Source organism: Callospermophilus lateralis, chromosome 1 (assembly GCF_048772815.1).
Source record: "Callospermophilus lateralis isolate mCalLat2 chromosome 1, mCalLat2.hap1, whole genome shotgun sequence".
Lineage (NCBI taxonomy): Eukaryota > Metazoa > Chordata > Mammalia > Rodentia > Sciuridae > Callospermophilus > Callospermophilus lateralis.
The window spans coordinates 210,822,473-210,963,503 of NC_135305.1; the positions used below are offsets into that span (position 1 = coordinate 210,822,473).

General features: G+C 51.4%; 2 protein-coding genes across 9 annotated transcripts; one reads left to right on the plus strand and one right to left on the minus strand.

The window, feature by feature from the left end:
- Positions 1-3,201: 3,201 nt before the first annotated feature.
- Positions 3,202-106,214, plus strand: Eps15l1 (epidermal growth factor receptor pathway substrate 15 like 1). 8 transcript variants are annotated; one of them, XM_076846653.1, is made up of 25 exons: positions 3,203-3,288; positions 34,802-34,843; positions 35,128-35,217; positions 35,710-35,757; positions 38,025-38,120; positions 38,856-38,918; positions 41,839-41,964; positions 45,678-45,737; positions 46,807-47,040; positions 53,146-53,303; positions 55,701-55,857; positions 56,162-56,247; positions 58,424-58,496; positions 59,265-59,426; positions 60,595-60,792; positions 62,683-62,847; positions 68,044-68,167; positions 69,200-69,250; positions 70,593-70,729; positions 76,375-76,435; positions 77,507-77,589; positions 85,235-85,367; positions 88,057-88,104; positions 100,345-100,550; positions 105,588-106,214. In XM_076846653.1, exons 1-25 carry the CDS (start codon positions 3,256-3,258, stop codon positions 105,732-105,734), a joined length of 2,781 nt encoding a protein of 926 aa, XP_076702768.1. In that variant the 5' UTR covers positions 3,203-3,255; the 3' UTR covers positions 105,735-106,214. The 8 variants fall into 8 exon arrangements, with proteins under 8 accessions (XP_076702777.1, XP_076702786.1, XP_076702768.1 ...); XM_076846662.1 differs by lacking the exon at positions 88,057-88,104 and having other exon boundaries at positions 3,202-3,288; XM_076846671.1 differs by lacking the exon at positions 38,856-38,918 and having other exon boundaries at positions 3,202-3,288.
- A 19,660-nt stretch (positions 106,215-125,874) lies between these two features.
- On the minus strand, positions 125,875-128,467 carry Klf2 (KLF transcription factor 2). Its single transcript, XM_076870695.2, has 3 exons — positions 128,302-128,467; positions 127,260-128,082; positions 125,875-126,541 (listed from the first exon to the last, which is right to left on the minus strand). Exons 1-3 carry the CDS (start codon positions 128,374-128,376, stop codon positions 126,366-126,368), a joined length of 1,074 nt encoding a protein of 357 aa, XP_076726810.2. The 5' UTR covers positions 128,377-128,467; the 3' UTR covers positions 125,875-126,365.
- Between the last annotated feature and the right edge of the window lie 12,564 nt (positions 128,468-141,031).

A 141,031-nucleotide genomic window follows, 5' to 3' on the forward strand; every position in this document is an offset into this window, starting at 1 on the left:
GGTTAAATGCATTCTTAAGATTTTCAACTTACAATGGATGCTATTCGGGTCCTAAGTTAAGGAATATCTGTAATTTCCATTTAAAATTAAGTAGCCACATGTGGTGAGTGGCCTCCCTGATGTCTATAGAGCAGCTCTGAACTCTGGTGAGACAGGCTCAGGACAGTTGATCGCCGTCATGAAGGCCTCACCGGCCACTCAGACTGTGCAGCTGGCCACGGGGGACTGGCACACATCACTGAGGCTGTCTCCAGTCTAGACGACGTTGGAGAGCTTCTGCTGCTCCTGACTTCTAGACTCCACCACAGGGATAGAAGCCTGCATGGACCTCGTTCCCTCCTGACTCCCAGGTGGAGGTTCCTACCGCGCTCTAGCAGCAGGCGGTTAGATGGCAGAAGGGAAGATGCCATTGGTTTCAGGTGCCAGCACCCTAGGTGGTAGTGACAGTAGCAATGACTTTAGGTAACGATGGCAGAAGCAGCAGTGGTTGGTGTGAGGCTCACCACACTTGGGGGGCACTGTGATTTGGGTTTTGGGGAACACCTTTCCCCCTTTTGATATTGCAGCCCTAGAGGGGCTGTCAGCCTCCCACAGTTACTAATCTTTAGGTGACCTTTACTGATCCAGTTAGATATGAAGGGTTTCCTGAAGACTCACGTGTTGAAGGCAGGTTCCCTGTCCGGCAGTGCTTAGAGGTAGGGATTTGGGAAAGCCATAGGATCACGAGGGCTTTGTACTCATCAATGGATTTCATATTTGATGGTATTATTGGTTTATGGTGGAAACTGTAGGCAGAGGGGCCTCGTTGAAGGTAATAGATCATTAGGGGACATGCCTTAGAAGGATATATCTTGTCCCTGGTCCCTTCCTCCCTCTCATTCTCTCTGCAACCTGGCTACCATGAGGTAAGCAGCTTTGTTCCACCATACCCTTCTGCCATGATGTACTCCCTAACCATGGGCCCAGAAACAATAGCCAGTCCAGTGACCATGGACTGAAACCTCAGAAATTGTGAACCAAAGTACATCTTTCTTTCTTGAAGTTGTTTTCTCATGTATTTTGTCACAGTGATAAAAAGCTGACTCAACCCTTTACTTCTTCTTTAAAAAAAAAAAAAATATATATATATATATATATATACACACACACACACACACACACACACACATATATATTTAGTTGTAGTTGGACACAACACCTTTGTTTTATTTGTTTATTTTTTACGTGGTACTGAGGATTGAACCCAGCACCCCATGCATGTTGGCGAGTGCTCTACTGCTGATCCCCAGCCCCAGCCCTCAACCCTTTACTTCTGCTTACTCCCAGTGCTATTATACTCATTCCCCTGTACTTGATTTCCTCTGTTTGAAATACCTTTAATGGATTCACTTTTCCTTATGAAACATGGACAGTATAATTGCATTCAAGTCAGTTAAACACCTCATCACTCCTATCTGAGCTGCTTTCACATCTTATGATTTATTCTCTTCCATCCAGGACTGTCCCTTATCCAAAGTTCACCATGCTAGAACACAAATCTGATCCTCAAATCCCTGGGGTGGCTTCCAGTTGCCTTTCAAAAGGGGTGTCCCTTAGGCCCATGCATAATCCAAATTTTTCTTAAGCCCCTGTCTTATTCTCTGAGTTCCAGGTTCGTAGTCTCAACAGGCTCCTTGGTGCCTCAGCTCCTTCTCCCTGTGATGCCCCTCAGCCTCATCTCACATATGTACATACACCTTCAAGTCATACCTTTGGTCTACTCTGTAGTATCTGCCACAGTCTATAGTGATCTCTTTCCTTGCTCAATTATTCCATAAACGCTAGTTTCCATCCTGTAGGCCAGTGGTTCTCAAAACGGGGTCCTGGGACTGAAGAATCAGTATCCTTAAGGATTTGTTAGAAATGCCAAAATGTCAGGTCCCACCCATGTCTACAAATTGAATCAGAACCCTGGTCTGTGCTTAACAATCCCCCTGGGTGGTTCTGATATAGCTCCAAGGTAAGAAACTTGTGTTAGACAGTTGACTAAGGAGTGTGTCTACCTGGTTCACCATTGGCCTGCATCGAGGTAGAGTGCTCAACAAGTGTATGACAGGTGAATGGTTGATCAGAATGGCACAAGACACACTGAGTTATTGTTGAAACAGCAACTTGTGAGACACCAGAAAAGAGGAGATGGATCACAGGCCTCAATCTTGCCTGCTGAGACCTGATGCCCAGTTAGACTACTCTGCCACCATTGTGTGAAGCCTGGTAAAGGGAAGTTCATTTTCCCTGGAGAAACCTTATGCTGCTTTGGTCGCCTGCCTGGCCAGGCCTGCCTTCCTCACGGTCTCTCTGGAATTGACCAAGAAGGAGTGCGGCATGTAGCCAAAGAAAGAGGAAAATCTGAATAAACAAATGCGCCTCTGAGGTTGGGTTTTCTCTCCAATAACCATCCCCCGGCAGCATCAGGTGCTTGCTGCTCATTGTGGGAGAGTGTGAGGCATAATAATGAGATAACAATGTCAACAACACATATTACCTTGCTGTTTTTTCAAAATGGGAGACTAGGGGTGCAGAGAGGCTAGTTAAATGACTTGCCAAGGTCACACAGCAAGAAAGTGGCCGTGGAGGAATAATTGTAGGTAACCGGGCTCCTGCAGAGAAGAGGTTAAGCCTGTTCCAGGGTTTAGTGGAAACCCTATGGGAAAGACCCACATTAGAACACACACACACACACACACACACACACACACACACAGTTACTCTAGGTTCTAGAAACAGGTCTCCTTGTGGGGAGGTGAGGGTCAGAGCTCTTTTGGGTGGGCGTCCACCAGTGCATAGTGCGTTGCCTGGCGCCCTGAGAGAGGAAAGGCAACCCTAGCAGACGGGCATCGGCAAGGAGCTAGAAGCATCACAGAACATGGTACACGGGGGCAGGGACTCCTGCAGTCTTGGGGTCTGGCCAATGCCGGACTCAGGGGCGGGTGACAGGGAAGCGCCACAGACACTCAGCTAGGGTTCCAGGGGCAAGCGCCCTTCATAAGCCCCGCCCCAGGTCAGCGCCGCCCCGCCCCCTCCAGGCCTGCGAAGAGCGCGCAGCCCCGCCTTCTGTCCCGCCTTCAAGGCCCAGCTGCTCATGCGCGTTCTTGCCTTCGGCACGGCCCTTGCCCTGGTTCAGCTGCGCGCGCACCGCCCCTGGCACCGGTGCGCACGCGCGGGCGCGGCCCCGCCTCCGTTCCGCCGGCGCTCGGAGCCCGAGTCCGCGGGAAGATGGCGGCGCCGCTCATCCCCCTCTCCCAGCAGGTATGGGCCGGGCGGGCTGGGGGGCGGCGCCGAGGAGAGGTGCAGACGGCTGGCGCCGCGGGAGGGCCGAGGCGCGGGGAGGCCCAGCTGGGCGGTGGTGGCGGAGCCAGTGGCGTCAGCGGCTGGCGCTGAGGGGTCCGCGGCGGGCTGAGGGGCGGGCGGCCCTGAAGGTGACAGGCCGTCGAACCCGCCCGAGCGACCCTCACGGGCGGCGACGAGGTGGGCCCGCGGCGCATGTCTACTTCTCCCGGGGTCCGGGCCTACCCGCCGCCGCAGCGCCCAGGCTGGGCGGTACGTGGTGCGCTGGGCTCCCTCTTGGAGAGGTGGGCGAGGGGAGTGAGCATTTCTGCCGGCGCGGCAGCCCCTGGGCCTTTGTCTCCTGCCGGTACCAGCACCGGAGCGGACACTGTCCCTGCGGGGAGCTGGCGGGGTGGAGGACAGAGCCCCGAAAGAGCGGGGAACCGCCTGCAGGTCGATCTAGACCTGTCTCCTTCACTTGCAGGTGGTTCCGCCACCCCTGCACGGTGAAAAGAAGGGAGGGACTCCTGTCTCCCGACCCCTCTGTGTTCTCGAATTCGCCCGATGCTCTTAGGGGCAGCCTCAGTGGCGTGACAGAGACGTGCAAAAAGCCATGTGCAGGCAGTTTTGCTTTTGGGAAGGACATTAATTCATTTATCTATTCATTCTAAAACTGTGCAGTTGGGTCAGGTCCTGGGCGCACAGCAGTTAACCAGACAAGGTTGCTGCTCTCCTGGAGGTGACACTGATGGACACTGGGAACTACGTGTCTTGCTAATCACCTTTATTTACTAAGTACCTGTTTCGTACCAAACACCATATTATAAGCACTTTACTAGAACGACCTAATATAGTGTCATGATTAAGAGTGAGGATGCGGGAGAGATCATCTTATGTATAAGTCTTGGTTCCAGCTCTTATTCCTTCTGAGTGCCCTTGAATGAAGCTTTTAGCCTTTCAACACATTAATTGCCTTGTTTGGAAAATGGGGATATAAAATGTATTGGGATAATGTGAATATTAAACATGTCAAACACTTAGTGCCTAGCACACCCATAGCGCTCAGTGGTACTACAATTATTTAATCTCTTTCAGATTTGGACATTTGGGAATAGAGAACACAGCAGGTATGCCAGACCCACTGAGATTGACATGCCTTGTCACCTGATCCAAGAGAGATATGACTTCTTGTTAAGTCTTGCAAGAACTAGCCAATTTGCAACACTGTCACTAAATTGACAGTGCTTAAGACCAGTGGTTATTAATTAACAAGTTCTTGTAACAGATATGAAAGTGCTTTGTAAACTGTTAAGTATTCTACAGATATTAGTTATTGTTATATTCTGAGACTAGGTCTTATTATATTGGCCAGGCTGGCCTGAAACTCCTGGGTTCAAGCAATCCTCCTGCCTTAGCCTCCCAAGTAGCTGGGACTATAGGCACTTGCCACCAGGCCCAGCCATTAGGTATTATTATTAATAACCAAGTACTAAGTTTAGGGTGTGTATAAGTGGGTGGGGAGTGAAACTCACCTACACTCATTTAATGAGAAATGTCCCTTTTCACAGTGGGTGGTGGAGGTGTTTTTCAAACTTTCCGATTTTGACACTATCCCTCATTTGGACTTCTGTGATGACAACAGCTAATGTGTATTGAGTGCTTCAGGGTTATATGCATGTTACATGCATCACTTATTTGTAAAATGCCCTGCTCCTCGAGGAGGGGATTCTTATTTTACTACTGAAGCAACTTTAATAGGGTAGTGATTTACTACCGAGAGGTAACAAACGTGACACAACATGAGTCATGTCATGTGACTCACCTGCTTAGAACCTTTTGGACCAGACTCCTGATTCCTTCTTCCTGGGTGCCTGCTGGCTTCTCCCATCTCGTCTGCTGTGCTCTCCCTGGCACTCACACTGCAGCCATACTTGTTGCTTTACTGTTCCTCTTATAGTCCAAGCTCTCTTTGTCCTCAAGGTGTCCCTGCTAGCTGTTCCTTTTTCCTGAAGCACTTTCCCCTGTTTCTCTGTTGGTACTTCCAGTATCCGGCTCCTTTCCCTCTTTTAGGTGGCAACTCAAATGTTATTCTTCCCAGAGGTCTTTGCCAGTCACTCATTATAAGTAGCACCCCACTCAGCCATGTCTCTCCTTTTTACCACCCTTCAGCATCTGTCAGTATGCACAAATGTCTGTGTGTCTCTTTGCCATCTGTCTCCCAGTTAGACTGGGTGTCCAGTGAGAGCAAGTACAAGTCACTTGCTCAGCACCCTGGCCTCGAGCCCAGCACCTAGGAAATATCTGCTAAGCCAGAGGTGTGGACTAGCAATTTGGACCCCCAGTGCAGTTTACAAGTGGCTTTTTTTCCTCTATGTGTGGGATGATGCCTGTGGATGGGGACCAAACCCAACTGAGGAGTTGTAAGAAGAGGCTGACAGCCTGAATCCTTTGGCATCTAAGTTCAGGTCACTGACTTCTAAGCTTCTTCCTGTTCCTTTGCCTATATGCTTGTCAAATGAAGATTTTTCTCCCTTCAGATAATATGTCAACACTTCTCTCTGCTTGCTCTTTTTTTAAGATTAAAAAAAAAATTTAGTTGTAGATGGACACAGTATGTTTGTTTATTTTTATATGGTGTTGAGGCTCGAACCCAGGGCCTCACATGTGCAAGGCAAGTGCTCCACCACTGAGCTACAGCTGCAGCCCTCTGCTCTTGAGTGAAACCATGCATCAGGTCTTACTGTTATTGCACGTGTGAGGAAAGGCTCCACTAGGCTCACTTATAGCGAATTTGCGGAGATCACAAGGGCTTACAGACGGGAAGCATGGACATGATTCTAGGATACTTTCTGGTTAAGGGCAGCTGGGGAGTAACCTAGGCAGGATGCTGTTCTGGTTGGATTTCTGTAGCAGAGGGCACTTGGAAAGCAAATGGCCAGTCAAAAGTGAGTGAAGCCGTCAGTCATGGGGTTAGCAGAGTGGGGGAGGAGCATCCCTCCTCCCCAGCACTTATTGCACTTTTCCTTGCCAACCCTGCCTTTTTGTCCTCTGTCCATTCTGACATCATCTGGGCCATCTCCCTTCATATGTAATCTTTCCGGAATGTGAATGTTAATTTTCAGAACCTATATTCCTTCCTCTCCAGGAGTATTCCTTCCTTGTTAGTGTCTTAACAATTTCTATTTCTCTTTGCTTCCCTGAACAAAAGCTCTGTCTACCTCTCCCAAAAGCATGTTCGACTGCAGCTTATCCTGTGTCACCTCTTTGTGGACCAGCTACTCTCCAAGGTTACTAGGGACCCCACCCTCTTTAGCCTCAGCAGCCTGTCTTTGGAGCTGGTCTTCCTTGAGTTGGAATTGTTCCTTCTCTGGAGCCGTGGGCCTGCACTCTCCCTCTGCTCTGCCTTCACTTTTCTCTCCCACCCACAGATTTCAGACTCCTCCGTCCGCCTGCCTTCCTGCATTTCCTTGCGCTTCCTTCCCTGAGCACCCATGCGAGTACTTCAAACCAACCTCCCCCCAGACCCTTCTGGAGCCCAGCCACCTGTCTCTTCCTCATCTCTGAAGTCCTGCTGGACTCTGGAATTGGCCACTTCTTGACCACACCCCGAAGCTCACATTGGCAGGGCCTGTTTCTAATTCCTGCTTACTCACTTCATCTATGGGATCTTCTAAAACAATTCGCACCCACTCCCCTGCTCCAGAAATCTTCTATGGCTCCCATTCTTCTTCCCTCAAAATACATCCAGTTTGATGAGCCAAAGTACCGCGTTCCCCTACCCCAGCCTGACCTCTCTAGCCCCTGACCTTGCAGGCTTGTTTTCCTGCTACCCTCCTCCGCTACCCTCCTCTGGCTCTACTCCTAAGCTCCTGGCTCATCCGCCTCACCATCCATGGCTCTGTGATCTTCTGCTGTGTACTTCCTACTCCAGAGGCTGCTCTGAGGCTTCCCTGGTGCTGTCCTCCCTTGGCCCCACCCAAACAAGAGTTTTCCTTGTGTGCCTTCAGTGGGTCCTTTTCATGGTCCCCATCCCTAAGAAGTGCATGATTATTGGAGGAAGGCGCTGGGCTCAGTGATGAGGAAAAACTGCCCTATACCCCAAGAAGTTCTAGTTTCCTCTCTCCTCCTTGTCTTATGTCCTGTGTCCAGTGGCTTTGGTGCTTTTCTTTGTAGCAGGTACCACTGTTCTAGGAGGTTTTTAAAACCCGTTTTACAAGTGAAGAAAGAGACCCACATCTCTGGAGACCCACAGAGATGAAGTAACTTGTTGAAGTCCAGTAGCTGGTGGGTTAGCACTGGGGCTGAACCTGCTGACACCTGCTGCAGAGAACGCCCCCCTCCCTCATTCCTGCTGTTCTCCCCAGTTTTCCAGATAGCCTGCTGGCACCCTGCCCACAGCAGCACCCAGCCAATGTATCTGGTATGAATGCGCAGGGGCTCAAAGCGCCTGCTTGACCTCCTAGGCCTTGTTTTCTTTTTCCCCTAAATGACTGCTAATCTCAATGTCTTACTAGAATGCTAATGGCAATGCAGTATAATTTGATGGGCAGAGAGCAAAGTTTTAGAGTAAAATTTGGTCTTGCCCCTGGAAGATCCAGAATTCTCTGGCTGCCCCTTTTATTAATCTGCATTGGCCTGAATTTTGTTGGGTAGGTAGCTCCCTGCCAAGCAAGAACTTGTGTATTTTGCTTCTCTGCCCCAATTCTAAATGGAAAAACTACTTTCCTGTGCCCAGATCTTTGCCCCAGTCATCTGCTCTGGGAAGCTGAGTGACTGTCGTTAGACGTGATAGTACCAGAGAACTGAGTGTCCACTGTTTGGTTCCCATACCTCATGCGGGCCACCTGACTGTGAGGGACAGATACACTATCACTGCACCTTGGTGAGACATACCTCAACAGCACCCTCCCAGGGTGCTCACAGAGCCTCCTCCTTGGCAAAAGCTGTTACTTTCATGCTGTTCCTCAAAGATGACACTCCAAGCACCAGTGTCATGTAAAGTCCCTTCAGGATTCTGCTTTTCAGTGTCCAGGTCCCCAGATATTCATCTATTGCCCTCAGATGTTCTCTGTACCCCATCTGCAGATTGGGAATAGTACTCTATTCTTGCTTTATCTGCCTCATGGAAGGGAGCATGATGACCCCACAGGATGATGTATGTCCTTTCAAAGTGCCTTCCATTTATAGCTCCCACTATGCTGTGTTCAGCATCCTCTCATTACTGGGCATTTCCTGAGCAGTAGATGGAGCAGCAAATCTGAAGACAGCCCTGTCCTGTGGAGCTGACATCCTGAGGAAGTGACATATGGGGTGTGTCTGATGATGATCCATACTTGAGACAAGTAAAGGAGGGGAGCATATCTCATACAGAAGGTGTGGGGAGGCCTCACTCTACAGGCCTGAAGGACTGAGTAGAAATGGCATCTTGAGGCTGGGTGTGGTCACGCAGGCCTGTGGAGGAGGAGACCAAGACAGGAGGAGACCAAGGCAGGAGGTTTGCAAGTTCAAGGCTAGGCTCAGCCACTTATAAGTCCCTATCTCAAAATTAAATAAAAGGGTCTGGGGCTATGGCTCAGTGATAGAGTGCCTCTGGGTTCAATCCTTAGTGCACAAAAAAAGAAAAAAAAAAGCATCTTAGATTGCTTGATTAATCATCTTAGTCATGCTGGTCAGTTTTATCTTTGCTATATAAAAGGGTAAATGTGAGGTCAGAGATATTACATTCTTTGCTCAAGGTGGTACCCAGCGACCTCATGCAGACTTGGTTCTCCTGACCCAGGTCCAGGCCTCTTCATTGCACTGTAGTTTCCTGTCTTGGGAAGATTTTGGCACCTAGCAAGCATTACAACAGTGTGACAGCACAGAATCTCATTGTTCCTACACAATGATCATGTTACCTAATCATTAGAGATGATGTAGTCTGAGTGGAGAGAATGTCACTTTGTATGTCTTTATTTTGTATTTAAACATTTAATCTCATTGGAAAATAGAGTGAGAAGTGGAAAGTACTGCTTATTATCTTTTTTTTCCCCTTTCTCTGTGCTGGGGATGGAACCCAGGGTCTCACCCATGCCAGGCAAGTGCTCTACCTTGTGAGCTACACTCCCAGCCCTTTTTATTTTTTAGACAGGGTCTCACTAAGTTGCCAGGCTGGCCTAGAACTTGCCATCCTTCTGCTTTAACCTCCTGAATAGCAGGGATTACAGCCCTATGTCACCACACCTGCCTGGCTTGCTTATTGTCTTTATGACGGATCACAGGTGCTCGGGGGTCTTGGGCTGACGTGGAAATGAATTGTTCAGGGCTGGGGATGTGGCTCAAGCGGTAGCACGCTCGCCTGGCATGCGTGCGGCCTGGGTTTGATCCTCAGCACCACATACAAACAAAGATGTTGTATCTGCCGATAACTAAAAAATAAATATTAAAATTCTCTCTCTCTCTCATCTCTCACTCTCTAAAAAAAAAACAGAAATGAATTGTTCAGGCCTAGCCTACAAAGAGTGATGGCTCTGCCCAGGTCATAGTGAGGCTCAGGTCATGGGTGGTCAAATTGGAGGAGAAGCAGATGATGACTTGGTTTCATTTAGGTGGAGGAGAGGAGGGGTTGTTTAGACTGACCATGAGGACATGGGGAAGGGAGAGAGGAGTGGCCTTTCACATGGAGGCCAGGCAGACAGGGAAGGAGCCAAGAGGCTGCAATTCTAGATCAGAGGGCCAAAGCATGCAAGGGCCTTGGGCAGGAACTGTGGGAGTCCTTCTTTTAGTGAGGGTCACTCAGGGATGCAAAGAGGAAGGTATTTGGTAAATAGGACACAGTGGTGTGTGCCTGAATTACAAATGGCCCCAAGACAAAGGAGACCAACGGGTGTCTGCTTGCCCAGAGGGTGGCCAATAGCAGAGAGGGGTGGGGAAATGAGACCTGTCCAATGTCTCTGTACTAGCCCAGTGTGTATTTTAACATTTCATCTCATTGGAAGATAGAGTGAGATTATCCTTGGACAGTGGCCCTAAAGGTAGCATGGCCTTAAGGATTACACTCCTGCATGGGAGTAGAAGCCATTAGTTTTAACACCCATTTGGACTTTCCCACCATCCTAGCCCCAGCTCTTCATATACTCCAAGCTCTGGGATAAGTAGGGTTACAACTGCCCACGGTCAAGTTATAGCTTCAGGTTTCTGGTGGGATTACAGAATGCATTCACTAATTCTTTTCTGTCAGGCTAATGTGAGTCAGCTCTCCTCTCGTACACACCAGTTGAAAACAGGGAAAGGTGGCACCAGAAAGCCGGGCTGGAGCAGGCCCTGTCCCCATGTCCTGCACCCTCAACCTTCTAGCTCTGCCTATCCCGCCTGGCCCTTCCTGGCCCATCTGCTCTGGGCGTGCCCTTGTACTTCCTTGCACTTGCTGTGTCCTCTCTGGAATGTTCTTGCCCCCTTCATTCCTGGGTCAGTATCTGCTCTTCTTCAAATCTCAGCTGGGCCATCACTTTCTCAGGGAAACCTTTCCTGACACACTGGCCCAGCTTCTCTGTTATACCAATGGGGATGGACACTCTGTGCTTTCCATATACCTGTTTGGAATTTTCTCTTTGTGATACTCTTATTAGGTTAATGATCTTCTTCTCCCTTCTGCCTAGCCTAGGTCCCCAAGGGCAGGGGCTGTGCCTGTTTTATTCATCCTTGTGTCCCATGGTGAAACTGACACTCAGGGGCTCAGTACTCATCTGTTGAAAGAATGCCCCAAATGTAAGATATGTAAGATGGGTTCACATTATGGGAGGTAGTAAGGAGGTATGACAGGTTCTTTAGGAGGGGAGTGACACATTTAAGTCATCTGAATATCCAGAGCAGGTACTGGCTTGGATTCATGCTGTGATGTGGCCCGAATGACAAAGAGCAACCCATCCGAGATAGTTTCAGAAGGAGCAGAGGTGCCAGTGATGGAAGAAATATGTGGGGTGGCTGTTCAGACAGGGGCTCTCTAACGAGTGGGTAGGAAGCAGGCATGCTGTGTGCAGGACCCCAGGGAGCCAGGATAGCAGCAAGGGACAGACCCAGGTGGGCAAAGCCTGGTGAATGGCTGTATCACGTGAGAACAGACCACTGTATTGCAGCAGACTCCGGGCTGGTGACAGCCTGCACTTAGGTGCAGTGGGGAAGCAGCCCAGCTCTGTCGGGCTCTGTTTGCTGAGTTGTGTTGCCAACTCGAAAGAGTCCCGACGCTCCTGAGCTCCCCCGGCCTAGCTGAATTGGAGCTGGGCACAGGTAATTAGGACAGTGCACGACAGAATCTCTCGAGGGGGTCAGGTGGCAGCTGTGGAGTTGGAGTGAAAGTAGCCAGGTAGGAAGAGGGCGCCTGTACCTTGCTTTTTCTTTTCCCTCCTGTTTCTGCAGATGAGAGGAAGAAGTAGGTGCAGCCTCTCAGACAAGTGCCCTCTTCCTGTTCCGCTCAGAGGCCCAGTCAGAGCCCCCCTGTCCTAACCCTGCAGCCCAGAGCCTCCCATAATGGGGTTGGATAGAGATTTGGGACACAACTCTTATGCAGAAGTAAGGGAGGGTTGTTGAATGCCCATTCCCACCAGTTTGCTATAGTGATGTCATTGTCATTGTCTTAATTTCTGTGCTTGTTTCTGGATGTGGAACAGGAGAGAGGTAAAATGAGCAGTCAGGCCTCATAGGAAGTTGGAGTAACTGGTAGGATTGCACATTCCAAAGTGGCCATTCTCTCCCAGGGGACCTTGCTGTGTGCTCCTAGGAGGGCAAGAGGAGCTCTCCATGTGTTCCCTACTGTGTTGCCAGACACTGACATGTGGCACCTGACACACAGCAGGCAGGTGGTAACCGCCTGTGGGCTGGAGGCTGAGTGCTCAGGAAGTAGCCAGAAGCCCAGGCTGTCCCTCTGGCTGCCTCTGTAGGTGATCCGTGGACAGGACCATTTTGTCTGTCTGGTGAAGAAACAGGAACAGGGCCTAGAGATGCCTGATTAGGGTTGCTGGCTGGTGATGAGACAGGGTACTGCAAGGGCCAGTCCTGAAGCTTCTGTCTCCTCATTAGAGGTGCAAAAAGGGTACTTTGCTTTTTCTCAGGGTTCTCAGTCTGGGGCTGGGGCTCAGGGGTAGAGGGCTTGCCTAGCACGTGCGAGGCCCTGGGTTCAATCCTCAGCACCACATTAAAAAAAAAATAATAAAGTTATTGTTTACAACTAAAAAATAAACATTAAAAAAAGGAAAGAAAGAAAAGAGGGTTCTCTCACAGGAACAGGCATGCTTCCGTGACACTATGCCAGTCCATAAATGATTAGCTTTTCTTCACTTTTTGTTTTTTTTTTTCTTTCTTTCTTTAATTTTTGGTGGGGGGATGTCATCCAGGGCCTCACTCATGCTAGGCAAGTGCTGTACTACTGAGCTCCATGTCCAGTCCAAGATCATTTTCTTTTTCCAGTGGGAAATGTGATCTTGAAAAGCACATCCTCTTTAGACTAAGAAAAGCTAGTTTTGGGTCTGGGGGTGGAGCTCAGTGGTCGAGTGCTTAACTGGTGTGCAGGAGGCCATGTGTTCCATCCTCAGCACCACAAACAAAACCCCAAAACCATAACACAATTCCCAGACTTATTTGACTTGATTGGTTTAATTTTTGCTGTGTTGACTTTTAGCCACTAGAAAACGTCCTTTAATTTACAGCCTCACAAGTGGACCTTTGTAAGTATGCACTTACCTGCTGTGTGTAAAATTATACATTTAAGAAAAATAACAACTGAGTCTGAGAGAACTGGTGACATACTGTTCTGTCTTAGATGTTGGGAGCAGCTTAGCTGATGAGAGAAAATGAGCCCGGTGCAGTGGCCCACATCTATGTCCTAAGCTACTGGGGAGGCTGAGGCAGAAGGACCAGCCTGGGCAACATGGCACAACCCCATCTTAAAAATAACTAAAAGCAAAGAAAAAAGAGAGAAATGAGTGTGACATGTACTGTAGTGTACCCAACATTTGGTGAAATAGTTTATTTGGCAAAATCACTTGGTGGAGCAATGGTAAGGACTGTGATATTGGTGTCTTCCTTCCCATCTGCTCTGAGTCTTTGTAAATAAAGCCTGCTCCTCTGTCTCAGTAATAATAATAACAATGTTATAACCATAATAAGAGACCTAACATAGGTGCTGTTTTTGGCAGAGTGAGGGTTACCCACATATTCTTATTTGATACTTAGAGGAATCCTCAGGGCAGGCCCTGAAGTATCCTCATTTTATAGGTGGGCATACAGAGGCCTCAGGAGCCTTTGTAGCTTGTCTTCACTGTTGCTCAGAGGCAGAGCGGTGTCCTCATGTTCACTGATCACTCTGGCTCCATTTTGCCCTCCCCCCCACATCTAAATCTGACCCTTTCACTTACTAATAGCCTGCTTACAGGCGGGACAGGCTCACACAGGTGAAATAAATATGAACCCCCAGGCTGCAGGTAGAGCTCATCCATAGAATGTGCACTTAGCATGTGCCAGGCCCTGGGTTCCATCCCCAGCACTGGGGCGGGGTGGGAGAGCTTTCCTCCTGTCTCACAAAGCACAAAATTTTGTGTAAGGAGGAGAGTGTGTGGCAACAGCAGCCTTCCATCAAGTGGATTGGAAGTGTCGCTTCCCTAAGTTGGGAGCTGTGGGAGTTTGGGGTAAAGAGACTCCTTTCAGTGGGGAGCACAGGAGATATCTTGGAGCAGGGGTTGGTGCTGGGGCTAGAGGCCCCCCAGGAACAGGGAGACAAGGGGCGGCAAGTGTAGTGTGTTGAGTAGAGCATCTGCCTAATGGGAAGGGACGCAGGGATTGAGTCTGCACCAGTGTGCAAGTGTGTGCAGGGGAGCGTGCCTGTGCCTTGAGCATATACTGGTGTGTCAGTGTACAGGTTTGATTTAGGATTTTTTTTTTTTTTTTTTTTAGTATTAGGGATTGAACCAAGGCCTATGTATACTAGGCAAGTGTGCTACCACTGAGCTAGCACTGATTTAGGATTTTTTGATGTTACGTTGGTACGAAAATAATATGCACTCAGGATAAACTGTTCTTGGAGCTGTGACTTCAGATCTTTCTCCAGGTTAGCAACATGTGATCCTCTCTCTCCTGATGCTAGGCAGTGGCAGCAAGCGCAGCTCCCAGCCAGCCCTGCCATCACATGTCCTCGGCACTCTGGCGAGCTGTGGCTAAGCTCCGTGTTCAGCCGGCTCGGTGGGCTCAGTGCGTTTCCAGTTTATGTGTCTTCAACTTACAATGGATCTGTCAGGACCTCACCCCATTGTATATTGAGAAGCATCTGTATGTGTGTGTATGTATGTATTTTGTGTCGGCTTTGCAAGTATGTGTGTATTAGAGACTGTGAGAATGTACAAGTGGGTGTGGATGAGTGTACATGTGTGAGCACAGATGTGAATGTATGTCAGCGAGTGTGTGTGAGCACATGTGCACACCTGTGAGTATGTGAGGAGTACACTTAGCCAGGCAGGGGCGGAGCTGGCTGGGCAGCACTTCCAGGACTGGGGCTGAGGGTTTGGACTGTCTTCTTGTTTGGACACCACAAGGGCTCTGTGAGCAGGGTGTGACTATGTACCAGATGACCTGGAGGGAAGGCCGGGATCCAGGTAGAGGTGTGTGGGGTGCAGGTGGGGTCAGAGAGCCCAGGGTGGGAGGCACCCTCATTCCTTCCCCATTAGCGCCCAGCTGTGGTCCTCGCCCTCATCTCATCACTGCTGCCAGTGCATCTGCTCTTCTGCATGAGAGTGTATCACCTGACTCTGGCGTCTGTGGCTCTGGAGACTGTCTCTGCTCACCATGAAATCTGGGAGCCTGGTTTGGTGCCTGATATCTAAAGGATCCAGCAATATGGGGTGACTGCACTGTAGAAAAACGGCAGGCAAAGGGAAGTAGATGATGCCACCAGCAGGGATCAAGAGGACGAGGGAGGCTGGGGGGCTGACAAGACAGGATCTGGGAGTCCTCGTCAGGCCAAGAACATCCCAGTGGGAGGCCACATGCTTCCATATTCTAGTCCTGGGTCATATGCCCAGGATGTGGGAGGGAAAGAAGTGAAGTCAGGCCAGGGGTCAGAAGATGGCAGGGACATTGGAACCCAGGGAGAGGGCTCAGGGCACACTTGTGGAAAGTTAGGAGCACTGCGGGAAGTGGGCATCCTCTTGGCAGGTGGGAGGGACCCTGCTGTGTGGTCCCTATGAGTCAGTGCAGGGCCTTGATCAGGAAACACAGAATGTGTGGGAGGAGCAGTGTCCTGGGAGACTGGTCAGCAGCAGTGAGGGGTACCTGGAGCCTGTGCCACTTTTGATCTTAAGCTGCGTGTTCAGGAGGAGTGGCAGGAATCTGCTCCTCTGCTGCCTGGGCCCGGTCCTCCCCATCGCCCTGCCTGTGCATGGCTGTCCTTGCCCCTGGCTCTGGTGCTGCTCCCTTCCTCCTCTCCCACAGCCCTGTCTCCTTCCACTGCTTCCACATGGATGCTCCTTGCCCTTGTTTGACTCCAGCTTCTTGGACGGGTTCAGCTGTGGAGGTGGCGCCTCCCAGTCTCCCTGCCGCCATGGGTGTGTGTCTGTTTGCAGGCTGCAGAGTCACCCTCTGTCCTCTGTCCTTATAGCACTTGGCAGCCCTGTGTTTTGTTGTCTAATGGCATCCTCAAGCCAGGTAGGGGTCTCCTTGTTCACAGCCATACCTGTACTATGGCAGGGCCTGGGCACTCAGATGTTGCTGGAGTGCAAACTGCATTCCCCTCCATGCCCTGCTAAGGACATTCCAGAGAAACAGGGTTTAAAGGTGACCTTGTGTCTGGTTCTCTGTATTTCTTTCCGTACAGTGAGTTGCCAGGCTCTGGGATCCTCGTCCTGCTGGAAGACCATCATCTCTCCTGCTCAGTGTCTCCCATCTCCCACCCCCACCCCATTCACCCTTTGGTCTGCTGCCCGACTCTGAAGCTTCATCTCACCTTGGGACAACATCCGGGCTTTTCCACCTGGAAACTTGCTGAATTTTCCATAGACCTGGCCTGCCTTCTCTGATCCAGAGCCCGCCTGGCTCATCATCCCTGACCCTTGGCCTCAGGCTCTGGAGGAACCTACAATCACCACTGTGTCACATACCCTCTGTGGTGTAATCTTGACTCCCTTTGCCTATCCGTCTTCCCTTCCAGAAGTCCAGAGCTGTGTCCCACACTTGTTTATATCCCAGGGCCTCCTCTTAGCCTGAACTCAGCATCTCTTGGTTGAGTGAGTGAATGAATGAAGTACCAAGTCCAGGAGATCCTGGAGCTGGCAAATCCCAGGGCAGACCACTTTTGGGGGATTTTCTGTGAGGAGCAGAGGGGAGGTGGGTGGCTTGGGTGGAACCAGGATGGAGGGGTTATTTCTGGGAACTAGGGTACATTTTCACTTGGAACTGGTGGAAAGAGAGCAAGGAAGGAAGGAAAAGGAATCATAATAGCCTGTGATTGATGAGTCCCCAGTGGTGGGAATGCTCATTGTCATTTTCCTGATACAGAAACTGAGGCATAGAGGGGGTCTCATCCTTCCTGAGGTTGCAAGCATTCCGGTGGTAGGGTAGGATTGTAGTCTGCATCTGTATGGTGGCACTGTTGACCTCTGTGTGGGACCGCTTTTAGTGAAGCAAGATAGGAGGGGAGAGATGCAGGCAGAACCATGAGGTCTGTCCCAGAGATGCACTGGGCATGGAGGCTGCCCTGAGTGACCATTGTTTCCCCCTCAATTTCCAGTTCCAGTGGAGGAAAGCTGAGAGCTATGGTCTCCTACTGAAAGCCCTGGATTTGAGGCTTTCAGTCCTCATTTATGCTCTGGGGTTAATCTCCTTCACTGTGACACCTGGTTGTGAGTCTAAACTCCCAGGTGGCTCTGTTGCCCCATGGTTCCATCAAGGGGTGGGGACTGCAGTCTTTATCACTGTACCATGTCCCCTCTGCAGGCCCTGAGTTCTGTGCCCTGGCTGCATCCATCTTTAGCTGTCCCTCCCCTTGGCGATTGTTTAGTTCCTGGATAATAGATTTCAAGAATCTTTATATCTTGCTTCTCCTTGCATTTTTCTTTTTCTCTTTAAAAGAAAAAAATATATATATATATATAAAAAAATTATATAATTAGTTGTTGATAGACACAATATCTTTATTTTTATTTGTTTATATTTTTGTGATTCTGGGGACCAAATCCAGGGCCTCACACATGCAAGGCAAGCGCTCTACCACTGAGCTACAACCCCAGCCTTCTTTTTCCCTTTTCTGTTCCATTCACAGAGGCTGCTCCTGCTAGCAGAACCTCAGGGAACATAGGAGGACGCAAAGCAGTTAGGGAGCTGCAGCACCTTGTGCCTAGAAGCCAGCCCACACTGAACGTGCTGGTTCCTGCCCTCCTTTCTCACTCAGCAAAGTGTGACAGTTGTATCCCATTCATATATATTCTTTTTTTTTTTTTTTGCTATGAGCTATTCTGTTCTGTGGAGACGCAGCAATTTATTATTGGTTCACCAGCCCTGGACTGTTTCCAACCCTTTCTGTCTGCGTTTGTGCCCTCGAGGAGGGAGAGCTGAATGAACACCTGCCCTTCTGCCCTCCTGCACTTTTGATCAGTCCTCAGGCCATACTCCAGGAGTTCTTGTTTCACATTTTTATTTTGTTTTGTTTGCTGGGGATGGAACCCAGGGTCTCCTGTGCCAGGCAAGTGCTCTACTGTGAAGCAGAAATGCTGGATTTTTTTGTTTGACAAAGGTTTGACCCTGTCGGTGGCAATTATTTGTGACACTTAACCCCACGCATATACATTTTCCCCCCCAGTACTGGGGGTGGAACCCAGGGGTGTTGTACCACTGAGCTACACCCCATCACTCTTTATTTTTTGAGACAGGGTCTTGCTAAAGTGAGGAGACTGACCTGAAATTTGCAGTTTTCTTGCCTCAGCTTCCTGAGTCTCAGGGATTGCAGGTGTGCACCAACACACCTGATGATTTGTGACACTTAACCTGTAAGCATCTTGACCTTTTGGGTCCTTGCCAAAACAGAAACACATCAAACAGTGGTCTTTAATTAAAATGTAAAAATTTAACACTAAAGTAGAGAGAAGAATTGAATGAATCCCCATGAACCCACCACCTACTTACAATAAATAACAACATTTTAGTAATTTCTTTGCACCTGTCACCATCCCGTGACTCCCACCACACTAAACTCTCACCCTGCTAAGCCTTTTTATTTCCTGGGTTTTTTAAGTGTAGAAATCACTTCAACACACACCTCTGAGAGTTAAGGACATTTTTCTTTATAGAACCACAGTGCCATTATTGCAGTTCACACAACTAATGTCCACATTCACATTTTCCTGTTTGTCTAAAAATGTCCCCTTACATTTAGTTGTTAGGTCTCCAAAGTCTATTAAAAACAAACAATACAAACTTTTTTTAGATTATTGTAGAGTTACATGCAGTTGTAAAAAAAAAAAAAAAAACACAGACTCATTTACCCCAGTGACTCCAGTTGTGAGTTTTGTATAACTGTGGGACAGGGTTGCAACCAGAATATTGTCATTAGTGTAGTCAGATGCAGATCCCTCTCTCCCACACCCACTTCTCCTCCATCCTGTCCTTAATCCCTGGCAACCATAAATCTGTTCATATCTGTAATTTTAGCAGTTTTTAAAATCATAGCATGTAGCCTCTTGGCGTTGGCCTTTTTCAATCATCATCATTCTGTGGAGATTCATCTGGGTTGTTGTGTATCCATAGTCATCCGGGTTGTTGTGTATCCATAGTTCGTTCTTTTTTCTTTGGCCTAGTGCTGGGGATGGAACTCAGGGCAAGATGCATACCAAACACACAGTCTACCACTGAGTTACATCCCCAGCCCTCATTCCTTATCATTGCCAAGTGTTCTGAGATGTTCTTGGACCACAGTTTATTGAAAGAATCATGTAATTGCTTGTTATAGGACTTTGGGGCATTTCCAGATTGGACCATGACAGATAAACTGTTGTGAACATTGTGTGTGGGATGTTATATGAACACAAGTCATTTCTCAGGGGCAGATGCCCAGGACAGGAGTTGGTTGTGTATCGTTGTGTATTTAGGTTTTTAGAAGAAACTGCCCAGCTGTTTGCCAGAGCTTACCTTTTCGTGTTCCCACTGGCAGTGGAAGAGTGGTCTGGTTTCTCTGCATCCTCACCAGCATTTAGTGTCGTCATTTGTATTTTAACCACTTTGATGGGCTTGAAGTAGCATCTCACTGTAGCTTTAAATTAAATTTCTCTGGTGGTTAATGATGAGCATCTTTTCATATGCTCATTTGCCATCTCTGTATCCTCTTTGGTGAAACGTCCCTTCATTCCTTTTTCCCATGTTCTGATTGGTTGATTTGTGGGTTTTTTTTTCTTTTGTTGAGTTTTGAGAGTTCTTTATGTATTTTTGTTGTATTTATTTATTTACTTTAATTTGGAGGGTAGACAAGAGATGCCTTTTGTTGACACTTTCAAATACTATTTTGTCTTATTTTTTTTACAGTCCTAGAAATTGACCCTAGAGACTAGTGCTTGCTAGGCAAGCACTCTACCACTGAGCTGCATCTGCAGACCTTTTTAGAATTTTATTTTGAGACAGAGTCTTGCTAAATTGCCAAGACTAGCCTCAAACTTGCGATCCTCCTAACTCAAACTCCTGAGAGGCTGGGATTACTGGCCTTTGCCACCAAGCTTGGCTGAGTTTCCATATATTTTAGATGCTAGTCCTTCACTGGATATGGGCTTTGCAAATATGTCTTCCTAATCTGTAGCTTGTGTTTTCATGTTTTTATATAGGTCTTTTGCAAAGCAAACATTTAAAAATTTCAGCAAGGTTCCATTTCAATCTTTCCTTTTATGAATTGGGCTTTTGATATCAAGTCTAAGAACTTGTTGCCTAACCCTAGATCCTAAAAATTTTCTTCTATAATTTTTCCCTAAAAGTTTTATATTTTTGTGTTTTTTGTTTAAGTTCATGATCCACTTTGAGTTGATTTGTGTATAGGGTATGAGAAGTAGGTTGAGCCTCGGTTTCGTCTGTGAATGCCAGTTGCTCCAGCACCATGCTTGAAAAGGCTGACCTCAGTCACATGTTGTCTCTCATCTGTGGAAGCTAGAGGACAGAAGGCAAGAAGGCAGTCTGGGAGGGGATCGGTTGTCATGAAGATATAGGAAAGGGCAGTGGTAGAGAAGTAGGAGGGCACGGGAGAGGAAGGAAGGGAAAGGAAAAGAAATATGGAAGGAATTTAATAAAAGCACGTTCTATACATGTTTAAATGCACCAAAAGGAAGTTCACCTTTATGTATATAGAGAAATATCAATCAGAGGAGAATAAACAAGTGGAAGGAGGATCAGTAGAGTAGAAAAGGGAGAAAAGGGGGATTGAAATCAAATTCCTTGCATGTATAATTTTGTCAAAAGGAAGCCAAATACTATGTATAATTATAATGCTCTAATAAAAAAGGAGGAGGAGGAGGAGGAGAAAAGGCTCTCCTTCCTCCTATATGGCTTTTACATCCTAGCCAAAAATCGCTAAAGAGGGCTGGGGATGTGGCTCAAGTGATAGCGCGCTCCCCTGGCATGCGTGCGGCCCGGGTAGGATCCTCAGCACCACATACAAACAAAGATGTTGTGTCCGCCGAAAACTAAAAAATAAATATTAAAATTCTTGCTCTCTCCTCTCTCTCTCTTAAAAAAAAAAAATCGCTGAAGAAGGCTGGGTGTCAGGCTTAGTGTTGGGGCACAGGCTTAGCGTGTTCTCCCTGGGTTCCATCCCAACACATACACACACACACACACACACACACACACACACACAATCAGTTGGGCATGTTTTTGTGGGTTCTCTCTCCTTTTTGTTCTCTTGCTCTGTGTGTCTGCCCCCTGCAGTATTATAGCATCTTGACTGCAGTAGTTGTTTATCTTTAACTCAGGTAGACTAATTCCTCCTGCTTTGTTCTGTGTGTGTGTGTGTGTGTGTGTGTGTGTGTGTGTGTTTCTCCCATAGCTTTATTGAGGTAAAATTGAAGTACACTAAATGAACATATTTGAAGTATGCAATTTGATCAGTTTGACATGTATAACTAATAACAATCAATATGCAAAGCATTTTTTAAAAATTTGAAATCATGCAGACTGTGTTTCCTGCATGATTTATTACCTAAGAAATCAATCACCAGCTTTGTTCTTTTTCAAAAAAATTTTTTTTGATGTAGGAAAGTAATATAATTTAATAAAATGCATCACATGAGTCTGTATAGAATAACAAGCATACATAGTCCAGTCCTTATTATAAATGGACTTTTCTGGATAATAGAAAAGATAATAGACTCAGAAGTTAATTTTCAGTAAGAGGACTCTGATGTTGCCTTAATTTTGTTGAAATTGAAGTGTGAGTATTCTGACTTTAGATCAACAACTTGATCCGTCATCTACTGCTTTGGCAGAAAGCCATTCCAACCAAAAACTCATTATTAGAAAGAATGTGTTAGCTAGATGGCCATTAATAAGTAGTAACATAATCATGTGTAGTTCAAATAAATGCATTTGCATATCATATAATATATTAAATGATGAAGTCAGATCTCCCCCTCCACCACCCCTCCACCCCACCCTGGGATTTTTTCATTTACTCAATTTTTATTTTAAAAAGGCACTTATTTTCTCTGGCTTTCGGAGAATTCCTGAATCTTCTTTAGGTCTTTTAGTACCTAAGTGTGAGACTACAGTGATCTTCATTTATATTTCAGTTATAAGATAAATCTAGAAATAGACAAAATATCATCCATTAAGCCCTTTGCTTTATAAGCAAACCATATTGTAGATATAGTTTTTTTTTTTTTTAAGGGAAACTAAAGACAGCATTGTATTAGGGAATTTTTTTGTTTTGTTTTGTTTTTGTTAAAGAGAAACTAAAGGCAGCATTGTTCTTACAGTTAGAGAAGAATAAAAGAAGTCAATATGATTGCAAAGAATGAGAAGGGCCTTCTACTCAGGAGAGGAGGAAGAGGGGCATCCCTACAGAGCTCCTTTTTTTTTTTTTTAAAGAGAGAGTGAGAGAGGAGAGAGAGAGAGAGAATTTTAATATTTATTTTTTAGTTATCGGCGGACACAACATCTTTGTACGTGGTGCTAAGAATCGAACCCGGGCCGCACGCATGCCAGGCGAGCGCTACCGCTTGAGCCACATCCCCAGCACCCCCCTCCCCCTCCCCGCGCTACAGAGCTCCTTGACCAGCAGGAGGGCTGAATCTTGAAGCTGGTGGTAGAAATGGCCGGTGGAGCAGCAGACACACGTGTTGCTTTTGGTGTAAGGAGCAAGAGGGCTTTGGAGTTTATGAAGTCACGTTGCCTCCATTCTTGTCATGCCAATCTGGCTTCTAACCTATCCAACCTGGCCATCCCCTCAGGGACTACTTTCATAGAGGGGACCAGTGATCTCCATGCTCCTACTTCCAGGGATCAACTCCCTGTTATCTGACCCTCTCCTCAGTGTTTTACACAGGTAGCTACTAGTGAAACCGCTGTTGACCGGTGACGAGTTCTTGCTTCCCCAATGTTGAAGAATAACACCAGAAAGCACACACCGAGGCAAGGTCAGAGTAGAAATTAGAAATTTATTAAAGGACAGCAGAAAAGACTTCTCCCGGAGGAAGAAGGGGACCCAAAAGGTGGGAATCCGTGGAAGGGCTGTTTTTTCCCCTTTTTATAGTTCTTTCAGTGATGGAATGTAGGTTGGAGGCCTACAGGTGGGCTTAATTATCACCTTTTGGGATGGGTTATCTCCAAGTCTGTTGGGGCTGTTTTCCTGGGCTCCATTAACATTTCTTTGAGGTGGATGGACTTTGGCCTAGGGCCTTTAGGACTTCATTAACATTCCATGAGTTGTCCTGCGTTTTCCCTGAGTCATTCCCAGCGTGGCCTCCATTTTAGATTTCACTCGATATTAGACCCGATTTACCTAACTACACTGACTACCTAACTTTAAATCTGGCTTCATTCCCCCCTCTAATTTGGGAACTCCTTACTGCTGTAAGGAAGGGGGGCGAAGAAAATCTCTCTGGCTTCTTCAGGCTGACAAAAGGGGCGATGTTGGGCAAGCAGTTTGGAGTCCCCCTTTAAAATCGGGTCTATCGAGTGGGTCCATGATAGAAGTCTGATTGAGAGGTAATAGACTGGAGGGCCATTTGAGTGATGGGTGGTCTATAAGAGAAACAAGAATTCATTAGTACTGGAACCAGATTGATGCAGCAATAAATCCCATAGCACAGGAATATGCCAATGAGTATGATCCCAAAGACAGAGACTAACAATGTTTTCCACCAGGAAGTACCAAGAACCAGGAGCCAAGATATTGTTTCCATGACAAGGTTGCTGAGGACATGGCTTCTATCTGAGCATGTAAATCTTTAAGGATATTCGTCACATTGTCAGAATTGTCAGGGATGTAAACACAACATTTAACTTTTAGGGTTATAGATGTCCTTTCCTTAAGATACAGTTTAATAACTTAATGTCATCTGAGCTTGCAAAATCCTTTTACTAGTATGACCTCTGTGTCTAATAGAGAAATCTTTAATTCTGCTACTTAGGGCTGGATAACCATACTAGCAAACACCATGCCTACTTGTGTAGGTTAGAAATAAAGGCCTTGAACTAAAAACTACTCTGGCAGTTCCTTTTGATAGTTATCAGGCATTCCTGTCTGAGAATCTCTTTTGAAGCCTCCAGCTTACTTATTTATGGAAGTTACATTTAACTATTATTTCATTTAAAATGTCCAGGAATAGCTGTGTTTTGGCTTTGACTGTCTTTGCTAAGTGTTTAAGATGAAGCAAGTCAAACTGACTTTTGTTTCTATCTATTGTTAACAGTCAGCTGAGTTTCCTTGGGAGTCCTCGGGAACTTTACAGCAGCTTCTCAGATCTGCTAGTGCCATTTGCGCTAGGATGGGTCCAGGCCTTGCTTGATCATGTGGCTTCCCTCGGAAGCATCAGGGATGTCTCCCTTTTCTGATGACCCTCCTCTTCACAGCAAATGCACTGATTGGCTTTCTGTCCTCCACTGGTCTCATTAATCTCCCTGATCGGGAGGTTATGTGGCCTAGAGTTGCAAAGCTCTTTGGAAAAGTCCCCTATCCCCTGACTCAGACTGACACAGAGGGCAAGAGCCAAATTTTTAATTTTAAAACTTAATCTTAAACATTCAGCAAATAAGTTTTAACAGCCTTATATTAAGAGCACTGGGCTTTAATGTCTATCTCTCTATCCTGTAGGTGATAACTCCTTATCTTACATTAACCCAGGTTGTGAGTTCTTAAAGCAGTACCTCTGCAAAACAGGCAATCTTTAGACCATTTTGAAAACTACAAGATAAAATTATCAAGAGTAAAAACATATTTAGTTCATGTAATAGCTACCTTGAATTTTGGTGGAGTTATACATTATATCCCCTGTTTGAGATCCTAGTAATCTTGACAAAAAACAACTTTTGGACACAACTTTAAAAGTACTGAAATACTGAAATCTAGCCTACTTCTTTCATAATCACTTTCACATGCAGTGAGATGAGACATAGAGCCTTATCTCAAGTAAGGTGGGGCTCTTCATAGATCTTAAATACTATAGTTCTGAAACTGATCTTTGCTTTTTTAGACATCATTTTACAAAGCCTACATAAATTGTTGTGAACTTGAGCAAACACAACATAATATCACATCTAAAACAGGAATTAAAGAAAGGTTGAAAACTTTTAACCTTTTGTAGAAAAGTAGTAAAGTACTTTTGTGTTTTACAATAAAACCTTTATATAGATTAAGCCCTCATTAACTTAAAAATACACTTAAGTTGTATCTCAGTGTAAAAAGGTAACATAGAACTGTACATATCTTATTGATAACAAGCCCAGTTATAGACCACAAATGATTTAATTATATCTCCAACATGTCTTTCTTTTAAGCCTAAAATTACCATACAACTTTAGAACACCAGCTTGATATAATGCTCTTTCTAAAGCTTCTACCTAACAGACTTGTATACCTGGAAGATGTGAACACATTAATAGCACCAATTACATTGATGTTTATATTAACCAAGTTTAGCTTTTAAAGAGATAACATAGCACAATTCTCTAAAACAATAGCACTTGTTTAACCAGCTGTTTAATTTCTTTAAGATTACTTGCTCAACACTTGTAAGCAACTTACACAGACCTTCTTTATATCATTTACTTAAACTCTTTTAATTACTTAATCATATAGACTCTTATCCAGAAACACATTTTCCCTCTATGAAATCCATACCTAGAACCTTCTAGTTTCTTTTTTATCTGTTAACCTCCTTCTGTTCACATTTTGAAACAATACTTGTAAATTTTGAATTTAATCAGATTATTTTATACACATCAACATTTTGTTAGGTTTTATTTTTGAACACCTAGAAAAACTTATAAGCTTAATTTTAAAGACATCTTTACTTTCACCTGTTTACCTAATTTAAATTGAGCCATTTGAATCACGTGAATCAAAGATATTTGGATCCATTTTTAAAATTTTCATGAGCGCTCCTCATCTGTCAATTATTATATCACTGCATGATATATGAACATACATACACACATACAGACATACTGACATACAACATGTAACACAATAGTAAAAGCCTTGTTGCTTTCTCAGGTGAAATCTCATTGCAATGTTTAAAAACTCCATAGTTGATCAAAAATAGAACTTATCAGAAAAATGTTAACTTGTCTGTAGGATCAAAATCATGAGCTCAAAAAATAATACAAAAATCTAAGAAAAAGCAAAAGTCCTAGAAAAAAAATTGACCGGCCTGTAATTACTCTTTGGTTTAATCTAGTTTGAGTTCCCATAAAAAGACACTTTTACCCCTTTTTTTTTTTTTGGGCCTCAGACCTGTCTCCTACTGAGTGCTCCAGGCTTCTTCTATTTGCATATCAGCTTAAGTCCTGGCTGAGGCCTGGGAAAACTGGAATTCTGAGCACAAACCTCATGCCTAAGGCATTTTAACCATAAGTCACAATTTTCAGGTTTGGATGTTGAAAATTATGATACAAGATACAATTTATAAAATTTCATACCTTTACATCTTTCTACACTAGAAAAACTTGCTCACACAAAACTGAAAATAGGATCTTGCTTAATAATATAAAGCTACCATCAGAAGAGATCTCTTCAGCATCATTAAGCCACTTTCTTTGTTCTGAAGTTTCTAAAGTAGTACTAAGTTACATTACATCACCTGAAAAAAATCTTAAAAAGAGAACTACACACTACCATGTATATCCAAAATTAAGCTTTAAAAATTTCCAAGACTGTTGCTATTCAATGTTATTTCAATAAGCCAGACCAACGTCCCAATCCAACATTTTCTTTTCCTGAATCTTACACACTAAGGGGAACAGATACCAAATCATAATTTACTATCCTTGCCCAAATTAATGCACTGGTACACCTAGTGAAATCTTTTCAGGCTACCCAGTTCAAAATTGATGAAAAAAATAAAACTGAATGATTGGGAGTTACTTGCCAACTTGGAAGTAGAGTTCTTTTAATTTTCTATCCTAAGTATCTAAGTTCTCTGGCATGAATTATCTGAAATCACAAACTAAACAATTACCTAACCCTAACTTTTAGCTGCAAGATTGTGCAATGCTTCAAACTCATTTAGATACCAGATGTTACAATGAAACATCATCTTTTAGACACACATTTAGCCTAGATTATCCCCAAGAAACAATCAGACAACTAGATAAGAAAATATCTCTCCAGGTTTTGAACTTCCATTTAATTATGACTCCTATCAGTGGCACCATAGATTTCCCCATGAGTGGACCAGATGTTTTCACATAGGGGCAACTGTAGATGTAAAATTAAGGGCCTCAGTGTGACTGACTTTACTGCATTCAGGTGGAGTAATCCTTACAGTGCAGGGAAAGAATGAGGAAATTCCCCAGAGCAAAGATGGCTCTGGCAGCTGCTGAGAAATCCTCAGTTTCCCCTTTACTTATAGGATTAGCACCTTTGGATAGACCCAATCCCAGGCAATCTGGCATATCTCCTAACTTTTCCAGTAGAGTCAGTTTTTATCTGCCTTAGGTCTTGAAGGGGGAAGAGGGTATGTACTTTGATCGGCTCAAATTTCTCTTGATTTTTTTCTCAGTGAGTCCAAGATTTTCTCTCTTCATGGCAGATATCATAGCTAAGTCTACTTTACACTGTTGGCATAATTTAGGATTTTCCCTTAGAGCAATGAAAATCTGAACATACAGCACCTCACACCATTTCCTTTTTGTAAATTTTATCAAACTGTCCCAATTTTTCAATACGCAGGCTAGTGGTGCACCTGGCGTATTGGAGAGAGAGAAGCTCCCATCTGAGTGAGAAGAAAACAGGACTCAGGCGCCCACGCTGCTGCGCCAGAGAAAACTGTTCTCATTAGGGACGTCTCCCTAGGTTTGAGCTTCCTAAACGGTCCAGAAAACCCGTCTCTCACCTTGCTTTGCCAAGGGGTTTCTGGTCCCCTTTAGCAAAGTGCTAGGGTCTCAGTTTGCCCTGTGCCAGAGACCCTGGGAGGATTCAGACTTAAGGGCATTACTGTATCCTCCTGGCCACTAAAAACCCATTGGAAAAGAGAAACATGTTCTCTTTTGTTGCCTTTGCTCTGTAGACTAGCAGATTACCTGAGGAGTTGAGTCTAAAAATGCCTCTCTAGCAGCTTAAAGAGAACACAGCCCATTTTAAACATTGGGCGGTAAAACAGACTATTGAAAGTTACCTATGCACCTTAGGGAACCTGGGCAGATTTTACTAATTATCTCATGCCTTTCTCAGTCTCAACCCGAATTGCTAACATTTCTGACCTGCAAAGGAAGGGGAGCATCCAGGAGGGATTGGATGCGGGGTTTGGAGTGTTGCATAGCCCATACGGAGGCAAATGTGATTGGGGCTTTCCCTCAGTGCCATTCATCTACCGATCACCCTAGATACCCCTGGGGGCTGTCGGGAGGAGGTTCAAGAGAAAGGAACCTTAAGAATCGTCTGAGAGTAGCCCAGACCGGAATTCCGCAGTTGTTCCAAACTCCTTCCCCCACTTCCACGCATCCGAGGCAGATCGGGATTCGGGACACCGTGTACTCACGCCAATTGCTCTCCGGGCCCAGACAGAAAAGTGGGAAGCGGCTTTGGCAGAACCCAACATGCCTGCTCTGTATTGAACAGGTGATTGAGAGCTGCCTAGGCCGGGAAACCTCTCACCCGAGTCTTGAAGAGTGGCGGCTGCACTAACTGCGTTTAAGTAGCCGTCGGGTGCCCACCTTACCCTCCAGAGAGAAAGAGAGAAAGATGCACCTCAAACAGACATGGGGTGCGTGCACTTACCTCGGTGTAGAATCTCGGTATGGGACCTCCAATATGAAACCGCTGTTGACCGGTGACGAGTTCTTGCTTCCCCAATGTTGAAGAATAACACCAGAAAGCACACACCGAGGCAAGGTCAGAGTAGAAATTAGAAATTTATTAAAGGACAGCAGAAAAGACTTCTCCCGGAGGAAGAAGGGGACCCAAAAGGTGGGAATCCGTGGAAGGGCTGTTTTTTCCCCTTTTTATAGTTCTTTCAGTGATGGAATGTAGGTTGGAGGCCTACAGGTGGGCTTAATTATCACCTTTTGGGATGGGTTATCTCCAAGTCTGTTGGGGCTGTTTTCCTGGGCTCCATTAACATTTCTTTGAGGTGGATGGACTTTGGCCTAGGGCCTTTAGGACTTCATTAACATTCCATGAGTTGTCCTGCGTTTTCCCTGAGTCATTCCCAGCGTGGCCTCCATTTTAGATTTCACTCGATATTAGACCCGATTTACCTAACTACACTGACTACCTAACTTTAAATCTGGCTTCACTAGCTTTTGCCACAAAGATTTATCCTTCGGTTTTCATCATTTCATGTGCTTCAAGTTTTCCTCTTTTTTTTTTTAGAAAGAGAGAGAGAGAGAGAATTTTTTTAATATTTAATTTTTAGTTTTTGGCGGACACAACATCTTTGTTTGTATGTGGTGCTGAGGATCAAACCCGGGCCGCATGCATGCCAGGCGAGCGCGCTACCGCTTGAGCCACATCCCCAGCCCCCTCAAGTTTTCCTCTTACCTCTTTCAAAGTTGTTTTAACCATTTGCTTCCTCCACCTCTATATAAATTTTGGAATAATCTCCATATTTACAAATCTTTCTGGAGGCTGGGAGGAATCATGCTGACCTGCTGTAAAGGGTGAACACATTTCAACTCACATTACCCTCCAGAAAGACCAAGCTGGTTGACATTCCTACCTGCAGGTTCAAGCTGGCACAACAACTGTCTTTGCCAGACTGAGCAAAAACTGGCACCATGTTTTTATTTGTAATACAAGTTGAGCTTCTCTCATCAGAAATCCCAAAACCTGAAACACTTCAAATTTTGAAATTTTTTGAGTGCCTACATGATGCCACAAGTAGAAGTTGTACACCCGACTCCTGTGGCTGTCAAAGTGCAATGCACTAAAAAAATATTTTGTACAGTTAGTAAGTCTGTATATAAGGAGTATGTGAAACATTAAGTGAATTTTGTGTTTGAACTTGGGTCCCATACCCAAGATACTTCATTATGTACCTATAGATGTTCTATCCCGAACATTTTGGATAGGGATACCCAGTCTGTACCTAAATTACTAGTGAGGTGGAACATTTTCCACCTAACATGGCACTTCTCTTCTGTCTGAGTTTCCTTTCTCTTTTCTTTTGTTCATTTTAATTTTTATTTCTTTTCGTGCTGGGGATTGAACTCAGGGCCTCATGCATGCTGAGCACACTCTCTGCTACTGTTAGGATCCCAACCCCTTTGTTTATTTTGAATTGGAATGTCCCCCAGGATGATGTCTGTAATTCTAGCGATTATGGCAGTTGAAGCAGGAGGATTACAAGTTCAAGGACAGCCTTAGCAATTTACTGAGACCCTCAGCAACTTACTAAGACCCTGTCTCAAAATAAAAAATAAAAGGTCTGGGGATGTAACTCAGTGGTAAAGTGCCCTTGACTAAATCCTCAGTTAATTTTTTTTTTTTAAATGTCTGTCTTTTCCCCTGTGATCTTTCTACAAAGCTCTTTCTTACTTCCTGGGTCTTCTCTTCCCCTTGGTAATGTTTTTCTTACCTCTAGTTCTGAAACTTCTGATCGTGAAGTTGGAGAGAACTGTTTGGTCTGGGGGCAGGGGGTGGGGTGAAACATTCCCCAGTGTTGGATATTATAGAGTTAAGCCCAGTTCTGCCATGTGCTGGCTGTGTGACTCAGCTGGGTTTCCTTACCCACAGACTGCAGGCCAGCTTGCCCGGAAGGCTGAGCATAGCCGCAGTGAGGGTTGTGAAAGCCCCACAGGGAAGTCAGAGGGGAATGCAAAAAATGCAAAGCTTATTAAGTGAACACTTGTCCAGGCTGTGTTTTTGCATCAGCACTTGCTATTCTAAGAGGCAACTGAGATCAGGATGTCTTGTGGTGGTGTGCCTCACTTCCTGCAGAACTTGGTAGAAGCACTGGAAAACACAGCTATGAAGGGGTCTCAGCTTTCCTGGGGAAATGGCGGGCTACACTGGTTTTCAAGATGACTTGTGTGCACAAGTCAGGTCTTGCACTTTGACCTCTTCCGTTTAATGAACCATCACATCGTCCCACATGTGCATTTTCGCAGGCCAGCATGCCCATGAGACTGTCCTGGGTTCAGCACCCAGCTCCATCAGGCCTGGGCTGTCTTTGCAAAGTGTGGAGGAAGTTAGGGTCCGACTTCAGAGCCACACAGCCTGGGTGCTCTTCCACCTTTGTCATTCCTTGCCTGTTTGACCCAAGGCAGGGGAACTTCCATTTTCCCATTTGTAATTTGGTGCTAGCAGTAATGCCTGCCCCAAATTATTGGGAGAATTAAACAAAGTACTGGATATAAAACGGTGAACATTCAGCAAACGTGAACCACCATCAAGACAAGGGATTACAGTTACTTTTGTAGAAGTTTTAAAATGAAATTACTTCAAAAATGTCATAAGCCAGGTGTGGTGGTGCAGCCCCATAATCCCAGTGATTCCAGAGGCTGAGGCAGGAGGATTGCAAGGTCAAAGCCAGCCTGGGCAATTTAGTGGGATCCTTCCTCCAAATAAAAAATAAAAAGGGTTGGGGATGTAGTTCAGTGGTAAGCACCTCTGGGTTCAATTCCTAGTACCACACACACACACACACACAAAACAACCCCCCAACAGCCCCCCCCCCCCCCCCCCCCGCCATACCAGCTCACACACACCAAAGTTATTTTAGAGAGTTAGGTCTGATAGTAGCACCTATAGTCCTGCGTACTTGGGAAGCTGGGAGAAAAAAATCCATGTTTGAAGTATGGTTTCTATTGAATGCCCATTGCTTTTGCACCATGATAAATTGGAGAATCATAAGTGGAGCCATTATGAGTTGGGAACCATCTCTACTTTCCAGGCAGGGGGGCATTTGGCAGGAGATAACCAGGCATAAAGACTGGGGAGAAGTTCTGCCCTTGGCTAGGTGTGCCAAGCCATGTGGGATTAGGAGTTGCTAGAACACAGTCCTCTGAGGTTTTCCTTCCACCATGGTACTGCTGGGTTCTATCTCAGGCTGGTTTTCTCCCAAGTTAAAGTCACTCATGCAAATTGTGGCATTGTAAAGCCTTCCCAACAGAAGGAACTGAAATTGTTTGATATGTCCTTTCTCTGTCTTCCTGCTTGTGAAATGTTCCTAGATTGCAGGATAAATGAGAGGCTGGAGGAACTTTGTGTTTTCTTTCTTAGTCTTTTAAGACATGAAGGGCATCTGAAAGGCCAAGCTGAGAGCTACATGGCACCTCATCAGTAATTCAGGCACTGCAGAGGCTGAGGGGGCATCTTCCTTGTGCAGTTGGCTGGCGAAGGAGAGCATCACCCCAGGAATGGCTCTGTCATACTTCCTTCATTCCTCAAGCGGTCACCCTGCCACTTGCAGCCTCTTACACCCAAAGTCTTGTTGCCTGGCCCATTCCCTCTCCATCTTTGCCTTGAGCTTGACCCTGGCTGGGCTGGATGTGGGTGGACAGCTAATGGGGCCCTTTCCCACCAGCTGTAAGGCTTGCTTTTGGGAGCCCCAGTCTGCAGTGTGCTGCTGTGACCCAGTTCTCTGCTCAGGGGCTGGGGGTTTGTGAGGTGAGCAGTGTGCTCACACTCTGTGGCAGTGACACATTAGGGCAGCTTGCAAGTGTGAGTCCACTGTCTCAGGAAGAAGGGGTATGGGTGAGAGGAAGTGACCTTTCGCGTCTGGTATTTCCCTTTCTCTTCCCTCTTCTGCTTTTGTATACCTAAAATATGTGAATTAAATGAAAACCTCCAGCTGCTGTTACTGTCTCAGGTCACCCAAACAGATGCCCATCTGGTCGAGCCATCTTTCTTGGTTTTTCATCAGATGTGGATATATGGGATTGACCCCAGCCAATCTGAAGACTGAATGCTAGAGCAGTTTGGATTAGCCTTAGTGTGGATGGACAGCTGTCAGAGGTTGGGATCCTGTGCTCCAGTGGCTTTTCCAGACTTCTCAGGGTTTTTTCTCTTGATCATGAATCTTGTCACACTTAAGCATTTGGGAATGCATTAAGACAGATGTTAAAATCTTGTTTGCTCCAAAGGCTGTAACTCCCCCTGCCCCGGAATCAATTAACTTGGAAACCTCTTTCTTGCTTACCATGGAATCTTTAAAAACAAAAACCAAAAACCCTCAACCCTGGAAATGTATTTTAGATTAATGACTCCCCTCCTGCATGCTAAGAAATGCTACCCCAGCCCTGCTTTTCGCTTTGACTCTTCTCTCTATTTGCAGATCTTCATGCTCTTTTCCTCCTATTTTTAATCTCGGTATTTTTCTCTGCATTTTCTTTCTCCCACTCCTCCTCCCCTCCCCCTCCCCCTCCCCTCCTCCCCCTCCCCCTCCCCCTCCCCTCCTCCCCCTCCTCCCCCTCCTCCCCTTCCTCCCCTTCCTCCCCCCGACTCCTCCCCTGCACGCCCCCGCCCCCTGGATTGAGCCCAGGGGCTCCCTACCACTGAGCTACATCCCCAGCTGTCTATTTTTTATTTTGAGACAGGGTCTCACAAAGTTGATCAAGCTGGTCTCAGACTTGCACTCCTCCTGCCTCAGCCTCTGAGCTGCTGGGATTATAGGCGGGTGCCACTGCTCCCAGCCTGTACTTTCACTTCTTTGTCTGCTCACAGGTGTTGGCGTCCCCCAGAGGAGCTGACTGTAATCTGGGCATTATTTTTAACCCGAAATGACCTTTTTCAGCATCACAATTGCAAGTGACGGGTGCGTATTAGTTCAAAGCCAGCTTCCTCCCCTGGTTTTCTTCGTTATGGAAATTGGATAATAGCCTTCAGGAAGTTTTTTTTTAAATATTTATTTTTCAGTTGTAGATAGACACAATATCTTAATTTTTTTTTTTTTAAATGTGGTGCTGAGGACCAAACCCAGTGCCTCACACATGCTAGGCGAGCGCTTTGCCACTGAGCCCAACCCAGCCCTTGTTTAGGAAGTTTTGAGAAACACTGTGATCCCACTTCGCAGACAATGCTCCTTCTACCTGTTACACTGAGGAAGAGGTTTCTACCACATGAACTCTGGGGACACGCTCAACCCACAGTGCTCAGTAACTCACACCAATACTTGGGAGCCTTTCGCAGCCAACATTTTAGTGACTCCTAATTCCCTAGCAGGCACTCTTCCTCAGATGTCTCCTTCTCCCCACTGAGGGATGGCCTGTTGAGGTCAGCTGAGAGGTGGGACTTGGGAGCTGTGTGGACTTGGCCACTGGCCAGGATGGATCCAGGCATGCTGTACATGGCCTTGCTTAGCCGGATGACCCTCAGTGAGGTGGTTACTTCTCTGAACAGCAGTGTCTCAGGAACCTGGGGGGCTGGAGTGTGGACTGCCTTCAGTGCCAAGCTGAGTACTTTGAGTTTCCTGCCTGCTGTAGTGCGAGGGATCACTGGCCAGCTCTCTTCCTGTGGGTGCTTATCAGTGTGCTTTCTATGCTGTCACTCAGTAGCTGGTAGAGGATGGACAGGATAGGTTAGGACAAGACCCAAGACAGGGAAAACCAGTTGGCAGCCTGCATGCCAGGTAAGTCATGATCACGTGCAGAAACTCCTGTTCTGCTTTTGGAGCCAGCAGCAGTGTATTTTGGTAATGACGTAATTGCTATCAGAGTTGAGGGTAGGCTTAATGGTACACACTTGAGTCCAGTTGTTCTAGGCCAGCCTGAACAATACAGTAAGACTTCATCTCAGAAAAAGAAAGAAAAAAGAAAAGAAAGAAAGAAAACTGAGGTGGAGGTGAGGGGTGATAATTTTTGTTCCAGTGTGTCCACTTTTGACTAATATCTGTGGTTTTGTTTACAGATTCCCACTGGAAATCCATTATATGAATCTTATTATAAGCAGGTAAGTTTAGCCGATGTCTCTCTATTGATTGGTTGACTGGTGCCAGGGTGGAACCCAGGCTGTGCTCATGCTGAGCAGATGCTCTTCCACTGAGCCACACCCCAGTCAACTGATGTCTTTTTAGGTGAATCAGAGAGTGATAGAACTGAAGCACAATCCCAAATTGATGCCCCACTGACGGGCCTTTTTATCCTTTTCTGTTCTCTGAATTGTTGTGGTGACCTGCTGCTTACTTGTTGCCCATTTGCTACAGAGTCACCTTCACTCTTGGTCTCCCACTTCAGGTAGATCCAGCATATACAGGGAGAGTTGGGGCGAGCGAGGCTGCGCTTTTTCTAAAGAAGTCGGGACTCTCAGACATCATCCTTGGGAAGGTAGGTGAAGATGAATAGTGATTTTTGTGGCTGTTCAGAGTCCCCTGATAGATAGAGGCCATTTACCCAGACCCCTGTCCCTGGGGCCCCGCCTCCTGGGCAGTGGCCTGGTTAGTGTGAGTCTCTGGGCACTGAAACTGCTGGATCCAAAGGTCTAGACAGCAGCCACCATCTCTACTTAGGTAGTAGACAGAGACCTGGGCACTTTTGGGGTCTTGATAGCTTGTGAGTTTATGTTGGGGTGAAATGATGTGATAAGCATTACTGGCTTTGAGGTTGAGTGGACCCCAGTTTCTCCAGGCCCTGCCACCAACTGGCTGTGTGCTCATGGGCAGAGGTTGGCTCTCCTGCAGTGCCAGGCATGGTCACCCCCACCTTGCAAGGCTATTGGTTTGGAAGGCCTACAGCAGACGGGTGGTGGTGGCTCTCGTTTCTGTTTACACATGCCATGATTAGCCAGTCACACTCATGGACATTTTTGTATTTCCACAGATTTGGGACTTGGCCGACCCAGAAGGTAAAGGGTTCTTGGACAAACAGGTATATACCTGAACACTCAGAGCAAGGGGAGGGACTGGGCCAGTGCCCCCTAGGCTGGGTGACCTCCGAACTTCCTTCCATGGACATTTCTGTACTGTCAAGGGTTGTTAGACCAAAGCACAGCTAGCAAAGTTAAAGTGGGAAGTTTTCCCTTTGAAAGGAAGGTCTTCTAAGGCTGGGCTCAGTGGCAGAGCACTTGCATAGCATGTGTGAGGCCCTGGGTTCGATCCTCAGCACCACATAAAAATAAATAAAAATAAAGGCATTGTGTCCATCTACAACTACAAAAAAAAAAAAAAAAAAAAAAACAACTGAAAAAAAGAAAGGAAGGTCTTCTAAATACTTGGTGCCATCTCTCTTGGTCAGAATATCTTTTAATGTTTTGTGACCTTATCAGTGATTAAAATATTTTTAAGACTCTTGGGGCTGGGGTTGTGGCTCAGTGGCAAAGCACTTGCCTAGAATGTATGAGGCACTGGGTTCTATCCTCAGCACCATATATAAATAAATAAAGAATAAAGGTATATCACAACTAAAAAATATTAAAAAAAAAAAAAAAAGACCTTTTATCGGGCCAGAGTTGTGATTCAGTAATAGAGTGCTAGAAGGCACTGGGTTTGATCCTTCGCACCACATAAAAAAATAAAATAAAGATGTTGTGTCCACCTAAAAAAAATATTTTTTTTTTTTAAAAAAGACTTTTTATTTTGAAATAACTTTAGATTTTTGAAAAAGTTACAAAAACAGTTTGGAGGGTTCCTGTGTATCTTTCACAGCTCTCCCCCAGGGATGGCGTCTCCTATAACCATGGCATGGCAATAAAAGCCAGGCAACTGAAGATCGTCAGCGGAGTTCCTCAGCGGTCTTGCTTTGGTCGTGGTTTGTAGTTCTGAGAAGTCTTATCTCACACACAGATTTTGTGTAACCATCACCACCACCAGCACCACCACCAGCACCACCACCACCACAACAGGATACAGGACAGTCCTGGCACCCCAAAGACTTCCTAGTGCTGCCCCCTTGGCCGTCACACTGTAATCTCTGGCAGGCACTGGGCTATTCTTCATCACAGTGATTTCATCATTTTATGAATGTTTTATAAATGGAAAAATCCTTTTTTTTTTCCTTCTCCTTTTTGTGGTGCTGGGGATTGAACACAGACAAATGAGATTTTTCATTACTGTACTTGAACGTAATTTGAAGTGGTTTTAGATGTAAGTTAAGTTAGTTGCCCTTTCCACAAACTGTATTTGAAGGTCCATTGTTGCTGGGTTCCAGGGCCCATGCTCCAGCCCATCCAGAAGACATGTTCCACTCGACCATCACTAGACAAATACCTCTCTGCATGTTATAGGTGCTGAGAATTCTTGTGCAAAAGGAACCTGTCCCCTTCCCTAAGGCAGTTCCTTTAAGTTTACTTCTGTCCCCCTTTCTCATCACCCCTCTGTGGCACTGTGCATTATATAAGGGCTTCTGGGGACATCAGCCTGAGAAAGTAGATCTGTTGCCTCTTTGAAGACACCTTTAGAATAGTCACTGTATTCATAGCTTTAAAACAGACCATGTTCTTAGACCAGTTGACCCATTTAAAACAAAAAAGAAGTAGGTAATGCCCAGAAAGGCCACTAAGCCAGTGGTGTGGCTGGTTCTGGGTGAGGTGGTGGGTGGGGAGGGCTGATGACCTAGTTCAGGTCTCTGTCCCGGTGTGTGAGGCGAAGTTCACGTCGGGTCTCTGGGGGTGAGTGCGAGATGCTCATTCAGTAGGGCCAAGGGGTCATGGTGAATTGTGAATATAAACTCCTGAGCAACTGGGTCTACTTCAAACTGCTCGTTTTAATATTAATATTTCTTTACTTATTTATTTTTGTGGTGCTGGGGGTGGAACTCAGGGCCTTGCACATCCTGGGCCAGCACTTTCCCCTGAGCCGTGTCCCAACAGCACACACATATTTGATCCCTCATTTGCTGTCTTAAGCATTTTAACTGGTTGCTTCATATGATATAGCAATACCTAAATGCTAGGAGCTCTTTTTTTTTACAAAAAAAAAATATGTTTATTTGAAATTTCATGGTGTTCTGGACACGTGGGTAAGGGCCAGTGTTAGCATACGCATTCCGTGGGTCCCCAGGTGAGTCTCCTCAGCTTTGGCACAGTATTCATTGTGGAAGTCAAATCCCTCTTTCCCTGAAACCTGTTGGTGGAGACAGCTGTTCCCTGCCATCCCTGGCCTTGTGGTGTTGACGCCTCCCCTTTTTTGGGTTTGCAGGGTTTCTATGTTGCACTGAGACTGGTGGCCTGTGCACAGAGTGGCCATGAAGTCACCTTGAGCAATCTGAGTCTGAGCATGCCGCCGCCTAAATTCGTGAGTGTCAAAAACCTTCTCGTTCATTGTGTCCAGTGCCACCTACGCATGTGTGTACACACTTAGCTCCCACTTCCTCGCACTTTCCTTTTCCTATTGAATGAAATTCACATAATATAAAATTCACTATCTTAAAGTACCCAGTTCTGTGATATATAGAACATTCACAGTGTCATCCAGCCATCACCTCTGTCTAGTTCCAGAGCATTTCTACCATCCCCAAAGGAGACCCATTAGCACTCACTCCCCGCTCCCCTTCCCCTGGCCCCTGGCAGCCACCCTCTGGTGTCTCTCTCTGGATTCCCCTGCTCTGGGCATTTCTATAAATAGAGCCACACAACGTGTGTCCTTTTGTGTCTGGCTTCTTTCACGCAGCACAGGTCAGCGCTCCACTGTTTCCTGTGGCTGAATACTATTCTGTTGTGTGGATGGACCACATTTTGTTTCTTCTTCTGTCCATTGGTGGACATTTGGGTGTTGCCACCTTTTGGCTGTTGTGAATGACGATGCTGTGAACATTTACTGACAAAGATTTGTTTGAACACCTGTTTTCACTCCTTTTGGATCTCCACCTGGAAGTTTGGCTGCTGGGTCATGGGGTCATTCTGCATATGACTTTTTGAGGTCTTCCTCTGTTTTGAAAGCTCTTTGAAATACGGATCCTTTTCAGTCCCCTCTTCCTGCTGTAATTCAATTCTGTGCTAGCCACAAGGGAATGTTTCTGTTTGTCCTCAGCACGACACCAGCAGCCCTCTGATGGTCACACCGCCTTCTGCAGAGGCCCCCTGGGCTGTGAGGGTAAGTGAACAGGAGTGGCTCCTTGGCTGTCCTTGGCATGGAGTTGCTCTTGCCATTCATGGTGTTGTTCAAACCATTTAGTAGGACCAGTGTGTCACCTTTTCTGTCTTAGTTCAAGTGGCCACAGGATGTGGGTGAAATACCTTTTCAAATGAAAATCTTTTTCACTGTCATTGGGAGTTGCCTACCGGGGTAAACAGCTGAGTTTCAGAAGTGGAACTTGTAAGAGCCGTTAGTGAGGGCTGGGGATGTGGCTCAAGCAGTAGCGCGCTCGCCTGCCATGCGTGTGGCCCAGGTTCGGTCCTCAGCACCATATACAAACAAAGATGTTGTGTCTGCCGAAAACTAAAAAACAAATATTAAAAAATTCTCTCTCTCTCTCTCTCTCTCTCTCTCACTCTCTCTCTTAAAAAAAAAAAAAAAAGCCGTTAGTGACGGCTGGGCATGGTGGTGCACCTGTATTCCCAGCTGCTTGGGAGGATGAGGCGGGAGGGTCTCTTGCACCCAGGAGTTTAAGGCCAGTCTGGGCAACATATGGAGACCCCATCTCATTAAAATGAAAAAATAAGGGTCTGTAGTTACAATCCTTTATTCTTAGGTCCCACTCTGTGATTTTGCCTCTTGTGTTAGTTAATATGAATACAAGGGAAAGCTGAGACCTTGCTTGTGTCTATGACCCCAAATGCATCTGGTTTATTTTTGGCCAGTTGTCACCTTGCCACTCTTCTCTTTGAGGCTCTCATTGCTTTCTGATAGCTGCTCTCTCAGCACATAAAATATTATTTTTAAAGACAGGATGTGTACACACATAGCTCCCACTTCCTCTTATCTTCTAATCAGCACAGAATTTCTCCTAAGGGACATGAGCACGGGGTGAGGACACACGCTCCCTCATGCGAGGCTTCCCCCTCCGCTCCTCCTTGAGTCTGACTTTTTTTTTTTTTTTTTTTTTTCCTTTTGTGGTGCTGGGGATGGAGCTCAGGGTCTCACACATGCTAGGCCAGTGTCCTACCACTGAGCACCACCCCCAGTCCCAAATTTTCTAACTTTCTTCTTGCAATAAATGAAAGATAAACCTCCCCTGTGCCCCAAGCATTTTAGTCCCATTTGTACATGATCAGTTTGTTCCCTTCTTGGAAAGATAATGGAACAATTTGGGATCTGGGCAGGGACAGGGTAGGAAGAGGTTCGTGTGTCCAAGGAGTCTGAAGTGGCTTCCTCTGTAATCTAGTAAGCGCTTGGCCTGCGGTGAGAGCGCATCTGGTGGGTTTTCCTCTCTGGGGAGTCCAGGCTTTGAAAGTGAGCGGCTTTGACACAAGACACAGCGCCCGAGAGATCTCATTCTTTGAAACATTGCAGCTCTGCTCCCTCATGGGTTATGTTCAGGTCTCTGTGCAAGAGCTGGCAGCTGTAGGGTCCTGGAGGCCTGACAGAGGAGCCAGGGCTGGAGGGACCGGGTGCTGTGACCGGGTGGACTATTGTAAAGAGTGTACATTCCATTCAAGGTGCAGTGAGCAGATGGATCTAAGGGTCAAGTATTTGTTCCCAGCGTGAGCATTCCTGGGCTTCCTGAGCCCCTGAGCCAGCAAGTGTGATGGCTGAGAGAATCCAGACACTGGGGACGGGCACGGAGCTCTGGCTCTCCAAGTGCAGCTGCTAGAGTGCACTGTGTCTGTGTGCACACTTTCTTCTATTATCGATGGTGCTTTTTTTCTTTAAAAGATTTATTTTTCAGTTTATTATTTCTTGCAGTGCTGGGGATTGAACCTAGGGCCTTGTACGTGCTAGTCAAGTGTTCTACCACTGAACTACATCCCCACCCTGAAATTTTTTTTAATTGTATAATACAGCGTAAATTTAATGTCAGATGGCATAAAACTTACACGCCTGTGAGAGTACAGCAGTGAAGATGCTTTCATGTTGCTATGGGGCCATCGCCACTGTCCATCTCCTGCACCGTCTCATCTTCCCCAAGTGAAGCTTTGCACCCGTCAGACACCAGTGCCCTCTTCCATCCAGTGCCTCATAACCACCCTTCTGCTTTCTGTGAATTTCACTAGACTGTACCTCCAGTGAGAGGAATAAGACAGCGTTGATCCTATGACTGGCTTCTTTAACTCAGGATCATGTCCTCAGGGTTTGCCCATGTCATATCGTCTCAGAATGTCACTGCAGGGTGTCTGTGGACACTTGTTAAGGGTGGATTCTTGGTGGCCCTGTAGCTCCTGCATGTGGTCAGAATGAGAGGGGAGCAGGCTGCTCTTTCTTGTTCCACTTCATGGAGCCTTTATTTCCCTCAGAGAGGAGACTGGAATTCAGTGTTCAGATCCTTCTTGCCAGCAGTCCCTTCTGTGCTGCCTGCATTTTAACTTTTATTTTTCTTGGGGTGCTGGGGATGGAACCCACAGCTTCCCACATGCTAGGCAAGAAGAATCTGACCATGAAGCTGCATCCCCAGCCCGATGCTTGACTGTTAGAGAGAACTCCTGTGTTTACAGTTGAAGTTGATCATTATTTGCTCAGAAACTAAAATCTGTTTGTTTTTGTCCTTCCTGGCGTGGGGGCTTCTTACAGGTGGGTGGGAGGGCTCATCTTTTTCTCCCTGCAAAGGCACCACCCCATGTCCAGGCGCCCTCGTGTGCTCAGGCAGCCCCTGGGGCAGAGCAAGATCCTGGCCAGCTGCTCTGTCCTGTTGACATTGCCCCTGGGCCCCAGGTTGCCAGAGAGCTGTTTCCATTAAGGCCTGAATTCACTTTGGACCCCTGAGGGGCCCAGTGTGCACTAAGATCCTAGAGCACTGTTAGCTAAGGGCCATCGTGGGTCCATGACCATTTTCATTTTCATTTGGCCTTGGGTCAGAGTTGGATTGGGATACACAGGCACCCTCATGGACTCTCATGGTTTATTTCTTTCCAACTAGGTGGAGGAAAAGGCGAAGTTTGATGGCATTTTTGAAAGCCTGTTACCTATCAATGGATTGCTGTCTGGAGACAAGGTCAAGCCAGTCCTCATGAACTCAAAGCTACCTCTTGATGTCCTGGGCAGAGTAAGTGGGCATGGGTTGGTTTTCCACATTCTTCACGGCTGCTGTCTTGGTTGTTACCATTCTCCCTCCCTTGGGTATACTTGTAGCTCCTCTGTGTACCATCGGGAGCTGACTGGGGATGGAGAACCTCCCACACTTGGGCTGGCTCAGGGCCTGTCACAGGTGCACCTAGCTCATGAGGAAGATGATGGAATCCTCCCATTTCATGGATGGGGAGGCAGGCTCAGAAGTGAAATTGCTGCCTACAGGGCAGGCATAGAGCTGGGCCTCTGCCCAGTGCTGTCCCCTTTCCATTGTGCTTTGTGGGCATGTTCATCATTTTTTTTTTTTTTTTTTGTGGTTTGTGGTGCTGGGGCTTGAACCCAGGGCCTTGTACATGCGATGCAAGCACACTATCAGCTGAGCTATATCCCCAGCCCCCATCTTTTCTATTTTTAATTACTTTTTTTTAACCTGTCAAGCTTAAGGTTAATGTACTTTCTTTCTTTTTTAATATGTTTTATAATAGATGGACACAATACCTTTATTTTATTTTTATGTGGTACGGAGGATCGAACCCAGTGCCTTATACATGCTAGGCAAGTACTGTAGCTCCAGCCCAAGATAAAGGTACTTTCAACTCTGTTGCAAATTTAGGAAAAATTTTAGACCTTCCTTTTTTTAAAAAAAAGGCTCACTTTTGGACTAGGGTTATAGCTCAGTGGTAGAGTGCTTGCCTTGTACGCATGAATCCCTGGGTTTGAACCTCAGAACCACATTAAAAAAATAAATAAAAATAAAAGATATTTTTAAAAAATTTATTTAAAAAAGGCTCACTTTTGGTCCTATTTAATACACATTTTGGGGGGGATACGGTTTCCTATTCCAGGATGGTTTCCTTCTAATAAGATTGGAGTTGTAGCCTGTGGGTTTTCTCTGTGCATAAAACTTGGTTCTCTGGACTCAGAAAAGACCACTGTTAGTGTTGTCGTCTCTCTGGATGGGATCTCTGCAGTGGGGTGGGGGAGGTTCAGACCCAGGGCAGAGAGGCCCATGTAGGTCCTACTGTGCCAGCCCATCCCAGGTGTGCCTCCTCTGGGTCTCGCTCCTGACCTTCAGCATAGCTGTGGGGAACGGCTTCACCGAATCACCTAAAAACACATATAGTCTCCAAAGCAGGTTTGTAGGCACCAGCCCAGCTTGGGTAGAACCTTTGTTGATACTTTATTTTGAAGCAGGACAGCCAGGGCCGGGAGGATGAAGGGAGCCCTTCGTCCACACATTGGCCATGGTGTGGATGTGCAGGGCCTTGGTGTAGTGGCCTGTTCTGACGTGGTGTGTGCCTTTATCTGGCAGTCCTTGCAGAATACCCAACTATGGGATGTAATTCCCACTACTGCATCGTCCCTGCTTTGTGCCCATCCCCATGTCATCGTCCCTGCTTTGTGCCTGTCTCCATGCCATCTGGGTCTGATGCAGCCATCTGTACACTCCCCCTGTGTGCTTGAGTTCACCCGTGCACCTGCGTGTGCATTCTCCTGTGGAATATGTGTTCATCTCTGTGTCTGTATGCGTGCTCTGTATGCCCAGGCGTTTGAGTGACCATGCACTTGTGCGTGTACGTCTGCACGCTTGCATTCCTACACTCGCTCATTCAGGTGTCCACATGCATCGCTTCATTTAATGAGCATTTTTCAGAGCTTGCTCTGGGCCAAACCTTGTACTGACCACTGGGAAGATGGGAATGAAATGAGAGCCAAGGAGGCCAAATAAATCCACAAAAGAAAGGTTAAATTATTAAAAAAAAAAAAAAAAAAAAAGATCCTAACCACTGAGGGCTTAGGACCCGCGGGCCCTGCGCTGGTGCTCTGTGGAGGAACTCATTGAACACTTGCAGCTGCCCTGTTATGGATGGTGGTGCCTCATTTTCCAGATAAGGAAACTGACCTTCAGGGTGATTGATAATCGCCCCCAGTCACACAGCAGCAAGATGTGAAGAGGGGATGAAGTACTGTAGTGGGCAGGGTGGGGCAGAGTGAGAAGTATGTCCCAGAGGCCTGCCCTCTCCAGTGGCCCTGCACTGTGCCTGCTGCAGCGGGGCTCCCTGAGGGGAGTGGTGGAGGGGAGGCCTGATTTGCTGAGCAGGGGGCAGGGGAGAGGTCTCTGCAAAGAGGTGCCCAAGATACTCCCTTGGGGCAAGGGGACTCAGGCAGACAAGGAGTTGAACAGTCGGGACACATGATAGCTTGGGTAAAGGCACAGAGGCCGGAGGCCGCATGGCATACTGGCAAGGGATAGGGTTCTCACTGGGCAGTTCTTCCCTTATGGACATTAGGCAAGCTTTGGAGACTTTCTGGTTGTCACACCTGAGTCCAGTGCTTTTGATCTTGTGGGGATAGAAGCCAAGGATGCTGCCCAGTAGTGTACAAGACTGTCCCCTCCTCAGAGAATGACCCAGCTGCAAAGGTCAGTAGTGCCAGTGTGGGGAATCCCTGGTCTAAGGGGAGAATTGTGGAGCCAGTGAGGCCTACTCAAGTCCTGGCTGCACAACCCAGTCCCCAGAGGTCAAGACGGGGTTGGTCAGAGACAGATAGCAACTAGGTTGAGAGAGCTGACTGTGGGAGGAGGAGCAAGGATGGGTGTTATTAGAAGGCAGGGCCAGGTGTATGTTCTGCTTAAGAGTGGAGGCTCGGCCTCCATGGAATTGGAGAGACCTGTGCCAAGTGTGCAGCAGTAGAAGTGGAGAGGAGGAGTGGATTGAGAGCCCTCTGTGGACTGAAGTCCCCATGACTGAGCACAGGTGAGGGGTGTGCTGACCCATGAAGCAACATGGGTGAACCCTGGGAGTCCACTTTGCTCCAGGCCCATTGCTGCCTGGGTTAGGGATGGGTACAGGTCCTGGAGGGCTGACTTGGCCCAGAAAGACAACACCTTAATTGTAGTCTTAGACACAGTCTGGAACCCAGGCCTGTCCACTGTCTTCAGGGGCCAAGTGGCCTGGCGCTCTCCCTAGCTTCTGTCTCACCATTTAGCCTTGAGGAGAGGAAATGAGACCCCATAGCTACACTAATTTAGTGCCCACAGCCTGCCCAGCCATGCACTTGGTGGGAGAGGGCTGGGTTGGTGGGAGTGTGCAGGGCTTGTGTTTAGGCTGGGGTTGTGGCTCAGAGGTAGAGCACGCTTGCCTCTAGCATGCGTGAAGCACTGGGTTCAATCCTCAGCACCATATAAAATAAAGACATTGTGTCCACCTATAACTAAAGAATAAATATCTAAAAAAAAAATCAGATTTGTATAACTTGAGCTGGGCATGGTGGCGCACACCTACAATCCCAGCCACTTGGGAGACTGAACAGGGAAGATCACAAGTTCAAGGCCAGTCTCAGCAACTTAGTGAGTCCCTGTCCCAAAATAAAAAGGGCTGGGGATGTGGCTTAATGGTTAAGCACCCCTGGGTTCAATCCCCAGTATCAAAAAATGAAATAGTCTAGCCTTGGATGACTGCATCATGAGGCTTGTCAACAAAATGAACACGGTGCAGAAAGGACCTGGAAATGAATAGTGCCTCATCCGGTGATGGCTTTTCAGAGCCACAGACTGGGTCTTGGATACATTGATTGCCTCGTCCTCATCTATGAGCTCTGTGGATTCAGAATCTGAGTTCTGGTGGGCAGGGCTTGCTGTCACTCAGGACCTTCATCTCCATGTAACCTTCACTGATCTGTCCCCTGCAGGTGTGGGATCTCAGTGACATCGACAAGGACGGACAGCTGGACCGAGATGAGTTTGCTGTGGTAGGCCCCTGCTGTGTCCCTTTCCCACCCTGCTGAGGAAGAACATGTGCAGCTCATGTCGGGGTTTCTGGATTTGATTTTCCTTAATTAAAAAAAAAAAAAGTGTTTATTTTGCCATAATTCCTGTTACATAGAAAAGTTGCAGTAATACAGAGAAGGTTCACCCCCATTCTCCAGTGTTACTAGTTTACCATGTTTGTTTTATGTTTCTCCTCCCTCCCATGTATGTCTTATTTAGCTTGTCTAGTCTATTACTGTTTTACTGGAGGTGAAGTTGCAATATGAGCTTTGGAGAAACACATGGAACCATAGCCACTGCCCTCCTCCTCCTCCTCCTCCTCCTCCTCCTCCTCCTCCTCCTCCTCCTCTCCTCTCCCTCATCTCCTCCTCCTCTTCTCCTTCTCTCTCCTCTCTTCCTCTCCCCCCCTTCCTCCTCCTCCTCCTCTTTCTCCTCTTCTTCCTCTTCCTTTTCCTCTACCTCCTTCCTTCACATCTTTGGCCTTTTTCTATAATCATGGGATTTATTCACTTACCTCATTTCATTAAATATCAAAAAGTAGTTCCTTGTAGTTAAGGATGATGCTTTAATAGATAGTAATTAAGTAATGCACCATGTTTTTTTCTATATATGAAAAAGTTCAGTTTGTAAATTAGGCACAGTAAGATTAATAACAATAAATTACAACAATATATTGTTATAAAAGTTGCATGAATATGGCCTTTTTGTTCTGGAATTTTCCGTGTAATGTTTTTGGATCACAGGTAACTGAACCCTCAGAATATAAAACTACAGATAAGGGGGAACTGCTGTACATAGACTCTGGCCTGACTGGATTTGCTTTGTGCTCATTTCAGTCTTGTGCAATTAGACAGATGTTCTGTGAACTTATGTATGGGACGGTAACTCATCAGAAAAGATTGACTTTTTTTTTAAGCTCTGGTCAGCTGGAAAGCATCCTCACAGACTGTTTGTTACATCCCTACAGCCCCTGGAAGGGTGGCCCTTCTCCTGTCCTCTGTAGCCTCCATCCTTCCCCATTGTCTCACTGGTTCTTGTTTGTGCCCACAGGCCATGCACCTAGTATACCGGGCCCTTGAGAAAGAGCCAGTGCCCTCTGTCTTGCCCCCGTCACTCATCCCACCATCTAAGAGAAAGAAGACGGTGTTCCCCGGTGCCATACCTGTCCTGCCCGCCAGCCCCCCACCCAAAGATAGCCTTCGCTCCACACCCTCCCACGGCAGCGTCAGCAGCCTGAACAGCACAGGGAGCTTGTCTCCTAAGCACAGCATCAAACAAACACAGGTATGGCTGAGCCCTCTGAGGTTGAGGTCATTCTGAGCAGAATGTACTATTTCTTGGGAGCAAGTGAAATTTATTATTAAATGTTGTTGTTATTTTTGTTTGTTTCTTAGGGGGTTACCAGGGATTGAGCTCAGGGACTCTCGACCGTGAGCCACATCCCCAGCCCTATTTTGTATTTTATTTAGAGACAGGGTCTACTGAGTTGCTTAGTGCCTCACTTTTGTTGAGGATGGCTTTGAACTCGTGATCTTCCTGCCTCAGCCTCTTGAGCAAGCTGCTGGGATTATAGGCGTGCGCCACTATGCCCAGCTGATGAAATGTTTTTTGCTTTTGTTTTTTAAATACTGTAGAGATTCAGAATTAACTTTCTTATTCACTTGAACTTCAGTAATCATCTCTTGGTATCCATGGGGGATTGGTTCCAGGCTCCCCAGAGGATGCTCAAGTTCCCTATATAATAAATATTAATACCTTTTCAGATGAGAATCTTTTTCACTGTACTTGGGAGTTGCCTGCTAGAGCAAACAACTGTTTCAAAAGTGGGATTCTTTTTGTGTGTGTGTGCGTGTGTTTTTAGTTGTTGGTGCCCCTTTATTTTATTCATTTATGTGCATGTGGTGCTGTGAATCAAACCCAGTGCCTCACACATGCTAGGCAAGTGCTCTACCATGGAGCCACGGCCCAGCTCCAGCAGTGGGATTCTTAAAAGCTGTAGGTGGAGCCAGGCATGGTGGTGCCTGTGCTCCCAGCTACTGGGGAGACTGAGGCAGGAGGATCGGGAGTTTGAGGCCTGCCTGGGCAATGTAGCAAAACCCTGTCTCAAAACAAACCACCCAAAATTAGAGGTTTCTTGTTTTAGCAAATGTAACTGCTCAGTGGGCTCTGAATAGAAGGGCACCTTTGAGATTGTCTGAAACATGCAAAAAAGAGAATGAGTTTATGTCTGGAATCATGTTTCATTTCTAGCCTCATTTGTTCTTTCAAAGAAAAAGTAATGACAAGCAGGTGGCCAGACACCATCCCACACAGCTACAGCATACGGCTAACGACAGTGAGACAGGGGTAATCAGACAGTGTTTTCTCTTGCTTGTGATGTACTTGTTAAGTATTCAGCTCAGGAGGCTCATTGCCAAGGAGCTGGGAGGATGCAGCATTGTCCCCAGAGATTAATGAGGCTTCGGAGAGAGCTGAAGGGGCTCAGTCACGGAGGCTCACCAGCTCTCCTCACTGCCCCAGCTGGTGGAGATGGAGGGACAGGACACCGCCGCTGCTGGCTGTTAATGAGCCCAGAGTCCTGATGGATCATTAGCTCCCCAGTCATGCCTGGGTGCAAGAAGCCACCCATGAAATTGTGTGTGAACCAAATTGACGAGGAAGCCATTAGGTAGGAAAGCCTGGCATTGGGAACTGCAGCCTTGCTGGTTTGAGAAGGCCCAATGCATGTGGCCTCCTGCTTAGCTCCATCAGAGGTTCTGCATGGCACCAGAGATGGCCGTGACCCATTAAGAACTAAACAGCCTACTTACCCCTACCCCATTCTGTTTTTCGTGTAGAAGCTTCTATCGAATCCTTTTCATCTGTTCCATTATAAATAAAGCAAGCGCGGACTCCTTTCTTTGTTAGAAGCTGTACCCCTCTGGTCGGCTTAGCCCATTGCTGCCCCAACTCTGAAAACTTAATTTCTGGTCTCTTGTGTGTTTATTTTTTGGTACCATTTTCTTTGCTTTTATTTCTCAGCCAGCCCATTCCTCCGACGGGCACCCTTTCCCTTGCCCACACGGAACGTGAGCGAGACCCCGGTGCATCCTGAGTGTCTTGAGGTTGCCACAGGAAACATGGATGATAAGCAAGTCAGTGGCCCAAGGAAGGCCCAACAGCCTTGAGAAAGCAGGGCAGGGCCCAGCCTGGGAGTGCTAGGGGCAGGGAGAAAGTGATCCTGTGGATGAGTCAGCTGGAAGGCCACCAGCGAGGTGACGGCAGAGCTGAACCTGACAGGAAGCCATCAGAGGACCAGCCTGTCTGAAGCTCTGAGTTGGGAGCACCTAGTGTGTTCTAGAAACAGGTGAAGGCAGGAGTCGGGTGAGCCCGCACAGGGACGGGGGTCGGAGTGAGGTTGAGGGGGCCATTTAGCACTTGCGTGAAATGTTTTCCAAGACAGCCTAGCACCTTGCATCTGCAAAATTCCCTCCAGGAGTTCTTACTAAGTATACATTTTGTCTTCCTGGCCAGGAAGCAAGTGGAGCTGAACTCACCTGCTGGCCCAGGCAAACCAGCCTCCCTGGTCACCCCACAGTTGTCCCCAGGTCATGGGGGCGTGCTGCCAACCCCAGCTGGACCTGTTTTACCAGTGGCCTCTGTGTGGGTAGGTGGGGAGGGTACCTCTCCTTCTGCAAGGACAGGGGCAACTGGTGGAATCACAGTAAAACGGACATTTCCAGGGACCCCCCAATTGACATATGCCCCCCTTCTCATCCTCTGGCCCATGACTCTGGCCAGAGTACCCCAGGGGCTTCCCAGCTCTGCCCTCTGACCAGATTGGGGCGAAACTTCTTTCATCCATCAGGGACTGTTCTCCTTTGTTTAGGTTCTGTCACTGTTGAACCAGCTTGAAATCCCTGCTTTTTCTAGGGACACACAGCTTCAAGGAGAAGGCTGTCCCATGTTGTTGGGTTTGTAACCACATTGGCATCAGAGTCTTGCCACTGGTGTGCCCCAAGGCCCCAGAAGGCAGGCAACAAGTTCATTTTATTGGTACAGCAAATACTGGAACTCTTGCCATCCCAAAGTTGTAATTTCTTAGGACCTGTGGGACATCCACTGTCAATATAGCCTGTCGGTCTCATCGTCACCTCTGGGGGATCCCTGGCTTCTGAGATGAGTTTGCTCTAGCCGCTTAACATAAGGCAGCATCTTAGTCCACTTCCTGTTGTTATAACTGAATCCTGCACACTGAGCGGTTTATAAACAGAAGAAGTTTATTTGGCACACAGAATAAAGATGGAGCCTGAGAAGGCCATCATGAGGGTACACGGTAGCACGGGAGGTCATTACTTGGTGAGGCAGAGCAAGCCTGCTAGAGAGAACTCACTTTTATAGCCACTCCCAAGAGAACCCAGTAATCCACTAATCCACGAATGTGTCTGTCCATTTGTGTGGTCATCCTTTCCTGTGGCTGTGACAGAATACCTGAGATAATCGACTTTTAAAGGGGTTTTAGTTTGGCTCACAATTTCAGAGAATTCAGTTTATGGCTCTTCAACACATCAGTCTTTGAGGGGCGTTGGAGATCCAAATTATAGCACCTTTCATGAGAGCAGATCCCTTACTACCCAGTCACCTCTGGTCCCACCTCTCAACACAGTAGCACTGGGAACCAAGTCCCCAGCATGGTGTTCTGGAACACATTTAAACCATAGCCAGCCCTTTTGTCACTAAGTTTCTTTTACGAACAGGTTGGTTGGTTGTGGTTGATCGGTTGCTTTGGTGGAGATTGAGCCCAGGGGTGTTATACCACTGAGCTGCATCCTAGCCCCTTTTTTATGAATTTCGAGACAGGGTCTTGCTAAATTGCTGAGGCTGGCCTGGAACTTGCAGTCCTCCTGCCTCAGCCTCCCAGGTCTCTGGGATTACAGATGTGTGTCACCATGCCCGTATTATGTGCATCTTCACAGCCACCCCAACTGCTCCACAACAGACCCAAGGCGGCATCCACAATTTACCTGGTAAAATGCCCCAAGTACAACCTCAGTCTGTCTTACCATCTGAACTCTCACTGTTTAAATCAGGTCCTTAGATTTTGATAGTTTTTGGTAAATTCCTTCCTATTAAATTATTCTACCCTCTACCTGAAACCCCAGGACTGAAGCCATCGGGGTAACATAGTGTGCTTTGCTTCCTGAGCTTGCTCTCCCAGTTCCCAATGCTCACAAAAGCATGGTGGTCGAGTTGGATGGTGAGGGTCCTGTTCATTAGAGGATGAGCTCAGCCTTGGTTCTCGGTGTCGGATACAAAGTCCTTCTCCTCCGTGATACTTCCTAACATCCTTGGGTTGTCCACGCACTTTGAGAACCCCCCTCTTGTTTTTAGTGGGATGTGTATTTGTTTGTATGTATTTATTTTCATGAACAGGTATTCAGTATGATATTTACGTGCAGCGTGCACTGATCGAATCCAGCCACCCTTTCCCATCCCTCTGTTTCCTCACTACCCGGTCACCTCTGGTGAATTTGAGCAGTTGGCATGAGAGGCCCCACCTCTCGACACGGTAGCACTGGGAGCCAAGTCCCCGGCATGGTGTTCTGGAATACATTCAAACCTGCTGCTGTTTCCTGCAGCCGAGGAGTCACTGTTCTGTTTTCATTGACTTTTGTTGGCTTTTGCATCCTCAACCAAAAGAAGTACTTCTGACTGGTGGCTCAGGCATTGGCTGGCAGTTTCTTCTAAGAACCAAGCTCTGGGCATCTTTCTGATCTGTCCCTACAGCAGCAGTGTGTCCTTTAGCCTGATTTCCAGTCCTTTTCCTCCTCCCCTGGACAGTCTGGTGGGGTGCTGGTTCTCATGGCTGTTGCTGTACAACTGAAGGGCAGTCGGTAGAGGGTTTGCCTCCGTGGGGCCGGGCTGGAACCCAGAGCCCCACAGGCCGAGGCATCATGCGCTCTTCGTGGGCCAGCCTCCAGCCCCAGTATCAACTGCAGCCAGCCCCTCCTTCTCTGTGGGTTCTGCATTCAACAACCACAATCAAAAACAGTCAGAGGGCTGGGGAAGTAGCTCAGTTGGTAGAGGGCCTGCCTCGCGTGCAAAGGCCCTGGGTTCATCCCCAGCACCATCAAAAAAGAAAAAAGAAAAAAAATTTTCAGAAAAAGAAAAATTGTGTCTAACTGAGCAAGCACAGACTTTGGTTTTCTTCCACTATTTCCTAAAACATGCAGCATGATGACTGTGAGGTGCCATTTACGTAGTATTGAGTGTGGCTTTGAACTTGTGGAAGAAGTGTGAGGTTACACCAGGATGTTGTGCCGTTGTATATGGGAGACTGAGCAGCTGCAGGTTGTGTTCCTTGGTTCTGAGCCAGGCCTCCTCAGGTACAGAGGGATGACCATTTTTTTTTAATAAACTAGATGAGGCAAATGTTTCTAAAATCAAGGGCAGAGATGCTGTGAGCCCGACATAAAACGATGGTCTAAGGTGTGAGGTGACATGTCCGTGGGAGGAGCCTGCTTCCAAGTGCTCTTCCTGAGTGCCCTGGAAGCCTCAGTCGGGACATTGGCCCTGGCGGAAGCCCCGTGGCAGTTAATTTTCTTAAGCAGAACATGAGCAGTTGGCATGAGAGGCCCCACGTGCAGCAGGGCTCAGCCCAGGGCTGTCATCCGTCTTATAGAACAGACCTCCGAGACAGCACAGGTGCTGGGGTCCTAGTGTTCGGCCCCTGTGCTTGTCTGGGGCCCAGCGTCTCCTCACCACCACATGGTTCCCCGAGTACCTGCCTGTCCTGCACATATGCCTCGTGACCTGTCAGTGACATGGGTGCTGATACCTGAGCAGGGGGAAGTCATCTTTGTCATCTTGGAGTGGGGTCAGGGACAAAGAAGGATGGTGTGCCAAAGCCAGGGCCGTGGGCACTGCCAGCTCCTGGAGACACTTTCTCAGGCAGAGAAGCCAGAAGACCAGCGAGGTGGTGTGGGGCCCAGGCAGGTTCTTGAGAGATGTCCTTCTACACTGGGTGCTCAGGAGGGTCTTCTGTGGCCTGCCTGGAGTTCCTCCTGAAGAAGGTTGCCAGCTTCTCTTGCCACCCAAGTGGCAGGGGTGAGGGCTCAAAGCAGATAAGCCCTCTGGGTCTTTACCTCCTTTCAGGTGTCAAGAGAGCAAGGGGTTGGGCAGACAGAGTTGCTGGGGACTTGGTCAAGCCAGCATCCACCTCCCTCGGCTTCAGTTTTCCCCTTTAGACAGGATCCTCTCTGCTCGGTCATCTCCTGGAATCCTGAGTTGAGTCTGAAACCAAGTGTGTGATTGACTGTACTTGGATCATTCCAAAGTACATATCAAAAAATATGTGCTTATAGGTCATAGACAGCTTCCGAGTTAACCAATATTAAAAAACCATTTCAGCCAACAGTGACCTGGGTGGTGCCGGTGGCGGACAAAATGCGATTCGATGAGATCTTCCTCAAGACTGACCTGGACCTGGATGGCTATGTGAGTGGTCAGGAGGTGAAGGAGATCTTCATGCACTCGGGCCTCACCCAGAATCTTCTAGCACACATCTGGTAAGGGGAAGTCATAGCTCTGGGGTAGCTTTGGGGGTCCCTTGGGAGAGGACTGTGCTGGGGGAGAGGTGATCAGGCTGTGGTCAGGGTCTCCAACTCAGCGCAGTGACCTGTGTGTGGCCTCATGAATTGATGGGGTCAGGTGAAGGGTGAGTGTAGAGACTCCGCTCCATGCTCCCCGGTCAGCTCCCTGTCTTCCAGAGGGGGGCTCTGTGGGTGCCCTCTAGAAAGCTCTCTGCTTGCACAGCTGGCTTTATCACCACAGCCAGCTGTGGCCTCGGCCACACCTTGGAGGCACAAGCAGTAGAGCTCTGGAGGCTCCAGTAGCACCACACTGGGAGTCAGGCCTGGGCCGCCTCCCTAGGAGTCCTGCTCTGTAAAGGCCAAGCCTTGGCTTCCTGGGGTGGGTGAGCCAGGGAGACACCTCAGCCTGGGCCTTTTAGACACCAGTAAAATGCAACAGCCCCTTTATGATCCTGAAACGGATCCAGCCCTGTCCCAAGACAGCAGCGGCGTGCCCTAGCTGCAGTGTAAAGAACAAGGCAGGGAGAGCAGCCTGCAGTGTGTATTGCAAGTGTAAAGGACCTACTGATGGGAAATGGCAATTAAATCCTGAACTAGAGTACATGTAGCTTGGGGGCAGGGCGCTTACCTAGCATGCCAAAACAAAACAAAATAAAACAAAAATGAAATCATGAATGCGCTCAGATCAAAAAGGAAGAAAGCAAGGAAACTTCCTTTCAGGGGGTCAGTGGGGGATAGAGCAGGAGCAAGGTCAAGAATAATCACAAGGAAAGTTAAAATGAGACTCTAGATTACGGTGCAGGTGGCAGAGGGGACAGGCAAAGTTGATGTGGAGGCAACACACCAAAAGGAACTACGGGCAGCCACAAGGATGGAGGCTCTGTCTCCCTCACGGCCCCTCTCCGCCCCGCCCCAGGCAGGTGGTGTCAGACGGGGCATCTGGTGTGGTACGGTAGCTGACATCAGCCCCAGAGCCTGGTTCTCCTTCCATGGGCCCTTCGAATGTTGGCCTTGGGGCTGTGCCTCTGGAGAGACCACGGGAGAGGAGGGGCAGCCACAGCCCGGGAGCAGGCTGTGGCCCTCCACAGGCACACCTGGGAGAAACCCTGACAAAGCAAAACTGTAATTATGGCCTAACCCAGATATTCTATTTATTTCTTTTTTCTTTTCTTTTGGGTACTAGGGATTGAACCCCAGGGGGTGCTCAACCACCATGATACATCCTCAGCCCTTTTTATATTTTATTTAGAGATAGACAGGGTCTCCCTAAGTTGTTTCTGGCCTTGCTGAGTTGCTGAGGCTGGCATTCAACTCACCAAACTCCTGCCTCAGCCTCCTGAGCTGCTGGAATTATAGGCATGAGCCACTGCACCTGGCTAACCAAGACATTTTAAAACCAACCTTTGTCAGCGAACTTCCATGAGATCTAATCATCCCTGGTCTGTTCGCTGATGGTGTTTGGGCCCAAGTCTGTTGAGCACTCCCAGCTTTCCTTTGTTCCATGTTAAAAACTGTGTCATTGTTCCTGCAGTCACCATGTGTGAGGTGGCAGGGAGACCTTGTGTGGAGTGGATGGTGAGAGGAAGGACAGGCTGCATCTGCGTCTCTTAATTCTTATTCCGTAGTTACCTGGAATGTCGTGGATTTTCTTACTCAAGCTCTGCAGGGCCACTGCGTGCTGCGGTTTACATGCCCTGTTGTCCTGACTTTGAGGACATTAGAAAGCCAGTGGGCAGGAGACACTTTAGCCATGGGGTCTGCCTTGAGCAATGGGACCGTGGCCCCAGAGCAGTCTCTTTGAGCCCAAGAGGAGTGTTCGGTTCGTTTGGGCTGCTGTAACAAATACGCAGAGGACGGTTAAACAACGGATCTCTCACAGTCCTAGAGGCTGGGAAGCCTAAGACCAAGGTATCTGGTGAGGGTCACTGCCTGGTTTGCGGATGCCCTCTTCCTGCAGTGTCCTCACATGGGCAGAAGGAGCAGAGAGAGCTCCTGGGATCTGCCTGGTGCAGATGATAAAGAAAGCAAAGGGCCTTCTGGTGGCCAGTTAGCTTTTCCCAAGGGGCCAGCCCCTGAGTCTACGGGGAGGGCTTGGTGGTTCTGCACCTGGTGAGAACCACTTCCTGCCCTGACAGCCCCTTTGTGGACAGCCGGAGGGCAGGGTGCCTATCTGATGGGTGAGCTGGGGCCTGGGGACCCCAGGACTGCTTCCAGGAACAAGATGTTAAACTCAAAAAGTTGGGGGCCTTCCATGGTGCCCTGCTGTCCTTGCTATTGTTGTCATTTCTTTAAAAGCAGGGGTTTGCTGCCTTGTGCTTGTCACAGGTTGAACCTGGCAAGCGTGACATAATGAACATCCCCGCGTTTCTCCAGGGCCCTGGCTGACACAAGGCAAACTGGGAAGTTAAGCAAAGATCAATTCGCGTTAGCTATGTATTTCATTCAGCAGAAGGTCAGTAAAGGCATCGATCCCCCTCAAGTCCTCTCGCCAGACATGGTCCCACCCTCCGAAAGAGGCACTCCAATTCCGGTGAGTAGCCCCACCCCACCCAGCACCCGTTTTCTTTGCATTGCTTCCCGCCATCGGCCACAAGGTGGCACTGGCACCCTGCATGAGCCCCACAGCGGCCTCGGCCACCTCCCTGCAGTCCAGGCCTTCAGTTCCCCAGAGTGTGGGCTCAACCCACTTCTTCCCCAGCCCGGGAACCAGCACTTTTGTCCCCTCCCACTATGAACTAAAGAGAAGATGATTTTGTCCCTGGGACCTCCTAGTCCCTGCTGTTTTGTGATGTCAGCTTGCCAGTCAGTGACTCTGTACCTGAATTTGGTCCCAGGACAGTTCAAGTTCTCTTGTATCTGGAGAGTTCACTGGTGTGAAAGAGCTTGATGACATTAGCCAGGAGATCGCCCAGTTACAGAGGTATGTTGAAAACTGCTCGTCCTTCTACCCCCTTGTTCTCTTTGGGTCAGATCCAAAGCACTCTGCCAGGTCATTACAGGAAGTACCAGAGGCTTGCATGGAACCGTGGCAGTCAGGTTTCTTCAGAACGAGGAAGGGACATGGATTCCTCTGAGCTCCTGAATTGGCTTATAGGGCCTGAATAATGGCAGCTTCAGTCTGAGTGGGTGTGGGCCTGATCCTGTGGTGACTAGGGCCATACCCATTGACCCCTCCTGACAAACTCACACATTCAGGATGTGACCCGAGGGATGCTGGTGGCGATTTGGTGCAGCTGTGTGTACAGCTGAGGAGTCAGTCAGATGGATCCCCTCTGAGTGCTTGGCATGCACAGTGGCCAGCTCCACCTGCCTCCTGTAGGGGACAGCTGGGGCCACCACAGGGCCTGGGCACCTCAGCAGCACTTCCCACTGCAAACCAGAGGGATGACCCAGCTTGCTCCGTATCCTTGCAGATTTCTCACTGTGGCTCCTGTCCAGCTTTTCCTTCTGTTCTGTCACCCAGGAGGCTCTTCTACCCTGGCCCTCATTCACAGGCCACCCCCTGGGAGGCCTTCCCCAGTCGTCCTGTGCAGGAAAGTTCCCCTCCATAGTCCTTATGGCCCTCCGGTGATGTTCATTTGTGCGTTTGTCATAAGTCTTTCCCACTAGCCTGTGAACAGGTCCTCAGCATTCCATCAGTGCTTGTGAGGGGGCCCAGTGTGTAGCAAGCCTAAATATGGCCGTAGAGAAGACATTGTTTTCTTTTAGCTGTGTAACAAAATCACATAAAATGGAGCATCTCAAAGCAGTGCTAACATATTATCTTGTAGTTCCAAAAGTCAGATGTCCGGGTGAGCTGAACAGGGCTTTCTATGAGGGTCTCACAGCCTAAGGGCAAGGTCAGCTGGCTTTTGTCAGAGGACTTGGGGGGTTGGGAGGGACACTCCACCTCTGAGCTCATCCAGGTGTTGGCAGAAGACAGTTCCTTGCAACTGTGGATCTGAGATCTCTGTTTCTTTGCTGACATCAGCTGTAACCACTCTTGTTCCTAAAGACCATCCACGTTCCTTCTTATATAGCCCCTCCACCTTCTAAGTCGGCAATGTTAGGTCAAGTCCTTGTCATACTTGGGAGGGTTCCAAATTTTTTAGCCACCAGGTGGAGAAAGCGCTCTGCTTCTAAAGGGTGGTTGCATAGAGAGGGAAGCTTCATCGTATTCCCAATCCTACCCACAGTTGGAGGGAGAGGATTTTTGTATCAGTCTATTTTTTTTTTCGTTATTATAACAAAATACCTGAGACCGAGTAATGTAAAAAAGAAAAGAGTTTTCTTAGTTCACAGTTTTGGAGGCTGGAAATCCAAGATGGGGTGACACCATCTGTTTGGCCTCTGGTGAGAACCTCAGGGTGGATGGAATCAGTGTTGTGAGGCCAATCACACAGTGAGATAGGCCACAGGAAGCCACAGGGATTAAGGAGCCAGGCTTTCTCTCTCTCTCTCTCTCTCTCTCTCCTCTCTCTGTCTCTCTCTCTCCTCTCTCTCTCTCTCTCTCCTCTCTCTCTCTCTCTCTCCTCTCTCTCTCCCTCTCCCCCACTGGGAATGGGACCTAGGGGTAATTTACCACTGAGCTACATTCCCATTCTTTTTTTGGAGACAGGGTCTCACTGACTTATCCAGGCTTCCCTCAGTCAGATTTGTGGTCCTTCTGCCTTAGCTTCTCGACTTGCTGGGGTTACAGACCTGCTCCCCTAGGCCTGGCCAGCTTGGTGTTTTACAAAGACTAGATCCATGGAACTAACCAGGCTTCTTATATTAATCTCCTCAGAGGGAGATTAATATAAGAATATAAGAGATCGTCCCTGGCAATCTGATTATCCTGAACCACGCCCCACCTCTTCAAGGTTCCCTCATTTCACCACACCACTGGGGACCAAGCTCCAGCACATGACCCTTTAGGGGACCCACTCAACCCATATCCAAACTTGTAGAGCCAGGAGTCACAGGGTCGTTCTTAGACTTCTGCCCCCACAGACAGGGTTACCACGGCAGCTTTTTGTGGGGATGCACGGAGTTGGCCTCAGGTAGGGCAGAGGGATGTGTGTGCCACAGCAGTGGTTGACTTACTCTGTTTTCATGGAATGTTTTTAACCATTCAGAGAGAAATACTCGCTGGAACAAGACATTAGAGAAAAGGAAGAGGCAATCAGACAGAAAACCAACGAAGTGCAAGTAAGGACATTGTTCGTTTTGGCTAGACCTAATTTGTGTTCAGTGTTGTGTAGGAAACATGCCTGAGAGGCACCAGGTTCTGCACCAGTTAGAAGCTCTTGGGAGCTTCAAAGTGATTTTTTTTTTTTTTTTGGTATACCAAGCATTGAACCCCGGAGCATTTACTGGCTGGGCCACATCCTCAGCCCTGTATGTATTTTATTTACAGACAGGGTCTCGCTTAAGTCTCTTCTAAGTTGTTTAGGTCTCACTAATTTGCTGAGGCTGGCTTTGAACTTGCATTTTTCCTGCCTCAGCCTCCTGAGCTGCTGGGTGAAATTCACTTTTAAAGCATGTGATTCAGTGTCTTCAGCATATTCAATGCACTTAATCATCAACCTGTATGTAGTTCTAGAACATTTCCATCAACCCGAAAGGAATCCCCATAATCAGTATGACTCGTCCCTCCTCCCCACCTCTTTTCTGCCCAACCCCCAGAGGAAAGTAATTTCAGATCCTATACCCACTTTTTATTAATTCATTTATTTTGTGTACTGGGGTTGAACTTGGGGTGTTTTACTGCTGAGCTACTTCTCTCAGCTCTTTTTATTTTTTATTTTGAAACAAGGTCTTGCTAAATTACTGGCCTCAAGTTTGTAATCCTCCTGCCTCAGACTCCCAAGTTGCTGGTATGCGCCATTGTACCTGGTTTCCCACCTCTAAATTGATTATCTTAGGTGGACTTTGTTTTAACCAGTCTCAAGTTCACTTCCCACACCTGTTCCCTAGGAATTACAGAATGACCTCGACCGGGAAACAAGCAGTCTGCAAGAGCTGGAAGCTCAGAAACAGGATGCTCAAGACCGCTTGGACGAAATGGACCAGCAGAAAGCCAAGCTCCGAGACATGCTGAGCGACGTCCGGCAGAAGTGTCAGGATGAGACTCAGATGGTGAGTTCTTGAGTGCAGTGGTAGGGAGGGGGGAGGGGGTGTCCCCAGGCCTTCCTAAACTCTGAGGGCCTGAAAACAGAGTGTCCAGAAGGCCTCCTCGTTAAAACATCGTGTGGAAAAGCATCCAGCATTTGTCCTCACCTCGGAGTCACCCACCCGTGTTCCTAGAATCCATGTCATATAAGTGAATGGCTGTGGTGCCCTGAACCTGTGCCCTGAAATGTGGAGGGGATTCCAGGACACCTCCCTCCTTTGATGTTATCGTTACAGACCAGGGAGGCTGTGGCCTCAGGAACCTGTGACAAGCTGCTGTGACCTCCTGTGTGGCTTGTGTGGGAATGTTCAGCCCCTGAGCCATAGACAGGGCTCGTGCTGTGCCCCTTCTTTCCTGTCTTCATTCTGATGTGGGAACTTGTCTCTGAGGAAATCAGGCCTCTGGGCACCGGTGGGTGACCACCTCTGTGACCAAGCTCCTTTCAAGAATGCGAGACACGAGTCCTTTCTTGGAGGCGTGTTGCATCCTATGCTGTGGCTCTCATTCAGTCATTCATTTTAATGGGCACATAATCATTGTACCTATTCCTGGGGTACAGTGTGATATTTCAGTACATGAAACAACGTGTAAGGGTTAGCTCAGGGAAATTGGCTGGTCTGATCATTACACGTTAAATGTTGATCATTTCAGGCTGGGGTTGTAGTGCGGTGGCAGAGCACTTGCCTAACAAATGTGAGGCACTGGGTTCAATCCCCAGTACCACATTAAATAAATAAATAAACAAACAAACAAACAAACAAACAAATAAATAAATAAATAAAAGTTATTATGTCCGTCTGCAACTAATAATATTCTAAAAGAAATCAATCATTTCTTTGTGTTGGAAACATTCGGAGTCTTCTCTACTTGCTGTTTTGAAGTGTGCAGTGAGAGCTTGCTGTATGTAGTTCTAGAACACCTGTGCTACAGGGTGGGAAAAGTCACTGCCCCAGCAGCTCCTGGACCTGTCGGCTGTCCTCTTTCCCTACTCCTCCCCCACACTCCTGGCCCTGGGAGTCACGGTTCTGTTCCTCAGCTCTGAGGTCAGCATTTTAACTGCCTTGTGTGAGTGAGAACATGTGATGTTTGTCTATCTGTACCTGACTTATGGATTCTTTTGACATCTCCTTTCAGATCTCATCCTTAAAAACCCAAATTCAATCTCAGGAATCAGACTTGAAGTCCCAGGAGGATGACCTGAACCGGGCCAAGTCAGAGCTGACTCGGCTGCAGCAGGAGGAGACCCAGCTGGAGCAGAGCATTCAGGCCGGCCGAGTGCAGCTGGAGACCATCATCAAGTCTCTGAAGTCCACACAGGAGGAGATCAGCCAGGTATTGCCATGGAGGCTGCGGTGTCCCTGCCGTGTGTGGCCGCACCAGGGCTCTTCTGCCAGGCAGTCCCGTGGGCAGGTGTCACTGGCGAGCTCTGAATGGCTGCAGTGCCCCTGTAGATTGCCTTCCATCTCACCCCCTTATTCCTGCGGGTTCTCTTCGTGGAGGCCTGGACAGAAGGTTAAGTGCTGAGTGCTACCCAGGGTGTGTCCCCAGCCCTGTTGACGTTGGCCTGGAGCAGTCTGCCCCCTTCGCCAGCCCTAGCAGAGTCACCAACCTGCAGGGCTGGAGAGAAAGGGGATGGGAGGTCGTGCTTGCTGGTCTGGTCCTCACAGAAGCAAGAAGGACGAGGTCTAGAAACAACTTCCATGTCCATGCAGAGCAGCCGTCCTCTACATGCTGACTGAGGGCAACTTGTCATCAGCGTCAATCCACATGGGACACTGAATTGCCTGGAGTGGTGGCTTCTTGGGACAGACAACTGCTGCCTGCTGGCAGAGGACAGACCCTTCCTTGCTTTCCTATGTGTGATGGTCAAAGGCTGCCACCCTGGCCCTTGGGTGTCCAGTCTATAGAGTGGGTTATGAATCTGGTCCTTGAAAGTATCCAAGTGGCTATCCAGGTGCGGTGGTGCACACCTGCAATTCCAGCAACTCGGGAGGCTGAGGAGGAGGATGGTCTTAGCAATTCAGCAAGACCTTGTCTCAAAATAAAAAATGAAAAAGGGTTTGTGGTAAAGCACCCCTGGGTTCAATCCCTGGTGCCAAAATAAATAAGTAAGTAGAAGCTGTGTTTCTTTCCTGGACTAAACCAGTCACTTTGCTCTCTCTGCCAGTTTGTAGGCAAAAGTTGATCCTTGGTGTACGTCATTCCACGACTGGGTGCCCTGTGTTATGCCTGGTTGTTAGTCAGTGTCCGTGGGATTATTCAGTCTTTTCCCTTCCAACTCTTGGGAGTTTGTAGAATTGAGATGAGACCCAGGACCCCCAGGTAGACAGGAATGATGGCAGTGACTGATGGTACCAATGGCTACTACTTATTAATGCCCACTTGGCCAGACCCTGCAGTGGGTCTTTTCCCCCTTCTTTCTTTCTTTCTTTCGTTGGTCCTGGGAGTGGAGCCCAGGGCCTCATGCCTGCTGGGTGAGCACTCTTCCACTGAGCCACAGCCACAGCCCCTTTTATTTTATTTTTGAGATGGGGCCTTGCTGAGTTGCCCAGGCTGGCCTCAGACATCCGCCACCCTCCTGCCTTGGCTTCCTGAGTAGCTGGGATTACAGGTATGGCCGCCGTGCCTGCTTCCCTGGTGCCTCAGTTGTTTTATTTTGGAGAAGAGGAAGCAGAGGGATGAGGTCGCTGACTTGAGCAGAGGTGAGGCCGAGTTCGGGGGCACACCTGGGTCTCTGAATGCAGAGTGCCTCCTCTTCACGGACACTGCCTTCCTCCTCTGGGCAGGAGGGACAGCATGTGGGGTCTTGGGACCCTGTACAAGAAAGTGATTATTAACTCCAAGCAAAATGGCAAATTTGGGTTTTGTCCAAATTTTATTTTTTTTAAAGATGGACACTTATTTTTATGTATTTTATTTCTTTATTTTTATGTGGTGCTGAGGATCAAACCCAGTACCTCACAAGTACGAGGCAAGTGCTCTGCTGCTGAGCTGCGGCCCCATTTTATCTTACTGAGAGTTGGCAGAACATTTTTTTTAACCTGGGCTCTCTGGAGTAGTAGGAAGGGTCACATCTGGTTTACAAGTGGTCTCCTTTTCTGGTGGCAAAGATGGTCTGCCACTCTTTACCCGTGTGAATGCCCCAAGTTGGGCATTAGGAGTGAAAAGGTCTTGCCTGCCACGTTTCCCTGACTCCCTTGACTGGCGCTGTCTTTGTCGCAGGCGAGAAGCAAGCTTTCGCAGCTGCACGAGAGCCGCCTGGAAGCCCACCGGAGTCTGGAGCAGCATGACCAGGCGCTGGGCGGGGCTCGCGGCGCTGGCCTCTCCGACCTGGCCCCCCTGAGCGACGGCGTCTCCCTGGCAGAGAGGGGAAGTTTTGGAGCCATGGTAAAGGTCGAATAAATGTGTTAGAGCCCCCATCTGCCCCACCTACAGGACCTGCTGGGCCCACCTTGGTTCTGCTCGCCCACAGGCTGACCTTGTTCTGCATGTTAATGCCGGCCTGCAGCCTGGGGTGGGAGACTTGCTCTCCTTCCTGGTGTCCAGGACAAAGCCTGTGATAGGCCTGAATCTTTGTAAAATCCACTTTTCTTTTTTTGTGTGTGGTGCTGGAGATGGAGCCCAGGGTCGTGTCCATGCTAGACGAGCGCTTTTCCATTGAGCCTCACCCAGCCTGTAAAACCCATTTTTAAAGACCTCCATTAGAAGCATTTACAGTGGTCCAACCACCCAAATCTGGAGGGCTTCTCAAACCAACCAGAATTGATTTGGCCTCTTCACTCCCTGTGTGAGGTCCACTAATGGGGGACCTGGGGAGTCCATGCGTATGTTTCCACAAGGAGCACCTTGACTATCAGATAGGGCGTGAAGATTCAAAGCCTGGCAGGCAGCCTCCCAAGGTATTGCTGTTTTGACCACAAATTGGCTTCTTTCCTGAAATTTCGGTTATATTTAAAACTCAGCACTTTATTTGAGACTCGTGTTCTGAGGCTCCGATCAAGCCCTGGGTGGGCTGTCAGGTTCTTAGATGTCTGTGTGCTCTCAGGACAGAGACCCAGACATGTGTGACCCTTCTCTCAGGTTGTCACAGCTCCCTGTTTATGCCAAAGTCTGCCAACGCAGCCCTGAGCCCAGGCCTGTGCGGTGTTCTGTCATGTGGCTAGTGAGTGGGTCTCTGCTATGGAGGGAGCCGCTGGGTGGGTGGCCTGGTGGCTTCCTGGCGCTCTGTTGCCCTTACCTATTGTCCTTTTGCTACCAGCTGCTGCTTCCAGGCTCTGCCTCAGAGTCCTGCTCTCTGCCTCTGGGATTCCTCTTCCCTCTGCGTAATAATGCAGCCTCGCTGTCCACATGGAGGACCTGCCTCTGTTCCTTTCTTGATGTGTTTCTCTCCTTCCTGGCCAAGTACTTGGTTCCAAGAATTTACAGGAATGCACATGCCTCCCTGGACCTTAGCAGACTCTCTTGATGTTCTTCCCTGTGTCTTGTCTCTGGCCCCCGCCACCCTCAGACTCTCCACTGTGGACTGCCGTGCGGGTTCCTGTCCACTCTGGGCCTCGTCAGCTTCTTGTCTAAATTCAAGCAGCAAGCACTCCTCCTCCGTGAGTTCCGTGAGCCAGAGTCTCATGCTTTGCTCCTGGCTGTCCTTGGTGTGTGTGTTTCTGCCTTATGGCCAGCTCTTGGTTTTCTCATCTGGACTGTTGCGTTCGCATAGCTGGCTTGTCCTGTGGTCGTAGTCCAGGGAAGCACTCCCTCTTAAACATCTGTTTTGTGAGTTTTATAAGATTGGTTTCCTTGAGTAGAAGGTGGCATTGAGGTGACAATTTGCAGGTAGCTAGTCACTCCCCTCCCACCCTCCACGGTTTTTGTTTTACCTTGTCATTTTTGTTGTATCTTTTAAGCGAGGCCAAATTTATACAATAATCACTCACTCGTGAAATGTAGACGTCAGATATGTTACATAGAAACCTGCAACTGGTGTCTGAAAGAGAAAGTATTTATCTTGTTGTACAAATACAATTTTTAAAGCAGTTTTGGGTTTGTTTCCATTTCTTAATAAACTGTTTGAAGAGAGGGGTCTTTGTTCACTGCTGCATTTCAAGATTGCTCCAGAGCAGAGTCCATTCTCCTAGTTCTCTAGTTCTCTTTGGGGGTGCAGTGGGGGGCTAGTTCCTGAGAATAGTGTGACCAGAATGGCATATCTGTAACTTGGTGTGCCCCACTCTCCTCAGATCACTAGTGTTCAGCTCACAGGATGTGACTTGTCCAAGAAATGCAGGATTCTTAAAGCCATGTTTATTTACTTGTCTATTCCGTGGTGCTGGGGATGGAACCCGGGGCCTCATGCGCGCTAGGCTACTGAGCCACCCCAGCCCAACGCTGTATCTGTTCCTTGTTTCATCTGGTCGTGGAAATGTGTGCCTCTGCTCTGCACCCAGCCCGCCCGTCTAGGGAGAGAGAGGAATCAGTGGCCCCACACCTCCACGTCACTGAGAGTCGGTTGTGACAGATTGGGTCATCTGTCCCAGGCAGCCCAGAGCTAGCTTCTAGGGATTCTTCCACAGTTATTAAACAGGAACTTGTGAGCTGGAGGTTAAACCTTCAGTGACTTGGAGTCAGCGTGTTGGTGTGGCAGCTGGCCCCAGAGCCACAGCAAGGCTTTGTCCTCAGACAGCTTGCTGCAGTGTACATCAGCTCCCTCTGAGTCGCCCCCCTTTTTCCTATGAGGGGCAGAATTTGACCGCTTGCTGAACTTGCTCGAGACCCCAACCTCTGCGAAGTGCAGGGACAAATCATTCATCCTGGTAGAGTCACGCACTGTGTGACATTTCAGTCCAAGAAGGACCATGTAACCCAACCTTAGGTCACATCCACTGGTGACGTCATAGCTTAGTTTGTGTACATATGCTCTGACAGTCACATAACAACAAAACTGCCTGGTAACACTTGGCGGGTTTCCCTGTTGGTAGCAGCACAGGGCTACATGTGTGGCATCTGTTCCACTGTCCTGGTGGGTGGCAGTGGTGTGGCGCTCACAGCACCTACACGACAGGAAATCAAGTTTTTAATTCAGAGTCCATGAAATGGAATGAAAACCACCTTTCTTTACCTTAGCAACCTGAATCCCGCTAGTCTTTTTTTCTTTTTTGATGGTACAGGGGATGGAATCCAGGGCCCCATGCGTGCTCAGCATGTGCTCCAGCACTGATAGTGTCTTCCTGGGCTCCTCCTCTGATGGGAAGGAGCCAGTTCCTCTTGAATTCTCTCTGGCTGTCAAAGCAGGACTTGCAGCCAGAGTTCCCAGAATCTTAGGTCTCTTCTGCATCGTAGTACCCTGTTATTTCATAGTCTTCATGTCAATCAAAAACACTAAGTACACCAGCTTTTTAATAAAGGTCACTTAACAGCCAAGTGGAAGCTTTCACTGTGAGGCCAAACTGTCGTTCTTAAGCTCACGACTTTATCCAGGTCCTCATCCCTCTCTCTTCCTTTGGAATCAACACATTGCTCATCTGAGGTGCCGTGTGGGAGGCTTTAGTTTCTGGCTGTCATGCTGGCTTCCTCAGATCAGGACTGCTCCGTCTTTCCTCTGTGCCCCAGAACCCTGTGGGTTGCTAGCAGGGCATGTGCTTATCGGGGTCATCAGCACCCTGGCCTCCATACAGCCCACACACCTCTCCAGGTGCGGTGCAGTGGGCCTCTGTGCTTGACTTGCCTGAGCACCCGGCTCGGTCTCCCCACCTTGAAGCTCTGTGGTTGGAGACTCCAGGTAACCCATCCCAGGTAAGAAGGCTGTCTGTGTTCTTCCACAGCCAAGACTGAGGAAGAGACCTGCTCGCCCACTTGACTTCCTTCACAACTAGGATCCATGGCTTTCTCGTACCCGATACCTCTGGGACCATCTTGTGGCCCTAAATCAGCCATCCCAGGCAGGATCAGCTTTGTTAGAAAATTTATTTTAGACCTTTAATGTCATTTCCCCAAACCGTTGCCTGTGTTGTCATAGAAGCCTTGGCTTTGACACGACTTGGACTTGGTTGGTTGGAATAATGGGTCCGTTTCCAGTCCCACAGATGCAGATGTTTCTGCCAGATTCAGGAAGGGTAGTATGCTTTTTAAAAATACCACGGGGGAACACTCATGTTTTCACTGAGGGTGTGTCTTTAAGCAAACATGCCCCTTGTTTCTAAACCAAGCACACTGTTCCAGGGATGTCACAAACTCACCCCCTTTCAAGCCATTTTCCACTATGAAAATATGCTTTTCAAAAGTAAATGTTTTTTTCTTCTGGTTTGAATATGCTTGCTTGTTTCTAGAAATAAGCACCTTTTTTTAAAAATGCAAAGTGCTGTATATGCTCTAGTAGTTCTAACTGCATAAGTCCCCATTTCCTCCCAGGGTGCAAACACCCAGCATGCTTCTTGGTGTAGCAATTAGACTTTTTTTTTTTTTTGGCGCCAGGGATTGAACCCAGGGTGCTTAACCACTGAGCCATATCCCTGGCCCCCCCCCCCCTTTTTTTTATTTTGAAACAGGGTCTTGCTGAGTTGCCACAATACATTTTTAAGTGCCCATATTGCTGACATTCACTGAAACAAGATGATGGAGGGAGCGCACACTTCACAGTGGGGTCAGGGCTCTGGCTGCTGGGTGACTCTTAAACTTTATCTCCTTTGTGACATTTCCAAAAATACTGCATGTTTTTAACTCAGTGTTTTATTTTATTTAATTTATTTATTTTTTTTGAGACTGGATCTCACTGTGTTGCCTGGGCTGTCCTCAAACTCCTGGGCTCAAGTGATCCTTCTGCCTCGGCCTCCGTAGTAGCTGGGACAGAGGTGTGCGCCCCCGCCCTGGCAATAAACAAATGAAATCCAATCATGGCACATAGACAGCATGAAAACTCACTGTCTTAACCACGTTTAGGTGCACAGCTCTGGTCTTAAGCACATTCACCCACCTCCAGCTCTGTCCCACCTTCCCAAATTGGAACTGGGTCCATGCAACACTCGCTGCCCATTCCCACCTGCTTAGCCTCTGGCATCCACCTTTCTACTTTCTGTTTCTGTGCATTTGATGACTAGGGGACCTCCTATGAGTGGGACCATTTGGTGTTTGTCTTTTGGGGATCTGCTTATTCCCGCCCCCCCTCCCCCCCGGGCATGATGTCCTGAAAGTTCATCCACATTGTAGCATGTAACTGAGTTTCCTTCCTTTTTTGTGGCTCAATAATATTCCCCTACACAGATGGATCACATTTGTTTACTTATTTATCCATTGATAGACATCTGAGTTGTTTTCAACCAAATCGATTTTTATTTTAGAATGGTAAATTTATAGGAAAATTGCAAACATAGTGCAGAATTTCCCTGTGACCCTTATGGTATATTTGTCACAAATAGTGAACCAGTGGTGAATGTTGTTATTAACTCAAGCCCACATTTCAGTGATTTTTTTTTTTCCCCTAAGTCATTCTCAGGGTCACAGAACTTCAAGTGGAAATGCGAGTTAGGGGTAGAATTCTGTATTTCAGCTGCTTTAAATCAAATAACAAAATCTCTGTCCTGTCTCTTCACAACATTCTAGGATGACCCTTTCAAAAATAAAACCTTGTTATTTAGCAACAACACACAAGAATTGCATCCGGATCCTTTCCAGGCGGAGGACCCCTTCAAGTCTGACCCATTTAAAGGAGCTGACCCCTTCAAAGGTATCTCACTTGGAACCCACTTTCCCATTGATGGCTCTTTGCTTTATTCCATTTAGAGTTGGGCGATGGCAGAAAAGCTAGGAATTGTACAGTCTGAAATGCAGGAGGCAAGGTGTTCTTCGTGCCTATAGAAAGTCTCTGACTCTTGCCTCACACGAAGCACTAACAAACTGAAGCCACCGGTTCCCCTGAGAAGGACTCCAGCTCCCAGCAAGACTCCCAAGGCTGAGGGCAGCAGCGCTGGCCCTTCGGCCTTCCAAGGCTTCATTTCCTCATCTCCAGCAGGCCGAGTCCTCCTTGCTCCCCTCACAGGGTTCCTGCAGTAGTCGGAGCAGTGATTATGAAAGCCAGTCCCCTGCAAATCCCAGGTTCCTACATCAACCTAAGCTCTTAGTCATGAGTTTACCCAGAATCACCACAAGTCAAGAATAACAGAAAAAATCTGGAAACAAGGTTTCCTATCTTCTTCAAATTTCTCAGAGCCAAGGAGCACTTCTAAGAAGCCTATCTGTACATTTCTGAGAAGAACGCCAAGCTAGGGAGAAGGCCGTGGGAGTCCCCTCTGAGTTTCAGACCTGGGCGGGAGCCCTCTGGGGTCTAAGAGATGAATGGGGCAGTTCCCCAAGCTCAGGGCTGCTATTTCTCACTGGGGCACGCGGGGACTGGGATAGCCCGGGGTTCCTCTTGCTGACGGAGGTGGGAGGCCCTGAGATGGAAGGGGACATGGTGTAAAAAGAGAAGTGTGGATGTTCCCAGCTCTGGCCAATGTCGACCAGCCACCATACCTTCCCTTTCATCTCAAGTGTCCTCGCCAAGAAAAACCGCCTCAGCCAGCGGCCCTGCCTGTTCCCCTACTTTCCTGTGCCCAGAAAGGGAAACAGCAGGCAGGACACAGCAGAGAAGGAGATTATGGTCTCCTTAACTCAGGCAGGTGGGAGTCAGTGAGAGCCTGGTGGGTGGGCTGTGGTGTCCAGGGCCTGCTTCCTGGCTGTTCTTGGCCCACTGAGCTCAGCATGTCTCTCTCCAATCCAGGTGACCCATTCCAGAATGACCCCTTCGCCGAACAACAGGCTGCGTCAACAGGTAAAGGCCTTTGTTACATGTTTCTTGGACGAGTCCTCAGACTGTTTGCAGCCTTAGTTCAGGTTGAGGAACATGGAGAAAGTCCCCAGCTTCCCTGGCAGCTCTTAGAGTGAGCCGTAGGGAGGCCGGTCCCAGAGGGAACCTGACTGTGGAACCAGCCTCCCTCTGACCTGATGCCCATTACCACTGTCACTGTACCTGAGGCGCAGGCCCCGGTGCAGAGTTCCTGGGGGCCAGGTATGCAGAGCAAAGTGATCACTCATGTCACAGTCCCCTGGGTCCACCTGTCCTTCGTAGTACCCCTGCCCCATGGGACTCTATCCACAAAAACCAGAATGGTGACAGCAAGACGGAAAAAGATGTCATCGCACTGTGCGTGAGCCTGGTGGCTTGTTCTCCCTGACAGTGGCTCCCAGTCCTTTGGCAAGTCCCTGTCTACACCCTGCCTTTGGGCATTCAGTGTGTGGAATTTACCTCGCCTGCTGGCTGGCTTCTTCCTTCTGAGGTGACATTCCTTAACATAACATGTCACCATTTTAAAGTGCACAATTTGGTGGCACTTGGTATGTTCACAGTGTTGTGCATCTGTCACCTCTCTAATCCCAAAGTATTTGCATCCCCTGAAGGAGACCCTGTCCCCACTGCAGTCTTTTCTAATTGCTCTCCCCACCCCTGCTTTCTGTCTCTGAGGATCTGCCCACGTTGCCTATTATTATTTTTAAAATCAGCTTTGTCAAATGGTGTAATTTACACACAAATACAATTCACCAATTTTAAGCATACACCCTTCCCACCTGTGGGTTCTGCATCCATGGCTGTAGTGAGTCTCAAATCAAAAAATACTAAGAAAAACATTGCAGCCGTACTGAGCGTGTTCAGAGAATGGCAAGTATTTGTGCAGCAGTCACACTGGATTAGGTATTGTATGTCACCTAGACGTGATCTAATGTCTTCAGGAAGGTGTTCATAAGTTCAGTGCAAACACTATACCATTTTTTAGAAGGGTCTTGAGTATCTGAGGATTTGGTGCTGTGAGGGTCCTGGACCCAACTCTCAGGGACACTGAGGGATACTTGTTTGAGATGAATTTTGACAGCTGTGTAGAGTTGGGTGAGTCTGGAGATCACTGTCACCCTGAAGGGCTCCCTGATGCCCACGCCCTTTTTCTCGGCCTCTGTCCTCTCTGGGTAACCACTGCCCACTGTGTCATGGTCGTCCTTGCCTCTTCCAGAGCTCATGTGAGTGGTCCACACAGTCGTGTGCTCTGCTGGGTTCCGATGGGTTCTCTCCTAACGTCATCGCTCATGGGACATTTTCCTTCACTTTCCAAAACACCTTCTAGATCCATTTGGAGGGGATCCTTTTAAAGAAAGTGACCCATTCCGTGGCTCCACCACTGACGACTTCTTCAAGAAGCAGACAAAGAGTGACCCCTTTACCTCAGACCCATTCTCGAAAAACCCTTCCTTAACTTCAAAGGTGAGTGGCGTGGGGAGGCCTTGGGGGATGGCTGTGTGCTGCTTGGTGTGGGTGAGTGCCACCTTCCCGACAGCGTCCTCCCTGTGCTCCTCGTGAGCGTGGGCCACAGCGTCTTTGTAAAGCTGGCCAGGTTTCTCCAGGGGTTGGGGTCATGGGCCCGGCCTCCTTCCTGGGTAGGGAGGTGGCCGTTTGGCCCTGTACTGCCGAGGCTCCTCCTGTGTGCCATGGTGTCCCAGTCAGCTGCCCAGGGGGCCAAGGCAGGGTGGAATGTGTCCTTACTGCTCCGAGTCTTCTGCCATCCCCTTTACCTGCTGCAGTCACCTGCTTTCACTGCCACTTTGTCCAAAGTGTCACAGCTGGGTGCAGTGACACCCAGTTGCTGCAGAAGCAGAGGCAGGAGGATCACTGGAGCCTGGGAATTTTAAGCCAGCCTTGGCAACATGGTACGACCCCATCTCAAAACAATTAGCACACATTCAAAAACAGACCAGGCCAGACCACCCCTGGGGTCTTCCTAGTACACAGCACTGATGGTAGCCTGGGCCTGCCTGCCAGAGTGGAAGTCACTCTGTTTTCTATTCTTATAACAAAATGCCTGAGGCTGGGAACTTTAATTTTGGTCCTCTGGTGAGGGCCTCTTTATATCCCAACACTACAGAGAAGTGGAAAGGGAGATAGCCATGTGCACAAGGGGCATGTGTATGAGCAAGGAAGCCTACGGTTGGGGTGGGGCCAGGCTTGTGCTTTTTACCCCAACCCCCTGGAGGGAATTAATCCTAGCACTCCTGCCCATCCTGACTGGGGCCATAAGTGGAAAGTTCCACATCTAACCTCATATGAATTATCACAGTGAAATGCAGATACGCTAACAATGCGATGTAAGATCACCGCTCGGCTGTGTGTGTGAGGTGTGTAAGAATCATAAATGAATATATCATTATATATATGCAGATGTTCCAAAATCCAAAGCCCAAATCAAATTGGCCCAAAAAATTTTAGATAAGGGATGCTCAAACTTTCATTTTATTATTAGCATAAAAATTACTTAATGTCCTTAAGATTTATAGTGATAATTTTTCATTCCCGATCTGTTTATGAATTTCGTTGATCTTTTCCATAAACCAGCTTTTGGCTTCTGTAATTTTGTCTACTCTTCTGTTTCATTGCTTTCTTCTCTTTATTATATCCTTACTCCTTATTTTGGATCTGTTTTTCTTTTCCACTTCTAAAACCTTAAGATCCAACTTTCAGTCATCATTTTTTAGCTTTGTTTTCTAATATACATTGAAAGTGACATGTTTCCCTCAGACATTGCTGTAGCTGCACCCCATACATTTAGGTAATTCATATTCGTCACTCAGTTGGAGGTATTGTCAGGTGGCTTATGGTTTTCTTTTTACCTGTAGATTATTTAGAAGATATTGTTGCATTTCTAGACGAACCCCTTTTTTCCTAATTATTTTATAATATTGATTTGTCTTTAAATCTGTAATTAGAGAATATATTCTGTGTTCTCATTCCTTTTAAATTTATTGAGAATTGTGGATCGTGCTCTATATTGGTGACTACCGCATACACTAGAGAAGAATTTGTATTTGTCTTTATGATTTGTTTCTTTGTTTGCCTTTTATCTCTACCAATAACTGAAAGAGGGGTGTTAAAATAGTCTCTTATGATTGTGGGATTGTGTGTGTTCTCCCTTTAATTCTGTCGAGTTTTGCTTTGATGCTCTGTCAGGTACATACAGTGTACCTGATACACTGTGATGTTGTGTCTCCTGAGGCAACAGCCTTTGGACGTGTGGTGATATTCTTTGTCTTTAAACCTATTTTACCACATATCAGAATCAAATCATCTTCTTCATGGTTACTCACTATCTATCTTTCTTTCAGGCATTTACTTCCAATCTACTCAGGGCTTTGAAGGTTGTCTTTTATAATTGACATATTGTGGACTGGGGATGTGGCTCAAGCGGTAGTGCCCTCACCTGGCATGCGTGTAGCCTGGGTTCGGTCCTCAGCACCACATACAAATGAAGAGGTTGTGTCCGCCGAAAACTAAGAAATAAATATTAAAAATTCTCTCTCTCTCTCTCTCTCTCTTTCTCTCTCTCTCTTTGTCTTTAGAAAAAAATAATAATAATTGACGTATTGTTAGAGCTCTTTTAAAATTCAGTCTGGAAGGCTGTCTTTTAAATGAAGTATCTAGTTCATTAACATTGAACATTCACTTCGTTGGCCTTAAGCCTACTGTTTAATTACTTATGTGCCTTTTATTCCCATACTTGTTCCTTTGTTTTCATTTTCCTGTTAAGTCAGCCAGCTTTTTGCACAGTGACTAAGGACCTGAGCTGACGTTAGCAATATCAGAGTGCTGCCGGAAGGGAGACCCATACTCAGAAATCACCCAGCAAGGCAAGTCTCACTTCTGCCCAAGGTGAGCTCCCACACACCTGGCCAGCAGCACTCTGGGCGGGGTCTGCCCAGGTGTTCTCCCCAAGGCAGCAGCCTCCCGCTCTGGTAGGAGGAGTTCAGGGTCCTGCTCTAGGCAATGGACTGATCTACAACCGGGGAGGGCGGGGGGGCATAATGTGATCAGATGGCCTACTGCACTTCAGACGTGGGACCGGAGATTGAGGGCAGAGGGGGACGTGTCGTGAGGCTCAAGATGGCTCCACATGGTTCAACCACATGCTTTTGTAACTTAAAATAGCCTCATCTGACCATACATTATGAAATTGAGGTTCTAGATTATAGCAAACACATTTTCGTTACATATTAGAAACTCACGCTATAGGTTTGACAGAAAAGAGAACATTAATCTTACAATAATCAACTTAGAAGAGCAACAGATTACTTTCCTGGCCTTAGCATGTGGTCACTTGGCTGTGTGGCTGTGGGCAACACAGCAGGTCCTGGTGGGGCCACGTGGCTGCTCTTCACAGCAGCGAATAGAGAAGAAGGGACCAGGGTTCCAGCAGCACCTTCAAGGGCAAGTCCCAGTGGCCAGTCCCTCACTAGTCCCTGCCTGCTGTGGGCTCACCCCTCCCCAGCGTGGCCTTTGGAGGTGCTGTCGAAACCACAGCACCGTCTTCTGTGTTGTTTGGATGTTTTCTAGAATTTCCTTTTATCCCATATCTTTGCATTTTGATTATAACCCTTTAATTTTTTTTTTTTTTATAAAGGTTGCTTTAGGGACTAACAAGTAGAATTCAAATTTTCATAGTCTACATGGCGTTGACATTGTATACGTCATGTTAAATGTAAAATTTGCAGCCACATAAGTTTCTATTCCTCTACCAATATAGCTGTCACATAGTGCCATACATCTAAATACATTATAAACTCTGTAACACACAGTGTTCATTTTTATTTAATCCATTGTTTATATTTTAAAGAAATGAAGAAGAAAATATTGCCTTTTGGTTTTACCCAAATAATTACCATTTCTAATGCTTTTTATTTCTTTGTGAAAATGGACGTTGCCTCCATTATCATTTTTCTTTAGTCTACGAACGTCCATACACACTGGTAGTGCAGTCTGCTGTCCTGCGTTCTTGTCCCCCTCCCCCATGTGTGCTCTCTCTCTTTTCCTTTTTTTTTTTTTAATTTTTTAATTTTTTTAGTTGTTGATAGACCTTTATTTTATTTATTTATATGTGGTGCTAAGAATTGAACCCGGTGCCTCACACATGCCAGGCAAGTGCCCTACCGCTGAGCCACAGCCCAGCCCTCACTTTTCCTTTTTGTGGTGCCAGGATTGACCCCAAGGCGTTGGGCACCCGAGGTTGCTCTCCCACTGAGCTGCACCCCAGCCCTGTTGGCATTCTTGGAGAATACTTGTACTCCATGCGGTATTCTTTTTTCTTACTTTTGGTGCTTTTGGGGTAGTCCATTGTCCTTGATGAAAAGTCACTAATCTTGAATAGTTGTCATTTTGTAGGCAATCTATTATTTTTCTATGACTGTGTTTAAGATTCTGTCTTTGGCGGGGCGCAGTGGCACACACCTGTAATCCCAGAGGCTCCAGAGGCTGAAGCAGGAGGATCGCAAGTTCAAAGGCAGCCTCAGCAAAAGCAAGGTGCTCAGGCAACTCAGTGAGACCCTGTCTCTAAATAACATGCAAAATAGGACTGGGGATGTGGCTCAGTGGCTGAGCGCCCCGAGTTCAATCTGTGCTGCCCCCCTCCCCCCACAGAATAGATTCTCTCATTATCCTTGGTTTTCAATGGTTTGTGAAGTATCTGGATGTGATTTTCTTTGTATTTATGCTGTTTAGGATTTGCTGAGCTTCTTGAATTTATAAATTATGTTTTCCACCAAATTTATTAAGTTTTTAGCCCTGAGTTATTTGAGGTGGCATGTGTGGTGCTGAGGATCTAGGCAAGCACTCTACTCTGAGCTGCACACCCAGCCTCAGTTTTTATTTGAAAGTGTTTTCCTGCCCTGCCCTATTTTTTCTCTCCTCACTTTCCAGGATACAGTCACCCACACTTAGACCTTTAGTTCTTCTCCCACAGGCTCCTCCTCTCTTTTCATTCTCTGTTCTCTTTCAGACTGGGTGATTTCTACTGATCTCTCTTCCACTTCACTTATTCTTCCCTCTGTCATTGCTTATATAGCTAACCTAGGAAAGTTTTTATTCTGTGTATTGTACTTTTCCGTTCTAGAATTCCCATTTGTTTCTTTTGAATACTGTTTCTCTGCTAAGATCATCTATCTTTTTAAGTTGAAGTTGAAGCATATTTTCCTTTATCTCATTGAGTACAGTTATGATTGTGGCTTTAAAGTTACCCTTGTCTGAGAATTCCAACCTCTTGGTTATCTTGAGATTAATGCCACAGAGTGACTTTTCCTTTGGGAATTGATCACGTTTTCTGGACCTTTGTATGTTGATGGTTCAGAAATGTGTCCTGCACACTGTTTGTCTGTTGTGAAGCTGGAGTTCCCTAATATTCTCCCAGAGCACATGGATGCTTTCATTTCAGCAGGTAATTGACTTGGTGAAACTCACTGCGAACACTCTCCCTGACCTTCAGCTGACAAAGGCTCAGGTCTCATTTTAATTCCCATGGCCTCAACTGTCAGCTGCTTTGAATCTGTCCTCGGCCACTCAGTGCAGGGATCAGCCTGAGACTTTGGCAGCGTGCATCATGAAATTTGGGCTTCTATTCTCTGCCTCTCCTTTCCAGTTCCTCTTCCCTCTTCTATGGTCATGATCATCCCATCGTCTGGTGTGCAGGCCAGAAAGACAGCAAGTTTCCTACTTGAATTCTAACCACCTGTGCTGTGCCGCAGCTGTGCAGCACCTTCAGGGTATAGCTGTCAGAGCGGAAACTCACCCTCACACTGTGTTCTTCTGCCTGATCTTATTCTTCTCCAAAGTCTCCTTGCTTTGATTCACTTTCCAAGTCTTTAGGTTGCTGCTTTTTTTTTTTTTAATTAAATCCAGATTTTGTAGATGTTATCTGTAAAAGGGTCAATATATTAGCATTATACCCTACTATCTGGGTCAAGTGTAAGTGATCTCACCCTCCCTGTGGCCTGGCACTGTGTACGGGCTCCTTAGATGTCCGGGGAGTTGGCTGAACGTGTGGATGATGGAACAGATGCTGCTTTTTACACCTCTTCTCTCTTCTCACTCAGCTCGACCCCTTTGAATCAAGTGATCCCTTTTCATCCTCCAGTGTCTCCTCAAAAGGATCAGGTGAGAACAATGGCTTATTTTCCCTCCTGACTGTTCCTTGGGAGTAGAGGAGCCCACCTAGTTTATACTTTTCTTTCCCAAACTGAACGTGGCCTCAGTGTGCACGTCATTAGTTGAGGGCTCCCAGATCCTTGCCTGAGAGACCATTAGGCCAAGGTGGATGCCCCCTGGCAGCTCTTTTTCCCAAGCAAGAGCTGGATCTTCCAGAGCGGGAGTGGACAGTGGGAGTTCAGTAATAACACAGTTACTCGTTCCTCGTTAAACCTTTAGTATGTCTTTACTGTTTCTCCCCAAAAAATCCACAGTTGGACTGTGGGTGCTGACTTGTGCTGGGTCTTCTGAGTTTGAAGGAACCTTGGCTCCCAGAGTAAAATTCAGATGCTCACCCAAGCCTTAAAATAAGGGAGCATTTGCTTCTGGGCACAGGTCTCGCTTGGCCCTGCTGCTGTGCCTAGCAGCCTGCACATATTGGTGCAGAACTTGGTACCAGGGGCAGGTCAGCTGCTCTAGGCAAGACTCTCTGGGGCCAGAGAAAGCTCAGCAAAAATCTCTCCCTAAGCTGGGCATGGTGGCAACACCTGTGGTCTGAGCTACTGGGGAGACTAAGGCAGGCGAGTCTCTTGTGCTCAGGAGTTCAAGGCCAGCCTAGGCAATGGAACGAGACCCCGTCTCAAAAATAAAACAATAAGTCCCTCCTGTTGACAACGGCCTACATAAACTGTGTGGGTCTTGGGTCACCCTGGGGTGGCTTCTGCTCTCCCTCTCCTGCTCCCTTCCAGCAAGCCAGCAAGCTGTGCCCCTGCAGGAACTTGTTGCCCCTTTGAAAACTGAGCTGCACTGGCCCTCTCAGAGCCAGCTGTCATGTGAGGAGCTGTGTCTCTTAGATACCGAAGCCACGAGCCATAGTAGGCAAAGAGGCTGTGCCGAGGACCTTCACTGGGCCCTAGGTCTCTGGTGCATCAGTGTAGCCTCTGAATCTCCCGACTCGGGGTGCCCAGTACTTCCACTTGACTCCCAAAGGCATGCCCTGGTCCAGACCTGTAACTCCGACCTTGTTGGTGCTGATTGCAGATCCCTTTGGAACCTTAGACCCTTTCGGAAGTGGGTCCTTCAATAGTGCTGAGGGCTTCGCTGACTTCAGCCAGATGTCCCAGGTAAAGCCCCTCCCACGGAGCCCCTGCCTCTGCCCGTGTCTTGTGCCTCTTGGTGCCGTGTGTATTTCGCAGTGTGTGATGTCACGTATGTATTTCCCTAGCCCCTCGCAAGCTCTGAAATGGGTCCTCACGCCAGGCGGGGAGTGAGCAGGTGGAGCCTAGAAAGCACCCCTGATGGGCGTCGGGTGCATTTCCTTCCCTCCTTGGGAAGCTGGCCGAGCCCCAGGTTCCTCCCAGTGGCTTGGATGCCATGGCTGCCCCTGCTTCCACTGGCGACTGAGTGTCAGATCGCAGATCATGAGGTTGTCACCTCTGTGGCCACACAGGAACTCGAGAAGGCATTAGGCACATAGTCCCAGGAGGGTTGTGGGCAGCAGGCCCGAGGCGTGACGAATGTGGAGCTGCCGGGACACATCTCCTGAGGGTGCTGGAAAGTGAGGGCCAGGCTGTGGACACACACAGCTGAGTACTGAGCTGTTCAGCAGGGCAGCAGGAACGACACTATGGTATCGAGTCGTGAGATGTATCGTCAGCTCTAAGCACAGCAGCCGTGAGGGCGGCGGCCTGTCCCTGGACCCCTGTGGGCCACAGCGTGCAGGCTCCCTGCCGTGGGGCTCTGCTGTTTTCACACGTCTCACGGATTTTTACCGAATGCCTGCCCAGGTACCATGAGCACTCCAGGAAGAGGGAGGTGACCACAAACAGAACCCTCCTAGGGACCCCGTCCCAGTTGGGGAAGACTCGTGAGCCAGATGGTGGTGAGGCGGATCAGGGTGGGGAATTTCATCCCGAATGACCAGACCCATCCTCTGTGGGTGCTGCCAATGATGTGTAGGAGGCAATGGGTGGGAGTACGGTGGTCCCTCGGTGTCCATGGCCAGTGGCCCAGCACTTCCTCAGATACCAAAGCCTGCAGATGCTCGAGCCCCGTATGTACCACGGCGTAGTATTTGCATAGAAGCTGCACGCATCCTCCTGTAGACTTGGGCAGTGTGCGTGCTCTGGCCTCGCAGCACTGGGCCTGTCCAGGGAACCGTGATGAGGAAAGAAGCCTGTGCTGCTTCAGTACAGACACAGTTATTTTTCGGGTACTTTTGATCTGAGGTTAGTTGGTTGAATCTGTGGATGCAAAACCCACAGATGTGGATGGACATGTGAAAGGCCCCCAGTGTGGGCTCCCCGTGCTCCCCACAGCCCTGGGCCGGACGCCCCACTGAGCCGGCTCCCCCGAGTCCTGGCTCGCTGGCTCAGTGCTCACTCAGCTAGTGGAGCAAACAAGTCTGGTGCCGAAAGCTTGTGGTTGGCAGCAGCAGCAACAGTGTGTGATTGTGGCACAGGGCTTCCGAGAAGCACTTAAGGTTCTATTCAGGTTTTCAAAGAAAGGTGTGAGCGTGAACTGGCAGCAGGGCCAATCCAGCCCAGGCCGGAGGCGGAGGGTGTGCCTACACTCAGGAGCTGGTCGCAGGGCACCCAGTGGCACTGGTGCTGGGTTGCAGCTGTGTCCTTTTGATGCAAGGAGGGGAGAGCCACTGTCCCTCACACTGCAGTGTTGTACACCTAGTGGAGTTGGCCGAGGGCCCCGGGCAGTGAGTGTGCCCCTGCCACTGCTCTTTTCTTGGTGGCTCTTACATGTGCACCCAGCCCCTGGAAACCTACTCCCAAGTCAGAAAACTCCTGCCACATGGTGGCAGCAGTCTCAAAGGAAGGGGTCCAGGTTGTCTTCTCAGGCCGTCCCCACTGGGCCTCTCTTCCTGAAGGAGGTAGCTCCAGAGAAGGAGACTTGGGACCCTCCTTCTCCATCCTCAAGGTCAGTACCAACAAATGGCAGCCAGCAGTGGCCTGAGCTAGGACAAGGACAAGGGCCCCCAGCTGACTGTTTAGCATGAGTGAGGACCCCTGTTTTAAGATGAGTCCAAGCCAAAAGCCTTGTGGACAGTACTGCAGTGGCCAGAGGGCAGCCGGCCCGGAGGGGCTCTGGGCCTGGATGGCAGCATGGCCTGTCCAGTCACTGAGCCCGGCCCTTCCCTTTTTCTCTGCCCATCCCTTTCTGACCTAAAAAAAAAAATTGCACTTTCCCCTTCTGATGATCTTCCTCCCCTTGCTGCGTACCCTGGAGTCAGGCTGTCCCCACACATGTGCAGTTGTGATTTAGTCAGTCCCACTTCCTGTTCTTGGCGCCAGGCCAGGACAGTTGGACTGGACCGTGGAAAATTGGTGTCCCGTACTAGATTGTTTTGTTTCCACCGTTCCGTTGGCTCCTGATTTCATGACACTTGTACAGCTAAATCCTGTCCTCAGAGCTGTTTTTCCTTTTGGTTACCTTTTGGTTTTTCAAGAACAACATCGGGTATATAAATAAAATGCTGAGGGAAATGAAAGTAAAGTGGCAAGAAGGGTCCTTTTTTTAAAAAACCTTTCTTAAAAAAAAAGAAAAGAAACAACAGTGCCAGCTTTTCCCCACCTGAGCAGGGCGGGGGTGACACACATGGTGCCCACCCCCAGGGTCCTCCCCCCACTTGGCTCCGCCGTGGGGGCGGGGCAGTTCCTCCAGCAGACTCCCGCCTGCGCTCAGTGGAGAGCCCCCGCCACCCCAAGAGGTTTTCTAGACAGTATTAAGTCTCAGTGACATTGGCTTGCTTTAGAAGCACATTCTCCAATGTAAGTTTTCAGAGAGCATTTAAAAATAAGTAAATAACTTATTTATTTTGCCCTCTTTCCCTATCCACACCCCAAAAAGCCACTTACAAAATATACGGATGGTTGTGAGCCCATTTTTAGTGACTTTTCTTCTGGGTTTTTGTTTGGTTTTGTTTTTGCGGTGCTGGGGCTGGAACCCAGGGCCTCACACATGCCAGGTGAGCGCTCTGCCTGAGCCTCACCCCCGCCGTCTGCAGCTGTTTTTAAAGTCGGGCCTTCGTGTTTCTGGCAGCTTTACAAAAGCTCCGAGCCGTTTGCAGTGAAACAAGCAGTTCTTGAAATGGTGAACCCAGAACTGTCTCTCTCAGTGCTGCTGTTCACAGTGGCCTCTCTGTCTCTTAGATTGAAAGCACACCTCACCCCTGCCTAGCCCAGAGAGCCCCGACAGCCCTAGGAAACCTTTCTAAAAATAGTGACTTTCCTTGAAGTGACTGCCCGAGTAGGAAAGAGTGGAGTCCCCAAGGAGACTTCTTGGGAAACCTGAAGTCATGAAAGCTGGGATTCGGAAATGACGCAGGCGCTGGGTGTTGGGTGGGATCTAACACTGTGGTAGGGAGCCAGGCAGCACTTCTGCTGGAGCCTGTCCCCTTGGAGGGAACTGATTGGTTCAGTGGGTTTAAACCCAAACCGGGAGCCAAGTCTGTGTAGCCTAGGGTCTCAGCCAGCCTGGGAGTCAGGCAGCCTTGGTTTCAGCGTGTCCCCAGATCTCACCATTAATGAGCTCAGGGCTTAGCACACCCTTTAGTCACCCAGGGCCTGGTGCACAGCCCCCAAGTGGGAAGGCTCACCTCGGTCATGGTGAAGCCCGCCCAAGCCCCCTGCACCACCCATGGCCAGGGACTCTCGCTGAGTTGGGAGAAACAGGTCAGAAGACAGTGCACACTGCAGGGTCCCTCGACCTAGAGACCCACACCCACTCTGCACCCCTCCCCCTGAGCCACTGCTTCCCAGCACCCAGGACAAGAACTGTGGTCTCTGTGTGGGCCTCATACTGCTCACTCCTCCTTCTGCTAAGAAAATGGTTTTAATTCCTGCCTGCCTGCTCCAAAGCCATGAAACAAAGTGGACCTGGGGCCTGTGGGTGTGCTCTGATGATGGGGGGGGAACACCAGCAGGTGGCCAATGCGCCCTTTCTATCTCCTCCGCCCCCTCCCATTCTTCTCTATAGACCCTAGACAGCCCAGTCAAAAAATAAGCCCAGGACGGCATTGCCCACTCTCGCCCTACCTGCTCTGGGCCAGGCTCTCCTGTGAGCAGGAGGCAGTCCAAGTAAGGTGTTTGTAGCAGACGAGCCTTCTCTGATTCTTTTTTATATTGACAGAGCTAGGGATCACACCTAGGGCCTCATGCATGCCAAGCAAGTGCCCCACCACTGAACCATATCACTAGTGCCAGACTTCTCAGATTCTTGCAGGCATTGAAAGAAACTCTGTATAGCAACTCAGTTCACAATAGCTAGACTATGGAACCAACCTAGGTGTCCCTCATAGATGAATGGATAAAGAAAATGTGTTATATATACTCAATGGAATATTACTCGGCTTTAAAGAAGAGTGAAATTATGGCATTTGCCAGTAATGGTTGGAGCTAGAGAATATCATGTTAAGCAAAATAAGCCAATCCCACAAAACAAAAGGCTGAATATTTTCCCTAATATGCGGATGCTAATTCACAATAAGGTGGGGGGCTCTAGGGAAGAATAGTGTTACCTTAGATTAGAGGGAGTGATGGGAGGGGAGAGGAGGGGATGTGGGGATAGGAAAGAAAGCAGAATGAAGCAGACATTATTACTATGTATATATGTGATGACTACATGACCAATACGTTTCTGCAGAAAAATGAGAAGTTATATCCCATCTACGTATGATATATCAAAGTGCATAAATGCATTCTAATTAAATAATAATAATTAAAACAAATGAAAAAATTTAAAAAAAGAAAAGAAACTCTGTTCCCTTTCCTGTGCATGGCATAATACAGGAGTCCCCCCTTAACCATGGGGCAATCATCCCCAGACCCCCAGTGGATGCCTGAGACATGGGCAGGACCAGGCCTTGTACATGGTGTACTTCCCCCTCACACACCTGATGAAGTTTGCTGTTACCAATTAGGTGCAGTAAGAGGTTAACAACAATAATTAGTAATAAATGGCCTTAACGATGTGCTGTATTAAAGGAGTTTAAAACTTATGAATCGTTTATTTCTGGAACTTTTGATGACTGTTTTGGAGCCCTAGGTAACTGACACTAAGGAGAATGATCCAGGGAAGGGGACCGCTGTGGTGGCTGTGCTGTCTTTGTCCACTGCCAGCACACACAGCCCAGCAAGATGGCCTGTCATCTTTGTCTCTTAGAGGTGGGGAAACCAAGGCACAGCGTGGTCAGCAGGTGGCAGAGCTGGGGTTTGACCTCCACTCTGACCCCCAGACTCGAGCCTGACTGGGCAGATATTCTGGAAACTCAAGCAACAGATTTTGAAATGAGGCTCACTGCCCTTTGCCCTTACAAGGACACCTGTCCGCAGGGGTGGAGGCCCCTTCTCCCCTCCCTGAGGCCCTGCCAGGCCGACAGCTCTCTTTGCTTGAAGCTGCCCAGCAGGCCCGGGTGCGTTGGTGGGAGATGGATCTAAGGGTGGCAGCCCTCGCTTTCTTTAGGAGGAGCAGGAGGTGCCTTCTCCTCCTCCCCACCCCTCAGCTGGCTCTGTACCCTGCCCTCACCCATGTGTGTCCTCCAGGGGCCTTTGGTTGGGGACAGTCTGACCAGAGAGGACGTGGGCAGCCAAGGACAGTGCCAGGCGCCCTGGCCTGGGAGGTCGAGGGTGCAGACTCCAGCCCAGCCCACACTGCCCCGCTGTGTTTGGGCAGCTGCCTCAGTTTCCCTGTGTGTAAGTGGAGGTGGTGGCAGTAGAAGTCCCTCCCAAGGCCACTGGGAAGATGAGGTGAGATCAGCAGAGAGCTGAGGGGAGCAGGGAGGGCCCACAGTGGGGGGAGTGAAAATCCTTTTGAGGTGCTTCCTGCTGTGGACCCTGCCACTCACCTGTGGTGGGGGGACCTGGCAGTGGGCAGGGGTGTTGCCCTTAAGACTGCCTGGGCTGGGCAGTCTCGACTCTGTCTCGAGGTTCAGGGGGCACCGTGACTAGATTCTGGTGGCCCCATCTCTGAGTAGGTGCTGAAGGCTGAGGTGGCACCTCTTCCTGGACAGGTGCTGGAGATGGCGTTGGACCCTCCTCCCCAGTTCTCCAGCCATTGCTGGGTCTGGGTTTTCCAAGGAAGCCGGGGAGTGCCCCTTGGTGCCCCCGTGCCTGTCCCAGGCTGCCCCGCTGGCTCCGTGTCTCCCGCCAGGGCTCTGCTGCCCCCACACGCTCCTCTTTTCTGTGCCCTTCCAGGGTGACGTTATCATTTTACCTCTTTCTGCCAGTTCCTCCTGTTTCCTGTCAGTAGTGGCTCTCTGTGTCCTAGGCTTTCCTATTTTATATTTTATTTATTTATATTTCAAGGTATTTTTATTTTTCAGTTATTTTGTACTTAGTAAGAATGCATTATTTTCTGTATTAGTAAAACTGTAGTTGTTTTCTATTTTACTGAACGTTTAGTTGTTTTGCTGGTTCTCACTACTCCCAGTAGAAAGCCATCTTCTCTGGCCTGGGAAGCCCCGGCTCCTCCTTCACACACAGGGCTGGGCCGGCCCTCTGTGGCAGGGCTCGACTGACAGTCTGTCAGGCACAGTTCATGGCTGCCCTCTGGTGCTGGCAGGAGCTGGGGTGAGGGCATCATCCCCCCGGAGGCTGATGTTCTGCTGGCTCTCAGCAGCAGGTGACAACCCCATCAAGATGAGCGGTGGGGGCAGGTGCTTGCCCTCAGGCGGGAGAGGCCTGACAGCCTGTCACTACAGTGATGACAGGTGCCCTTTTTGGTGATAGCAGGACACCCCAAACAGGTGCAGTCAGTAAGAAGGGCCCCAGAGAGAGCTGGGGGGGTACGATCAGGGTCTTGCCAGTGTGTGAAGAAGAGGGGCTTAAGGAGGGGATGGGCCAGTGCCCAGGGGAGACGAGTGTGAGCAAGAGCCTGGCCAAATCAGCGTGGGGGACCGCAGGTTCCAGGGTCTGAGGAGGGGTCTTGGGGGATGGAGACCTTCAGGTACAAGGGCAAAGAGCCGGGCATGCAAGGGGGAAGGTGGGCCATGCCTGGAGGAGAGCTTGGGGTACACTGGATGCATCCGGGCCATTGGTGCCAGTCCCCCCCCCACCTACCTGTCATCACCACCTCTATCAACCAGCCGACCTTCACCCCCTCCTATACCTATTTCTACCCCCTCTGTCTCCCCACTTGCCTACGGACTTCTCCACCAACGTCTAACACTGTAAAACCAGGGGGACGTGATCTGATTTGGGTTTGAGGCAGTAGAGCAGAGGTGACCGAATCGGGGTAGAAGCCACAGCAGAATGTGCCAGGCGGTGGAGGAGCAGCAGCATATGGGCAGCCCAGGGACAGAGAGGGGCTGCAGCTCTCTGACCCAGTGCCTAAAGCTGCTGTCACTGGTCAAAGACAATGACCACCCAGGCTGGCTCAGTGGGGAGGCAGCACATGGGGTCTACCCTAGTACAGTCAGCAGAGAGGCAAGGGGTCACCTTGATGAGCATGAGCAGGGGGCCGAGGGGACCCTGTGGGAAAGACCTGACATGGGCCAGGGGATGCTCTTGAATGACGTGAGCCTGCCGAGGAACAGGGCCGCCCTCTGCTCCTTCAACATGTGGTGACTTGCCCTTCACAGGCCAAAGGGCCCCTGCTGTCCAGGGTGGAGGCGAGCAGGGAGCCTGAGAGAGCCCCTGGCCCCCGCAGCCGTGTGCCGCAGCCGGAGGTCAGCGGCCTCAGTGCATGAGCACTCACTGGTGGACACATTGCCTTCCTTTTATTGACTGTTTTGCCTCTCTTTCATGTCCTCTCTTACAGCCCCCAACTTCTGGCCCTTTCACCTCCTCCTTGGGAGGGGCAGGATTCTCAGATGATCCCTTTAAAAGTAAACAGGACACTCCTGCTCTGCCTCCGAAGAAACCCGCTCCTCCGCGGCCTAAACCGCCCAGTGGTCAGTACACTTTCTTCTCTCGCAGCCACCTGCCTGCGGGTACAGGGCGGTAGGGGGACCAGGGCCCCTCTGTTGAACAGCCCAGCGTAGAGCAGAGCCCTCTGGGCAAGAGGGTCCCCCTCCTCCCAGTGGCTGGGTCCCCACAAACATGGTGTATGCGTGGTGCGTGCCTCCCACCGCCTGACCTGTCCCCAGCCTGTGAGCACCTTGGCTTCAGACTGCCTGAATGTCAGTGCCACCAAGATCCTGGCTGTCCCTCAGTAAATAGGCCACAGCAGCACTGGCTGCTGGATCATAGCTGTCCCCTCTACCGCACACTTGCCCAAGTCGGCTCAGGGATGGCCTGTGTGGCTGGAGCACCCCTCACTCCAGGCCTTCCCTGGCTGCTTACGTACAGGTGGGTGGGGAGCAGGGTCTTCCTTGTGAGCGCAGGCAGCACGGCCTGGGCTCCCCTCCACTTCCACCTGAACTCAGTGTCCCCTCCACAGGGGTTTCCTGCAGGCCTTGCGCCACCGGTTTCTCCTAGGTTTGGCCTTGCCTTGCTCTCAGGAGGGGCCCATCCATCCCCACTAGGATGGGGTCTGAGGACTTGTCACTCCTGCTGGGATTGCTCTCATGTCATGGAGTTGAAGTGACAGGCCAGTTTACTAGACGCTGAAGCAGAAAGCTGTCTAAAGCAGAAGGCTATCGTATCGCTTCAATGGCAGAAGGAGTCGCTGCAGTTTCCCAATCCATTTATCCACCCACCATGTTGGGTAGTGCCTGGCCTGGGCCATCTCTGCCATCTCTGCCTTCAGGCAGTCTCCCCCCACCCTCCCTGCATTGTGGGGCCAGCACTCTCCCATGGTCTCACCTTCTGGTTATACCTCTGCTACCAGGCTGCCCCTAGACAGGGCAGGCCTTCCCTCCCCCTCCCCCTCCCCCCTTCACCTTTTCTGTCAATGAAGAGGGAGGGCTCGCCCTTCAGCCCAACCTTGTCCTTCCCCTTGAGTCCATTGTGTGGGCTCCACTTTGAGGCCTGTCCTCACCCTGGCATAGGCCCTCAGGTAGATCTGGTGGGCTCTGCTTGCCCAGCTTGCTAGTTCCATGCAGTCACTGGTCCAAGGTGGGCCAGGCTTCCTGCACGTGATCCCCCAGCCAGTAGAGAGCCAGCCAGGGCTCTCCCTCGGAGAGACAGGGACCCTGCCTTGGTGCCCAGGTCAGTAGCCTTGCAGATGAGTCATGAGAGAACTCTCACCAATGGGCTGTGGGGATTTAGAGTAGATTGTCTGTGAATTGTTTGCAGAAACAAATGGGTAGAGAGGGTTTCTGTGAGCCTCATGTCCAAACATTGATGGAAGGAAAACAAAGACAGCAGATGAGCCCCTGCCACCCAGGAGGGCCACCCGCGTCTTCCGCAGAGGCACTGGCTCACAAGGGACCCTTACAGTGTCCTGAGGGAGAGGGAATGGCCTGAGCCTCCTTACTCTGCCTGAAAGATGGAAGCAAGTGCATGTGTGCACACACACCCACACGCGTGCACACCCGAGCTCACATGTATCCACATGCTCCACACACATGCTTGGCATGTGCACACCCACAGGCACATATTCACATGCACACAATGAATAATGCATGCACTGCCACGCACATTCTCACAGGCACCTGTGTGCGCACACATAATCAAGCAGTGCTTGCGTACAGGTGCAAACAGATGTACATGTGCACTGATATTGATGCACTTGAGCCTGTCTGCCTGTGGGCACATGCGACATTCTGGTTCATGCCTGCACACAGGTGCGCCTCCGTTCCTACTGCACCACACAGTGCTCGAACACACCACTGCACGCATGTCCCACACCCACCCACAGACACACACTCTTCATAGAGTGTGCTTTCTTGCACATGCATGTACATACACAAATTCACATGCATACGAACATACATGCACATGTGTGCAGAACAGTGTTGTTTGTGGGTCCCAAGGAGGAGCTGCCCCCTGATATCTAGCCGGTGCGAGGCTTCGTTTTCAGAGTTTCATGGAAACTGCCACCCCCACCTCTCCACTTACCTGAACCCAGCGCTGGCTCTGCCTTTGAACTTTCCCTCAGTCGTCACCTGCCCTGTGCCTCCCTCTGCCCGCTACTCACCCCACTTGGGTTTCTGCTTTCCGTGTACTGTGGGCTTGGAAAGCAGTCAGCAATGCTGGGTAGAAACTAAGTACTCAGGACCAGGGTGTGGACAACCTCCCTGTACCTGACTTCAGGGTTAAGGCCTTTTCAAGAGCCAGAGCATGATTTGAGTTGCACAGGGGTCTCAGGCTGTCTTAGCTTGGGGCTTTGGGCCACTGTATTTTGTTCTGCGAGGGCCGGGTGCCCCTGTGCCTTCTACAGAAATGTATTAACATCCACCTCAGGAAGCCCTTGCACAACTCTTATCTCCCCAGATCCTAGAGAGCCCCTTGAAATAGGGCAGGCCACATGATGTCCATCTTCCAGAAGAGGAAAGGGAAGTGATAGGTCAGGTGGGCTGCTCAAGGTCACACAGTGAGAGGACAGCAGGGCCATGTCTAGAACTGGTGACCTGTCCTCTCCCCAAACCTCCACCACTCACTCCCATAGAGAGTAGCACATGCAGCCTCTTAGTGCGGGGACACTACAGGATATCCCTGTGGGGGCCTAAGTACCTCTCATCTGATTCTTTTACCCAGAAGCAATGGCTGAACAGAGAAATTCTGCACTGTACATGCTGCTGGGTGGTAGGTACAGACTGTGTGGCGGCTGCTGCTGAGCTTCCAGTATCCTTAGTAATGTGCTTTCGTACTAACCCCTAACAGTGTGAAGGCCACCAGCTGTGCTGGCACACCTGCACTAAACGTGGGACCCATAGTCGACCTGCTCATAAGTCACATTTGATGGGGAAGCACTTGGCACTTTGGGGGGATGCATGGAGTGGGTAGTGGTCAGGGGAGCTAGAACCTGGCTTGCACAGCTCCCTTCCTGCTTCCTGTCCACACTGCACACCCCATGGCTTTTGAGACCCAGGAGCAGCTGGGGACTTAGCTGGGATCTGCAGACAGGGCAGCAGAGGGGCACAGGACCAGGTCCTGCCCTGAGAGCAGGGAAAACACAGGGCGCTTTTCTTGTTTTCTTGGCTGCTTAAGGCAGCAGACAAGCTGATGTCTGCCTTGTTTGTTTATTTGTAAGAAAATAAAGTTGAACCAGGGAATGTGCTTTTCCGCCTTCCTGCTGACCTGGCTTTTCCCACTTGAGGACACCACCTTCACTGTCACGCTCAGGCACCTGGGGCTCTGTAGTGGAGAGTGTTGGCCCCACCGTGGCTGAGTGGGAAGGAGGGCGAGGCTGGTGCACTGCTCCCTGAAGCCCGTGACCCAGCAGAGTTAGACCCTGACCGGGAGTTCAGCCAGAGTGATTCTCCTTACAGCTCACTCACGATATCACCCCTGCACTCCTGGAAACCAGGGAGAGAGAGGAATGGATTTCCCATAATCTCACCATTCTGTATGTGAAATGCAGCTGATGTTGCTACATTCCCACTAAGGCTTTTCCATTTCAGGGGACAAAGAAACCTGGAGGTTTCTAGAACCTTGCTGGGCCTCTGTGCCTCTAAGGGGCTGCTTGCCTCTGGCCTCTGGGCCACCTGTCCCACTAGAGTCCAGAGATTACTTGCTAGGACTGATTTCTGAATGTTGGAATAAGGGCCTCCATGCAAGCTCAAGCCCTGCTGCCAGCTTCCTGCAGGGTTGGGGGAAGTGTCTGAACCGTGCCAAGCCTGTTTCCTCACCTGAACATGGAACCAGTGCAGGCCTGGAAGGTGGGCATGTGAGGAACACGATTTGCATAGTGATGTGTTGTGCACACCAACATCCCCCACACCCACACCAGGGTGCAGGGACCAGGATGCAGCTCTGCCTTTCATGGGCACCTTTCCTGGGAAATGCAAAGGCCAGGTCTCAGGCAGCTTTATACCTGTAGAGAGTTGTGAAAGGGGCCCTTTCCCCCATGAGATTGCAGTTGAGCAGAAATCCTTTCCGTTGGAAAATGTTGGCATACCATGAGTTGAGCTTCAAAGATGGCTTCAGGGTCTGCTCCAGGTCATCACTCATACAGGACCAAAAGCAAGTTTGGGTCTGAGTCACGTGGGGGTTTTTTGGCTCTCTGTCTTGTGTACTAGAGACTGCAGTTTTCAAATTCTGCAGGAGCTGCTTTTGTTTTGTTTAAAGCTCAGTTGAGGTTTAATTGATGTAACAACAAATAGCACCTGTTGCCATGTACAGGTGGATGAGTGTTGGCCCGAAAGGGAATCACCATCGGGACCCCTCCTCCTGGGAGCCTTATCGAGCATCCTTAAGGTATCTTAAAACCAAGGATCCCTCAGTTTGCCAGGTGCTCAGTTCTTTTTCAACCAAGCCAGCGCTCATATTCTCAGGGATCGTTGAGGGTCAGCTTGGGTATCTATGAGCACTAAGTTCTCTGTGCCTGGAGATCTTTTCTAGAAAGGTCTGTCAAGGTATTAAATAACCAGCAGATGTCTGTTTTTGGCCCTGAGAACTGGTTTCTTTGAGGGAGATGCAAAACAGACCCTGCAGGCAGCCCCGAAACCTGTCAGTTAAAGTTAGCGCGCACACACCTCCCCCAGGTAAACAATGGTGTATTTTCTGCAACGGACCGGAGATCGAGATCAGTCAGAACTCACCGCTGAAGAGTTTCTAGGTAAAAGTTGTTGATTTGCAAAGAGAGAAACAGATTTTTTTTTAAGTGCAGGAAACGGCTGTGTGGGCGTCAGTGATTGGGCCTCAGGGCCTCGCTGCGATAGTGGGATCCTGCGACCCAGCCCCACCCTGCCACTTCCTGCCAGCGCAGCCCTGCCTTGCGGTTCCTGCAGCACCCGAGTGACACCAACTAACCAGCCAGTAACCTTTAACCTCTCCTCAATTTAATGATCATTTTATTACTGCTAACAACCTTTTCACCTCCCAGCAAAGCCAGGTGCTGATAGAGTCCCTGTCTTTTTGCCCCCTCTCCACAGTTCTGCTGACCAAGCAGTTAACAGCTGTAACCTAAATAGTACAAGATGCAATTGAACCTGTGTCCTTTTTGATTCAAGTGCTCAGTCAAAACAAGAAAAAAAAAGTCATTTCTCCCCTAGCAAACGCGTCCCCTCCAGTGCCTATGCACGGGATCACACAGGATGGCTATGGGTTCTCTCTGCCCTCGTCATCTTGACCACGTCAGGTAGTAGAGTGGCACACAGGGCACGATCAAGAAGCCCTGAGTTCCTGCATGGCCCCGGCTCCTGCCTGCTCTTGGCTCCTCTCTTCTGAAATCCCAGGCCCAGATCACAACCAGGGTGTTCAAGGACTTCTCCCTGTCCTGTGCCTGTTATGTGCCCGAAACCTCTTGTTTATTGCATAAGATCCACTTTTAAAATGGCATCTCCATTTGAACCATGTGGTTAGCACCTCAGCCTTGAACTTAACTACTTTAATTCCGTTCCCACGATGATCTCAAAGAGATAATTTGGTGGGTACATGTGAAGGTGTAGAAGGGGACAGGCAGTTTCTCCATCTCCAGGAACCTGGAAAGCTCTGGCCTTTCCCTGCCAGCCAGCCAGCCAGGATGGGAGGCTCCTGAGACACCTATGATAGCCAGCCTGGTGGGTACCCCCTTCCACTAGCTCCCCTGCCCCGAGGATTGCTGCTGTTGGCAACCTCTGGGTGGTCTGTCCCAGGGCTGTGTGACTGGCTGGCAGCATGCAGATGAGAGTCAGGGGCACCCTGTCCTGGAGGGCATGGCTCTGAGGAGAGGGAGGGATGCTATTGTCTTTGGAGCCTCTTCTATTCAGACCTCCTGCAGGCAGCTTGCTGTTTACCATGATTAATGTTCTGCAAAGTTGATCGAGTTTGAAAATAGAAGCATTTGCCTGCTTTGGCACACACCCACCTTTCTGCACCCAAAAGGGCAGATTGAGTGGGTGTCATGTGACTCAACTGTCACCTGGGGTGCCAATGCCCAGGCTTGGAGTCCCAGAGCAGTGGGATCAGGACTCAGCCAGCCAGGTGCCTAGGGGCTTGCAGTTGGGATACAAGCCAGAAGGACAGGACTCTTGTCCTGCATTTGAGCATGGGTGTGAACGACAGGAGTCGCCACTCTGCCCCAGTTCACCCCAACCCCGGGCTGCCTCCAAGGCCGGGGTCTCCCTTCTCCAGCCTGCCCAGCCCCTCGCTTGGCCGAAGCTCCACCTGTGGTGCATTCCCTGCGCCTTGGCCTGCGGCTTCCCAGCCTCCCTGCCTTTCTGACAGGATGAATTGGGACTTTTATTTTCCATTGCTCACGCTTGGAGCACCCAGTCAATGTCCCCTCCTTCTGCCAAAGCAAACTGCAAGACACACGTGCATGTGATTGACAGAGGACATCACGTGCGATTGACAGGCGAGCTGGCTGTAGGGAGTGAGAGTGGAAGCACTCTCTGCCAGGCTCAACTCCACTCCTTCCCAGTGTCCCCACCCACAGGAATTCCTGGTGGCCTCAGCACCCTACTTTCTCCCTTCCACTCCTGGGCATGCAGACCCGCCACACACACCGAATTCTGTGGCAGTTTTGTTAAATGTGGCCACAGTGCATCCCTGCCATTTGCAAAGGTGGCATTCTGGCAACTTTGGCACTCTCAATAAGGAGGAACAAAGCCCGGGCTCAGACAGCCCCTGTGGCTGTGCACAGCAAGTGCAGACGCAGGGCTCCCCCCACCTGGCGGGTAAACAGATAACATCCCCCACCCCCGGAAAGCCCCTCGCTCCAGCAGAGGCTGTCAGAGGTGCCCATCAAAGAGCAAATGTGACTTTTCAAACCCCAAGTTGGGAGACCTGCCAGTCTAAGTTCAGTGATGAAAACAGACTCGTAACTTATAAATCCATTCACACACCATGGGGTGCCACGCTGGGCTCCCCTCCTCTAGGCTACTGCAGCCCTTCAGGCAGGTGTCATGGAGATGTCATGGTGCCTTCAGGGGACCCTCTAGATAAGTGTGTTTCCCACTTCAGATTCCACTTGTCTTTGCAGACCCCAGAGGTGTGGCTACTCTGTCCCCTTTTTCTCCATTCTTCCGATGTTAGAATGACACTGCACCCGTGGGGCTTGCTGGCCCGGTGAGTTCCCTGACCCCTGCCCACCTCACGCCCCTCACAGGAGGAAAACACCAGGAGTGTGTGGATACGAGTAAATATTTATTCAGCTTTTCTCCAAAGTTCAGAACCAAACCTCTTCCTGTTCCCCTCAATGCATTAAGCAGGTTTCTTAAAATTCAGTAAATATTTTTAGTGGAAAATCTCAACACTGTGATCGCGGGGACCTCAGATTTTTATCTCCAGGGCTGTGCTGCCTGGCACCACTTTGATCTGGGTCTGCCATCTGCGCACATCTGCATGGCGAGGGCACGGGCAGGGCTGGTGCTGCAGGACTCCTCGCCCGTGAGCCCGTTACCTGGCCTGTGTGTCACGTTTTTCAAATTGACTTTCCCTACTCGATGGGAGCCAGAGGGAGACACTGAAATGTGTGGGTGAAAAGCGGTCCTTTTCAGGAAAATCCCCAGTGATTGCAAATTATAAACATTATACATTGGACAAACCTTTTCTCTCTCTGTCCCCTCTCCTCCCAGTTAAGCTGTTCTGCTGGCAGGCTGCGGAGGGAGGAGCTGACATGGTGTGTCCCCACACCCAGGCCACAGCTGCCCTGTGTGGTGTAACTTTGAGAAACCTGGCAGATGTGTGGGCATCCTGCTTTGTGTAGGACCAGATGACGGTTGTCTTGTGTGGGGCACATGACAATTGTGTAGATTCCGTGTTATGTGGATTCACAACAGTTGTGAGGGCATCCTGTATTGTGTCAGATGCATGACAGCTGTGTAGGTGTCCGTGTTGTGTGACATGCATGACAGTTGTGTATAAAGCCTGTGTTGTACAGGATGAGTGGCAGTTGTGTAGATTCTGTGTTGCATGGAATGAATGACACTGCGTGGGCATCCCGTGTCCTGAGGACGGAAGACAGCTGTGCTGATGGGTGTCTGTTGTGCAGGATGTGACAGTTGTGTGGTGTCCTGGGCTGGGAGGGATGGCGGTTGTTGAATGTCCTGTGTTGTGGAGGATAATGACCGAGGTGGCGCAGCAACCCTGGCCACAAACTTGTGTTTTTGTTGTTGTTGTTGTTTTGGGGGATTTTGATGTTGTTTTATTTATCTTTCGTTTGCAGAACTGCATTTTCCAAATTGTATGAACAGAACCCAGAAATTGTCTGATTAGAACACTCTTTTGTTTTGATATTTCCATAAATCAAATGGAGACACCCAAATCACCCAGAGCCTTCACGCTCCTCTTGAGGCAAGAATATTAAGCTAGAAAATCGCCCTCCTTCCAGAATGTCCAAGGCCACCTCCCTTAGCAGGTGTGGGGATCTCTGGGACCCTTCAGGTGGGTCCGTAAAAAGTGAGATGGACAAGGCAGAAAGCCAAGCTGAGCTGCCACCACCAGGCGTCCACTTGATCCCGTGTGCTGGGTGCATGTCGGCTCCAGCACTTGGAGAAATAGAATCAAAGAAATTTCTACCAGGGTGGAGCCGGTCACCAAATAAAATTTTTTTTTTCACAGCACACACTGTGGTAAACCATTCGGTTCATATTGTTTTTGCCGAAGTCAGTCCTGTGTGTGGTTTCGGTACACCGCTTGGGTAACTGTTGAAACTGCTGTGGTTTGAAAATAAGTTCTATTTTGCCTTTCCTTCAATCTTGTACTCCTCGGCCCGGGTGGTGGAGGATCACTGGGGTAGAGAGCCAGCAGCCCTGGGCGGGGGTCTGTCATTTCATTTACCTGAACCTGACTGGCTGTGGCACCAGGTGGCTCCCACTGCAGACCTCTAGGAACGATGAGCCCAAACCGCATGCTGGGTATCAAAGGTGACTTCTCACCCCTTCGATTAAACAGACATCGTGACCATCTCTCCTGACTCCTGAAACCTGGAGGAGCCGTGGAAAAGCAATAGGAATTTTCTTCTCAGGGATCTGGGGGTCCTTTAAAGTGAATTTGTCACATTTGAAGTAAGCTCCACCTCAGAAAATCGAAAAAATGATTAAGGAGTTAGCAGAAGTGGTTACATAAAAGCAGGAACTGGACCCAGAATGTTTGAAAAGTACAATTGCTAAAAATAAGTTGGTACGCAAAGTGGGAAGTTTGGGCCTAGGGCCGTGCTGCAGGAATGGGGCACTTCTTTGCCCAAATCACAGGCACGGAGGGTCAAAAGCCAGACCCGCGGTTCTAGCAGCCGTGCCCAGTACTGCCTTACGCTGAAGCACCAAAACAGACGCCTGAGAGAAGACCGTTTCTTGTTGTCCCCCCCCCTCTGAAAACAAGAGCGAGCAGTTAATGTGCCTGGTTTCGTATGAACACAGCCACGATTTCTAAATAACAACGGTTTCGGCAACAGGGCAAACCAGGCGCAGGCGATTCTTGGTGTGAATGATGCTTTTCATCTCTGATAATCTCTCTGCTCGTCAAAAACCTCAGCTTCAAATCGTAGCAGGCTGGATTCTAAACTGCCCCTCCCAAAAAACCAGTTTCTGTTTTTAAATCCCCCAAACCAGGGAAGGAAGAGGTCTTCTTTACTGAAAAGAAGAAAAAAAAAGAAAGCTGAGAACTGACTGGTTTATTTCTATATTCTGTTCGTGGTGCTCGCTCTCCAGGGCCTGGCTGGATCCCCTCCTCTTACACCCCTGCTCAGATGTTTGCAGACCCACCCAGGTGATCAGACCCTGCAAGAAACGCTCTTGAGACTCTGATCAGCATCCACCCTGGGCTCGCTGCGGTGCCCCGAGGCTGCACTGCACCCTGTGGCTTTCAACCTGCACCCAGCAGTGCCCGATTTTTCCTGTGCCCAGACTTTGCCATGTAGGGCACACCACTTCAGTGTTTGAGCAGTGACCAGCCCCAGCATGCACCAGTCAATATTGCTGCATCCCACAGACAAGGAAGGCCACTAGCTTTTTTCCTTCTAGTCCCTAAAGGGCCCCGGGTGGGCACTTGACCCTCCAGGATCTGCCGCAGCCCATCATGAGCTGAGCTCTGGCTGGCTGGAATGGGGCGCAGGGCAGCATTTGCTGGTACCTATGGCGCTGAACCTGGCTCTTACGAAGCTGAGCTTCAGACATGCCAGAGGCCGGTGCAGCAGGAAGTGGACAAGCAGTGGGGGGATCGTGGAGCGGGGAATTGAGCCCCTGAGGGGGCAGGGGATTTCCAGGTGAAAGGAGAGGCCGAGCAACTTGGGGGAGGTACGAGAGGCTGGCCAAGCTGGGTGGCAGCATGGCGGGCAGATAGCTGGGCAGGGCCATGCCACAAGGTCCATGGACACTGCAGGCGTCGTCCCTTCCCGGTGCAAACCTACAAGTGCAGGGCCAGGTGCAAGCCAAACCTGTGACCCCTCCCTTAGGACGCTGGTGCAGACTGTGGACTTGGCGGGTCCTTGCTGCCACTGGAAGCTGTGCAGGTTAGGCCCCCTGTCACCCCGAGTCTGTTCAGGCTGCCGTGACAAAGTGCCCCAGGCTGGGTGGCTTAAACTGCAGGTGTTCACTGCTCACTGATCTGAAGGACGCAAGTCCAGGATCAAGGTGTCTGCAGGGTGGTTTCTTCTGAGGCCTTTCTTTGGCCTTCTGTTGTCTTCGTATGGTTGTTCCTCAGCGCATATCTGCGTCCTAACCTCCTCTTAGGAGGACACCAGTCAGATTGGGCTACAGCCTGTCCCAGTGACCTCGGTTTGACTCAGTTACTCCTTTAAAGACCTGTCTCCAAAGATGGTCCTATTGGGAGTCGGGGCTTCAGTGTACAAGCTTGGAGGAGGGCACGGTTTGGCCCACTCCTGCCCTTGGGTTAGGAAACAGGCTGGGCAGAGGCTCTGCAGCTCCTCATGGCCCTCCAGGGCCACACCAGGTCCTGCCTCAGGCCTGGGAGCCCCCACCCCAGAGCTGTGACTGTGTGTGTTCAGGGAGGCGTCCTGAGGGCTTCCCTCATGTGCTGATGGCCTGCAGTGGTGCTCACGTTCAGGGAGCATTCGGCAGAGCCAGGAAAGAAGCCCCGGGCTGGAGGTTACTGGGAAGGAGGCTCTTGGCTCTTCATCAGGAGATGAGGCTAGGAAGAGAGGTTGATAGGGTCACTGGGGCCTCCCCATATGCCACAGGGGAAGTGTAGCCCCGAGGCAGTGCTGGGGCGGCAGGGCTGGGGCACGGGGTTGCATTTTATAAAGCTTCATTCAAAGCCAGGGCCTGAGGCAGGAGGATTGAAGTTTTGAGTCAGTCTGGGCAACTTAGCAAGATAAGGTCTCAGAAAAAAACAAGGATAGGAGGATTGGGGTGGAGAGCACTAGCCTAGCACCTGGGAGGCCCTTGGTTCAATCCCAAGTGCCACCAAAAAAGAAAGTTTCATTCAACCAGGGGCATTTTTTCATCAGCCAGGCCTATTTGTGGCAGTAGGACCCAGGGGCGGACAGCAGGACCCTCAGCATCATGGAGTGGCTGTTCTGTGGACAGGGAGAAAATACACACATTTCAGCATCCTGTGGGAACGTCAAGGGCTTTAGAGGAGCAGGTGGGGAGGGGTCCTGCAGAGCGTCTCTGCCAGGTGGTATTTGGCCTGGCGAACTCTGCAGGAGACCAGAGCTGGATGGGGCAAAGCGGTGGCCAGCAGGGAGGGACAGTGAACAAGGCTGGCATGTCATGTCAGGCAGTGGGGAGCCATGGAGAGACCTAAAAGGCTGCTTTGTGGGGTTGACCTGCCTCGCAGGGAGGGGGAGGGGAGGAGCCAGAAACCAGCAGGGGAGGGGTTCTCCAGGTCTGGGGAGGGCTCAGGGTGCATGGATGAGGACGGAAGCCCCTGGGGTGTCCCCAGCTCCCCATTGCTCTCAAGGGCACAGCATGGTGTTTAAAAGTGCTGGGCAGGCTGCATACGCCCTTCCCACACCCGTTGCCTCCCGTCCTCTCCCCTCCAGTGCCTGAGGTCCTGCTGGCCTTGGTTTGCCCATTGGCCCTTCCCTTAGTGCAGGGAGTGGGCCCGCTGGGGGAGGTGACCTCCAGGGAGGCAGTTCTTCAAGGCCAGCAGGACAGGACAGGGAGGCTGTGACTGGACCAGGTCACAGAGATCTCTGCAGCCCTGGGAGCTCAAGGTGGGGGAAGAGGAGGAGGAGGAGGAGAGGGCAGAGAATGGACCAGAGCCCAAGGCCAACCAGGCACGTGGGGATAGAAGAGAAGGAAGGAAGCCCAGGGAGTGGGGACCGCCTGGAAATCAGGTGCGTGGACGGGCCAGCCCTAATACTCACTGCCCAGGGTGGCACGGCACGCTCTGGGCCAGGGTCTTGGTGGACTCGCCCATTCACTGTGGCCAAGGCTTGGTGGGGGGCCTTCCTCCTACGTGGTCCTGGTAGCTGGCTGAATTAATGAGGGCCTCGGGGGTGGGGGACGAGCTAGTGCCAGGCTGCACCCTCGCCTTTCCCTGACCATGTTGGTTCTGAGGATGCCCCAGGGGGCAGTAAGATGGAGATGCCAGTCCAAAGTGGCACTCCCTCTGACCCTGCACTCCACTTCCAGAAACATCCATAGATGGACTTACTGGGGGTATTGGGGAAATAATGAGAACCTGGAAAGGCCTCCAGTGGTGCCAGGCAGGGGCTGGGCTGGGCCTAAAGGTGACCTGGGCAGAACCCTGCAGGGCCAAGGGTGTGGAGGGGCCTGTTCTCAGGCCCAGGGCGGGCTGCCCATGAGCGAGTGTCTTTGAGTCCTTCTGTAGAGACCATGAGAAGGGAACTGTGTCTCTTGAGTATGCAGAAAGAAACCAGCCAGCTGCACTGTGGGCAGTGAGCAGGGCAGGGTCCTCCGGGGTCCAGCTGTTGATGCTCACACTGGCTTCCCTCGGCCCCACCCCAGACATCCTGATGCCATCCCTGTGAGTGTGAGATCTAACACATTTGACAGGCTCAGAATCCTTGCCCATTTCTTGTCTCCTGGCCAGGGCACCGGCCTTCCTGTGACTTGTTTCTCTGGGCATCACCCTTCAAGCTGAGGATAAAGCTGAGGTACAACTCGGGGCCCAGAAGTTGGATATTACAGTTGCCAATTTCTGGTTGGCTCAGAACTGCCCAGTCGCTGGATGAGTAATGTTTCCAGAGAGAGGTTGTGCGGGGTTCCCACCTGCTCTCAGATGTGTGGAGTACGTGTTGTATGCACCAGGTGGGGCGGTAGTGGCCTCCAAGTGGGGAGCAGACCCTGCTGTGTCACCTCGATTGACCCCCCTCTCCTCACTCACTGATAAGAAAACTGAGGCCACTTGGGCCTTGGGTGCTTGTCTTCTGTAAGTCCCCAGGGATAAAGGGAGCAGATGCAGACAGTGACCCTGGAGCCCTTAGGAATGGTTTGGGACCCTCAGAAATGTGACCTGGGTGGTTGGTGCGCTGGGAGGGCAGAGGGGACGGCGTTGGGGCTGGAGGCTGGTGGAGCTTGCTCTGCAGGGGCCAAAGACAGGTGTCCCTGGGCTCAGGTGCTGCAGGGAGCAGGTGCACCTGGGGAGCAGGGTATTCCCTGGACCTGGACTGGCAGCCAAGTCCAAGGTCAGCCATGGACCATTCAGGCAGCTCTTGGTTTCTCTTTGAACATGAACTTTGAAACCACGAGGGCCAACATGGGCCGCTCAGTTGACAAACTGGAGTTGTGTTGAGTACCGTTGAGCCTCCAGCCTGTGGTGCCGCCCCTGGGACCGGGTGGAACACCTGCTCCTCCGGATGCTCTGACCAGCTGGGCACCCATTGGGCAGCTAGAGCAGCGTAGGCAAGGACTTTGAGTTGGCCTGGTCTCTACACCCCGGGTCTCATCACATGGGGCCTCCTGTTGCCACGCAGGACTTGAGGGGCCTCTGGTTTGGGTGTTCTGGCACGTTGGCAGGGACCACTGGAGGTGCCTCCTGCCCTCAGGCTGCATCCTTCAGGTGGTCCCATGGCTTCAGACCCCTCTCTGCCCCCTTGCAAGGTGTGCATTGGTGGGACCCAGGCACCCTAGTGTCATCTGCTGGGCAAAAGCTCAAGAAGACCCCAGAAAACTCACTGGAGCCTCTAGCACCAAAGGGACAGAAACAGGGACTGAAAAAAATCAATCCCAGGACAGTAGAAGGGGTCATCGATGAGCTGCCCCCAGGCCCCTCTAAGTGGCTGTGCAGTCGACCCCCTGCACTGCGGGGTCTCTCCCCCTCTGTTGGGAGCAGCTTGCAGTGTGGTTTTCTACTCAGCCACGACTTATTTTTTTTTTTACTCAGTATGATAGACACACATTGTTACCTCACTGAAATGAATCTCTTTGAAACACGCCTGCATATAAACTTTCTTTTTAAATGTGCTTCTTTATTTCAAATTGCCACACAGTAATCGTCCATGTTTATGGGGTACAGTGTGACATTTCAGTACATGACACATTGTGTAACCACCAGGTCAGGGCATTGGCCTGTCCGCTGCTTCATTTAGTCTTCCTTTGTGCTGGGAACATTCAGGATCCTCTTTGTGAGCTATTTTGAAATATGTGATTAGTTGTCAGCCATCTTCACCCTGCTGCGCTGTAGAACCCTAGACTTACCCCTCCCATCCAGTGCATGCCTGTAACTACTAACCGTCTGCATGTAGACCTAGACAACTCTGAGTCTAGCTGTTGTGTGTGTGTGTGTGTCACTCACGATCTTGCTGAGACCCTGCCCGGGGGCCGGAGCTCAGTAGTGGAGCGCTTGCCTGGTCCAAGCAGGCCCCGGTTCCCCAGGGCTCATCCCCTGTGCTGGACTCCCAGCTCTCCCAGAGGGGCAGAAGGGCCCCACTGAGCCCTTTTCTCTGTCCGTGGTGAGTAACTTGTGTTTTTCTTTTCTTCTTTTTTTTTGTTTTTTTTGTTTTTGTTTTTTGTTTTCTCCTGAACTTTCCAGGTAAAAGTACACCTGTAAGCCAGCTTGGTTCTGCAGACTTCCCTGAGCCCCCCGATCCATTCCAGCCACTCGGGGCTGACAGCGGCGACCCCTTCCAAAATAAAAAGGGGTTTGGGGACCCGTTTAGTGGAAAAGATCCATTTGTCCCCTCCTCTTCAGCTAAGCCTTCTAAGGCCTCTTCCTCGGGCTTTGCGGACTTCACCTCTGTAAGTTGAGTCCTCCGCCCCGCGCCACCCCCTGCCCTCACTTGCAGCTTCTCTGGGGCTATTTTTTGTCTCTTTCCAGTGGCAAACCTCCCAGCTCCTCTCTGCCTCTTGGTGCCTCCTCTGTCTGTCATGGGTGTTATTTATTCTGTATTGGCGCTGCTGTAAGGACCCAGTTTCTCAATAAAAAAGAGCCACTATGGTAAGGGCGCGTCTTCTTCAGCCGGTGGCGGCGGACCGTGCCCCTTTCTGGCCTCAGTGGGCACTTTCTATGATCTGTGTCACAGGGAAGGCTGTTTTGCTCATGGGTTGTCGGAAGCCACGATGTCAGATGCTTGCCAACTAGGATAACAAGGTGACAGAAGGGACCCTAGGGTTCCACTGTCCCCAGAGGGGTCTTTGTGCACCGATTCTGACGTCCTGCCCGGGGCCTGTTGTGCAGAAGGTAGGAATGAAAAGGCCCAGGCAGACATGCAAAGGAAGAGCAGTTCCACTGCGGTGGTGGTGTGCGTGCTGGTGACCAGCTACCGTGAGCCGAGAGACCCGATCTAGAGCACCCGCTCTCAGGCCTCTGCCTTTGGCCAAAACAAGGGCTCACAGAAGCACGTTAGCAAAGTCAGTGCCGCCTTAGATGCTGCTCCTGGGATCTTGCAGGTGTGACTTGGTGTTCTCTGTGTGAATAATATTGCAGATTGTTAAATCTTGCCACCTCAGTACTGTCCCTGGGACACACAGTTCTCTGCACTGAGGGCTCCAGGTGTTGTCTTCCCAGTGTTGGTCCCACCGTGCGCTGTGGGACCTTTTGTTTCCAACAGGTTTCTCTTTCACATTTTTTTTTTCGGTACCAGGGATTGAACTCAGGGGCCCTCAACCACCGAGCCCCGTCCCCAGCCCTATTTTGCATTTTATTTAGAGACAGGGTCTCACTGAGTTGCTTTGGGCCTTGCTGTTGCTGAAGCTGGCTTTGAACTCACGATCCTCCTGCCTCAGCCTCCCGAGCTGCTGGGATTGCAGGCTTGTGCCACCACACCTGGCTTCATTCACATTTTCAACATACCCTGCTCCGTCGCTGGGTATGAGGTCGTGACTCCTAGGATATCCGTTAAAGACAGACTCTGAGGGCTGGGGTGTGGCTCAGTGGTAGGGCACTTGCCTAGCGCACATGAGGCCCTGGGTTCCGTCCCCAGCGATGGATAGATGAGAGATAAGTAGGTTGGTAGACAGACATACAGACAAATAAAACAACTCTGCCAGTGCACAGTCAATGCCAATTGTTTTCAGAGCCATCTTGGTGACATTCACTGTGCGCTGCTATCCTGTGGCTTATTTAATTTACCCAAGATCCTGACCTGCTCCTGGCTCCTGGTGAACTGTGAGTCTCCCACGCCTACAGTTAGCTGGGTGGTGTTGACAGTGCGCACCATGGATATACGCGAGAGGGTAACACTGTTAGTGAAACCAGGAACAAACCTGCTCACAGAGTGCTTTGAATAACATTTGGCTTATTTTCTGGTGGAAAAACACAAAATGCCAATGAAAAAAAAACAGCTCTTCTCTCGTGACTCGGTCCTTTTGGGGCAGGGAAGAGTTGGGTCAATGGAGCTGAAGAGCCACTTGGACTGTTCTCTTCTGAAACACGGTTCTATTTCCTGTGACCCCCACCCCACCTCCGAAGGACTTGTTCTTGGAAAAGATTTTTTCAAAACACACCCACGCTGTTAAGCCATCATTTGGCCTGACAGTTCTGGTCATTCCAGAACAGTTGACTCCTATCCTAAAAGACCTTTGTGTCCAGGCAGTCCAGCCACAGCCCTGCTGCTTGTTCGAATGGCCTTTCCACTGTGAGGGCTCTGGTTTTCCCAGGGGAGTTCAGTGTGACACAGCCCACTCTGGCAGGATGGAGACTGAGAGATGGGACGCTCGGTGGCTTTGTTTGCCATGCGTTGTCAGACCACAGCTGCCCCCCTGGAGACCTGGGACATCTCTCCACGTTCCTGGGCTCAGAACTTGTGCTAATCTGGAAAGGCCACAGCTGACCCTCTGGTTGGACTGTTCCCAGGCCCCCAGCCCTGGAGTCAACACTAAGAGGTCTCTTTCCACCCAGCTGGTTGGCAGCGGGAATCTTTCCGATCAGATTCTCTGAGCACTCCCCAGGACATGTTGTCACCTGGGCAAAAGCCACTTGATCTGTGTTGGCATTCGGGGAAACTGAAGTCACCCAAGCATGACGCACACAGCTCCCACTGGCACCAGCTCTGCTGCCCTGGAGCCCTCTAATTGTGAGCCTTGAATTTCCATCAGTGGGTTATTTGTTCTTCTAGAGGTTTCATAAGAAACCTCTTCCTTCTCTGGTGTTTCTTTAAAAACAAGCCTTTCTATCTCAGGCCAGTGTGTTCACTGGGAAGTAGCATTTATGAGCTGACAGTTGGCTGTTGGGTCTCTCCTGCATTAAGAATCTGGATTGGCTACGGTGCTTTGGTATGCAGCGTGTTGGATGCAAGTTCAGCATCAGAGCCAGGGTGTGGGGAGGAGGCAGCTCCGCCTCCCTGGCACAGCAGAGTGAACCTGCTCTCGGGTGCCTCAGCGCACAGGCGTCCATCCCAGGGAGGAAAGGTGCCTGTCCACGCCGTCACTGCTGCTGCCGCCACTGCCCAGCCTGCCAGGCATCCCCGCTGTGCACCTCTGAAAGGCCGCCAAAATGAAACCACCTCACGTGCATCGTTGTGGAGTCTCAGAAGGGCAGCGCTCTCAGCCCACTTTGTCTCAGTCCCAGGACGCAACAGAATGGAAGCGGATATCAGAGCTGGCACAAGTCCACGCTGCTGTTTATTGAGCAGCTACTGCACCTGTGGGTACTCCAGGACCTGGCCTATCTCATGGCCCCTCCAGGTCAGGGCACTAGCAAGTGGCCCAGTTGAGGTGTCTCCAGCCAGAGCTAGGAAAGTTTTCTTCTCATTGCGAGACAGAGCGAGCCACAGAGAGAAACCTCGCTCTTGAGACTTCTCTCAACTACGCTGCCCACCTGCCGCTCAGGTGCACGCAGTTCCCACAGCGCAGGTGTGGTGTCGGATTCACGCATGGCCTTGAACCCCTGGACTTGAAAGGCACCTGGAACTTTTCTGTCAGTTTGCTTGGTTTCCAGGAAGCTCTGCAGGGACATTCCGTGACACAGGCCAGGCGGGGCCAGAGACAGCCAGGAGGCCGTGATGTGCAGTGGGCACCCCCCGAGCCCCCCAGCCCTGGTTCTGAGTTTTGATTCCCATCAGGCTGGTCCTGACCACCTGTGCCCTGGGCTGGTGGAGGACAAGGTCCCCGTCAGCCGCGCTGTCCCCTCCCACTGCTGTCCGTGGCACTGTGGAATAACTGCCATCGGCATTTGTTGTTTTTTCCTTGTTTTTCCCCCAGTGAGCTATTGGAAAATTCCCCCACGGGGGCAGGGGGCAGAGCGTCATCGGTGGCCCATGGTGGAAATAGATGAGGGGGAGGGGCCAGTTTCCAGGGACTCCAACCTGGGGATCTGGGAGGTGCTCCAGAGCCTTTTCCCCTGAGGACTTCGTCACACTGACCCTGCACCTGTCCCCTGTCTGAGGTAGATGGAGGAGGCCTCCTGGGCTCCACCTGCTCTTGGGCGTCACTTCTGCCTTTAAGCCACGCCCCTTCTACCCACCCCCTTCCTGGGCTGGCCCCTCCCTACCTGGCCCTCCTCTCTCCTAGCTCCCTGTCCCTCCTGCCCCCGGCCATCTGGCCTTCACCTCCTAGGCACCCCCATCTACCCTGGAGCCCTAAATATTTAGGAGCCACCACTCTGATCACCCCCTTGCTCACCAAGGAGCCCCCACAGGGAAGTCCCGCTGCCTTTCTGGGGCCCACAGACCCCTCCCAGACCCACCTCCTCCGCCCCAATCCCTGTCCTGTAGCCCTGAGATCAGGAGAGGGACTCCCAGGCAACCGCACAGGCACCCGACTCCAGGGCCCAAGGCTGTCCCCCATGAGTTGCAGCTCAGTCATCAGCCCTCAGGCCTTTAAGCACAGCCAGTGTGTGAGGACCTGGCCCCTTCCCCTGCCTCAGTTGTCACAGGCAAGATGTCAGTGGGTCTTCCCTAGTTTTCACGAGGATTACTGCCACGTGAAGCAGTGGCCATGAATGTTCCGTGTGTGTCCTTCTCTGCAGCTCCTGGAGGGCTGCAGCGGCTTTCCCAGGGGTCTGGTCACATGGAGCTGTGCATGTCTGTCTGTCCCAAGGGCCACCTTAAGGCGAGCCACCAGGGCCTTCTCTCTGGCGTCATCTGTGTAGCCTGAGGTCGTGCGTGGGAAAGAGCTCCCGAGGCCTAAACGGGCAAGTTCCCCTGGCTTGGCGTGGACAGGGCACAGTGACAGGAGTGGCTGGTGGGACGGGGCCTTCCCTGGCCATGCTACCTCAGAACTCTCCTGAGGACCACAGCAGTTTTCTCTCCCGTGTAATCAGCTGGAGGACAGGGCTGGGGTACGCATGTGCTTAGCCTGTAAAGGCCCTGGGTTCCATCCCAGCACCAAAACAGATTAAAAAAAAAAAACAGTGGTTTTGATTAAATATTTCAGAAAAATGCCCCTTGAGAATAAAAGCTGCCCCCTGAAAAACGGCCAGAGGAGTGCCAGGGTCCTGGTGCCACGTGCCCTTGGTGCCTGTGGGGCGGCTGGTGTTTTGCACCAGTGGGCTTCAGAGCCCTTGAGGGCCCACTCTGGCCTCAGGTCCTGGGGCCCTCCAGCACTGCCCCCGGCCTCCTGCGGGGGCCAGCGACGTGCCTCCGAGGGCCCGGAGGCTGTGAGGTCAGACGCAGCCTTGCTTCTCCTGCATGTGTCCCCTGCTCCGTGCCACTTGCAGGTTGCAGGACCCCGGCGCGGACCTCTGGCTGTCACTGGCCCACCAGTTCCTCTGCTGGGCGCTCAGTGGGACTTCGCCCCGCCCAGCCTGGCGCCTGGCCACTCACCAGCCCTGCTCCTGGCTCTGGGAAGTGGCCGCTGCAGCAGCACCTTTCAAACCCCCCCCATTTTCCCTTGCAGTTCGGCAATGAGGAGCAGCAGCTGGCATGGGCCAAGCGGGAGAGCGAGAAGGCCGAGCAGGAGAGGCTGGCGCGGCTGCGGCGACAGGAACAAGAGGATCTGGAGCTGGCCATCGCGCTCAGTAAGGCCGACATGCCGGCCGCCTAGGCAAGGACGCGCACCGGCGGGACAGGGCGCGGGCAGGTTCACAGGGGAAACCCTAGACGTCTCTATACACTCACACTCAGAGGGTCCCTGCTTCACGTTGTGACATGCCATAGCCACCCTAAGTCAAGGACCAGTTGGACAGAGGGCCTCGGGCTCTAGGGAGCTTGCTCGGGCCCAGCAGACGCAGCCCACCCCTGTGGGCGGACACGCACGGCGGGGGAGGCGCTGTGCCATCCCCAGTGGGGTGACGGGGTCCAGCTTTGCCTGCAGAAGCGCACCGCACCCGCGGGGGGGCGGGGGCGCCAGGGAGAGGAAGCCCTGGGCTCCCACTCCCCCTGCTCCTGGCTGCAGACAAGCCCCACCCACCGCCCGGGAGCCCCGCCCCCAGCCCCTCCCGCATCAGTGAGAACCCCCTCGATGTATGCATTCGTTGTAAAAATATGAAGTTTGAATGATTAATATAAAATATTTTAATACAAAAGACAAAAATCTTCTTTATTCACTTGGTATAGCTCAGCGGGAGGCCTGGCTTTGGGTCCCCAGAGGAGGGTGTGTAGGAGGAGTGGGGTTCGTTGATTTTTTTTTTTTTTTTCCTAGTATTGGTATCAGAGAAGCAGACACACTTTAAAAAGTAGGTCCAGAAATTCTTTTTCAGTTTTGTTTTGGGCTGGGGGTATAGCTCAGCAGTAGAGCACTTGACTAGCATGCATGAGTACCTGGGTTCCACCCCAGCACCAGGATAATAAATAAATAAAATTTGAGTTTTGGTCTAGAGCCACAAAGAGAGCCAATTCTGGAAATGTTCCAGTGTACATTCCCCACTCCCTCCACACAGTGATACTGCATACAGGTTGAGCACCCCTAATATCTGAAAATCTGAAATCTTGTATACTCAAATGTGAAGCTTTTTGCATGTGGACACAACACCACAAATGAAAACTTTCACACCCAGCCTCATGTGATGATGGGTCACAGTGAAAATGCAGGTACACTAAAAATATATAAAACTACCTTTAGGCTGTTTGTAGGTGTACGTAAAACATGCATGGATTTTATGCTTAGACTTGGGTCTCAAGATCCCAAATAAACAACCTAATGGGATGCATCTGAAGGCCTTGAGAAAGAACAAACCAATTCCAAAATCAGTAGAAGGAAGGAAATAATGAAGATCAAAATCAGTGAAGTTGAGAATAAAAAAAACAACACAAAGGATCAATGAAATGAAGAGATGGCTCTTGAAAAGATAAACAGCAATGATAAGCCCGTAGCCAAACTAACCAAAAGCAGAGAAGACCCAAATTAACAAAATTAGAGATGAAAAAGGAGAACTTGCCACAGACCACAGAAATCCCGAGGATCGTTAGGGACTGTTTGGTAAGCTTATACTCAATACGTCAGAAACCACGGAAAAACAGATGCCTTTCTATACACCTTCCACCTGCCAAAATCGAATCACAAGGACATAGACAAGCTCCAACAGACCTGTAACTAGCAGAGAGTTAGAAGCAGAAATCAAAAGCCTTCCAACAGAGAAAAGCTCACCATGGATTCTCAGCTGACTTCTACCAGAGCTTTGAAAAACTAAAACTAAAACCATGCTCCTCAGAGTATTCCATTAAGCAGACTTTGGTCCTCCTCCCAAGGTGCCTCATTGTGTGTGTGCAAATATTCCCAAATCAAAACACAACAAAACTGCAGTTACTGTGACTCCATTGCAGTGAGCAGGCTGCACCTTGTGTCCTCATTCCAGTTTGAAATCCCTGAAGATGGTGGACAAAGGCCATGTGCACACAAGGGGCCAAGGCCCACAGGGCAGGTCTCATGCCATGACCCCGTACTCAGAATCAAGATGCGGCTGAATCCCTCTTAGAACATTCTGGAAGCTTGGGCCCAACTGTGTGGAAGAGCCCAGCAGTTGCTGAGGCTCTTACACATTCTCCCTCTCCTGCTCTGCTTTTCACTGTCCCCAAGCAGGTAAGACACCCCAAGTTGACTTTTTCAGGTAAACTTGTGAGAGGCTTCTCATCTGGTCAGTGCCACAAACCCATCCCCATCTGAGTAACCTGAGCATGTCCTTTATTTCGAGAAACACGAAGAGAAATCTGCAGCCGTAGCACTGAGCAGGTTGAGGTGGGGGTGAGGAACGAGTGCCAGAGCGAGGCAGGCCCAGAACGTTCCTCCTGGGAGCCAGAAGACAGACCCAGACCGCCCTGGTGCAGTTTGATCCTGGACGAAGCCCTTCTTTGAAAAGTTGTTTCCCAAAGTTTGCTCTGTGTCTGGGGTCTGGTTCCTCCCTTCCCAGCAAGGGTGCCTCCTCGTGCACAGTAGGGACTCTCGCTGCCTTACTCCAAAGCTTTACCCCAGCCAGGAGGTCATCCCAGGAGAGGCATTCATTTATTTGTTTATGTTTGTGTTTCAATTCCCTTTAAGGGAGCACTTGAGAAAAATCACAAAGAATGATACAAAGCGTTCCCAAAACCACTCACAATTTCCCCTATTTTTAGCGACCTACATCATATGCTAAATTCGTCACAGTTAAGGAGCCCACCCTGATTCATCACTGTTAGCTCAGGTCCACACTTTGTTCACACTTCCTTCACTTTTCCCTCATGTCCTTTTTCCGGTGCAGGATCCTCCATGACGTTTAACCCTCTCGTCTCCTTGGGGCCCTCTGGGCTGAGACCTGCCTTGATTGTGTGACCACCTTGACGCTTTTGAGGAGTAGTAGCAGGCAGGTGTTCTGTCCTGTCCCTCCACTGGGACTTGCCTGGTGAAAACCTCATGACTAGAGGGCGGGAGGGGTGTGGGGGAGGAGGACCACAGGGTGAGGTCCCTTCTCATCACGTCTTATCAAGAACACTTGCTTTTTTACTTATCGCTGCTGGCATTGACCTTGATCCCCTTGGAGAGAGATTTATTTTTTAAGGAGAGCTTTTCAGGCCCAGAGATCTTATTTATTTACTATTTCACATTCACTTGTCTCAGACAATAATTCTTTTTTGGGGGGGAAGGAGTACCAGGGATTGAACTCAGGGGCACTCAACCACTGAGCCACCTCTCTAGCCCTATTTTGTATTTTATTTAGAGACAGGGTCTTGCTGAGTTGCTTAGTGCCTCACTTTTGCTGAGGCTGGCTTTGAGCTCTCAGACCTCCTATCTCAGCCTCCTGAGCTGCTGGGATTAAAGGCATGCACCACCATGACAGGCTGTTTTATTTTGTTTTGGAGATGGGTCACCCAGGCCAGCCTCAAACGCCCAGGTTCAAGCAGTTCTCCTGCCCCAGCCTCCCGAGTAGCTGGAAGTATAGACTGCGCTCAGTCTGTCTGAACTCTCAACCCCCGACCCCCGTGTGGTATGAGGGATGGAACCCAGGGCCTCACAAATGCCAGGCAAATCCTCTCCCATTGAGCTCCACTCCTGGCCCTTTTAAAAATTTAAAGTTAAGTTGCCCAAGCTAGCCTCCAACTTGAGATCCTTCTGCCTCCGCCTCCCAAATAGCTGGGATTGTCCTTGGTATCTGTGGGGACTGGTTCCAGGGCCTTCTGCAGATACCAAGACCCATGGCTGCTCAAGTGCCTTATGTGAAGTGGTGCAGGGTTGGCATGGAACTGCGTCCACTGCACCTGCTGGCCTGATTCTTAAAGAAGTTTTCAACCCTCAGAAAGTTATCAGCCAGTTTTGGGCTGGGGATGTGGCTCAAGCGGTAGCGCACTCTCCTGGCATGTGTGCAGCCCGGGTTCGATCCTCAGCACCACATACAAACAAAGATGTTGTGTCCGCTGAGAACTAAAAAAAAATAAATATTAAAATTCTCTCGCTCTCTCTCTCCCTCTCTCTTTCTCTCTCTCTCTAAAACAAAAAGAAAGTTGTTAGCCAGTTTTAAGTCCTTTTTCCTTCTGCATACACACACACACACACGCTCACGCACACACACACACACGCTCACACACACACGCTCACGCGCATACACACACACACTCTGCTGCCTAAATAATCAGCACCAGATCCACACGTCCATCCCCACTCCCGTTGGCTCTTTCTGCCCCTTCATGACAGACACACCCTTTCCTGAAGCACAGTGTGTCCAGGTTGAAAAGTTATATCATGAAAATTCCCAAACATAACAGGAGGAGAGGACCACACCCCCACCCTCCTGCCCAGCACTGGCCCTCATCCAGAGTTTTCTGCCTTTGCTCCACAGATCCCTTTCTTCTCAAGATTGGGACATCAGGTCCCCCAGCACATCTGTGGAGTGGCCCTCTGTGCCCGCAGGTTCCACATAAGGGGATTCAATCAACCTCAAGTGAAAAACACTGGGGGTGGGGGTGGGGGTGGCCTGCACGGCCTAGGACACAGTTTCTTTTCTTCAGTCCCTAAGGACACGGTGTAACAACTGCACACAGCCTTCACTGGAAGGTATCTCAAGTTGTCCAAGGCAATTTAGAGTCTAGGGTGGACGCAGTTCCATGCCAACCCTGCACCACTTCACATAAGGCACTTGAGCAGCCATGGGTTTTGGTATCTGCAGAAGGCCCTGGAACCAATCCCCACAGATACCAAGGACAATTGTACACTTCATTAAGAAACACTAAGCCAGGCGCAGTGGCACACACCTGTAATCCCAGCAGCTCTGGAGGCTGAGGCAGGAGGATCGTGAGTTCAAAGCCAGCCTCAGCAAAAAGTGAGGCTCTAAGCAACTCAGTGAGACCCTGTCTCTAAATAACATACAAAAAGGATGGGGCTCAGTGGTTGAGTGCTTCTGAGTTCAATCCCTGGTACCCCCCCAAAAAAGAAAAAGAAATGCCATGTCATCTCACATGACTGTGCCAAAGTGACATGTGACAAAGGACTGTCACCTCTTGGTTCCATGAGACAGAACTTTCAGGTAAGAGGCAACATTTGGCTTTGTGGCCTCATTATGATAACGTCCCTGATGGGAGGAGGTCTGTTTCCTCTGAGGGTTGGCATCCCTCTTTCATCCACCCTCTCCCACCGTCCACCCCACTCTGGCCCAGGCACCCTGTCCCAGAGGCACGGTGGACGAAGATGACCAATGACCCCAAGTCTCCTCCAAGTATGCAGACTCGCATCTTCAAAGCCCACTTTATTGAAAAGGACACTCCTGTCCTGGAGGAGTCGTGGCGAGCTATTTTTAGACCACAGGAAGCCCCTAGGAAACCAAGAACCTGCCTCTCGCAATAAGGGAGTCAACAGTTCAGTCTCCTTATCAGATCTAGGTCCCTGGAAAAGTGGTACTTTTCTTTTTTTTTCTCCTGAAAATTTCCCCAGTAAAAGTCACGAAGGAGCTGTACAAATAGCATCGTGAGCCGAGGTTGGAAAAAAACATCAAGGGAAATGGAAACATGATTGTTATCATGAGTTTATTCCAAAGAAATCACGGGATGCGGGCTGCAGGCTGCCGTGGGTCTGTGTTTGGGGGGTCTTTAGATGTCGCTCTGGCCTTCAGTCTGATGAGCTTGCTGGGTGCTTGTTTGTCATGACCTCGGGCTCATTACCAACTTCTGGGGCCTCAGTTTCCTTGTTTGGCCAACGAGATTGGACCAGGCAACCGTGAAGACCCTGCGGGCTCCAAAAGTCCTTACAATTATTATTTAGATCTCTAAGATGACCTGTAGCTTAAGGATTTCAGGTGACAAAAAGAAGAAAATGGAAGTTGTCATCCTGTTAGCCTCATATTTTATTTAAAGTATTTTGCTCATGCTTGCTAATTCTGATAGCTAGGGAAGAAGTGCTAGTTTAAATAGCACATGTATGATACATCAATATAATATATAAGTATATTAATACCAACACATCTAATTTTATCTATATTGCTATATATATATATATTTATTTATTTATTTATTTTGGTACCAGGGATTGGATTCAAGGCACTCCACCACTGAGCCACATCCCCAGCCCTTTTTGTATTTTATTTAGAGACAGGGTCTCACTGAGTCGCTTAGAGCCTCACTTTTTGCTGAGGCTGGCTTTGAACTCATGATCCTTCTGCTTCAGCCTCCTGAGCCACTGGAATTACAGGCACGCGCCACCGCACCCAGCTCATATATACTTTTAAGAATGATCTTGGTCATGGTGGCACATAGCTGTAATCTCAACAAGTTTGGAGGCTGAGGCAGGAGGATCACTAGTTTGAAGCTAGCCTGGGAAACTTGGCAAGACCCTGTCTCAAAATAAAAAATAAAACGGGCTGGGGATGTGGCTCAGGGTCAGAGTGCTTGCCTGGCACGCGAGAGGCCCTGGCTTTAGCACCGCAGAATAAAATAATGAAGCAAGCCTGTCCTAAGAAAAACTAGCTTCATCAAGCAGCCGTTCCCGAGCTGCTGATGGCTTTTCTGTGCTAGCCTCCACCCGGGAGGCAGGACCTGGCCCGGGGGCCAGCAGCCAGGCCGGGTGAGCAGGTGGTCTGCCGAGAGCATTGTTCCTTTGTACTCAAGACAAAGGGCAGAATGTCCACACCAAGAGCCAAAAACAGACCCAATCAAGATGCAGCAATTGTTCCACTGTAAACACTCGTTTAAAGGAAGTGACGCATGATGGGCCAGAGCTCCAGGTTCCTTTTTTTTCCTCACTTCTTGACCTTGTGGTGCTCACCTCACTCCTAGAGCCTCCGTTTTTCTCCTTACTGGTGAAATATGAGTGACATCTGTCTCCCAGGGCAGCGGGACCAGCACCGCTGAGGGCTTGGCATGTTCGGAGTGGTCGAGTCGGTAGTGGGAGCAATAGTCGTGTTTCGTTTCGTTTCTTTTTTTTTATACCAGGGATTGAACCCAGGGCCTCCTGCATGCTAAGCACACACCGTGTCATGGAGCTAGTTTTTAATTTTTAATTGCAGTGCAGAAGAACACGTAACATAGAATTCACCATTTTTTTGGGGGGGGGGTTGGTATCAGGGATCGAACTCAGGGGCACTCAACCCTGAGTTCCCACACCCCCACCCTATTTTATATTTTATTTAGAGACAGGGTCTCACTGAGTCGCTTAGGGCCTTGCTTTTGCTTTCAACTCAGAATCCTCCTGCCTCAGCCTCCTGAGCCACTGGGATTACAAGTGTGCACTACTGCGCCCAGCTACAATTTACCATCGTGACCCAGTTTGTCCCATGGTCCTGGAGGTGGGACACCTATAAAATTTAAAGATGGCATATAGTTACACAATCACAGTATTATAATACTATAATATATAATAATATGCATTAGCCTTAATATTAATGACAATAATACATGTAAGCTCTAGATTATTATTTCCTACCTATTTTAATGCACCTGTGTCAATTTCATAGAAATAACCACAGCGTCAGAACCTTGGGACTTAGCATTTTACCCATCTGGTTCAGGAGCATCGAGTATATTCACGTCGCGGTGCAGCGGTCTGCAGAGCTTTTGCATCTTGCAAAACTGGAACTCTGTGCCCCCCAAACAACTCCCCGTTTTGCCTGCCCTCGCCCCTGACCCCAGTGGCAGGAGCGGTTTGGTTCTCCCCGCGTCCCTTGACTCTGTGCCGGGATGGCTTTGCTTTGGGCTGGAGAGCAGGGCCGTGGTGGCTTCTCCAGGCAGAGAGGCCGAGCGGCAGCTCCGAGTACCTTGGCTGCTGCGAGTGTGACTGGCTTTCCCGGACTGTGACAAGTGCCTGCGGCTAGCAGCTCAGAGGGGAAAGGTCGGCTGGGTCCACCGCAGCGGCTTCATGGCGGAGGGCGTGCTGAGCTCTGGAGCTGGGAATCCCAAGGGGAAGGTAGGACTGGGGACAAGATGGAGTCCCCAAGGGCATGCCCCCCTGACCCACTCCCTCCAGCGAGGCCCCATCCCCTGCGGTTTCTGCCACCTCCCACCAACGTCACCAGCTGTCATTGATCTATTGACGGGATTAGAGCCTGGTGATGCCATCACTCCCAGGAACCCGCGCAGAGTGCTGCGTACTGGGGACATTCCAGGTCCGATTCAAAGCGATGGGTTCCTACTCCGCAGGAAGTCAGCGGGGGGGACTGGTGCCACCCCTGCTCCTCCGTGATATCCGAAGGTCTTGGGACAGAGGGGGACTCAAGTGTGCGAAGCTCCTTCTGTGGACCAAGCGCATGACTGGCCACCATTTAGGTGGCATGTCCCAAACCAGGAAGCTTGGCCAGGGGACTTTACACTTGATGGGGACAGATGCCATTGCTCTTCGGTGGCAGCTTGTCCCCACCATGAGCCTGTCACCCTTCCACGGTGGTGATCTGGTGACTGATGATGGGGATTCCTAGGAACGGCTCTGTGCCAGCTCGTGAAGCTCCTGCCCTGACACCTGCGCAGTCGGGACACCCGAGTCCTGGAGATGGGTGGCTTTAAGGCCCTTGTCCAAGACTGTCCCACTGAGTAGATCCTTCCAGCCGAGGGACAATCGCGGCTCCTGCAGCCTTCCCGAGGACTGGCTCTCCAGCCCCGGTCCTGCCATCTTGGAGCCCTGGTCACCTGGGTCAGGACTCTCTGACCCTCCGGGCTCAGTCTAGTCGCCGTGGTCCCTGCCCGCCCAGCTGAGAAGTGCATTCTGGCTGGTGGGCAGAAGCCCCCTGGTTTTCCATTTTCCCTTCCTCCTCCCTGGGCTGCATGAGCGCCCCGGGTGCCCGGCGTGCGGCATCGGTGGGCCACGGAGGATGGTTCACTTGGTGGAGACGGCGGGGACCTGGTGTCCCTCTGGGGGTCTTTGAACCTGGAACTCACTCCACCCGGTACAGACAGTGGTCTGTCCCTGGCCATGTCCCCTTTTGGTAGAAGACCGTGTGTAGCGATCCATATGTATGAGTGGAGTTAGTTTTGATTTTTAATTCTTATTCATATGTACACATGAACACATGAGTAAGAATCTGTGTGTCTCCGTGTTTGTAAAGTAGATATCTGGGTGTACGTTTGCCATCTGGGCGTTCTCTAGCACTTTCTCTCTCTCTGTCTTCATTCCTCTCTCATATCCCCCCAGCCCTCCATCTGTTGAATGTTGTCGTGTTGACGTTGCACTCCATGATCTAGAGTCTGTGTAGGTTTGGGGGTTTTTGGGGGGGATCCTGGGGATTGAACCCAGGGGCCCTTTGCCACTGAGCTACGCCACAAGCCCTGGTGTAACTTTTACTTTTATTTTGAGACGGGGTCTTGTTAAATAGCCAAGGGAACCAAAGTCCTCTGGGGGTGGAGCCGCAGCTCCCACCATCAAGGAAAAATAAGTGAATCAAGTTTTCCTGGGGGCCAGGCAGGGTGGTGCTCGCCTGTGGTCCCAGCTGCTCCGGGGCCGAGGCAGGAGGATCCCTGGAGCCCAGGAGTTTGGGGCCAGCCTGGGCAGCACAGACCCTGTCTCAAAATTCAAAATAATAATAATATAAAATATCTAATATAAAATAACAAGATACTCCTCCTGCGTTGGCGCGGTTGGCCAAACCAGCAGGTGTTTCCCACCACTCGTGGGCAGGGTGCCATCTGAGGGCCCCCATGCAGACCAGGCTGTGGTGTACTTTCTTTGGGGGTGCAGGGACCTGGGACAGACAGGGGACTTCAACAGTGTTTTCAGGGTCCAAGGCCAGCAGCGAGGCTGGGGAAAGTTCTCATCTGGACTTCTGTAGGGATATGGTGGCTGGAAACTTGAGCTAGAGCTTTTCTTTTTTCCCTGAGACGGGGTCTCCCTATGTGGCCTGGGCGGGCCTTGAACTCCTGGCCTCCAGGGATCCTCCTGCCTCAGCCTCCTGAGTAGCGGGGACTGCAGGTGGGCGCCACTGTGCCGGGCTTTGCAGATTCTTTGTGCTTGGGGCTGGGGTGAGGTGGGGTCTAGTGCTTTCCGGGTGTGCAGGAGACCAGGGTTCCGTCCCCAGCGCTGCCAGACCAAACACCACAATGTTGGAAGCACCCTAAACCCAGGACCCCCCGCCTGCTGTGTCTAGGCCTCTGTTCTCTCCTCGGTCCACCCAGGCCCCATCTCTCCCCCATCCTGGGGCAAGTCTGACCCTTGTGACGCAGAAAGTTTTTAAACAGGGGTGGAAATGCCTTATTTTCCTGCAAATCACACTTGAATCTCCAAAGACACATTTCTGAAGATGGAGAGCGAGTGGTCCTCCCCGGCTGCGCGTCTCTGGTTGAGGTATTTGCTTCTGTGTGAGGCTGGGGAGGGGACCCTGGGGCTCAGGCTTGCTAAGTACCCACGGGCTGCCACCTCGGCCCCCGGGTTGTGTTTACTGTTTTATTTTTACGATTGTGGCACGATATGAATAATGTGGCATGTGCCATCTTGCCCACTGGGCCGTGTGCCGTGTGTTAAGTACACCCCCAGTTTTATGCCTGCATCTCAGGGACGCTTCCTCTTACAAAACTGAAACTCTGTACCCGTTAAGTGACTTCCCCTGCCCCTCCCCCACCCCGCCCACCGTCCTGCTTTCCTGTGACTCTGGGGACCTCCTGTACGCGGAGAGATTGTCCTTTTGGGACTGGATTATTTCACTGACCACGATCTCCCCGGGCTGCCCCCAAGTTACAGCACATGTTGGGGGGCCCTTTTCAAAGGCTCCAGGACAGCTCCTTGTCTGGACACGCCATGCCTTGGCATCGTCACCCGTCAGGGGACACGCGGTGCGGATTTCATGTTCTACTGATAAAGGAATTTCATGAAAAATAGCCATGTTTTATAACCGAAGCTCCGGTTCCCAACTGCTTTTTTAAAAAATCTTTTTTTATTGAGATGACATTCAGGGAAGAGTGACCACGTATTTTAATATTTCTCTTTGGGCTGTGGTGGACACCGTAGCCTTACCTTATTTTCATGGGGCTGAGGACGGAGCCCAGGGCCTCACAGGTGCTGGGCGAGCTCTGCCCCTGAGCCCACTGAGCCCCAGAGTGACCATTACACCGTGCGATTTCAGTGGCCCTGAGTCCCCTGGTCACGTCCAGCCATCACTCTTACCTGGTTCCAGGACACTTTACCCCAGGAAAGGAGACCCTGTCCCCACCAGGGCACTCCCACTCCCTCCCCCAGCCCCTGACCAGCCGTGACCCGCCTTCTGTCCCTGGGGGTCCACCTGTTGGGGACACGTCAATGGGATCGTGCCTGGGTGGCCTTCTGTGTGGCTGTGTCACTCGGTGTCATGCATCCGAGGCTCATCCACGTCACATGCATCAGTGCTTCGTTCCTTCTGGGGCGGGGAGACGTCCCCTCACACAGGGGACACACGTTGCGGGTTTGTTCATTCCTGGGTGGACACTTGGGTTCTTCCTCTTCCTCGGCTGTTGGGCATGGTGAACCCTGAACATGCCACGGTCTCAGTCACCCAGGCCACGGTCACAGCCATGGCCCAGTCAGCCCTCCAGCCCCGGGCTCCACATCCAGGATTTGACTAACCCTGGATCGAAAACAAACCCTGCGCCTGTGCCGAACAGAACAGACTTTTGGGGGGGGATTGAACTCACTCGGGGGCACTCGACCCCTGAGCCACATCCCCAGCCCTGTTTTCATATTTTATTTAGAGACAGGGTCTCACTGAGTTGCTTAGCGCCTCACTATTGCTGAGGCTGGCCTTGAACTTGCAATCCTCCTGCCTCAGCCTCCCGAGCCACTGGGATGACAGGTGTGCGCCACGGCGCCTGGCTTTTTTTTTTTTTTTTTTTTTTTTTTAATGTTTTGGTTGTAACTGGACACGATATCTTTATTTTATTTATTTATTTTTATGTGGTGCAGAGGATCGAACCCAGGGCCTCCCACGTGTTAGGCAAGCCCTCTACCCTGAGCTACCACCCCCTCTCCCTCAATGAACACCTACTATGTGCCAGGCATGGACCTGTCCATCTGAGAGTCCAGCCATGTTGGCTGCCCCTGACCCCATTCTACAGAGGCGGAGGCAGGAGCCGCACCTGGTGCGCCCAGTGGTGCAGCAAGATGAGCTCCCCCTGGACCGGTCCCGGCCTCCCTGGTGCGGCTGCCTCCCCACGTCACCCGGAGCCGTTCCGCGCAGGCAGGGTGAGGTGGCCCCAAAGTAATTCCAGCCGCTTGCACAGATGCAGCGCGAGAGACTGGTGGGAACAGGCCCTGCGTGGTGTGGCCACCAACTCCTGAGATGAAAAGCCCTTCCTCCCGTAAACCCGGTGACTCAAACTGAACCGAGGAGCCCCGGCAAGGTGGCCCGTCACCCGGGCTGCGCTGAGGAAGTGAGGCATCAGGGTGTGTTTGAGGTTTGGGGTTCAACAGAACCACGCTGGGAATTGGAGGATTCTGTCCCCAGCCGGGATGGGCGCCGGAGCCCAGGCCGCAGCCCCGTGAGGGCTCCCGGCTCCCCGCTCCCGGCCTCCGCCCTCATTCTGGATCGTTGGGAACCCAGAGGCCACAGAGCGAGCGTTGGCTGCCGAGAGCGTATCTCCATCTTGGGACAGTCCCCAAAAGGCCAACCTGGGGTCAAGGTTCAAGGCAGGGGTGACGGAGGGGAGGGCAATCCAGGGCGAGCGGGCTGCTGGTCGGGCGGAGGCTCTGCCCTGCTTGCCTGCGACAGTCCAGAGCTGCGTGGGCCCCAGAGTGGCCGCCCTGCTGGATGTCCCCAACGTGCCGTCTCCTGGGCGGGCCAGAGCCCCCGGCAGGACCCTCCCTGCCCCCGAGGAGGGCACAGGTGGGAGAGCTGCTGCCAGCACCCGGCTGCCCACCAGCCCAGGGCAGCCCAGGGCCTAGAGGACGGTGGCAGAGCAGGGTGACCAGGGCGGTGACACTGCACTCCACACCATGCAGCACCCTCTGGGCCCAGCGTCAGAAGCTCTGCCCCCTCCCTCCAGGCAGCCTGGACTCTGTTTCACACTATAGACATCCGGGGCGAAGCCACTGTGCCCGCTCACAAGCTGCCCCCTCCCTTCAGGCCCCCCTGCCGGCCTTTGGGGGTCACTGGGGTTCCTTGGGACACATAGGAAGGGTTTGGGGCAAAAAGAAAGAAAGAAAGAAAAACAGGCCCCAGGAGGAGCAGGTGGGGGAAGAGATGGGCCGGGAGGGGGAGGGGCAGCAGGGAGCTTCCAGAACGTTCTAGAGGAGCAGGAGGATGTTGCCCAGGTGAGTGTCAGCAGAAGCAGACCCTGGAGCGACCCATGGGCAGCCTTGGAGTCTCGGGAGCTGCTCTCCAGTCCCTCCAGGGTCACCCACGTGGAGGCCACAGCCCCGGGCGCCGCAGGCCCCCCGACACCCAGGTCTGCAGAGCCCGGGCCCCCAGCCCTGCAGCCTCCCCGCTGCCAGGACTGGGTGACCTGCTGGCAGGTCCGCCCTGTGCGGAGCTGTGTGTTCTCCAACTTGCGGGGATTTCTGAGTTTGCCCGGCGTCTCTGGTTCTGATTTCCCCTCTTTCCTTTGAGGTCGGGAACATACTTTGCATGGTTCCTGTGCTTTTCAGTTGACTGAGGCCTGTCCTGTGGCCTGTACTCGGAAGAATGTGGCTCCTGCTCCTGGAGGTGGAGTGCTCTAACGACTTTTTTGCTTTTCCCCTGGTGCTGGGGATGCGGTGCTAGGCCAGGCTGTCGCCAGGTGTGACCCCCAGCCCAGGGTGGATGTTCGTGTGGGTCCATCTGGCCTAGGGATTTACAGAGGGAAACGAAAAAGCTTGTCAATGGAATGTTCAGTTCACGTTGCTCTAGGTTCAGACAGAGCTGAGCCCTGCAGACCAGGTCCCCGGGCTTTGGCAGGCTCTCACAATTCTCATGGGACTGGTGTTGGTGGCTCAGGAAGGCCAGAGACCAGGAGTGGGGCTGGCGTCCACCTGCATTAGGACCTGGGTTGATTGATTGATTGATTTGGGGGTCAGGGGATACTGGAGATTGAACCCAGGAGTGCTCTACCACTGACCTACATGTCCAGCCCTTTTAATTTTTTTTATTTTGAGTCAGGGTCTCAATAGGTTGTCGGGGTTGGCCTCAACTTGTGATCCTCCTGCCTCAGCCTCCTGAGTCACAAGCGTGGCCACTGTGGCTGGTTCAGGACCTGAATTTCGAGGCCTCAGTCCCTCCCTACCCTGATAGAATGAGGTCCTGAGCCATCTGCAGGTTTCCAGGCAGCCGTGTTCCTGCTGCAGGAGGCTGTCTTGGGTGGCCAGCCTGGTGGGGACAGTGGGGCGGGGGTGGCAGCACGCAGCAGCCCGCAGGCTGAGCAGGCAAGCGCCGGGTGTGCTGGGTGTGAGTGGCACCTTAGCCGCAGGCCTGTCCAGCTCCCTGACATCCTCTGCCTTTGCCCACCAGGGCTGCTGCGAAACCCTGATTTCCGGCGGAGGGGGTGCCTGAAGCTGGGCCACTGGCCGCATCCCCCAGCCCTCAGCTGTCACCCCAATTTCACAGAAAAACAAACCAAGGCCCAGAGTGTGGCAGGATGGTGCAACACGGAAGCCATGCAGGGGCTTTTGCAGATAGGCTCACCCTGGGCCAGCCGCTCAGAGAAGAAAGACAATTTTGAGCTTATGAGCTTAAGGAAAAGAAGGGAATCCAGCAACCCCACCACGGTGCATGTACTCAGAACCCAACAGGACCCCGACGGCTGCTCCCACACAGGCATTCACAGCCACTTCACCCCCAACAGCCAGAGGCGGGAAGCAGTCAGGTGTCCATCAACAAACAAGCAGGTAAACAGAATGTGGTGTGCTGTGTGGTGGAGTATTATACAGCCATGAGAAGGAAAGAAATCCTGACGACATAAATGAACCTTTAAGCACATTATGCTCTTAACTTAGCCAGTCATGAAAGGACACACAACGTGACCGATTCCACTCACAGGAGGTCCCTAGAGAGCTCAAATTCACAGAGGAAAAAAGTGGGTGCCAGGGGATGGGGGAGGATGGGGAGTGTCTAATGGGACAGTTTCTGTTGGGGAGGGTGAGAAGGTTCTGGAGATGGGTGGCGGAGATGGTTACATAACACCTCATGGACTTCACACCACATAACTGCACACTTTATAATGGTTAAAAGAGCTGGGTGTGGTGGTGCCCGCCTACAAGCCCAGTCAGTAGGGAGGCTGAGGCAGGAGGATGGCGATTTTGAGGCCAGCCTTGGCAACTCAGTGAGACCCCGTCCCACTAATAAAAAGGACTGGGGGGTCATCCACTCAGGGGTGGAGCACTGACCTGGTGTGTGGGAGGCCCTGGGTTCCACTCCGGCTCCACAAAAAAAAAAAAAAAAAAAAAAAAGTTAAGATGATAAATTTGATCCCAATAAAAATTCAACAGACAAAGCAGACACAGGGGTCAGAGGGCAGAGGGCAGAGGGCAGGATGGAGTCAGGCTGGAGAGAGAACTCATCCTCCCTGGACCCAGGGTTCCCTGTACAATGGTGACACGGCTTCCCTGATTGGCAGCCAGCCTGGGCCTGGCCTCTGTCCCCAGGACAGCCCCCGCCCCCAAGCCAGGGACCCTCCCAGGAATCCTGGGCAGAAAACAGAATCAGGAGGAGCACAGAGAAGGTGTGAGGGCTCCGAGAGGAAAGGACCCTCCCAGCTGAAGGTCCTGGGAAGGGAGCCGGGTCACAGGGCACAAAGCCCATGGCCACCTTCTGCCTTAATCCTTCCATGGCTCCCTACTGCCCTTCACTCCTGCAGCTCAGCCCCATCCCTGTCCCTTCTCGTGCATTCCAGCCAGACCTCCCTCCCAGAAGCCCCATATGTGGGCAGGTCCTCTGCCCTCCACCTTTCCCGGGGGTCCCGGCCTGCTCCCCAGGTGGGGCTGTCAGACCCACCGTGACCACGCGGGCTGGTGCCCAGTAGATCTGCTGAGAGATTGGAGTGGGGACCGAGGCATCAGGGACTGTGGGCAGTGCAGAGGCCCAGGGGTGGGAGGTCAGGAACCTCTAGCAGCGTGCGTGGGTGTCCCATGAGGAGTGGAGCTGCTGGTCACCTGAGGATCCCTCGGTGGCTGTTTGTGGAACTGTCCCCCAGCCCCTCTTGCTTCTTGTGCCTCTGGGCGGCACTGCCCCAGCTCCCAGCCAGCCTGACCCTGGTCACTCGTTCCTCCTGTCCCTGGGCCGTGGGCTGCAGGCTGTCCTCACGGGAGCCCCCAGCTGATCGTGGGTGGGGAGCAGGGAGCCACCAGCTGGGTGTCTGGGCCTCCAGCTGCTCCCAGGCCCGGGAGGGACTGTGTCCACAGGACAGGGTCCCCTTCCCCGGCCCAGCCCCGCTCCTCCCTGGGTGGCTGCAGGGGCCAGAAGAGAGGGTTTGTGGGGGCCCGGGACAGCGGGCCACCCTGGGGCTGCAGGGCCACGGCACCGGGTTAGTCACGGGAGAGACATTTTGGCAGAGGCTCAGAGCTGAGTCACCTCTGAGTCATTTCTTCTTGTCAGGACGTGGGGCAGGAGGAGGAGGAGCAGGAGGAGGAGTGGTGGCTGCCGCGCTCAATGAATGGGGGCGAGAGCCGGGAAGGACAGGGTGACACGGGACCGGGCAGGTTGACGTGTGATCGCACCCACTGCAGCCCCGTCTGGGGACACCACTGCGCTGGCCAGGCCCCGCCGTCCCTCCTCCCGGTGGCCCCCCTTTTTCAGACAAGGTGACCCAGGTCCAGCCCCCCAAGGCGCAGGGCAGCGCTGGGGGTTCCCGCGGCTGGAGTGGCTTTGTCCCCAGCGCCGGCTCCGCCCCCTCGGCAGAGCCCGCACATCTTTGGGTGGTTGTGACTTCAGGGTGGAGGTGCCACTGGTGTCCGCGGGGAGGCTGGCGATGTGCCCACCCGCCAGGGCACAGGGGCCCCGCAGGAAGATCCAGCCCAAGTGTCAGCGGGCCGCGGCGGGAACCCGTGTTATTTGGGGGGAATTAGGCTGCGCTCCCGCTGCTCCCCAAACGAACCCTGAACGGCTGCAGGGTGTCACTGCAGGTCTCCTCCCCCCGGCCCCCTGCGCTGCCCTCGCCTCCTGGCCGCAGTGGGAGTGGGGACTTAGCAGGTCACCAGTGACACACGCAGGGTCTCTCGACCTGGAGCCATTCTGGCCCCTGTGACCTGAGAGGGCCCCGCTGGCCTCTGGCGGGTGGAGCCGGGTGCCCAGGTCGCCCCTCCCAGGGCACATCACGTTCTGCATCCAAGCGCCTGTGGCACCCTGGCCTAGGTGCAGGTGACAGTTGGGGCGCAGGCCACCTAAGCCACGCAGTGCCCGTGCCTTTGTGCATTAGCCCTGGCCTGGGGCCTGGGGACTCCTGGGGAGGCTGGGTGCTGAGTCAGGGCCACCTGCAGCACCTGGCGCGGTCCAGCCCATCCCGCACCCCTCCCCGACTTCGCCTGGTGCCCGGCCGCAAACACAGGAGACGCCTGGCAGAGAAATGGGTCCTGCATGTTTTCCGGTCACCACAGCCATCGGGCCATGTCAAAACCCCTCAAAACCCTCACCCCGTCTGATCCTTTTACCCGCCCTCTGGGGACAGTTTGAAATATAGCCACTGGCATCTGCCAGGGGTTGGTCTGGCCCCTCTGTGGATACCAGGATCTGTAGATGCTGAGCCCTTGATGTGAAGGACACGGTGTGGCACAGAACATGCGGCCGGCCTCCCGAGGGCGTTCAGTGACCTCTACCTGAATGAGAAGACAAGGGCTGGCTGTGCCAACAGCTGTTCTGCTGTGCTGTTTGGGGAATCGAAAAAGAAAAGTCTGTCTCTGTTTAGCACAGGTGCAATGTTTCTTGAACATTTGGTGGCATCCAGACAGTGCAGAATCCACGGTCACAGAGATTCTTTGCTTAAGTACCTCCAGGCATATCTAAACGGAATATTACACAGCCATGAAGATGACAATAGAAACCCTTCACGGGAGCTGGGCACGGTGGCACAGGCCTATAATCCAGGGGCTTGGGAGACTGAGGCAGGAGGATTGCAAGTTCAAAGCCAGACTCAGCAAAAGCGAGATCCTAAGTAACTCAATGAGACCCTGTCTCTAAATAAAATACAAAAAAAAAAAAAAAAAAGGCTGGGAATCTGTCTTAGTGGTCAAGTGCCCCCCGAGTTCAAATCCCAGTACTCCCCCTCCCCCGAAAAAGAAGAGCCTATCACAGGGAAAAGCACTATGGAGGAGGTGTGTCACTCTGGAAACAGGATACAGCCGTCATCGCAGGCACGCGAAAGCCTTTCAGCATGAACCAGAGACCTGTTGTCCCCTGAGACACGAAACTGAAAAGAAGAACCTGGATTCAGGAGGGTTGTAGAATGCGAGGTGCAGTTTTGTCGGTTTGGGTCTTTGATATTTTCTAAGGGGTGCGGCTGCCCCTCCAGGTGCTGTGTCTCCTCCTGAGGATCCCAGAGGCTAGAAGTGTAGTACCTTTCTCTGGGTGGCATTTCCCCCTGACACGGAGCTGTGTCCCTGCTGAGAAGCCATGGTCTTTCGGGACCGAGACCCGTGTTTCCAGCCTCAGTAGTGCTGACACTTGGGACTGGGTCCATCCGTGACAGGGACTGCCAAACGCATCATAGGACATTTAGCAGCATCCCTGGGTTGGACTCCCTAGATGACAGCAGAAACTCCAAGATGTGACAATCCAGACTGTCTCCAGGCTGAGGACCACCCACCCCAGAGGCATATGGTGGGATTTCAGGAGGCGGGAAAGTCCACCTCACTGGATCAGTCTGTGGAACCCAGCCCTACGTCCCCAGCGTCCCTTGCTGAAGCATCCAGCCAGGCATCGAGGGATGACACTTCCTGTGCTCTCTCTGGGAGGCATGCAGGAGACCGAAACCCAACAGTGTCAGCTGTGTCACAACTGCCCTGTCATTGGACTCAGAGACCTGGGTCCCCTCTGGCACCTCCCTGGGGAAATCTGGCAGGTGTTTTGGAACAAGCAAGAAAAATGTCTCCCCCGTCAGCCCAGGATCGATCTTTCCTCTGCTCCCGTGCTGCAGAGCCTGGTGCTGAGCAAGGAGGGCCCCGTCCCCAGGTCCAGGGGCCACCATGGTGTTCCGGGGCAGTTTTTGCAGAAGTTGCACGCAGAGAGGGCACAGCTCGTGCAAAAACACTCACACCCTTTGGTGGCAGCGGAAGTGAGCCCGGGTATTTACTCTCGAAAGATGAATCAGATTGTCATCTCCCGTTTCTGCTTTTCGTGGATATTACCAAACAGCTCTCAGCTGTTTCCAGGGCTGCTGTGCCCCGGGGGGGGGGGGGGGAGGCAGGATGGAGGGAGGGAGGGAGGGAGGAAATCCCAGCCTCTGTCGCAATGGGGTGAGAGTGTTTTAAAACGGGCTGTGCTTATGAGCTATTTTCACTTTCTGGAAACAACTTGTGCAATTGTTAGTGACCATGGTGACCCAGGGCCCCCGAGAAGGGGGAGGCGAGGGGTGGCAGGAGAAGCTTCCAGGGAGATGCACCTTGTCACCCGAGTGAGACATTTGGGGTGGGGTACAGAGGTGCCCCCTTGCTTATAAGGTAGATTACTGGACCAGCCTCTTCTCACCATCCAAACAGGGGTTTTACCATCTGCCATGAATTTTTTTTTTGCACCAGGGAACCTACAGGGGAGGGTCTCCTGATGTTTCCATGCAAGTCACAGGTGGGTCACTGCAAAAAGCCACTGATTTCCTGTAGTGAGACTTAGAAACCCTCGAGAGGCATCCAGACCAGACTAGCACCCTGATTCCAGCACTCCGTGGCTTGCTCTCTTTGGGTCTCAGTTTCCTCACCTGAAAAAGAGCTCAGCTCCATGCATGGTCTGCAAAGGTAACCTTCATTTTTGTTTTCCCTATCAGATTGGGGACGTCATCTCAAAAAAATCTGGCTAAAAAGGCAGGACCAGGAAAAGGTGCAGCATGTCAGCACTTTACACACACACACACACACACACACACACAAATCCTGCACACCCTCTAGAAGTTTGGCTAAACCTCAGAAACTTCCAGAAAAAGGTAAAGCTTTTTTTGGGCCCAGAAGAGGCCACGTCAGTAGGGCGAGCACTTTCCCCAGCTCTGGGGAAAAGGAGGCAATTTATGGCTCAAGGAACAACCTTAAAATAACCCACCCTCAGCCCTAAAATGCAGTGTTTAAATTTATAGAAAAACCCACAGGTTCCTGGCAGCTGGGTGCTGCAGCTGGTGATCTTGGAGCCAGTGGGGACAGGGCGAGCTTCACACTGTGCCTCTGCCAAACCTGCCTGCTCCCCCGCCAGCCCCTCCCAAGTGTCCCCAGATTACGAACAGCCAGACCAGTGCTGTGATTTTTTTCAAAAGATGCAAAACTTTTCTTTTTAATTAAAAAAAAAAGCCTTATAAAAACGAGGCAGCCCAAAAGCCCGCCTGTCTCCCTTATGTACAGTAATACAATATCCTCACAGTCACTATGTACAATATTATAAAAAATACCGCAGACAGTACAAAGGAAGGCGTTCTCTCACGAGGCATCTAGCCTCGATCCTCTAGTGTAGACCCGTGGGAGGGAAGGGGACACTTCATTATTGCACCATTTTTTAAAACAGAACTCGTCGAAGAGAAGAGGATCGTGTCGTCTCCCACTGGGTCTTTAGTCACGGATAGGGGCTGGGGTGGTGGCGTTGTCATTGTCATGGGGCGGCGACAGAAGCCCCTCCGTGGCCACACAGTCCAGCCCGGTCCTCAGGGTCCAATAAATACAGTCACAGTTTGGGAGGGCCGTGCCCGGCACGTGGGACCCGCCACGGCCGCGCGCGGAGAGGCGGGGGTGTCCCGGCTACAGGTGCCGCTTCATGTGCAGCGCCAGGTGGTCGGAGCGCGAGAAGGCGCGGTCACACAGGTGGCACTGGAAGGGCCGGTGGCCCGTGTGCTTGCGGTAGTGGCGCGTGAGCTCATCTGAGCGCGCGAACTTCCAGCCACAGCCTTCCCAGTTGCAGTGGTAGGGCTTCTCACCTGCGGGGAAGGGACAGCGAGTGAGCCTCAGTTTCCCCACCAGGTCACAGCACGCAGGCCACCGTAGCGCCTCCTCCAGCGCACACCGGTCCCCAGCCCTAACCCTCATGCCTGCCCCCTGTTTTGAACCCCTAAGAACCTTAACCCACACCCCCCCATCTTTCTGATCCTCACTCACCCTGGAAGTCCAGTGGGCAGTGCCCACTCCCCAGGGTTTCCAGCCACGCCCCCAGGAGTGTTCTAAACGCGCATCTCGCTATCGCAGGGGCCCCCTAGGTTTCCCAAGAGCATTCCCTTCTCCAAAAGATCCCGAGCCACACCCCCAGGGGGGACTTCAGCGTGCACCCCCTCCCTAACATTCCCAGACCAAGGGCCTAAGTGCACACCCTCTCCCCAGCTTCCTAAGCCAGGACCCTGGTGAACCCTAAGTGTGCACTGCGTTCCAACCCAGCATCCTGGAGCAATCCCCCTACCCACGTCCCACGACATTTCCTAAGTGTGATCCCTCTCCCCAACCTCCTGAGGCGCCCTGCCCCGGCCCCAGCTGTAAGCTGTCGCTCCCTCTCCCCAATCTCCTGGGCCGCGCCCCTTGGGGAGGGTTCCGAAGTGTGCGCCCCCTCCCCAAATCTTGAGCCTGGACCCAAGGGCGTTCCCAGCTCCTCTTCTCGACCTCGCCATAGAACGCGTCTCCGGGGCGCCTCCCCGGCCGAGCACCCACCTGTGTGCGTGCGCAGGTGCGCCTTGAGGTGCGAGCTCTTGGTGTACGTCTTGCCGCAGCCCGCGTAGCTGCAGGTGTGGGTGGCGGTGCGCTTGCGCGGCCAGGAGCGGCGACCGCGCTTGGGCTTGGCCTCCAGCAGCTCCAGCGGGGACGCGGGGGGTGTGAGCAGACCTCGGGCGGCGGGTGGCGCCAGGCCCAGGGCGGCTGCGGCGGCGGCCGCGTCGTCAAAGAGACCGAAGGCGGCGGGCGCAGGTGGGCCGTAGTGCAGACCCGGGCCCGGCGCGCCGTAGCCGGGGCCACCAAAAGGGGGCGGGAACGCGGCGCGCGGGCCCGGTGCCTGCAGACGCGCGGGGCCGTCGGGGCTGAGCGGCGGCGTGTCGGGCGGTGGCGGGGGTCGCCCTCCCGGGCCTCGCATGCACGCGGCTGCCGGGCCCGGGGCGCCCTCGCGCTTGAGGCCCCGTGGGCCGCGGGTCAGAGCGGGCGCGCAGCCGTAGCCGCCGCCGCCGTCCACCTCGGGGGGCTCGGCCTTGACCAGCCGTCCCGGCGGCGCGAGTAGGAAGCGGCCGTGCAGCGCGGGCCCCGGGGGCGCGTCCAGCTCCGGCCGCAGCAGCTCCGACACCAGGCCGCCCGTCGGGGCGCCGTAGGGCGGCGGCGCGCCCGGCTCGGGGTAGTAGAACGCAGGCGGCGGGGGCGGCGGGGGCGGCGGCGGCTCCGGGGCGGCCTCAGCGCCCAGGCCGTCCAGCCCCATGGACAGGATGAAGTCCAGCACGCTGTTGAGGTCGTCGTCGGCACCGCCGGCCTCGGGCTCGGGGCGCTGCCAGCGCTGCGGGCGACAGGGCGACGGGGCGCGGGCGTGAGCGCGCGGAGGGCTGGGGGGACGCCCGCGGCGCCGCCGCCCGACTTCTACCACCTGGAGCCCGCGACCCCGCCGCCCGCGCTCCGCTACTGGAGCCCGCAGTTTCCGCCCTCACTTTCCACTACCCGCAGCCTACGTTCTAGGGCCCCTCCGGAGCCCGCCGCCCGCGGTCCCCGCCGCCCTCACCTCCTGGAGGCCGCGCTCGCGGCACGGACTGGCGAAGGTGGAGAAGGACGGCAGGATGGGTTCGCTCAGCGTCATGGCTGGGACCCGGGGGACGCGGGCTGGGGACACCGGAGAGAGGCTGGCCGGGGCGAGGGCGGAGGGGACGGCGCAGTGGGCCGCGGCCGGCCGCCCAGGCCTTATAGGCGCGGCGCGCGCGGGGGCCGGGCCAAGGCGGCGGCGGCGGAAACGCGTCCCGGATGGGGACGAGCTCCGGGCGCAGCCTAAATTTAGCCGCGGTATATAAGCCGGCGGGCGGCGGCGGCCGTGGCCACTGCGGCCGCCCGGGCCCTGCACGCAGGGTCTGGCCCCCTCGCGCCGCCAGGCCGCGCCCCCCGCCGGCCCGCCCCCGGCCGTCTCCCGGGCGACGGCGACAACACGCGCCGCACCACAGCAGCGGGGCGCCCGGGATCCCCTGCGCTCCGCCTGCGTCAGGGCCCTGCGGCGGGGGTGGCACCGGGGTCTCCCGAGACTCGGGACTCCCGGGGGGGCGGGGGGCACTCGGCTTGGAGGCTCCCCGGGTCCCCGGGTGGAAGGGGAGATCGGCCTCAGCCTCAGAGGGGTCCCCGGAATCCTAAACGGCGGGGGAGGTTGGGGTCACCCAATCAATGGTGGATGGTCCTCGGGACCCTCATCTGCTGCAAGCCCACCCCCTGTAAGAAAGCAAAACCTGGTGTGTCCACGTCACGGGATGTTAGGGGACGCGCCCCCCAGACACCCCGCAGGTGAGCCCCACAGTGAGGGAAACTGAGGCAGGGGCGGCCGTGAGAGGCCGAGGTCCGCAGACCCTGGCAGGCCCCGTGCCTTCACTGGCTGCCAAGTGACAACTTAGTTACAACTTGGTCACAACAGTGGTGACAGTCCCTCTTCCAGCGGCCCAGAACAGGCTGGGGGTGGGCACCTTCAGAGGGCCCTTCTGTCCCCCACACCACAGTGTCCTTGCTCCAGTCAGCCCCGAGGGGCTCCGCTGCCCCGTAGGGAACAGAAAGAAGCCCAGTGGAGGGGACCAGGAAGTGGTGATGGGGGGGGCCGGGGTGAAGTCTGACTCTGAGGCAGGGCTGGGTGTGTGAGCCAAGGTCTTCAGGGGGTGAGGGGAGCCCCGTGGGTGTCAGAGGAGCTGGGTGGTGGCTGGCCTGGGGCTCCTGACCTGGGGCCTCTCAGCCCGCGGAGGGATGGGCGCTGGACTGTCTTGTGGCCTGTGCTGGCCAGGTGGGCGCAGCAGTGGTCTGGGCTGGAGTCTGGGGGTGGAGGGGTGCAAGATGGGGCCTGGGCAGGGAAGTCCTTCCTGGATGTGACAAGTGTGTCTGTGTGGGCGGGTCTCGGGGACTCTCAGGCCTCCTGTTCTTTCCCTGGTTACTTTGTTGTCCCTGGGACCAGGAAGGCTTTGCCACCCACAGTAGCTGGACCCCTGGGCTGAGGCGGGGGACTGAGCAACCCCTCTGGGGTCCCCGATCCTGGACCCTCCCATCTGGAAGGAGCCCAGGGCACACCACCCGCGGTGACTCATTCAGATGTATTCAGCAAACAGCTCTCTGATAAACCCAGAGAGGCCAGCCCCCTGCAGCCTGGCCAACAGGGCGGGCTGCTGGGATTCCTGGTGAACCGACAGGCGCCCCTCCTGGTAGTTGGGAGTCTGGTTTTTGCCACCGTGTGACCTTGAGCAAGTGACTCTGCCTCTCGGGTCTCGCTTCATCTGTGAAATACGGATAATAATGATCTTCCCTCAGTTCCCTTGGGCCCCAGATCTAAGGATGCTCAGGTGCCTACCTGCCACACAAAACGGCATCTCTAGGCGACTTAGGATGTCTAATAAGAGCTCATGCTACGTGAGCTTAATAACCAGCAGGTAGCTGTCACCCTATATTGTTAGGAAATAATGCCCCCCCAAAAAAAGTCAGCGTGTTCAGTCACAGCTGCAGTTCCCCCCAGGTGTCTTCCATGTGTGGTTGGTTGAGCCTGTGGCTACAGAACTGGCGGGTGACGGGGGCTGATCAGCACCTACCCCAAGGGGCAGGGGCCCCGGGGCGGACATAGAGCCCTCTACAGGTGCCGGCAAGCCCTTCTCTGGGCTCCTTCCTTTTGAATTCTGCCTGTTTGGCTCCTGCTTGTCTTTGTCTTCTCCACCCCCTTAAATAATGGATCTCTTAGGCCCATTTCACATTTACAGAAAAATTGAGCAAAGGACAGTTTCCACGTAGCACCCCCCCCCACATTGTTAATGTCTTGTGGTGGGTACTTATTACAACTCTTGCAGATTTTTTTTTAGGGGGGGTGCCGGGGATTGTGCCCAGGGGCTTGACCCTGGTGGGCAAGCGCTCTGCCACCGAGCCACCTCCCCGGCCCCGCGGAGCAGCCTGAGGAAGGTCACCAGCTGAAGGCCATCAGGGTCACCACGCTGTAGATTCTGTGGTATCTATTTTTTGTCGGTTACAGGGAATCGAACCTGAGGCCCTTCTGCTACTGAGCTGCATCCCCAGCCCTTTAAAAAAAGAAATCTGATTTTGAGACATGGTCTCCGTAAGTTGCTGAGGCTGGCCTTAAACTTGAGATCTTCCTGCCTTCACCTCCTCCGTGGCTGGGCTTGCAGGCAATCACTGCCGCATCCAGATGTCCCGTGGACTTTGACAAAGAGCATGGTGTCATACGTCCACCATTCTAGTACCATGCAGAGTAGCCTCAGTGCCCTGAGAGTCCCCTGTGGGCTACTTCCTCCCCCCTCCCCCACAAGCCACCGGCCACCACTGGCCTTTACACTGTCACAGTTTCACCTTTCCATTTGGTCGTATGTTGGAATTACACAGTGGTATGTAGCCTTCCAGATGCCTCCTGTGCCTGACAATATGTCTTTAAGGTTCCTCAGTGTCTTTCTGTGGCTTGGTAATTCATGTCTTTTTAATTGCTAAATAATATTCCACGACTGGATAGACCGCTGTTTATCCCTTGGCCTGTCCCAGGATATTTTCCTTCTGGTTTGGGGCACTATAGATGTTATAATGAATCTTCTGTTGGCTCCCCGTATCCTCAGGCTCCACATCTGTGGATTCAGACACTCTGGGTTGAAATTTTTTTTTTTTTTTAATTTCCAGAAAGTTCCAAAAAGCAAAGGCTGAATTTGTTGCAAGAGGAGCCCTGAGCTGAGCTGCACGCTTTCAAACGCAGCACACCCTGCCCTGGTCTTTTCCGTCTCTCAGATTCCGGGTCTTTCCCTCCTCATTAAAGCCGGTGCACTGTGTGGTCAGGCCCGTGGGGCGGAGCCTGTCCTGGACGGTGCAGACTTTCCTATCCCCCATTCCCTGAGCGACAGGGAATGGTGACTCCTTCCCCATCAGTTGGTCTTCCCCGCCCTCCACAGGGGGCTGCCGAGGTCCAGTGGGGTGGGTTTCCAGGGAGAGCCTCTGCCTGGCTCCTCCCCAGCACCTCAACCCAACCAAGGCCCTGAGGACTGATCTCCTGGTGAGACTGGGTCTAGGTTTGTAAGAAGCCACCAAACTGTCCCCCAGAGTGGCGGAGGATGTCCTCCATCTTTGCCAGCCGCGAGGGTTCCTGCCCCACGTCTTCCCCAGCGCCTGGAGCCTCCGGGGTCTGGACCTTGGCCTCCACTGGGCGGGCAGTGGGTGGGTCGGGCCGGGGTGGGGTGCCCTGGGCCGGAGGCTCACAGGCCTGTTTGCATCTGTGTGACATTTTGGTGCGGCGCTGGTTCGGGCCTCTGTGCATTTGTTCATCAGGTTGTTTGTTTCTTCCTCATTTTAAGAGTGTCTTTGTCCCTTTGGAAACCCGCCCTTGACCCGCGCCCCCCACCCCCAGCCTGCAGCTGGCCTGGGATTCTCCTAACCATCTTGTTTGCAGAGCAGAAGATTTTAATTTTAATGAAGTCCAACGGGTCAGTTTTTCCCTTCATGAGTGTGTGCACTTGGTGCGGTGCCTAAGGGCCTGTGCGGGTGGGGTGCGGGATGGACCAGGGTCTGCCACTGCTAGGCAGGTGCCTGTGTCTGAGCCCCCCACACCCCAGACCTTTTAATTTCACTTCGATACAGCGTCTCATTAAATCACCCAGACTGGCCTCTAACTTGCGATCCTCCTGCCTCGGCCTCCGGCATGGCTGGATCACAGGTGTGTTCCCACCTGTGGCCCCCTCCCTGTTTTTGTTTGTCCCCAGCACTTTCCACCATCGGTGGCCGTTTTTGCCTTTTCTCTGTGGCAGGAGCCCGATGTGCCTTGGGGCCGTGTGCTCAGTGGCACACAGTAGGTGCTCAATAAGCGTCCACTGGACGATGAAGGAGCAGGTTAGTGGACGGGCTCCTCTCCTGTGGATTCTTCACTTTCCCGTCCTTCACTTTCCCGCTGGCTTCCCAGCGACCTGCCCTGTCACCTTGGGGTAATGGCTTCAACGTCACCCTGTATGTGCACCTCCCGATCCCCGCACTGTGAATGTGACCTTGTTTGGAAAGGTGCCTTCGCGGACGCAGCTGGGCCCTTAGAGGGCATCATCCCGGGTTGGAGTGAGCCCTGGATCTCTCAAGTGACCTCATCAGAGAAGACAGAGAAGAAGGCCACATGGAGACACCGACAGAGACTGCAACACGGTTGTCACCCCCCAAGGACCTCAGCCATGTGGGACATATCTGCGGAGAGCTTGGCCAATGCGTGAAAAGAAACTTGAACTTTAGTGGCCACTTTAGCTGTGTGACTTTAGGCCGACCACTTAACCTCTCTGAGCCTCAGTTGCATTGTGAAAATATGAGGTGGCCCCTGTAGATGCTCCGGGGTCCTTGCTGCTTGGTTGTGAGGACAAACCATGGAGCCCGTGGGGGCTCCCAGGCACGGGAGTCTCTCGCCCCTCTGCGCTACCATCCCATCACCTGCTGTCCAGGCCACGCCCACCTGGGCAGGTGTCCTGTGTGGTCCCAGGTGAAGGAGCCTCGGCTTGGAGTTGTGTTCCCAGCCCTGCCCCCGCCCCCAGGTGACTCACCTGGGCCCAGGGGCCTCCCCCAAACCCAGGATGGTGCAGGCCGGCCAGGGGACGCGGCCCTGGGTGTCATCGAGTGACGTCCGTGACACTGTTCACAGTAGGCTATTTTTGCGGTGCTGGGGATGGAGCCCGGGCCCCGCGGGCGGCCAGCTCTGCCCAGCCACAGCCGCCGCCCAGCAGACGTCCTTCTGAGGAGCAGGAGTCCACTCTGAAATGACAACCAGAGGATGATCGATGCAGACCAGGGGCCCAGCATTTATTATGCCCGTCAACCACTGTATACAGTGGCAGGTGCCACACTTCTTTTTCGAGGTGGGGCCTTACCGTGTTGCCAGGTGGCCTCAGGGTCCAGGGGGCCCTCCTGCCTCAGCCTCCCGAGTAGCGGGACCACAGATGTCGCTGGGCAGCAGGAGTCTCCGCACCGCGTGGATCTTCAGTTCCCTGAGACGTGGACCCGCGAGGCCCGACGGCGGCTGCTCCGCTCGCAGACTCCCAGACGGCGGAGCCCAGCGCCGGGAACGCGGGACGGATGGGCTCGTCGTCTGTGACTGGGTGGTGATGTGTGTCCCCAGCGAGGACGGGCGAGTGGGACGCCAGCCTTCCTTCATCACCTGCTGATCCCGGGAGAGGAGCGAAGCCTGGCAGGGCCGCGGCCGCTCGCTGTCACCTGGCGCTGGCCTGGCCTCTCGAGGACACTCTCCCGCTTTGGGGTTTTCCTGTTTGTCCCCAGCAGCCCTCGTGCACTGGCCGGTCCGAGAGCAAGGGCGGGGACCCTACGGAAAGCAGGTCGCAGCTGAGGGTGACAGTCACATGGTGCCAGGCCGGGCCACCTTCCTGCCGAGGTCGGCACGAGGCGTCCTGCTCCCCGTGTTGGAGGGAGGTCCGGGCCCGCACAGGGGGGCTTTGGTCGGGTCACCCTCTGCCAGGGCTGTGTGTCTCAGGACAGAAGCCACTTTCTGAACCGCCTTGCTGTCACCTCTGGACTTTCCTTATAGCTCTGTGAGCAAGGAGGTGGTGGCACGTGGGGACGGGATGTGGCGTGGGGACGGGGAGGGCGTGGGCTGCACTTGGCTGGTCTCCGCTGGGTCTCATCAGAATCTCTCACCACCCCGCCCCCCACAGGGCCACCGCTGCCCGTCTCCTTGACACCACAGCAGACGTCGGGGAGGGAGCGACATTTATTGAGCACCTACTGCATGCCAGGCTCTGCGCTGAGGCACTGTGTGTTTTCTGGTTTGACCTTGATATAGGTGCATTCCCTGGGTGGTGAGGCCCCAGGCAGGTCCTGGCCCCTGGACACACAGCACAGTGACCTGGGGCCCTGGGTTGGCACTGGGTTCCATCCCCGGCACCAATAGCATAAAATAGTAAATAAAGTGCACGACCCGGTGACATTTAGAACCATGCTGTTGTGCAACCTGCACGTGGTCTATTCCAGAGCATTTCATCACCCCAAGGAGCCCGGGTCCCACGGGCAGCCACACCCCAACTGTCCCCTCCCCGCCCCTGTCAACCGCCATCGGCTCTGTCTCTCCGGGAGGGTCAGGAGGGTTCCCAGGAGAGGAGCCACAGCGCGCCGCGGCCTTGGCGGTGTCCGTTTGGCCACGAGGAACTTCACCTGGGCAACTGTGAGCCGTGGGAGGTCCGAATCGGGAGGCCGAGGCAGGAGGACGGCCAGAGCCTCCTCAAAACAAACCCCCACCGCAGCCTGTGAATGACCGAAAAAATGGAAAGGAGAAGAACATTCTGTGATGTAAAGACCATCAGGGGCAACTGGATGGCAGCCCCTGTGGACGCGGTCCCTCTCCACCCACCACACCCCGGCGGTGCCCACCTAGGTCCACTCTCCCGGGACAACAGAGGGCTGAGTCACTTCAAGGCCAGATGAGTGACAGAGGAGGGGACGTTGACTCTCAGCTAAAGCGGAGAACTTAGGCTCCCAGCGCAGGAGATGGGGCAGCTGACTTCAGCCTCAGGGCCTCCCGGACCTCGGCGGCCTCCCCGTGGGCACCTAGCAGAGGCCTGTGGGAGGGACCTGCCTGGGACCTGGGAGGGGAAGGGCAGGAGGGAGGGGCGCCAGGAGACACTTGGCTGCTGAGAGGTGTCGGGGACAGGGCTCTGGGACCCCTGCAGGTCGGCAGGCGCGGTCACACGGTTAGCGGGGACATAGCTGGGGGGACTTTAAGTCTTTGCTTGGGTTATTTTTTATTGCTTCATGGGCCGTTCCTCTGGGCCAAGGGCTCCTCGTTCCTGATTCGTGTTCGCGGATGCATCGCGCTGTCAGGGACAGGCCACACGTTGACCAACTTAGGCCATCGCCGCCGTCCAGCTTCAGAATCTCCCCACCCCAAGAAGATCTTCCTGGCCCTTCGCCGTCCATCCCCCTCTCCCAACCCTACCCCGGGCAGCCCCCGCTCTGCATTCTGAGTCTCAAGATCTGCCTTCTGTGGACATTTCCTACAGATGCGATCATACGGTGGGGCCTTTTGCGTCTGTCTGTCTTCTAATAACTGGAGGTTTGGCCACGTTGCGGCATGTATCCATGGCTCATTCCTTTTCACGGCTGAGTAGTGTTCCACCAGATGGAAGGACCACAGCCGGATCATCAGGACATCAGGCTGCCTCAAAGAAGAGCTGTTCCCTTTTTTCTGCAGGGGATACATTCCAAGACCCCAGGGGATGCCCGAAACCACAGATAGTACTAACACACACACACACACACACACACACAGATTGTAACACCTAAGTTTAATTTGTAAATCAGGCGCAGTAGGAGAGTCACAGAACACTTAACAACAACGTACTGCTGCAAAGTCATGTATAAATGGCCTTTCTCTCTCTCAAAATGTCTTGTATTATACTCACCCAACTTGTGATGCTGTGAGATGATACAGTGGGCACACGGTGACATGAACCAAGGAGGGTGACATAGGCTCTGTGACATAGCAACTTGAAGACGAGCATGCGGTGCAGCGGCAAAGATCTGATAACCAAGACAGCCGCAGAGTACCAACAGGCAAGTAGCCTATACAGGGTGGAAACACTGGCCGCAGAGAAAATTCACATCCTGGTTGAGACAGACTGGGACCAGGTGAGGTGTTTATCACGTTACGTAGGTAACTAGCAATCGGAATCTTATGGATCGTTAGTTCTGGGATTTTCCATTGAGTATTTTTGAGCCACATTTGACAGTGAGTAACTGAAATGGAGGAAGCCAAGCTGAGGAGAAGGGGACTAATGTAAAGTAATTCTGTGCAGCCTTGTGGAGCTCAGGAGGCCCACGAGCAGCCCCAACACGGCCCTCGTTTGAATCGACTCTGTCCCTTTCCTCATGAATGACCCGGAGCGATCGCGCTGCTTCGTCCTGGTGGCCGGCCCTGCTATGATCAGGGCGGGACGGTAATGACCTTATTCTGAGATCAGATCATGATTTACATATTCCTAATGCAGACAGCTGTGGTGAGGAGGAATCCAGGAGAAAGGGGCGGAGCTGCACCGGCTCTGTGCACTAAGGTTTATTGGTAAAGTCTCACATCTTTCAAGACAGGTAATTGGGTATTCCTGCAATGTATCCCCTGCAGATAAATGTTTGTTACCCCCAGTTTGTTGCTCACAGTCAACTGTGGTTCAAAAATACTAAATGGAAAGTTCCAAGACCAAATAGTCATAAGTTTCAGATGGCTAGCTGTTCTCCGTAACTTGATAAAACCTCACCTGGTCCCACTCGATCTCAACCAGGATGTGAATTATCTCTGCGGCCAGTGTTTCCACCCTGTATCTGCTACTTGCCTGGAAAACCATTCTTTGGAAAATGAAGAGATTTAAATATCTTTCAGATTTACTTTTTTTTTTCACTTTCAATATTTTTTCGTCATTGTGAAATTCACACCTCAAGTTGGTGGTACTCATCACCCTCCCATGTTCTGCACCCCCAGCTGTATCCAGCCTCCATGTCACCTCACAAGGAGACCCCGCCCCATCTGCAGTCCCTCCATCCCCCTGCCTGCCCCTGGCAGCTACAGAGTTGGTTCCTGTCCCTGTTCTGGACCCCTCATATCAATGCGACTGGACGCCCCATGGCCTTTGGTGTCTGGAGTTTGTCACTGAGGATCATGTTCTTCCGATCATCCATGTCACAGCCTGTGTCAGTGATTTGTTCCTTTTTGTGGCTGAGTAATAGTCCACCATGTGGCTCCTTGTCGTTGCTGCTTTTTTGATGGTCTCTTGTGACCCGTGCTGCCATGAACATCTGTGTGTAAGTGTCCGTCCGGGTCCCTGGGTGCAGTTCTTTGGAGTCTGTCCCTAGGGGTGGGATTGCGGGGGCGTGTGGCGGCTCTGTCTGGCTCTGGGGAGAGTCACCCGGTCAGATGTGTCTCCAGGTCTCTGGGCGAGGGAGCCCCTGTCCCGCCAGCCCCTGCACTTCCTGCTCTGCCCAGCAGCGGGGCCCCTGGTCGGGGAGGAGGCGCCAGGGTCTGCGGGTGGGGGCAGCAGGAAGGCCCTGGGCCTCATCTTCTTCAGAATCCGCACACCCGCTGGGCGCAGAGGGACCTGAGGCCCCCCGTGAGCTGGGCAGGCCGCGGGGACAGAGGCTCGGCAGGACAGCGCTGGCCTCTGGAGCTGCGAGCCGTGGTGGGGTCGGGGCCGTCCAGCAGGTGGCTCCGCCCCGGGTGCTTCTGTGGTTGACTTTGGGGAGGGGGGGCTTCTTGTCCCCGCCTTCCCGTGGCGGGGACTGTGACTTTGGGGACAAGGTTTTGCCGACGGATGTTTAAATGGCAGATCTGTGGGGGCTCGGGGGGAGCCAGCCCATCTTGGATTTAGGGAGGCCCCCAAGTCCGGTGACCGTTGTCCTTACAGGATGATGGGAAATGTCACCAGAGGAGAAAGGTGGCCCTGGGAAGGTGGAGGCAGAGGCTTTCTTCCCTCCCCTCCCCCTCTTCCCTCCCCCTCCCCCTCCCCTCCCCCTCCTCCTCCCCCTCCCCTCCCCCTCCTCCTCCTCCCCCCTCCTCCCCTCCCCCTCCTCCCCTCCCCCTCCTCTCCTCCCCCCCATCCTCCTCCCCCCTCCCCAGGATTGAACCCAGGGGCACCTGACCACTGAGCCACATGCCAGCCCTTTTTATTTTGTATCTTGAGACATGATCTCCCTAAGTCGCTGAGGCTGGCTTTGAACTTGCAATCCTCCTGCCTCAGCCTCCCCAGTTGCGGGCGCCGTGGTGTCCACTAACACACTTTGCTTTCTATTGCAAGAAGGAGGCCTGTGGTCAAGTTACACTGTCCCCGAATGAGGGAGCTGACCCTCAGGGGGAGGCCCGGGAGGGACCCTCAGCAGGGATTCTCCAGCCTCATCAGCTTTAGAGTCTGCTCGTTCCTTGGCGGGGTCCTGAGGGCCTTCCACAGCCCCCGAATAGCAGACCTGGGGGACCAGGCCGAGCCACCGAGGCCCACCGGCATAGCAGAGCGGTGACTCCCACGTCCAGCCGTCCCTGAGCCCTGTGGTGGCCCCTCCCCCGCTCTGGGGAGGCCCTCCCTTGTAGTAAGAAAGGCCGAGCCCCGGCCCAGGGGAGCCCTGCGGAGCCTCTGCACTGTTTACCCCAAACAGTGACTGGACACTGCAGGGCAGGAGCCGCGGAGACTGAAGAGGGCGCGGCCAAGGGCTGACTCAGCCTGTGCACCTGCCCCTGGACGGACCGCCCCCAGGGGACAGGGGCTAAGCAACTGAGCTCACCCGGGGGCCCTGCCGCTCACTGGTGGGAGGCTGGGTCAGGCCAGCATCCTGCAGATGGCCCTGGAGGAGGAGCGTCCCGGGGCTCAGGGTCCCGTGCGTTTTGGGGGTGGGGGTACTGGGAACTGAACTCAGGGCCACCAGACCACTGAGCCATGTCCCTGTTTTGTGTTTTATTTAGAGACAGGGTCTCACTGAGTTGCTTAGGGCCTCGCTTTTGCTGAGGCTGGCCTTGAACTCCCGATCCTCCTGCCTCAGCCTCCCAATTTGCTGGCATCATAAGCACAGCCCGCGGTCAGCGGGGTCTGACCTTTTGAGGAGCCCCCCCCCCCAAGCCTTTCCCCAGCGACTGCACCGGTTCACATCCCCAGCGGCCGAGTTGGCCGGTTTGATTTCTTCACACCTTTGCCAACATTTATTTGTTTATCTGTGGTCCTGGGGGTGGCCGGGGCCTCCCGCATGCGAGGCAGGGGTCTGCTACGGGGCCTCACCCCAGTCTCCCTTTTTAAAGAGCCACCTAACCTCCTGGGCAGGAGGCACATTTATTTTCAAGCACCTGCTGTGGGCAGGGTCTGTCCACAGAGAGGCCGGGCTGGGTCTTGGCCTGGTGGATCTGCTGCCCAGGAACACGTTCTCAGCCTCGGGCCGTGGGACAGGGGCTGGTCTTCCCATGTCAGGAAGGGGCACCCCCGGCGGACTTCCTGGAGGGGGCAGTGGGCAGGAATGGGTCAGACCCACGGTCACAAGCTGCAGCCCGTCTCTCTTCACTGCACACCTCAGCCCAGGCTCTGGGTCCCGGAGGCCGGGGACTCGGCCCCTGCAGATCCAGCGTCCGCTGCGGGCCACTTCCTGGCTTCCACCAGCCTCCTGGACGGTCCTTGCCTGGCAGGAGGGTCTCGGCATTTTCCCTAAACTGACCTCGGGGACTGAGTTTGCTTCAGAATTATCTGAGTGGGTTTTTTTTTGTTGTTTTTAATTTGTGCCAAAATACACATCACAATAAAGTTGCCGCCTGAACCCTTTCACAGTGTGAACCTCGGTGGTACCCAGAGCTCCACTCGCTGCGTAGACGTCACCCGTGTTTCTCGGACTTCATCAGCCGAAACTGGCCCCATTAAACACTAGCTGCCCTTGCCTTTCCTGGGTCCCTTCCTCTTTCCGTCTGTGAATTCGCCTAGTCACCTCAGACAGCTGGAACCACACAGTGTGTGTCCTTTTGTGACAGCCCCTGATATCTGTGGGGAATCGCTGTCCCTCCCTCACGGACATCAAGATTCAAAGGTGCTCATCGAACGCCATGGTGCTGTGTTTGCATAGAACACTTGTGGTGCTGGGCGTGGAGCTCGGGGACCCTCGGCCCGGACCCTTCAGACTCGTCTCAGGCGACTTCCCACGCCTGACGTGATCGAGTGGTATGCAGACAGACGTGCTGTAGCGGTTGTTTTGAATTTCGTCTTGTTATTTTTTTTACTGTTTTGGGTTTTCAAAGATCTTCTACCTCTCAATCTTCATGGATTCTGAACTCCAGGATAAGGGGAGGATACACTTTTTGTGTATCCATCCATCCTTTGATGGACACTTGGCTTGTTTCCACTGTCCAACAAACTTCTTTAAATTAAAAAGATAATAATGAATCATGGTAAAATAGACAACAGAAAAGTCACTATTAGACCCACTTTTAAAGCACTCACCTGATTAGGTCAGGCCCACCTGAACAATCACTCTTTTGATGAACTCAGTTAAATGGCCCTGAGGACCCTGCAGACTCCCTCCCCTTTGCCTGGGACAGTAACTGGTCGGGGGAGGAAGGACACCCCCTCATGGTCCACCCCCACTGAAGGGGGTGATGCACCCGTGTGTACCCCCTCAGGAATCCCGGAAGCCTCTTGGATCTTGGGGCTCAGCCTGCCCTGAGCCCCACCTTGCCCCTGCATTGTCCGGGGGGCTTGGGGCTGAGAGGAGAGGGCGGCCCAGTGGCCGGCGGGGAGGGCTGGACGCTTTCCCTC

Excerpts from the sequence above, each read along its gene's own strand:
- Klf2 (XM_076870695.2), bottom strand. The coding sequence starts at position 128,376 with ATGACGCTGAGCGAACCCATCCTGCCGTCCTTCTCCACCTTCGCCAGT. Across the intron at positions 128,083-128,301 it reads GCGAGCGCGGCCTCCAGGAG|CGCTGGCAGCGCCCCGAGCC; the intron begins GTGAGGGCGGCG and ends TGTCGCCCGCAG. Across the intron at positions 126,542-127,259 it reads GCACCTGCGCACGCACACAG|GTGAGAAGCCCTACCACTGC; the intron begins GTGGGTGCTCGG and ends CCTTCCCCGCAG.
- Eps15l1 (XM_076846653.1), top strand. The coding sequence starts at position 3,256 with ATGGCGGCGCCGCTCATCCCCCTCTCCCAGCAG. Across the intron at positions 35,218-35,709 it reads CAGACATCATCCTTGGGAAG|ATTTGGGACTTGGCCGACCC; the intron begins GTAGGTGAAGAT and ends GTATTTCCACAG. Across the intron at positions 69,251-70,592 it reads ACAACAGGCTGCGTCAACAG|ATCCATTTGGAGGGGATCCT; the intron begins GTAAAGGCCTTT and ends AACACCTTCTAG.